The 113526-nt window shown below is 41.6% G+C and overlaps 2 protein-coding genes and 1 long non-coding RNA gene across 10 annotated transcripts; 2 read left to right on the forward strand and 1 right to left on the reverse strand.

Moving 5' to 3' along the window:
* Nucleotides 1-378: 378 nt before the first annotated feature.
* SUSD4 (sushi domain containing 4) lies at nucleotides 379-73573 on the forward strand. Its single transcript, XM_031591744.2, has 8 exons — nucleotides 379-979; nucleotides 40345-40557; nucleotides 48216-48395; nucleotides 51442-51630; nucleotides 64785-64976; nucleotides 65463-65607; nucleotides 71711-72093; nucleotides 72973-73573. The coding sequence occupies exons 1-8, from the start codon at nucleotides 379-381 to the stop codon at nucleotides 72999-73001; spliced, it is 1932 nt and encodes a 643-aa protein (XP_031447604.1). The 3' UTR covers nucleotides 73002-73573.
* Nucleotides 73574-90331: 16758 nt separating this feature from the next.
* On the forward strand, nucleotides 90332-101216 carry TLR5 (toll like receptor 5). Of its 8 annotated transcripts, XM_090135009.1 has the most exons (6): nucleotides 90333-90701; nucleotides 93515-93642; nucleotides 94037-94154; nucleotides 95673-95837; nucleotides 96198-96314; nucleotides 97791-101216. In XM_090135009.1, exon 6 carries the CDS (start codon nucleotides 97798-97800, stop codon nucleotides 100378-100380), a length of 2583 nt encoding a protein of 860 aa, XP_089991135.1. In that variant the 5' UTR covers nucleotides 90333-90701; nucleotides 93515-93642; nucleotides 94037-94154; nucleotides 95673-95837; nucleotides 96198-96314; nucleotides 97791-97797; the 3' UTR covers nucleotides 100381-101216. The 8 variants fall into 8 exon arrangements, 7 of the variants coding, with proteins under 7 accessions (XP_089991138.1, XP_089991135.1, XP_089991136.1 ...); XM_090135010.1 differs by lacking the exon at nucleotides 94037-94154; XM_090135011.1 differs by lacking the exon at nucleotides 93515-93642.
* Nucleotides 101217-104096: 2880 nt separating this feature from the next.
* LOC116230890 (uncharacterized) lies at nucleotides 104097-113254 on the reverse strand. The gene is made up of 3 exons (XR_004167322.2): nucleotides 113166-113254; nucleotides 112091-112204; nucleotides 104097-104185 (listed from the first exon to the last, which is right to left on the reverse strand). It is a non-coding gene; the product is annotated as an uncharacterized LOC116230890 (long non-coding RNA).
* Nucleotides 113255-113526: the final 272 nt, after the last annotated feature.

A 113526-nucleotide genomic window follows, 5' to 3' on the forward strand; every position in this document is an offset into this window, starting at 1 on the left:
AACCAGCATAAGGTAGCTGAAACTCAAATGGGACTCCAGCCCTATGCGTACTTGTAACAGCACAGAATATTCACTCCAAAGCATCAAGGTATGCAATTTCCACAACAGGGCTGTTGGTAGGAGCCCACACGTCTTTGGATACGGCCTTGCTTTGGGACGTTTTGTCATTAACGTGTTTTCTCTCGTTCTCGTTGCGACCTTTAAGTTGATCTCCATTCCATCGGGGTGGAATTCCATTGGGATCCCGCATGGGTCGGTCGCTGTCCCGTCCTTCCCTGCCCGGAAGACTCCGTGGTTACTCCGGGCGGGGAGCGGGGAAATGCCCCGAGCTCGGCACGCTGTAGGTGGCAGCAGGAAACAGCCACCGCCGCCGTAGCCATGAGACAGCGTTTGACTCACTGCTGCGCGGCGGTGAATTTCAGACCGACTCGATCCGCCCGGGCGTCGCTTTCTAACGGCCGCCCGCTCCGCGACCCCCTCGGGGTCGGAGCCCCGCGGCAGCCATGCGTACGCGCGGCGGCGGTGCCGCCCGGTCCCGCAGCGCCGGGCTCCCTGGGGCCGGGCAGGTGCGCGCTGCGGCTGCCCGCCGCCTCCCGCGCAGGTAGGGCAGAGCCGCGCGCGCGTGTGCCTGCGCGCGTCCGCGGGGCCGCCCGCCTGCGTGCCGCCGAGCCGCAACGGCGGAGGGGCCCCGGGGGGCGGCGCGGGGCCGCTGACGGCGCCGCGGGGAGCGGAGGCGGCGGCGGGGGCGCCCCGCGGAGCCGGCGCGCAGCCCCGGGCAGCGGCGAGGCGGCGGCGCGGCGCGGCTCTCTCGTTGCAGGCGGCGGCGGCGGCGCCCCGGATGCCCGCGGCGGGCAGAAGATGTGTCATGGCAAGCAGGCGAGCGGCGGCGGTGCCCTCCCGGCGGCGAGGCGGCGGGCGCTGGCCGCCGCGCTCTGGCTGCGGCTGGCGCTGAGCCTCGGCCCGGGGCCGGCGGCGGGCGGTGAGTGAGCGGCGGCGGCCCCCGCTCTGCCCGGCAGCCGGGCTGAGCCAACCCCTGCCCCGCGAAGGCTCCCCGGCACCGGGGAGGGGGGGAGGGAGCGAGGAGCGGGGAAACTTCCTCCCGTGCGGCCCCGAGGGGAGCGGAGCGGGGAATCCCCCCACCGGGTCGCCCCGCGTGCGCCCCCCGGGAGAAGGCAGCCTCAGGCGGGTCCCTGCTGGGGAGCGGAGCCCCGCGTGGGTACTGCGCGATTCTGTTATTATTTAGCACGATTATTTTAAATAGCCTTCCCCCAGCCCGGTGCCGCTCGGACATCCCTCTGATCGCTCTCGGTGCCGGTCCCCGAGCGGAAACGCGGTGTGGGAGAAGGTGATTTGGGTCTAAAAAGGAACGCTTGGAACGTCCTTCAGCGCTCTCCTCCTGGAGGAAGGACCGAGCCGTAGTTGGCCTTTTTCATTTTAATTACATTTTTACGCTATCGTTTTAAACTACTGAGCCTCTGAGATATTTTGAGCAGGTACATTTAATTACAAAATTGCTTGAAACCGATTCTGTAATTAGACTTGGATTGCGGGAAAAGTCTTAAAGTAAACTGCTTCGCTGCAGAATGAACTTAGCTGCGATAACGAGAGCAGCTTCCCATTTCCACTCCGGCATGTTGATACATTTTTGTACTGGGGGAACGAGACAGCTCGTGACTGAATCGCATCGCTAATGGCAGGCAGAGTTTGATACAAAAATTGCACGGGCTGCTTCTTATGCCAGAGAGTTTGGAATCCCTAAGCCCCAGCAGCTCCGATTCTGAAGCGTTTTCTGCCACTGACCATAGAACTGCTGAAATATGTCTGATGAGGACCTGGAGAGGTCGCCCTGTTCATCCTCCTTCTGATGTGATTTGGTCGTAATTTTCTCTCAGGACTGTAATGCCGTTTTCCAATAGAAATCCCATGACTGCAAATGTGATTCCAGCTAAACAAGCTTTTAAACTGTTGCAGTCTCTAAGAACCCCTCTTTAGAAATCAGTGGCATTTTCTGCTCGTGTGTTTCCCACGGTTTCCTGACCAGCTCGCCTTCCAGTGTGGTGATGCCATTCTTGTGCATCCCTCGCAATTACAGTCGGATGAGTTCCTGTGTTCCCTGACTTCCTTTTTATGGCTCCATTCATAAAACAGGGTGGCCCAAGGACCCCCTTCTCCCCAGAGCCGTGTGCATACTGCAGTTTGCTTGACAGCATTTAGTTGGCTGAGCAGCGCAAGAGGTTCCTCAAGATGCAGTTTATGTCTCCCTTGGATGTAGTAGTTTTCATCACAGCCTGCTATAAATTCTTCCGTGATGCTGATTGTTACTAACACTGCTGCCGTTCACCTTGGCAATGTGGCTGATTCTGTATCAAACCACATTTGTAAGGTGTTTTAGGATCTTTCAAGACTAAAATCTTGCCCAGAGTCTAGGGAAAGGTTATACACTGAATGCTTGTGCATGGCTAAAATAACCACTTGGAAAGATTCACTGCCCTTTCTAAGTTATTACTGCTGTTATTTTCTGTGGGGTTGTACTGGGAAGTTATGCGCTGTATAAATACCTGTAAGTGTACAGATCTTTCATGTGATAGAATATATGGTTGTTCAGGATGTTTTTTCACCCTGAATCATCTGCGTGGTAAAATAATGACTTTTGTAATTAGAACAGAGAGCTGCACATTAGGATTCTTCCTATTTTATGCCCTGTTGTACCTGTGAAGGCTCCCTGCGAAGGCTCAGCTCTGGCTCCTCACTCTGTGACCCAGAGTTTGAGGACTTCCAAGCAGTTGCTGTCACCAACCAAAGCTGTGGCTTCCTTGGACCTTTGCATCTGTTGTTTTTTCAGGACTTGTGTTCTGTAGGCTTGTGTATGCAGATAGAAGGCACATGGCACTACTGACTGCTTTGGAAAATGTGGCCCCAGTCTCTTTATATCTTCTCATTATCTGTTAAATAAGGATAATCATACTTCTTGCAGAGATTTGAAAAGAGTTCCGATGACATTTAATGAAAATACTATGGAGGTGGAAAGAATTTGTTTCGAAAGCTTTAGAAAAACAGCACTGGCAACATGCTAAAATAAAAAGCATCTTGCATATTAATAACAAAAATGAATGGTGTAGCTTTTTTCTATAAATCCATCCACTGCTTACATTTGGATCCCAGTTATAGCTTCCTCCCGTCTTTATCTGATTGGAGAATTTGGCTCCTGTAACAACCCTGTCATGACTTGCATGACTCCGTCTATTTTCTGTCTGACTAAGCCCTATTGATTGTCGCGTTCTACCATTTCACCCCAAATCAATACTACTTATGACTCTTCTTTTTCTTGTCAATAACCCTACAGAGAATAACTCTGTTTATTACATTCTGACTTTCTCCAAGAGGATCTAGCAGAAAATTTGCTATAGAAGTGAACTCAGATGAACAAACCTTTCAGATGTCAATATGCCTGATTCCTCCCAGATGTATTTAAGTTTGCTGACATTGAGGATAAAGTAAATCTCTCATACTCTAGCTTGTGGCTTTCATCTCATCATCTTTGTTTATCTTGCTTTTTTGCCGTAATTCTGCAGTGAAGGAAAAAAGAAAGAAGAAAGCGGGAACAGTTTGGGAGGGCTAGTAATGATAGGCTTTATTTCCTAAATCAGTGTTGTCCTGCAGCACTGATCTCATGCAGGGCCCATGGGGAGGATGAGGGCTGCATCACCCAAGGGGCTGCATCTCTGTAGGCATGGAGCAGGCCTTGGGCTGTCACCAGGCCTTGTCTCAAGGCATGATCGTGCCCTTCTGGGCAGATGCTTGTTTGATCTCATTCTTAAAACATCTCCGCCTGTCTTTGAAGCACTCTCCAGGGTACCCTTGCTGTCATTATGAAGAAATGAGGAAGAAATTCTTAATTCAGAGGGTGGTGAGGCATTGGCACTGCTGCCCAGAGAAGCTGTGGTGCCCCATCCCTGGAGGAGCTCCAGGCCAGGTTGGATGAGCCTTGGGCAGCATGAGCTGGAGAGGGGCAGCCCTGCCTATGGCTGGGTGTTGGGGCTGGGTGATCTGCTGCTTTTTGGGTGTTGTAATCCAGTTGTTGAGTTCCCCTGGGCATGTGCTCTGCAGGCAGCAGCCCTTCATATCACTGGGTGCTTTTAAGATTGGAGGCACACAGCATCGTGCAGAGTGGCAAACAAAGCCAACCTGTTGCGTATCCTTTAAACATTACATTGAATACTGGTGATACAATACAAAGTAGTTTTTTTTCCCCAAAGACTAAGGATGAGTTTTTATAGCTTTGTGGTTTTCATGCACTGCATTGGAGTCTTGGTTCTGCTTGCCTTTGGATGTTGTGGCTACTGAAACCACATCTGTTGGCTTTCTAAGAGTGATACACTTATTTCCTTGGAATAAAACAAATTTTCTGTGTGGTAGTGATGCAGAACCACACTAGAGCTTACTTTTTGCCTACCTGCAGTTGCTTTCAACAAGAGAAAGCAGCCAAAGATTCCCTATATCTGCTTTACATAAACGTTTGGCATTATTTATAAAAACTGTTTTCTGAAAAGCCAGAATGCTTCCTGATAAACTCTCTATGTCTGTAGTTACTGTATTTTGCTCACTCCCTTTCAGTGTCTGCATCTCTTGTCAAGCAAAACAGTCATTTTAGCCTAGAATTGTCTGCACATTTTGCAAAATCATCAGATAAGTTGCAGCATTGGTTTTAACCTCCAGCTCACTGGAGGATCTGGATATTTTGCAAGGAACAGATTTCTCACGTCCTTGTGCAATATCAGTTCTGGACCTATATCTGCCCCATGCAGCTCCCCTTTTTTTCTTTGAGGCTGAAGTTGACATTTCAGTTCCTCTTTGTGTCCATTTTGTATTCAAGTGGCAAGGCCAGCAACATCCGAGGATGAGAGCTCATCATCTATTGTAGTGGCACATCTTCCCACCTGCAGCCTTGCAAGATGTGGGTATTAGCACCCTGCAGTATGAAGGTATGGCTCTGATTTACCATGGGATATGGAGGCTGAGGTTAGCTCCTCCATTTGCTTTCTTGTTTTCAGAATCACAAGAGTCTGTATCGTGATCTCTGTATTATGGATGATTATAGCTTTAGAAAAATTACTTATTTATCTTTGTTTGATTTTTCTCATCTATAAAGTAGATAAGTGATTTATTTCACAGATATGTTATGCAGTGGGTGAAGAACCTGTGACAGTAGTGAGAAATATGAATTTTGACAAAGTATACATTTACCACAGTGAATGGTTCTTTAACACTTTTTATTTTTTTATTTTTTTGTAGTATTGATTATTAATTAAACAGTCTTACAAATATATGAAGATTAGGAAGAAGTTATTTTTCTTTGTTGTTGCTATTTAGAGCTTTTTATGGATTTTTTTTTTTTATAATCCGGGTCATACACATCAGTTTTTTTCTGGTTACCTACTTCTGGTTGAAATTAATTATTTTTCAAGGAAACACATGTTGCTTAAAAAGTATAAAGCATTACACTTGTGCTGTGCATTTCTATGAGGTTTTAGACATGAAAAGGACAATCAGTCATTGCCCAAGTTCACATTTGCTACATGTGAGTGCTAATATGACAGAAAAACTGAGCTGCATCGAGTGGTTAACATAAATTGGTCATAAAATGAGCTTGAGGGATTAAGTGGTGTAGTGTGTACAGCAAACGTGAAAATTAGCTTTGCTTATCTATTAAGGGGGCTGAAGGTACATGTAACATACTAAATTAACCAATTTAACTGTAAAACAAACCTCCTCGCGTGGTTTTACATCTTCCTCTCAGCCCCTTTCTTTGACTTGGCACAAGCAGACCATAATGAAGCAAATTTCAAGCCGTACATCTACTAGTTTTCATAGTGGAGCCGTGCAGCATAGCAATTGTCAACATACACGTTTTTACCTTCTGATGTCTTACACTGCCAGCATCTGGGTTGTATGTGGGATTTGCCCACATTGGGGTGTTTTTTTCTCTGTGTATTGAGGCCAGTGGAAGAGTTTGATGCCATCTGCACATACTGAGCACCTGCTGGCACAGCACATGCCTTCATGTGTTCCCGATGGGTCGCCCTTGACTCACATGGCCTTTTAGCTGCTCATATCAATTTCCGAACTGTGTGGTGCTCATACTGGGCTGATCTTCTGCTCATTGGAAAGATTTCACGTAAGAAACAAATCCTTCTATAGACTGAGAAGAGATTCTCTGGATCTTAGCCTAGCACTTTATTTTATAAATAGAACTTGGGGAAATTCTTAATCCCCATTTGTATGGCACAGCCGTTACAGTAGGAATTTTTGATTGTGACTCTCCTCTCACGGAAACAAGCAACGGATTTCCTATTCTTGTAAACTGCTACTTAAGCAAATCACAGAGGCAGTTTTTCCAGTGTAGTGCCTTATTCCTTTATGTCTGAGATAGCACAAGGCATTTTTCCAGACCCTGAAGGCATCTCCTCCTGAATAATAACAAAAAAATAATAAAAAATTGTAAGTTAGGGTCGAGCACTGAAAAATTGTATCATGCAGTTTCTCAAAGTGAAAAGCACACATTAATGGGAATGATATTTCTGCCTTTCTGGATCATATGGTTCATGATGATAGTTTACATGGAAGAACATTAGAAAAGCATTACATGCGCCTTTAAAATAGTTCTAGCATACTTCTGGTGTTAGACAGGGGCGCTGCATGACCACAAAGCCCTGTTTACTCATGAAAGCATAAGTTTTAACATGGAGTACATAGATGGATAAAATAGATACAGTGACTGATTTCCTGCTGATTGCAGCGAGAAATCTCTGACTGCAGGTGGTGAAGTTGTATGAAACGTGGAGATGAGAAGCATGCCCAGGAAAGGGTGCAACAGAACTTCTAAGTAAAGTTCAATTCTGTGCTCAGTAAAAATGTACAAAATCTTTAAAAAGGTTGGATTTGCTTGGAAACTGAAAAGAGGAGACAAAGCTTACAATGGGCTGAAGAAGAAAATAGGTTAGGTTGCTAAGGATTAGATTATTTAGAAGTTGGGTTATCAAGAGGATCGAGAGAGAGTGTTCTGAAAATACACCTTTGTGCACCACCAAAGGAAAAAAAAGCAGAACACAATACAACCATGAATCAAGAGAATTGCTGTTTTGCTGGACTCTCAGTCCTGAGTCCTGGAGAACAAACTAAAAAGAAGAGGTTGGAAGCAAAAGCCTTCAGATCTTTTTTGGTAGTGCAGAATGCCAGCACATGTAGTTGTTGATCTGTCAGAAGACTGAAGAGCACTACACAGCTTCAAGAGAAAAGTCCCTGTACATGCGGGGAGAGAGGAGATGATGCACAGAAGTAGAAGCCTGTAATGTAGGGTGTTCTGTTCTCACTTCTGCCATTAGCACTTGTGAATGCACACAGTAAAAAAAAAAAAAAAAAAAAAAAGGCTCTAAGAAGTCATTTCTGTGTTTCTGGAGGTAGGTAGTATAGTAAGTTTGACAACAGAGTTATAGAAATGGGACTGGAAGAGACCTCAGAAGCACTTGTGGCACATCCTTCAGACCCTGGGCAGGACCCTTGGATGTATGTCAGTGAAGTAACTCAAGATTTTTTGTTGGAAACTCTACAGTTTCCCTGATTATCTCTTTGAGTGTTTTAGTTTCTCAACCACCAAGAGGGTTTTTCTGATATCTCTTTTTTTCTGATACCCTCTGCTGGCGTGCCAATGCTGTGTCTCTGGCTGTCCTGACTGCTGCTGCTTCCCTTGATCAGGCCTGGAAAACCCCGACTGTCCCTACCCAGCAAAATGTCTCTGAAAAACTAGCTATTAGTTAATAGTCCAAGGGCTAAGGCTTACTTTGTACCCTACATTCTTATATTGCTGTTGGTGCAGAAGGAGTTGGCATGGTTCTTCATGGTTTAGCTTACATTTTTTTGGTTTAGTTAAGGTGACAGAAAAGTTTGTATTTAACACTAGATCAGATCTCATCAGCAGCCATCAAACTAGCAGCCTTGCTAGTTTGGAAGGAGTTACAAGGATTTTCCAAAGCCATAATTGGAAAGAATGAGGAATAAATCTGGGGACCTCCTATAAAAAATGCCTGTTTACGTAGTCTGTTATCTTTCGGGATATGAGACCAATCATTTGTACTTGATCACAGTGCAAACAGTACGGTTAATCCCATACTAAATTGCACCAGGGTGAATTTGTATTTTACTTCTGTAGAGCTGAGTGAAATTATATGTACTGAATGGCCCACAGGAGTTGATGAGATCCACACAAAAGCAAGTCCGTTGTTTAAGACTTCCATGTGTATTTGCAAACAATTTTAAGGAGAGGTTTAAGGACCAGCTACTTACAGCTGACCTGCTTCTGTGCCTAATTTCCTACACTCAGGAAAAGGAGCACTGGTGGTAGCTATGCAGGAGGACTGTGTCCTTCAGCACTCTGGGAGGCACAGGCAGAGGTGGATTGAGAATATTAGACAATGTGGGGGAAATCATGTCCTTCTTAGGCTGGAAGATAAATCTGAGCCATTTAAAACAACATGCGGAGCTGAATTAATAAGAAAGGACTGCAGTGGTGTGGGGATTGAAACTGAGAAGACTTCTTGCTTGAGGAAATTGGATCTTTTAGCTGTAAGAACTTCACAGCGAGGAGTATGTCTTTCATCTGTTTCTAATGCCATGTATAAGCCTATGTGCTATTACTGTGTTTGTGTAGTAATGATTTGTATTCTGAAAATCACGGGTGCTTGTGAGGCAGTCATTTTTTCTGTATCGTTCTACTTAGACAAACAGTTGACATTTTTAGAGATATTTTCTACACATCATTTTACTCAGAGAAAACACAAATGATCCACTTAGAACTGAAAATAAATAATAAATAATTTGGTCTCCTGTAAATTGGACTTGTAAAATAGCTTGATTGCAATTACTAGCTTAGCTACAATCTTGAAAGAATTAAGATCAAATGGTGCTGTTATAAGTAGTGGTAAAAATGAGAATATTCCACTGTACTGTGGCCTTCTGACAGTATTCAGATTCCTGTCCCAGTGTAATACCCACACTTTAAAACTCTTCCTCACCTTGTATGGTTCACATTCCAAAGAGTGGGGAGGATTTTTCAGGCCTTAACCTCTTCCCTTTTTGAAGAATGATTGCTCAAATGCCAGAGTCCATCTTTCAGATACAGCAGATACATCCTCTGCTCGTAGCCTGTTGTTTATCTGCTACGGATGCCCTCATCCAGCATGTATGTCTTAGAGACCAGCACAAAAGGGATGCTCTCCATTACTTATTTTGTCAAGACCAAGGTGATTTGCAGATGCTCGGATACCTTAACCCAAAGTGAAAATCCCAGTACAAGTGTTCACCAACCAAGATAAGCATATGTGAGCAGATGGAGCCCAGCACTGTTATACCAATGAACTTCTTGAAATGGGGTCATCATGGGATGCTCCACTCTGCACATTGGCTGTAAAAAGCGTAGGAAACAAAGGCAGGAAAGGGCATGCAGACTCATGGGACAACCTTGTTAGTAAGGAGGTGCATGCAGCTGTCTTCGCATACAATCATGCGTTAATGCATTAGAGTGTGCCCACATTAATCTTACATGCAGACAGCTAGCTAGATGCCTACGTATCTGCTGGAGATGAATAAGAATCTCAAAAAACAAACAAACAAACAAACAAAAAATCCAAAACCCAGCAGAGAAACTGTAAAAATATATACTACTCTCATGGACAGTTATTTTGAGATTCTTACGCTGCTTCTTACAGCAAGGTTTCTTTTCACACTGCAAAATAGATGACTGTTGACTTTAATGCTTCCCTTTAGGAGAATATTGGATTCATGTGAGGGATGAAAAACAGAATACTGTTGAGCATATTTAGATTCTATTTCATTTTTTATTTCACATATATACAGTAAAGAGTACAACTTCATTCCTCAAATATATACCATTTTAAAAATAAATACATCAGATAAACTCCGTTCATTGTGGGGAGAGGGATTTTGTCAAAGCCAGGCTGAAAAATATCTTTTTGCAGTGGCCTTGTCCTGTTGGGAGGTGTCTTTCCTGGATGCTACTAAAAGGCAAATTTTTCAACTCTGGTTCTGCTTGTGTGAAAGGTTTCTTGGTTTTTCCAACCAAGAAGACCTCTTCAACTTCCAACCTCTTCAAAACCTTGTCCTTAGAACAAGTAGGTATGTGTGGTCCATAAAGCTGGTATGAACACAGGGCAAGTTTATCACTTGGATGGAATCTCATTTGATAAAACAGAGTAAAAAATTATACATAAAATGTTTTTGTCTTTTTTTTTTTTAGCATCAGCATTATTAGATTATAAAAATATAAGGGAGTGCTCATTTAAAGGAGCTCAGAATTATGTCAGCCAAAAAGATTTCACTTCAGTGCATTAGTATCTCAGGTCAATGATTCATTCCATTGGCCTTCCTGGCCTGTTTAAAACTGATTTGAAAATGCAGACTTTCAAAGAAGGTTGTTATTTGTCCAATCTGAAGTCTGATTAATTATTCCAAGGAAACAATGTTGCAACTTTGAATTCACCTTGACACTTGATGCTTAAAGTCAATTTTTGACATAGTTGAGTCTGTTTAATTCTTTGGTAGTTTCAATAGAGAAAAAAGACCTTTGGTACTGTGTACACAGACACAGTTAGAAGAAAATCTTCTCTGTATACTGATTTTTTTTTGTCTCTGCAGTCAGGTGATTCTGTTATCATAAAATTTACAGAACTGAAGCAGCACGAGGAGCTGCAGCAGAGTTTTAGGAGCCAACAAGAATGGCAGCTTACTGAGGATATTAACATGATGCTGCTATTTGCTACCTTGGAAATACCATTTGCTGTTTTTTCCCTGATCTGAACTTCTGTGGAAATAGATGATATGGGGCTTTTCCTGTTTATCAAGTTTCCATTTCTTCTGTGAATTTCCTTTTTCCCTCAGAAGCAGTCCTTCAGGCTCTGACCATCCAGCATCACTGCCGGTACCTACAAGGGATCTTTGTCTCTTTGTCTCTTACACTTGACCATGACAGTTGAAGAGGTAGAGATGACTGAAGGTTGTATGCGATGAAGAGATTTGACCTTATGAAATCGTTCTACAATAGGAGTCCAGTGTGGCTCAGAGACATCTGTCTGGTGTAGATGGGCATTTCTGCCAGCCCAGCTGGGAGGTTCAGGTGCTTTGCTGTCTGATGTGCTCCCTGGGAGGCTGTCTGTCTTTGTACCACGTTACCACACTGAGTCTGAGTCCGTGCTCCCATCTGGTTTTCTGTTGCTGGGCAGGTGGGTTAAATCTGCCCATCTTTTCTCTGTCTTGTCTGATCCCATACTCTGTAAGTAGACCTAACTGTGAAATGGCCGCAAGCTGGTTGGAGGATGCTGACTCCCACTTCAACCAGCTCTTTGTATATACTGGTAGAAGGGATGCCTTAAAGTCCAGCACTTCCCATTTGTCCAACTGTCTCCCACCTCTGGGGCCAAGAATTCTTCCTTCAGGCACTCCTGTCCTTGGCTTCTTCATTATGCTCAGTTGAAGAAGCAGGCTTCAGAAATTCTGTAGTACCTTCTCTACTATTTTTATTGGCTATACAGTCTCTCCTTTCAGCATCTGAAGACCACTCATTCTTGTCCTTTTCCCATAGAGCCTTGTCAGTCCAGAGTTATTTCCTCCCCTGACCCATTTTCAAAAGTACGTACCTGAAAATAAAATGAATGGTTGGATGGGTGCCTTTTTTTGGAGAGGCATTTTAAAAACGTTTAATATGTTTCTTTTACAACTTGGCTCCCTCGCAGCCTTCTACAGATCATCTGGTCTGTCTAGATCAACTGGCTTTCAAAACAATTCTTCACAAACACTCTGTAATCATTTTACTTGATCTCTAATAAAAAAAAAAAAAAGAAAGAAAAAAAAAGAAAAAAAGGTTATTGTTAATAGGGAAAAGAGGTCTCAAGGGATGTGCTGTGCAGAGGTTTAAGTGTAGCTTCCCTTTCCTTCCCAGTGGTAGTAGTAATTTCAGTCTTGACTCCCATATTGGACTTGACTGCATTGATTTTGTTTATTTTTGAACTATGCATTGAGTTTTGAAACCAAGGAGCCCACTTACTGTGTGGGGATGTTCTTACTATCATTTCATGTGTGGCAGGAAGAGAATCATTCTGTACATGTAAGCCTAATGACCCGAATTTGTAAAGCTAAACAGCAACACTGCTGCTGGCATGACTCACTATTATTTTTAGCTCTGAAGGGGAGGAGCAGAGCAAAGGTTCATTTTTCCTCACCAGTTGTGTCTTTTGTTGAACAAACTGGTCGTACTGAGAGCTTTAACTTTCATGTTTCTGTTTTCAGTCAGAATTGTGCTACGCAACTCCTCGGTTTCTTAGCAGCCTCATTCCTTGAGTTCTTGTGTGGCAGGGGTCCTTGCTTAGACACTTTGGGACTTGAACTGTTGCTGGAAACAGTCAGAGTAGAAAAGGTAACTGATTTTATTGCATGTGGAGGAGAACTCAAATCCTGAGCTACTCTGAGGGATAGGGCAGACTGGTGAGGTGCTGCTGCCTTTTGGATACTTGCTAATAGGATGACCAAAGCAAAAAGCTTCATTCAGATTACATGGGTTTTAGGTCTTAGATAGTAGCTCATAGTGGCTATGCAGCATATTTGATAAGGAGATTACTGCATGCACGTACATGAAAATGAAGAAAAGGTTTACTTTCCTTTTAAATCACAGTGGGAAACGGCACATACAGAAATCTTTTCTTGGGAAAAAATAAAAATAAATAATAATAATAAAAAAACAACAGTGTTTAAATCTAATTTGAATTATTTCTTAAGAAAGACATATGATGATGAATGTCAGTTGAGTGATACTCGTATGTTCTCCATAATCAAGCCTCACTCTGCTACATATGGGAGATGTATCTGAGCCAAAGAGGGCTCAGATAAAGGGCAGAGAATATGGAATACAAGGGAAGAACGTGCCTTGCATTATCAGGGGACTGCAAACTTAGATAAAGCAAGACACAGACATTTTGTCAAAGATGTGGGGTATGTAAGTTTAAAGCTTGCTCTAGGCGGTTTTAAGTCAGCCAGCACTTAGAGCAGCCGATAACCCAGAGTGGCACTGACCTTGGCAGATGCACAAGGGTAAGCTTTGCATGGAGATGAATTATTTCTTGATCAGTCACTCAAGTAGGAGTGGCAGTGTCTTGCATTCCTTCAATATTGATTATGGATGTTTTATCCCAAAGCAAACACATCTATTGCAGATAGTGAAATCAGAATCAGTCTCTGTGTATATCTGAGCTCTTTTGTATCCATTCTGTGGTATCCTGGGGCACAGTGGTGCTGCTAAGCTTATGCTGCTCTTCAATCTTCTTGCATTTTTTTACTCATTCCTCTTTAAAGCTGCAGTGCATAGAAAAGGAAGCATGATTTTGCTCAGTAACTACCATCAGGCTCTTTTGTCTGATTATTGTTGGCTTTTTGCTCATTGCATTCATGTCTGAAAGATGTCTCGTGACCTTTGCATGTGGACATGCAATTGCAGATAGTTTTCAGGTATCATAAGTGGCTGCTTCGAGGTTGTCAGTGTTTAGAGACACTATGGAGGCAATTTAGCCACAACGACACTATTTTTAATCCTTCTTCTGTGTGCTGAATCACTGTACCTCTTGCTAAATATGTCAGGGTCTGTAGGTGTTGAATGCTGCTGGGATGCAAATCCTTTTTCTTGTCAGGAGATATCCAGGCTCAGGAAATAAAGTGCCACGATGGAACAGAGCTCATTTGTACCCTCCCCATGCAAACTGCAGCATTTTCTAGTCGCTGAATAGGGCAGCTCTAGAGTCACACGTAATCCAAGCCCTTGTCTGGAGGGTCATCAACTGTGATCCAGTGTACAAAGACTGCTGTCAATGCCAAAAGTCCCACAGATGTTCTCATTTTAGGCTAAATATATGAAAATAAAAATTCCGGAGATAGAAACATGTATGGATTATCTGATACCTTAGGCAATCTAACGGCTGAAGTTTCCCTTCTACATCTTTATTGGGTGACTTGATGGGGTCAGAGGTATGTTTGCGCACACTGCCTCGCCCACCTGCTCTCTCTGCTTTCTCAGATCCTCTGAGCTGTCAGAGAAGCAAAATTCAGAGGACTTCTGCTTTCTCTGTTCTTCAGAGAAAAGAAATGGTGTCAACTGCAATACTCCATTCAGACACAAAAACCTGAGCTGGCAGGAAAAAGCAGATAGCATTACTGATGCGTAAGGCTGGTTGCAGAAGGAGTCCTGGGTTTTAACAGTGGTCATTGAGTTACAGATCAGATAGTAAAGATTTTGGACAGCTGCATTTTTTTGCTTGCTTGTTTCTGTGTTAGACATTTGAATAAGGGATGTAATACTGTGATGAGAAATGGCTTTATTTATAGGATTTTTTTTAGCAGCATGGCCTTTTAGGCACTATTGCATTGTGAGATTCAAGCTCTTTGTGAGCTCAGTCTCTGTTGACAGCTCATGATCAATTCCATTTTGCAGATGGAACAGGTTTCCTTACTGTGCCTCAACCTGTCTTCTGATGGCTTGCCCACAGAACTAGCCACTGTCAAACCAAAATGTTAGTATGGATGAGAGCTCACTCATATGCATTTACACATATGTGAAGGCCCACTGCTTACTCAGTTTCTTGAGCAAAAAATATACATGATTATCTTGCTCTTTATACATATGTAATACAGAATGCAAAGTTATGCAGCCAGAAATAGGAGCAGGAGTTTGAAAAGTTCACTTGTAATAAAATCAGAAATGATTATTGAATTGGTGTATATTAAAAAGAAGGCTGAGTGCCGCTGGGATTTGTATGTTCATTGATCCTTTCAGCAGGTCACCACTTGTTAGCTCCAAACCTACAGCTGCTTTCCTCTGAATGCTTTCTTTTATTGTCCTCTCATGGAATACCTATCTGTCTCACAGTATCAAGTCACTGACAATTACCAATAATTATTGTCAGTTTGAAGGGGAAAACCAGGACCGAATGGGTCAAGAGACTGCACTGCTCTCCTGTCCCTGACAGTTTTACATTGACAGCCAGTTGTCACACAAGGCTGCTGCTGTGGCCTCTCCTATGTACTTTCTGAATATAAAGACCGTTATACTTTCAGCTGCATCAGAAGCAAAACATCACAATTGAGTAAAGAGAAGAATTCAATTTTCAGGTTTCTTTTTTTTGGCTGTATACTTCCAGCTATACAATATTGACATTAAAAATATTTTAAAATATAATATCTAGTACATTGTTCAGGTTTCTTTGCCTCAATGCCAATTTTAGGAATTGTAGTAGACTAATGCCTAACATGAGATTTTTTTTTCTGCTATACCTCATACTGTAATTTATAACTGTGCATAGGAGATTCTTGATCTCTCTGAAAGCTACACCATGTTTGCAGTTTATTTGGAAACTGATGATGTGGTTTGATTTAGGTCCCAGAGTTCCTCCCATAAGCATTAATTTTCCCATTCAACATAAAAGGTTTGCCTAAGACTGAGCCCTAACAAATGAGGTGACATCCCGTGATCATCGAATCATTAAGGTTGGAAAATACTTGTATGATCATCTAGTCCGAGTGTGGGAGACCACAGGTTTAACCAAAGGACTTCATTTTCATGGGTGATCTCCCCAAATTTGTAGTAAACGTAGATGAAATCTGTGGTTTTTCACCATCTTAGGAAGGTGCATCTTATGGCACTGTTAGTGGGGAGTGACTTCTGGCCACTGTACTGAAATATCTTTAACAAGTTATCATCTGCTCAGTGTTCTGCAAAGACAGGAAATGTTTACGGGACATTCTGACAGCTCTGTATTTGTAACACAGCTGAATTGGGCCCATTATATTTACAAAACTGATGTTGATCAGAGTAGCACTTCTGAACCATTCATCTCTGAATAAGAATATTAGACAAAAGGCGTGTATTTTAAAAATACATTCAGTATTTTTAAATAAATTTGCATGTAAATTTGCATGAAAATAGTACTGTTGCTGAAGAGTGTATTATAATGTGCTACATAAATAATCAACTTCTAAGTAGACTCCAAATGTCTATTTATGCAAAATAGCAGTTATAAAAAATTAGTTCATGTTTTAAGTCTGACAGTAGCTTACTGTGTTCAGTATCTTTGGTTTGTATGGCAGAATACTTTTCCCTTAACAACATATTTCAAAAAAAAACCAAAAACAAAGCACATACTGAGACACATTCTGTGCACACTCACTGTATTTAAATATAAAGTTCAGCTTGCATAATGAGTCAACTACAACCAGGGAGTTACTAAATGTGATGGTTTGTCAGTAAATGTTCTACTATGCCTGCTTGTTATACAGGTTGTTCATCAATAGATAATGCCATATATGCCACAAGATGAGTGAACTAAGACAAAAAGGTTTCTAAATAGATAAATATGAGTGGCTTTACCTCTTGTTAGACCATTAATGGATCGTGCTCCAAATGTCAAGTTTAACAGCTAAATTGCAGTTATTTAGTAGTTGGTTAAATAGCATTGCTACAGATTTAAGCTTGTAGGGTTTCTGGAATGGAGTGAAATATTGTATTCTACCTGCTTATTATTCAGCTCTTCATGCCAATATATACTCAAGCATTTGCTGGATGCAGTGACTTCTTAAAACAAGAAGTTGTGTTTATTTAAGCATGGATCTTCTATCCACTCCACCACAGCAAGTGACTGTTCCTAAGTGAGTATGAAGGATGAACACCTCTAGCAGACATCGCTGAGATGTCTCTGTGCACATAGGGTCACTGGGACACAGTGATTGAGAGACCCACTCTCATCCCACCTGCACGGTGTATTTCTTTGAAGTGTGGAGGCATGTGACCAGACATTCAATTTCTTTCCGGTATATTTTTGACTCTTGAAAGTTCTGCCTTGTCAGGCAGAACTTCCGGAGTTGACGAGATATTAATGCTAATGGTTATTCAGATATCTAAAATAAGGCATATAATTCTTTACAAACATCCTCAAAAGTTCGGATTCAGGCAATTCTTGAAGACTAACCCTTTCTCTCTTCTCAATCTTCTGGAGGGGGACCTAATCACAGTCAGATTTTGCATTGAGAGAGAACTGCAGAACTGATGTGAACTAAGCACATCAGCTTTCATGTTTTCTACCTGGTTGCCCATGTGCATCTTTCTGATCCGTAAACCACATGTCCACTATTAGAGCTGCCTGTGCAAAAAAAGTCAAAAAAGCCATCTGCCTGACAATATAAATCCATCCTTTCTTCTATAGGTCATTAAACAAGAGTGCAACATGGCTATATTTTTTCTTGTGTGTTTCCTACATATTCTCATTGAGAAAATCACTTTAGAGAAACCTAGACCGTGGCGTGAGTTTTCCATTTTGTTTTGATAACAGTAAGTTTTGAGATCACAATCATGTCCTATATGTAAGGGCCCTGTGAAAGAGTTGCCACCTACATTTTTTTTAGTTGCAGGTCTTGTCTTAACACTTCAGTCCAAGGATCACCAAGAGATTGCAGCTGCTACAGTAACGTGGGAAGAATTGTTGGGGAGGGTGGAACTTAGAGATCTTGAGGATCAATTTGATTTTGGATCCTGAAACAAACATGGCATGCTTGAGCACTGGGGATGTGTTCTTTTCCTTGTTTACAGACTGTAGTTTTGTTTGTTTTTATGCAACATTGCATGGTAGTTAAGCCATAAGGTGAGAATGGCACATGCTTTGGCCATGAGTTAAAGTTATAAGTGACTTAAGAGCAGAAGAAATATTTATGATTACAGAAGCCATGTCCATATCAAGTAAAATACCCAGAAGACATGCCTGCAATGGACTGCCCACCACTTGCATTTGGTTAAAGCAATCTGAAGGTAGCCAAGTCTTTAAATATTTACCTTTTAAAAGACTGACTTCTCCGTTGGTTGGAGCTGGAAATCAAGAGAGCTTAGTAAGAGTTTCATCTGTGTTTTGGACTGATGGATATACAAAGTAGTGAATCAGTTTTATTTCTTAGGAGAAATAAAGCCTCCTGGCATTCACTGGGAGTTTTCTCTTCTCATGCACATGGGAGCCTTGAGTCCTACGAAACTATCTTTACCAGAGGGACCAGCTATCTCTTCTGATACTGTATCAATGTCTGGGAGGAATCAATACTTCATAGTCAGTCATAAAAAATTCCACTGCCTGTCCTGCTCTAAAGTACCATTTATGCATCAGCATCCAAGTCCAAGGTTAGGCAGGCACACATTTTAAAGGAGTTCATTTTCAGATGTGTACAAATCCTGTTAGTCAGCTTGGGGTTGACTGACTAAAGCAGCTCTGCGGAGCAGGACTGTGAGGGTTGCCAGTACTGGAACATGTTGCTTAGCGAGGAAGCAGCTATTTGTGTAGATATTCAAAACATGACTGAATATAGTCTTTGGCAATCTTCTGTAGCTCACTCTGCTTTAGCTGGAGCAATGGACAAGATGGTCTCTTCCAGTCTGAATGGTCCTGTTATTCTGTCATATAGCAGAAATCAACATAAAAGGCTTCCTTATCTGACTTGTCTATCAGCCAGGTCAAAGACAAAAGACATGCATGAGGCTTGCTCCATTGTATAGAATTTATGCAGTTGTGGGGTCACAGAATCACAGAACTGTGGGGATTGGAAGAGACCTCTGGAGATTATTGAGTCCAACCCCCAGCTACAGCAGCTTGAACAGTTAGGTGTCCAGGAGGGTTTTGAATATCTCCAGGGAAGGAGACTCATCCTCTCTGGGCAGCCTGTTCCAGAGCTGTCACCTTCACAGTAAAGAAGTTTTCCTTGTGTCTGTATGGGACTTCCTATGTTCCAGTTTGTGTCCATTGCATTACAGTACACCCCAAGATTCCATTGGCTTCTTGGCCCCAAGGATACACTGCTGGCTCCTGGTGACTGACTGTGATGTGCAGCTCACATCCAAAAGACATGGACTCAAGGCAAACTGAGTGTGAGGCTGCAGTGTGTTCCTAACATAAAGAAGCAGCTGAAGATCTATGGCCTTCTATTTGAAATGTTCGGGATTTTTATGTATAGTCCTCATGTGGACTTTTTTGCTCATCTTTGAGAGCCTGAATGATCCCAGCCTGAAAATAGCTCCTTGGAAATATTTATTTTGGCAGCATGTAATCTACATCTCCTCCCCTTTTTCGTATGCGTTGTAACTTTATTCCAGAACAAATATATAGTGTTTGATCAAGGTGAAACAATTTAGGAACACTTTCAGTACAGAGTTAAAGGCCTGTAGCGCAATGTAAGTAAAGGAGTGACTGTTAAAAAATAAAAAGCTATAGAGATGTTAGTATAGCCTGATACTGTGGTCTGTTATTACTCTTATCATCAGTGTTATTGCTGTTATGACTGACATAGATGTTTTTAGCACAGCCTGGCTGCTATCCTCAGCTGAAATTAGGAATGGTTTGTTGCATTATTTTCTTTATGAAGCACAACATAACTGTATGCTGCCTTGGCGCAAGTAGGACCAAACTGTTAAGGCACAGCTCACGTTCTTCAGTGTCCTTGTGTTGTTGCTTTCATAATAGAAACAGATGGCTTAGCAGAAGTGTTTCTGGCTTTGGTAAAACAAAGATGCAGAAGGTCATATGAACTGGCTTTATTTGGAATATGCTGGCTATTACAGTTAGCTGTTTGATAGTCAATCCTAGACGTACATCTCCATTGCACAGATAGGATCAAATGTCTCTCAAGTGCAGGCAACAGGGAAATGAAGTGGATGGTTTTAAGAATTAAGATGCAAAATAACTGATTTCATAGGCATATTTTTGAGACATTTCTGCTGATATCTGATTCTGAACATGCAGCAACCACGTTTTGGTTGTATAGGAATAAAATGACTGCTCTGTTGGAGGCATGTCATAGTTGCTTACATAAAAGCCATGATGGCCCTGAGACCTTGAATCTGGACAAAGAGATAAAAAAATAGTTATATTTTAAACTCCTGATTCAGTGACCTTAGTTCAACAGTGACAAAAGATTTCTGCCTTCTAAAAAGGTATTAAAGGACCTTGCAAATGTGAAATGGATTTTTCATTTGCTCAGGTGCCTGCATCATGCTTTCCATCCTCATGACCTTTCACAGAGCCAGCAGAGATGCCAGTTAGGGATGAGAAGCTAAACTATGCTTGGCAGTAGAAGTGAGGTGTGTGGAGATGGAGAGGTGCTGGGGCTGTGGAAGAAATCTGTATGTCCTCCTCCACTGAGAATACTGATATTTTAGTTTTTAGCATTTTATATCCATGCCAAATGGAAAATTCGGTTTATGCTTTTTAGACCACATTCACTGATGTTTGTTCACTGTATTTTGGCCTTTCATGTATGTGACTAAGAGTAGGCTAATGTATGTCAGGCGTGTGATTGCTGAAAGTAGGAAAAATAAATGCTAGGAAATGGTCTGCAAAGTGACTTTATCTCATTTTCTTCTTTATTGTTGTATTAGATTGATCTACAGTGTCTTCTTTGTTCTGACATGTATTTATTCGCCTTTTAATTTTCTGCATAAAACTTAAATAGTTACACACTTATTTTTATATCTATCAAAGAGAAAAGAGATCAGTGAAGATAGTAGTGCTGAGAGGGAGAGAAGGGCTTTTGGAAATATGTTTCTACTTTGATTAGATTTTGATTGTGGTTCTAAATATAAAATCTTTCCAAACTTTAAACTCCAGAAACCTTGTTAGGTCATGTTCACAATCAATTGAATATTTGGCCAGCATGCCGTTAAATGAGTATTTTCCAGTTCATAATTGTAGTAAGGATAATAAAGTAGAGTTCATGAGGAAGGCCTTGCATGCCAGTGAGATGGTCCATTTTTAATAAAGATCTTAACTACTGCAGCAAAACATATTTCTTTTCCCTGCAAATATTGCCTTAGTGCATACTGAAGGCAATCATAGCTTCAGCAATATTAGTGCTGCTCTAAAAGTTGCAGCTGAATATGTCAGTGGGAGTCAAAGTAAAAGGTGCCATAGAAATGTTATGAATTATTATTAAGATACATGAAAAACCTCCGCAGGGAGGAACTGGAACATCTTGGGAGACAGTCTGCAGTCAGCCAGCTGGGAGAGCTGGAGATAGCATGTTAATAGAAATGTTGTTTTTCAAAATCACCATGACATCAAAATTTATATCAAGTGCTGTGTGCTGCGGCTGGTTATATAACAGTGATTATATTAGGTGTGATGAGCAGCTGTGTAGATGAGATGGGCTGTGATGCACTGGGGAAGATGGAGTTGGTGGTGATTCCTGTAGCTAATGCTACATTAGGAATCCTTGTTTCCAACATGACAGTTGTTTGGCTGAAATTTTCCGTGCTTGGTTTCTTTCTGCCTTCATAGCTTAGGATTCCTGGAAATGTTAGAACAAAATTTACAAAATATATAATTGTGCCCAATTAAGTTACTTTTCACAGGAAGTAATTTGAAGTGTTCCTGTATTATCAGTTTTTTGAGCAGCAACATAATTTGCCCAGGTGTGAGGCCTGAGTACTAGGGATGTGCTTTATTGGCAAGTAAGCTTGAACAGATTTGATCAAATACCAGTGCTCATTGTGTCAGGGTTTGCAGATATTAATACATGCCTTTTTGCCCAGGGGAGTGATGGTCAGAACAAAGTTGCACGAAGGAAAGCATCAGTTTTCTTTCTTAAAGTAAATGATGTGCTGGAAGAGGTTGAAAGGACACTGAATGGCATGGACCCTCAGGTTACAAAAAACTAAAGTCAGCATTGCTCATCTGGCCATTCTTCCAGCCTGCTTATGTCTAAGCCCATTGTAGACACTTGTGTTCTTTCTCAGAGCAATCACCTATTTTAACCCAGGTTGCCTATGCAGAGTTATTTCAGATATGGGAAAGAAAAGCAATAACAGAAATAATCAGTGTTACCATTAAGAATTCCAGTAGGATATTTACTTTGCATATGGGAAAGAACTGAAGTTCCCTAGCATACAAGAGAAGCATCTTGAGAAAGTATGGTAAGTACCACACGTCATCTAGCAAAATAGTCTGGTATTTGCTTGACAACATTTTCCTCCTTTAGTAGAAAGAGAAGGGAAAACATCCCAGTTCCACCCTAAGTAATCTAAAACCTAAGTTCTTGTGACTGTGAAGTAGAGCCCCTCTGGCAAGATTTCTTGGTTAGAAGGATGATAGTTAAGAATAATGACATGCAAAGTCTTTATATGGCAAGCATCTTCTCAAAAACAGCATAAGCAGTTCAGAAGTAGTTCAGAGACTAGAACAAGTGATGAATATTTCAATAAATGTACTGTGGAAGTTACCAGACACAAACATACTATATCCTCTTTCATCCTCTGAGCAATATATGCTCTAAGGCAGATTTCTTCTGAAGAGCCGTGGAAGGACTAGGGTATAAAACACAGATGCTACTTCGTAGTAGTGTACTTTTAATATTTCATATTTTTAATGACATTTTGAAGGTCAGCTGTCTAGGGAGCTTGAGGGAGATTGTGCAAGATGTTGAGAGGTCTGAGAAAGCCCCAGTCTGTTCTTTGAAGAACTCTGCTTTCATCCATCTGCTTGGCAAGGCAGCCGTGATGCATATAAAACCTGTATACACACAGACTCCATGCATAGGAAACAAGCTATATGTTTTCTTTTGCAATATCTGCTAAAAGCTTTGTATCTAGATATTGAAAATTTGATAGCATTTTACTACCTCAGTGTATTTCTGTATTAATATCCAGTGTTAAAAGGCTGGCTCGCTTGAGTAATCTGAATTGCTTGTAGCTACTCACCAAGATGCATCTTTAGATGAGGCAACTGTTAATCAAAGGTGCTCTTATCATAGTCTTATTCTTGTCCTTCCTTTGCATACTTTCCATTTTTGAGTGAGCAAGTTATATCATAAATTTCATCTTTTTACGAAACCTTTCACTGAAATAGAATTTGGTCTTGAGGCAAGACTGCTGCTTCTTGGAACTCAATTTCTCAGCTATAATTATTTTCATTAATTTCTCTGTCACTTTCAATAGCTCTTTATTATAAAGTTATCAGAGGCTCCCTCTGGTGGTTACATTAATTTAAATAAGACTAGTGTTCCAAAACTGAAGAAGCAATAACAACATATCTGTTGTGCAAGAGCAGCAATATAGTTTTTATATTGAAGAGGAAAAAAAGTAATCTCCTGCAGCAATATCTGAATGATTTTCAGCAGAATACGAGCTTTACTTTAAAATATTTCATTCACCACTGCTATTGAGCAGTACTTTCACATAGGAGCAGAATGTGAGATCTGTTTGAAAACATAGCCTCTCTTTTTGAGTATTTAAAGAATAAGATCTGTTATCTCACCTGACGTGAAAAACTTCTGTAATCTTTGACTTTCCTTTAAAAAAAATATTAGTGTAATGTGCAGACTTGATTTGAAGTAATGGTGTTGCATTCAAAAATGCACCTCTCTGTTCCCGTTAGTTTCATCTGTTGTATTCTTTTTTCCCCCGAGCTTTCAGAGCATATACAAAATAATGCAACAGCTCAGTTCTGTTGTTTGTTAAGAATCCATCTGGCAAATAGTCTTGATGAAAAAAAGTTAAACCTAATGTATTTCATCTCCTGAGTGAAGAGCTTGCACGGTCTGTTATTGCAGTTGAGCTTGGGAAGCCCCAATATTTTGGCCTTGGGGGCAACAGCTAAAAGGAGCTTTCAGGGAGCCTGTGGTGGTGTGAGAGGCAGGCCTGGCTCCTCTGCCATGTGCCAAAGCAGGGGCTGGTTTTAAGCAGTGCTTAAAAAGTGCTGTTTGTCCATCTATTTTTTGTAGGCCATGAATAGATTTTCAGAAGGTTTTAATTAAAATGCTGTGTTCCTTTGGGTCCTCACAGTCTGCTGTCCCATGATAGGATGAGAGGTAATGGCCCTCAAGTTGTGCCAGGGGAGGTTCAGGTTGGACATTAGGAGAAATTTCTTCTCATACAGAGCGGTGATGCAGTGGCTGCCCAGGGAGGTGGTGAGTCACTGTCCCCAGAGATGTGTGAACCATGGACATGTGGCACTGAGGGACGTGGTCAGTGGGCAATGTCGGCAGTAGGTAGATGGTTGGACTAGACGATCTTTGAGGTCTTTTCCAACCTTGGTAATTCTATTATTCCCCATCCACCCTCATCTGTCCCCAAACAACACAGTTGTGAGTTAGGAAAAAAATCTCTTCTGATGGCCTACTGGTTTGTACAAGTTTCAACAAGTCTTGTATCTACTATGTAAATAAAACCAAACTGGAGCGGTAATTGAAGGTTACTACCTGAGTTATGTACAGGCCTGATACTCAGGAGGATTTCACAGTTTTGCTGAATGGTGAGACAGATTAAAATACTTCAGAAGCTGACTCCCAGAAGAGAAAATGTATCACACAATGTCATTACAAAACGAATGTAACTCTTCATTACTGTTGTAAATCCCACTAAAACAATTTTGTCCCTCATTTGAGTATGCCATGTTTCAAAAGTAAGTGTAACAAGATGGGATTTTTTTGCCTGTTAGTCTGAGTTTGCCCGATTACTGTTTAAATGAGTTCCCAATCAGTGATGCATTCATCCCACCTTGGTGTATCTCTACTTGTAACTTCTCCATACCTTGCAGAGCAGCTGACAGAGCTGAGACAGCATCCCTTGCTACCTAAGAGAAAACTGCAGTTTCAAGCAAGCTATACTTATAGAAGCTCTAAGGTATATCAGAATTCTCTCAGTTTTTCCATGGGTTACAATCCTTTGACCTCCATCTTCACTCAGTTTTCAATTAGGCTTTTGTATTGTGCATGTGATGTATGGTATGGATAATCATATATATGGAATGGGAAACATGCTGAGTTTTAAGATGTACATTTAAGCTAAAGCTTAGAGTACATATTTATGTGTGCGAACATGTATGTGTGCACATGGTGTGCAGGATCTTTCTGAGCAGCACAAAGGTACAGTTGTGCTCACAGAGCCAGGTCTAATCCTAACAGAGCAAAGCATTCAGGTTGCTCCTTGGGCCATTTTAACACGAGATAGTAGATGGTGGTTGTCCATATCTTTGTAGCTGAGGAATATCTGGGCTATCCTTCTTTTAATCTTAGTTTTAAATGAACAATGTGATGTTACCTTTCCCTATAATTTTGTCCAGCAGCGAGTTGCTGACAGCACACAAGATGCTGTGTTTTAAGAGAACAGTAGATCTAAATGTGCGAAAGACAGGCGTGCCCTGTGTGTGGGACAGAGCATTGGGTCAAGGTGTACACTTCACACCATGCAGCACCATGTCAGTGTGGGAACTGGTAACTACCGTGGGTGGTTTTGGAGGTCAGTGCTGCCTGATGCTTGGTGATTGATGTGCCTTTGGTGAGCAGCATGCTGCGAAATGGCTTGAGTCAGAAATCAGGAGCAGAGGTACTTCTTTTCATACCGGGAACAGGTATTTCTAATCTTGACAGTAAGGCAGATCAGATCAATGGCAGCCTCTCTGTTTGTGGGTAGAGCAGTGTATTCATGGAAAATTAATAGCAAGTGAAGAAATTCCAGAAGGTGCCTATGGAGAAATGCAGAAAATTAATTAAAAGCTGAAAATTTTCAGGCCACAGATAGGGCAGAATGATGTAAGAGACCACCAAGTGTGGAAAGATGTTTTCTTGTCTTTGGATTTTACAACCTAAACTCAAAGGCCTCATAGATAAAAACCCTCAAAGGGAAAGCAGCTGGGTCTGGCACCAGGAAAGAATAAATGATGTAAGTGGGGCTTTGAGAGGGGATTTAAAAGACAACGTGACATGCGTGGGGAGAAATGGAGGATGGGGAGGTGGCATAAAAAGATAAATTCAAGCCTGAGAAAAAACAAAGCAGCTTGAAGTGTATCCTGGGGAGAATGCAGAAGAAAGGTAGGGCACAGAAAGAACTGGGAATAGGGAGGACAGGATGAGGAACTTGCACTTCACAAAAAAAAAAAGGAAGGGAAAGCAGTGAAGGGAACCGATGACACATTTGTCCTGGCTAGTGGCAGGGTGCAGAGGGACTTTCCATAGAGAAGGAGCCATGAGCTGAGGGTGACCCCACCATAACCATACCTTTATCAATGCAGTCCCACAGAGTCCCTCTGGCTCCTGGGGGCAGAGCTGAGTGCTGAATAATGCTTATCAACTACTCAGATGCAATCAGGGAATGAACCAAATCCAGGGGCCACCCATAGCACCCAGTCAAAGCAGCAGGAGATGGGATTACAACATGGGCCCAGGAAGACGAGGCCAGAGACAGGCACACCTAATAGTATTACCCAAGGATGGTCTGGGTGCCCAGGGCTGAGCTATTTGGAGCTCCTGGTTCATGGGCAGAGGGTATGGGAAGGTGTCCCAAGTGAGACCAATCAGCGCCATTAAGGTTTACCAATGCCCTCAGGATCCTGGTAAGGATTGTCTTAAGGGTGGAGGTGTTAGCAGCTCCAGAAAGTCAATTATGATGCCATACACTGAATGACAATTTATGGTGGATGAGTTCTATCAAGTAGAACAGCAAGAAAGAAAGGAGGTTTTAAGGGAGAATTTTGGAAGGCAGCAGGGAATGGTCAAGAAACTGGTGCTGGGACTGCATCAGTATGCTCATCAACAGATAAGTTGAGAATTTTAATATGAAACTGTTTTGAGTTATTAGAGGCAAAAAGTACCCGTGGATTTTGTACAGAATAGAGCAAGGCTTGCCTAACCTAATAAAGCCTGAACAAATGATATTAAAATTATATTAACTTCCTAAAGCAGTTCACTTCTACTCTCAAATGAGGCTCAGGATAGTGTCAGATCTTTTTTTTTTTTTTTTTTTTTTTTTTTTAAATAAAGGTGGCCAGAAAGTGAAGATAACAGTATCTGTAGGCAAGTTCTGGTCATTTAACCTTAACGTGGTCACCATGTTGGACAAGAGTGCCAGCTCAATGGAAGCTAGGCTTCCTATTCACCATCACACCATTAGCCTGTGCTGTTTTTGACCTGACTAGGTTTTAATGAATGCCCCTCATGTAAACTGGTAATATACATGTCTGTCTTGGTTATACAGTGATTTGAAGTCTGATAAGAGGAGTAAAAAATAATTTATTATCATAAGATCAGTATTGACATACTGTAGCCAAAATAGGTACTGAAAGATCATGCCTACTTAATAAGCTGCTTAACTAACTCTATGTTTTGGGCCACGGAAAGAAGTTGCGTACACATAATAATTAGGAAGAACATAAATGTCCAAATAACTCAGCTGTTTTTGCAAGTCCAGAATCTTGATATGTTGCTTGTATTAGTAAAGACTGCAATTCATCTGACACTGGAAGGCAGACTTGAAAGTCTGTGGTATTATAAAAAGAAATGACTGAGCCAAATATTTTGTAAGAACAATCTAAGCTTTGAAAAGAAAATCCCTGAATAAAATCAGGCAACCCATCATATGCGTGGCTGGAGTCTATGGTGTAAGGAGGGAGTCAGACACCTGCATTTATTTAAGTCTGCTTACTACATAATTCAGGGTAGTGGGGTGAACTAAGGATGAAGCATTAACTTCAGCATGGAATTTTTATTCTGATCACTGGAGCCTAAAGTTATTAAAAGAACAAACACAATTATGACATCTTAGGGGACTGGCATGCTTATAAATCTTGAGTATGCTGCCTGTTTCTAGCAGAGCATGTATGTATGGATCTGTGTACTGCATGCTTGTTATTTTAACTAGGTTTGCTGCAGCTGTTGCTCTGCAAAGAGCCATTTAACCCTCAGGGGAAAGAGGAACTACAGAAATTCTCAAATTAATATCTATTAAGGAAGATGACTTTTGAATAAATTCATTGTTTGTGTGGTTAAAACTCTTATCCCTTGAATAAGAACAAAGAATAATCTCTTTGCTAGTTCCAGACTTTTCCTAGCTCCCAGCAAGTCAATTTATAGCACCATAAAATATTAAATAACAGCTTCCTCTTCCTCTAGTCCTTCAAAATGATGAGAATCTATTTTCATGATTGGGAGGGATGTGATTACTTTCTGAAGCACAGATGCCTGTATTCTTTAAATTTAACCAGTGTATGTGATTTTCAGATTGGCTTTTATGTAAATATTTTGAGCATCAGATATCTCAGCATTACCTACTATGCATGCACAGGAATGCCGTAAGTCCCAGTCTTTTAAGTGCCTGCCAGCAGATTGTGTATATTATATAAAGGGCATTAGATTTCATCTGACAGCCTCAACTTCACTGTTGTCAGTGCAGAGTACATTGTAGTTTTTGGAAGTGTCAGCAGAAAAATAAACAAAACGAAAAAATAGAACAACAAAAGAACACATCAGGTTCTTCTGTTCCAAAAGAATAGGCTGTTAACTCTTGAGCGGGCTCTCCTGGTGTATTAACAGCCTCCAGAATTGTTCTCCCCTCAGTTTCTTCCTGGCATTGAAGACCTTGTCTTGGTGTGCTGCTCTTCTTCTTTGCTCCACTGCCTGTGGCTGAGGGTTCTTACCCCTCCTGTTCCTCTCCAGCTCCCTGTTTACCTTACTGGGAACCCTTCTGAGGCGGCTGCTTCTCACATCTCCTTCTCTCTTCTCTCTCAGTGGTAGTGCCATCCAAACAGAGGCCAGCCAGTTTCCAGGCGAACATATTTTTGTACGTCACTACGTCTCATCACTGTGCCTTTACTGAGTCACTCCTGCTGTTCCTCCTCCAGTTTCTCTTCTGTCCTCGGCTTCTTCCTGTTCTGCATGAGTTCGTTGTCATATGCATAGCTGAAAGTGGACGACTTCCAGCAGTGTCCTAAGATAGTATCTGTAATACCCGCAGATGAAAACAAAATTGGAAATCTCTATAATCAGGGAGATTGTGAAAAGAGAACTCGGTTCTCTCCAGTTAAACAATTCACCACATTTTAGAATTTTTCTAAGTTATAGAAATTAAAAGTCTTGCAGGTACACTAAGAACAAAATAAAACATAGATGTGTTAAATAAAGATTGTGTCAAATTAATCTGTTAATCTCTTGAGACGACAGCTGGTTTCTCAGGCAAGGAAAATGCAGCAAGATAGTGTCTGTCTTGACTTTAGTAAACTGCCACTAGGGAAACTCTACGTGAAGATTTGGATTAATAGAAGAACTGCAGAACTGATAAGAAAATGGGAAGAGAGGAAGCAGATTGTGTTGAAAGGGGAAATATTGGACCAGAGGGTTCTTTACACACCAAAGATTTGTAAGATTTTCGTCTTAAAAACCTTGCCACAAATATTGAGATTGTGCCTGTGACATTTATCATTGAAACAATTTAGAAAGCCCCCATAGAGAAGGCCTGGAAAAGAGGGAAGGTGGAAAAGAGGGGTCTAGAGAACTGTTCATAATAATAATAATTAATAAAGTTGAATAATTATTACTAATTATAATTACTTAATTATTACTAATAACTGCATTTCCAAAGAAGGGCAGCAACGGTGTGAAGGGTTATTATGATGAGCAGCTGAGGGAACTGGGATGGTTCAGTCTGAAGAAGAGGGGGCTCAGGGGAGACCTTATCTCTCTCTGCAACTGCTGAAAGGAGGTTGTGGTGAGGTGGGGATTGGCCTCTTCTCTTAGGTATCAGCAACAGGATGAGAAGAAATGGCCTTAAGTTGCACCAGCAGAAGTTCAGATAGGATATTAGGAAACATTTATTCTCAGAAAGACTTGTAATGCATTGGCACAGTCTGCCCAGGGAGGTGGGGAAGTCACTGTTGCTGTAGGTGTTCAAGAGTCATGCAGATGTGGCACTGAAGCACATGGTTAGTGAGCATTGTGAGGATTGGTTGGTGGTTCAGCATGACGATCCTAGTAATCTTTTTCAACCTTAATAATTGTATGATTCTACTAACTATAACCTTTATTATATCAATATGCAAAGTCACATCATGATGGTACGGTTTTGTTGATTGGCCTGGAACAATCTAAGCAGAGAATGTCCCAGGCAAGTAATTCCTATTCTTTGCTCCTTACTTCATGTTTTCACTCTTGCCCTTGTCAATGTGTTGACAGTGCTCAGATGGCCAGCAGAATGAGAAAAGTCACCATCTTATCTTGCAGGGCTCATTTTCAGCCAGTTCAGCCCACTGGTACCAGCAAAGGAGTGGAGACACCCAACTGGGATGAGGGAAGGGTGCCCATATATGCATCTGCAATATGATTATGCACACAGGGGGATTTCTGTAGACAGCCCTGCACCTGCTGCTATACTCCCATTCCCAACCAGCTGTTTAAACAGTATCTGGAACAAATTTTAGAGTTATTTTTCCGCTTTACTGAGGAATTGAACTGAACACAATTCTGAGTCAAAAGGGAAGGAATAAATATGCTTCTGCATCATCTTAGCTTGCCTCTGATTTTTTCCAGTCTCTGCACTATGGACAGAATAACTCAAAGGACAGGGCATTTAAAATGAATAATTGTAAGTAACAACTCTTTCAGTATGATGACAGTGCTTCATTACCTGTGCTTCTTCCTTTCTACACAATTTGGTGGTTTTGTCTTGCTCTGTCAAAATAACAAGAAATCTTGTTATTATTCTTATTATTGTTATTATTGTGAAGGGAAACAATAAACTAAAACCTGTGCCTAATGCTAGCAGTATTAGCAAAACATAGGCACGTAAGTTCACTTTTCAACATAGAAAGAAATCAGGAGTTCTCCTTGAGTCCATATTGGGACCAAAATCAGTCAGTGTATTTTTTTCCCCTGGATATTATCTTTGTAGAAACCCTATTTGAGTAGAAGTGTTTTACTGTGTGATCTGGAACAAAATTGAAAAGCAGCATGGCAGTCTTCACTTGTAAGATACGTAGTAGACCAGCAAAACCATGGCTTACCAAATAATTAGCCAGCAAGCAATGCATCCACTTCTTGTCTGTTTAGTGATTCATTGTTCATCCCTTCTCAGACGCCAAGCAGACGAGCTCTGCACTGTTGCAGTCTTCCAGATATTTCTCAAATAGGGGACATTCAAAAGAGGAGGAAAATGCAAATAAAGAATGGATGACTGTGATGCAGTTCACATCGAAGAGGAAAGGTCACAGTTTCATGGATAGGTGCATACAGAATAAAACACTGTAGGGCATAAGAGCTGTCAGAGTATACAGGAGCATCAGAGGATTTATGATAAGGAATCAAGTGCAAAAGCTGGAATTATTGTCTGCCTGCTCTCCTGCATTATGTACCAGCTTTTAAAATCCCATGTCTCCCAGTCTTCTCTACTGTGCACTTTATTAAAAAGTTACAATAATTATAATATTCACACATTAATCCTGATTGTCTCTATATGAAATTCTGTCTGTTCCTGGGGGGAAAGTGTAAAATCAATTTCAATTACACAGCTGAAACGCAAAAATTATTGAATTACCATACTAGTGCATACTAGTGCAGTAAACATATGATGCTATATAGGGAAGTGTGTAACTGATTAGAGAATAAATATCAACCCCCCAAATCATGTGGCTGTGTATTTGATTCTTGCATCTTACAGAGTCAAGGATCTCTGTTGAATGTTGTAAGTGACATTTCATTACTTTAGATTTGCAATGATGAATAATCTTATATGCTGTTGGCCTAGGAGAAATATTACTATAGTAACTAGCTCATGATTCATTTGTTATGTGTTGGGTTGGGTTTTTTGTTTTGTTTTGTTTTGTTTTCTTTTTTTTTTGTTTATTTGTTTTGCTATATTTCCTAAGGGATGCACGTCTAGACTAAAAATGTTTAAACCAACTCTTGGTAAAGGTAATTAATTTTTCCCAGAATAAGAAACATAGGGAACTGATAAACAGCAGTGCCTAGACACTGGAAAACACCTCTGGCCAATAACATTCTTAAAATTATGGGAGCATAGCTTTATTTTATTTGGCACTTTTTGTTAGTAGCTTTCTGTGCTGTTATTAATCCTGTTCAGTGACCTAAGGCTGGATTCCCACATTGACAATATTGCAACTCTAATGAAATCGTTAGACGTATAATATATAAAGCGTTATGTGTGAGGAACAAAATACAAGTGGGGTTGTAAAATAATGAGCTCGCCTATACATTTAAATCAGTAAAAAGGAAATCTCGGCCTGAGCAATACATTAATGTGTCATATTTTTAATTTTTACTTATTTAATTCCTTATGATGGTTCTTGTTGGTCACTAGGAAAAAAGCACATGTTGGCAAGTGTTATTTTTATTACAGTTCCTTAAGCTGAAAAGGAGGATGTGCTAGATATGTGCTTGTTTGTTGAAGGAGAGGTAGAACCTAATGTGCATTTACCGCATCCTTGGTTTTATTATGGTGGAAGATTTTGATTGATTTTTTTTAATCAGATTGTTTAGAAAACTCATCATCCACGTCAAAGCGTGTTTGTCTGAAGCCACAACTCAGAGATGTTCAAAATTCAGATAAAAAGTGTGGAAATAGCATTTGGAAGAAGAACCATTTTGAAGGAGTTAAAATTAATCTGTGTGGTAAACATGCACAAAAATAAATCCTGTATTTAAAATTCAGTTAGAAGGCTGAAGTATTATCTGTAAAAAAAAAAAAAGGAAGTGAGCTAGAAGGAGTCGCTCACTTTTGCCTGGTTCTTTTTCACAGCATAGAAAAGAAAAATCCAGTTTCATACTTTTTGAAGTCTTGCTAGAGATTGCAGCTTGAATAGAAGCAATCATTAAACTGAACTAACTGGATGAATGGAAACGAAGAAGATAATTTACTTTATATCTGCAGAAAGTTGAGCAGGTCCTGGTTTCAGATGTTCAGTTATTTCTGCTTAATGCTTGAGTGGAACAAGCCTCAGGTCGGGCCTCAGTGTGCACATGCCACCATTCTAAATTATTCCAGAGCTCAATACCAGTATAGAAGTTTAGGATGTTGTGGTATTCCTTCTCTGATAAGTTGGCTTTTATTCACCCTGACACACACCAGGAGAGCAATGATAACTTTCTGTAAGCAAAATGAACTATGGTGGGAAGAGCTCGACTCTGTCAGTAGAACCACGGGCTGATTTAATTTCTGCTTTATTCTGTTTTATTTAAGTGATGCTAGGTTCAGAGGATCACAGAGTTGCATGTGACGTTTTGTAAGGATTCATAAATTATGCAGCCAGAGTTGTGAGGTTACAAAGGCTGGAAACAAGTGCTTCCTGCATTAAAAATGAAATGCTTATTTACAAAGATGACACAGCTACATTAATTTTAAGGAGTAGATATGATTAAAGGGACAGGCCTATGCTGTTTAAGATATTAATAAGAAGAAACTCATTTTCAAGAAGAAACTAACACATTTTTAGTGTTTCTTTCAGGTTTATTAAACTGCTCTGCTAATTTAATTCTACATCTTCTTCCTTTTGCAGCAATTTTAAATGTTTTTTTCCACATGTGTTAGTTTCATGTGCAAGTAACAAAGGGACAAATCCTGTATCAAGGTTCACATACAAACCTATAAATTGTCATCACCTCCATTGATAGAAAATTCAGCTTGTTCCCTGCTGCCCTACACTGGTAGGCAGCAGCTGGGGTGTGCTATTATCCCTGAGTTCTGAAGTGTAATTGGAGTGTCTAATTGGAGAATGTAATTGGAGTCATGGCCCCTGAAATAAAGATGCTGCTATTGCATCTGCTGTCATTGATGCAGTGCCTTGAACCTGCCATATGGGTGCAGATCCTTTCCCTTTCCTACTGGTGGGTGCCCTGACCAGAAGCAGCTCTGGTGTGGCTCCTGGAAAACCCTTCCCATCACCTGTGGTCAGTTTGTCCTGGCTCCATCTCCTCACCTTCCCTTTCCTGTGCCTTCTGTGGAGGGTGCAGCAGTCCTGAGGCTTACCAGGGATATGTCAGTTTGATTTAACACAGAAGTGCCCAAGGACATGTCATGCCTGAGAAGGGATTTTGAGGTTGACCCTGGCTCTTGGGAGCATCTCTGAGCGGCTGCTTCTTTTCAGCTACTCCTCCAGTAGGACTGTGCAGGATTGACTGTGGGCTGCCATCCTCATTAGGAGGAAGGATCCACTGTCGCCCTTGGCACAAAACAAGCATTACCAAGTGGTGGCACAGACACCAGCATGATGTGCAGGGCCCCTTGGGTGAGATACATGTGAGAGCACTGGGACCTCCTCCAGTCTTAGTTAAAGGCTGCAAGGGTTAGGTGGTGAGTTGGTTTGGAGTTGGTTGAAGAACACAGGGTTGGAGGAGAAGATGACATTAAGTAGGATAATAAGAATAGTGGGCCGTTGTGAATGAGGCAGCCTTTCAGCCTTTTTGGTGGTGGGTTGCCTCTCTTGGAACTTGTTGCTGTTTGCATGGCATGCGCATTCTCTTTTGTTGTTGTTGCTCATGGATGTTTTGGTGCCCGTGAAGTGTATTACACAGTGACTTGCTTATTTTTTCTGCTCACATTTCTGGTTTATTCAAAGAAGAATAGAGCTTAATGATCTTCTTGATTGTATAGGTAAAACTTGTGGCTTATGCCAAGCACCCACCCCTGGAACTCTTATTTGCTGTTATGTTTCTCCTCAGTAATTTGAACATCTCCCTTTCTTCCAGCAGCTTGTTGTGCTGCCCTGGATAAAGCTCAGCCAAGTGAGAGGGGATATCCAACTGTGCTGAGGTTGGGAGCTTTCTGCAAGGATGGCCAGTGAGGCTCTGATTCACATCTTAAACAGGGCAGGGTTCTCTGAGGCAGCTGAAGCCTCAGGGAAGCTTAGGCATTAGTGACCCTTAAGGGATTAAAGAGAATTTAGATTTTCACAGACATTTTACTAATGAAATTACAGGTTTATAATTTCATTTCACTTGAAAAGATAGATGCTACTCTGAGCACATCCTTCCTTTCCTTGTTACAGTGGTATGTGGATAGCTCAATTAACATCACCAGCCACAAGGAAGCATAAACAGCCAAAGGCACATAACGCTGTGCCTGCATGGCTTTCACAGAAACAGGCAGAAACTGTTGAAGGGATGAAAATGACTTTTCCTTTGTATGAGACGAGGGAGCCCTTGGCGCGTTTGCACTTGTGGCCTTTCTGCTTTAGTCCTAATAAGGCTTTTTACTGTGAGCTGGCCTAAGATAACCTGCTTCTGCCATGTTTGCAGGCTCCTTACAAAAGCATGTAGGCAGTCTGGTCCTACCACAGGCTGCAAAGCCTCAGAATCCCTCTGCTGCCTCTGAAATAGAATTTGGTGAGGAGGGAGCCCAGGTCCCGGTGTTGGTGTGTGAGAAGCCTGTTTCCATCATACTGTCACAGCAGAAGACAAATACCGAAAGCAGGCCATATCTTTAATATTATTACACACTGTGTATCACTCTTCCTTCATTGTGTGTATGTAACAAACTGAAATGAGAGTGATGTCTCTCAAGAGCAAGTGCAGTCATTTCTGAGGTAACAACATCAGCAGTTTGTCAGTGAATTGCCATACAGCAGCTTTGGAGGCACAGAAATGCATTAAATCAATCACTCCTTCAAAATGGTTCTTCTTCCAAATCTTGATTGGAAATCACCTCAGCAGCAGCATGAATTTACAGAATGCAGTAAGATTTGGCGATGAGGAGAGAGGGAAATGAAGAAGACAAATGTGGAAATTGAGAAAAAGATTCTGGGAAATGCAGAGGAATGGAAGGATTCTTTCTCCTGCTTTATTTCAGGCGTATCTGAAATTCAGCTGCGGCTACGACGATCCCACGTGACTACAGATACGTAATCGACCCCTTGCCTTTCTGTTCACTTGACTTCTGTTGGGAGCACTCTTCTAGCAGTGGAGAGTGGCTGTCTTTGCAGCTCACTTCAGACAGAGCAAACTGCTCACTGACATACAAATGTGGTGAAGTATGCCTGCATTACGCTAGCACCGGGAATGGGAATAGCTATATTTGTCAATGAGCAATTTGCCAGTTTACAGACTTCATAAAAGTCTGTTTTCCAAAGGAATAGTCTGTTAATGGAGATGCTCACATTGAACCTCTGATCAGAATATTTTATTGACACTCTGAGCTGATGTGAGTACGCTGTATGAATTTGCAGATTGACTGAGAAATCTATCCAGTAGTATGAGGAGCTGTTACTTTAATTCAGAACTGAACTGAGGATTTGGGAACTTCTGGCATTTTTCAGATAACTGCCTTCTGATATTTCAGGCTTTTCATCCAGAGACAAGATGAACCATTGTATGTGAGAGAACATACAGTGCAGGATTCCAGCAACACACTTTATTCAGATGGGCTGTAACTGTTTTACACCCCAAGGAAAGCACTGCTTATTTTTCAGTCTTCTGATTCATTTGTCATAATTTTTGTCTGGCCAACAACAGCAAATATGTAAGGTCAAACAAAAACCCATATAAAATACCTCTACTCTATCCAGGTTAAAAGCCTTGTGACGGTCTAGCAGTAGAAATGCAGTAAATACCACAACCAAAGTACATTCTGTACCAACTACATGTTGTGCTGGTAATGATGAATTTGCATACTCCTGAGCCTCGTCAGAAAGTGTTATTGCTTGCTGTATTTTAAGCAGTATTCCTTAAAGGTGCCATGATACAGAAAGTCTTCTGGTTAGATTAATCTAAGTAAGGGATTTAATGCCATGCAATAGCATCCCATAAAATCAGTGCTGGTGACGCAATGTTGATTTTGAAGATGGCTTTCTAAATTTTTGCTGTTGTAGATACTATGGAAATTGACTGCTTTAATTGATAAGGTGTTCTGTATATTTTTTACTAGCAGACACTGATAATCCCTTTTTCCCTTTTTCTAACCATGAAAACAGTACAGGAGACAAAGTAAAATTTCATTCTTTTCATCCCCAGTGACTCATTGCAGGGTTTGTAAAGAAATAGAATTCATTGTCATTCTAACTTATTTTAAAACTTATTTGATATACTCTTTCCTGCTAGATAACACTTTCCTGCTGTAACCATGGCTTTCCCATTTATGAGCTTTTTATGGTTCTTTCCCGAGATTTATCTTATGGCTCTGGCTGAAAACACTTTTTGTCTGATTTATTCAGGTTCTAAAATGACCAAAGAAACAGATGTCCAGTCTATGACATGATACTGCTCCTATCGTTGAATAAAATACTGTATCACAATTTTGAGTAGCTGCTTGTAGAAACATAGCTTTGATAAGGGAAAGAAACTAAAGATGACAAGACAAAAATAGTTACTGTACCAAGCTGTATTTTATCAAATATATGTTCATTCATTTTTGACAGCATAGGATTGATCTTAGCAAAATAAGGTTATACTATATAGAAATTATTGTCATGTAAAGAGTCCAGCTCTGATATCATTGAGGTCAACTAGAAGACTGAAGTTCTCAGGAGTATTTTTGCATTGCTGTTCTTGAATATTGTAGCAGAAGATTCAGACCTAAAGTGGAAAACACTGAGAATTAACTCTCAGCTAAATAAGCTGCTGAACTACTTGGCATGCCGTATTGCTTGTACAGTCAGCCTATGTGGCTATTTCTTGAAACTTCTTCCTCTCTTTGGGAACAAGCAATGGAAATACTGTATGGAAGCAGTGATCTTGTGCTGACTCCATGTGTCATATCTCATTCAGTGGCTGAATAAGCTCACTGCTGGGTTTGTAGAAACTAGGGATACAGAAATTAGTTTTTCTTTCCATATTCCAGTTCCTTCCCAGTGGTGCCTTTTGGGTGTTGCATTTTCTGCTCACAGACTGCTCAAGTTCAACTTACTTGAAAATGAATGGAAATCTTTGCTTGTTAAAGGTCACCAGAAAAATGACAGTAGGGTCGCTGAATTGAGCTGCACCAGGGGAGAAAAATGTTCTTGCTTTCTGTGTTGAGTTTTGTGCTGACAATCCCACTATCTCTAACTTCGCATATTTGACTTAATGAAAACTAAGAAATGAGCTTGACTAATTTTTATATCCTGCAAATTAGATGTGACCCCAGCATCATTCTCTCTCCCCTCCCCTCCCTTTTTTTTTCTGAGGCTTAACAGTCAGTAATTTATGTACTTTGATGCTGTTAGCAAGAAAATATGTGTATTTCAAGGCGGGCTATTATATTCTTTGCCTGACCACAATCTCAGAGGTGTCCAAAGTAACAAAATTGAACGATATGTCTGTATGGGAACTGTTGAGTCACAGCCCAAACCACTGATTGAGCACCTGGGAAAGGACTCAGTCAACGCTGGGAGCACAGGTGAAAGCTATTCAGCTGGGTGACTGGAAGGGTGGAGCCTGGCTGCACCTCTCTGAGACTTCATTTAAGGGCTGACTGCCACTGGGGAAGGATCTCTGGTTGGAGATCCCTCCCTTGTGGAGTTTTTCCCCATGAGCCTAGATCTTTGAAGATGAGTGAATATTCCTTTCCTGTTTGTCCTTTTGCCATTCTGCTCCTGCATTGCCTTTCCACTGCACTAATCTTTCTGACTGTAACAATGTCATATTATCCTTTCGCTTAATGGGAAATTAATCAAGATCATCACTGACTTTATTGAATGATGTAAGTTTGGTGCTTGAAGAATAAGAGTCTTCTTTTTAATCTCTAGTAAAAATGGACAGCCCTCCTCCATTATTAAGTATTGTCTACAGTATGTAATCTCATGAGCATGACTGTATTTCTCCTTGCTCATCTTGTTAGCAAACTGTAGAGATGATTTGCACTGGAGATTTTGAGCCGTGCGGCAGATGAATAGACTTGAAGTTCAGAAATTTTTTCCACTTGGCTATTGCACTAACCCATCTCTCCTTGTGATAAACTTTACTGTATGGAAGAGTAAAACTGGCTAAGAGCAGATGCTCAAGAAATTTCTTACTCAGAGGGTGGTGAGGCCTTGGCACTGCTCATAGAGCTGTGGTGCTCCAGGACAAGTTGGATGGGGCAGCTGAGCTGGGGGGTGGCAGCCCTGCCTGCAGCTGGGGGTTGGGGCCGGGTGGGCTTTAGGATCTTCTCCAACCCAACCCGTTCCAAGATTCTCTGCTCCTTTTGTGTTGGTTCAGCAGCAGGAAGAGAGGGAACGCCAGAGGCATCTCCTTAGTTGAAATGCCACTAATGTGCATGATATGTGAGCACTGCAGAGGCTGGAGTCAGGGATGACTGCATGGATTTGGGCATTCGTGCTGGGCTCTGGCCATCCTGCTCTCAAATCGCTGGAAATGGTAGCCTGCTGGGAGGGTTCAATACAGTGACCTTGACCCATGAAATGGAATCAGGAAAATCAGCCTTCTGGTGGCTCTTCTCAGCCTTTCAGTGGTCTGGGGAACAGATTTGTTTTGAAAAGTCTTCTATCATAATACCTTAATTGTCCCTGACTGTACGACAGAGGCGCTTTGTGCTTATCATACAGGAAGTAGCTGAGGCTTTCCAGTGCTATTATTTTAAAATCAAAACATTAAAGACAAAATGCGACGATTTATGAGTTTTTCAAGCACCTCTCCCACCAGCATTAATTGCCCCCATGCTGTTTCTGCAGCAAAACTCTTTTGCTCTTTCAGTATGCAGTACTTGTTCAGTACTGTGATAAACCATGGCTAGTTTGCAGTAAAAAAAAAAAAAAAAAAGCCTCACTTTATGCAAATGATGTTGAAATAGGTTTGATTAAGTGATAAACAGTCCCATTTAATGATTGCAACTGTTGGCTTTTTGTTTGTTATTTTACAGTTAGTTTTATGGATATAAATGGCTTTACAAAATCCCTTCTGGCATGAATGCTGTAATACAGCACTCTCATAAAAGTGTTTTAAGAGTTTAGTAGGGCCACCAAGCCAGATTCATAGGGAAAACACATATCTCCAGCATTAGAGTGTCTTTTATCCCTTTGGTGGATGTCCTGTACAACTAAAAATGTCCCTGTACCTGGCAGCTTATCTTCTGTTTAAATGCATGATGCAGTTAGGCTTCATACCCTTTTCTTTATTTCCTTTTCCACTTTGCTTCCGGCACATTATTATTCTTTCCAATAATGGTACAAGGCCTCTAGAACCCAATAGTCCCCAGGAATAATTACAGATACATTAGTGTGCCATCCCCACAGGGAGATTGAGTCAGTGTTTAATTTCTGTATAGGTCAGCTATTGAGGAATGCTTGTGCTCTTGCTTTCTCCATAGTTACCTAATAGGACAGAAATATTTCTGTCCCCCATATGTTTGTCCTGTGGCTGAAGGCTGGTCCTCTCCCAAGTCTGGAGCACCCAGTACCCATATATGGTTGGTAATGAATGTTAATAGCAGACGTAAGGCCCATATGGAGATTAACCAATGGGGAAACCTAGACAAGGTGTGATTATGGCTGCATGAACACGGTTTGATTGTATCTTTGTCTGACGTAGGGTTTGATGACCTACATGCTTGTGCGGATCCTGGAGCTCCTGAACATGGATACAAGACACCCAGTGCAGGTGTTTTCTTTGAAAGCGTGGTAGTCCGGTTTCATTGCCAAGAAGGATACAGGCTTAATGGTACTTCAAAAAAACTTTGTGTGAGACACTTTAATGGCTCCCTGAGCTGGAAACCAAGTGATAAACCTGTGTGCCTACAAGAAGGTAAGTCAGTTCTCTTAAAGCAATTCACCAGTGTTAGTGCTTCTCGTTTGTATGTGTACCTTGTCCTTGTGTCTCAGCACAAACCACAGCAGGCTGGAGTCCATTTTATTGGATCTTATTTGATACATACTGGAGTTTCCCATCCATAGTCACCATTCCTCTGTTAAGTTTGTACTGTGAGAGGTTCTGTGTGCGTGTATGTGTATGAAAAGGACATAAAGGAGTCTCGTGTAATCCTTCTACCCAGTTACAAATTGATGCAGAGAGAAGAAGAAAACAATCTCTTATCAGTAAACTGTTTATAGCTATTTGTTAAAACTGCCTACTTAATACTTCTTTCTGTAATATCTTACTAGGAAAATATAATTAACTTCCATTGCCACTCCTGCTAATCAGGAGTTTTAAACAATTGTATTTTATGGCATGTGCATGATTTGAGTTAGAAAATCAAATATGCATGAAATGAAAAAATGTAAAGTCACTGTAGAAGTTTACTTTGAGATAAATCAGACTATTATACATAAAACAACTTATTTTTATTGCAGTGCATTTTTGGATTTGTATTTGGTTTTTACTAATTAGGGCATTAAATTACTCTCTTCTTCCAGGAATTTTTAGAAGCAGGATTAATACGAATATCGTAAATATAAATTTTGGGCAAAAATACACCCCAGGCAGCGTATTTATTCCACTAAGTATATTAAAGCTATAAATTGTTCTTTATGTTGTATTATTACGGTCAACAGAGCTATTAAAATCAACAGACATTAGACGTGTAAGTTAAATCAGGTGTGCACATTTTAGTGTTGTCTTTCCATTGAAGACATCAGCAATTGCCTCACTGATTTCAGCATGGACAGTCCTGTCAATATGATGCAGTAAGTACTGGGGAGAGTAGCCAGAAATAATTGGTGAGTAGTCCGTGGTCTCTCAGGTAGCTGTCCAGATGGCCAAGGAGAGGTCTTGGTAAAATATGCCATAGGCAACAGAGTCATGAGGGATACAGTCTTGAGCTCTCTTTTGATATGCACTGACATTACAATTAATATGTAGAACGTAAAGGCAATCAGGCTAGTAGCACCAGCTCATAAGTTGTATGAGAATGTGCTGTCTGTTTTGAGGGTGATCATAGGAAAATAAGCCTAAGAGTGACTGAACAGCACAGATCCTAACTGGTGGAGCGGTCACAGACGGAACCAGAAATGGGGCACACAGGTCAGCCTATCTTTCAGACAGAACGGCTCTTCAGTGGCTTTGTGGAGCTACAATGCAGTGGTCTTAGCAGGAACGATACTGAGAACTTCTGAAACATTTAGCAGAATTATGGCCCATCCAAACTCTTCTAGGATAGATTATCGATGTGGTGATTGTGACACCAGGTAAAGACTTGGATGTACTTTCAAATGAGATTTAACATATAGGCAAACAGATTGGAGTATAGACTCTATACCCTTTGAGTTTAGGGGCAAATTATGGGAGCAAGTCCAAATGACAACTATGACTGCTGGTATCAAGAGGGAGCTGGCTGTGCAGTGCAAACAAATCCTGTGGTTAAATCACCCTGCCCGCAGCACTGAGCAGATTTTACTTGATTTTCAATGTTGAAATTATATGCAAGTTTGAATTCATTCATAGGTCATAGCTGATAGAAATTAACTTGATAGGAAGAAAGGGAGTGGTGGTCATTTTATCAGGCGATACTGCTGAGAAATATTGATACCTAAGCCTCAAGTACATATGTAGATAGGATGAAACCCTGGCACAAGTCACAAAATTATTTGGAGCTGTGCTACATTTAATGTCAAAATTAGTGCAGCACGCAACCAAAACATGAATGAGTTATCAGCCTCACTAATAATATACATTCCTGTTGAAAATAATGACCTCAAGCCATGTAGCCACAGATACAGTCAGGCTATTGGAAGAAGGAAAAGATTATCAAGGCACTAATGTGTTTAGATATTGGTGTTCCACACTGTATCACATGGTATGATCTTTTTACAGACCACAAAAAAAAATAGTGATGGAATTACCATAATAGTAATTTTGAAATAGCACCTGTATCATCCACATTATTAAAATAAGCATTGACCTATTTTATTGAATATTAAGTGCTTTACTGAATGCTGAGACCTCTTCCCAGCCCCAACAGTCCAAATCTATGGAAATTTGTGAAAGAGGTTTCAGATCACAATGCCTTCAACAGCAGAGCCGCCACTAATATCACTGTGACCAAAATTTCCTCCAACTGTTTTTTAAAAAAAGAAAGAAATTGGAAGATAAGAACGTGATGGATGATGTGGCAACAGGTGCTTAAGAGATAATCATTACTTTTCAGCACAGAACACTTAAAAACGATTGCAAGCCAGTGCTCTGATCAAGCAAAGCACTTAAGCTTGAGCATAGCTGTAATTATGTGATTAGTCCTCTTAAATTTCTATTCCCAAAATGAAGCATACAGAAAAATACTTTTTATTATTTAGACTGAAGAGTAGGACCCTGATATAGGATTTAGTGAGGCAAGTGCCTAAGTGCTTTCCTGATTAATGGTTCTTCCCTCAGGTATTGTTAAAACAATCTTAGGATTTAGCTCAAAAAAAAAAAAAGACCAAATTAATTCTTCTTTCCAATGCATAATATAACGAGTGATTCAGAAGAAATACTAAGCAAAAGTTCAGTGGCAATCCAGGGGACCTACCCATTTATTGAAGTGCTTTTCAGTGTGGTTCTTGTGTGTACCAGGACCAGAATCACGAGGAAGGAGCACGATGGGGAGGTAGGGAGTGCAGGAGCGTGGCGCAGGAGCGTGGCACAGGAGCAAAGCAGTCAAGGAGCAGTCAGCACAGTTTTTTGGGGAACAGGCTACCCAGAGAAGCTGTGATGCCCCGTCCCTGGAGGTGCTCCAGGTCAAGTTGGACGGGGCCTTGGGCAGACTGAGCTGAGGTGGCAGCCCTGGCCATGGCTGGGGGTGGAGCTCCGGGGGCTTTAGGGTTCCTCTCCAACCTAAGCCATTCTGTGATTTACCTGTGATTTATCTTTGATGTAGATAGAAGTCTTCATTGCAGAAGAAATTCTATAATGGCATGTGAAAAGAAATTTGAAATTTGTAACAATTGCTGTTGAAGTAGAAAGTTAATGTTTTAACATTTGTGACTGACCTGTCACAGGGTGAAACAAGCGTTGTATGACATTCACCCAGTTCAGGCAGAGGCTGATTGCCATGGCTACTGGAGTACAAACTCCATGCCTCTGGTACCATATGGCACATGTAAAAGTCAAACACTGCCATCTGAGCCCGAACAGGAAAAATGTTCAGTACTTTGCAGTTGATTTTAAGTTAATTTCAGGAGTTTGGGTTCAGCTAAGGGTAGTTACATATGATTTTATACCTGTATGCTATGAAGTATGATTGTCTTTATGTTTGCTAGAATAATCTCTAATCACAAGTTAATGGTATTTACAAAAGGAAGAAAAGAAACTTGTTTCAGAATGTAATCAATCTTAAAACTGTTCTTCATCCAGTTAATTGGATTTAAAACTCTGTCATTTTTTGTGAAGTGGCAGGAGATTTTAAGTGTCAGTGCAAGAATGAAGTTGCATGACTATGTGCCAGTAAATGCACTGTCAAGAATTGGCTTGTTTAGAGTTATGCTCTCGTGCTGATCTATGGCCTGTTGTGAGTGTAACTTCCATCAATTCTAATGCAGTTATGCACATAAATGCCAAAGCTCTAAGGTAGGAATTTTGTATTTACTGTTTAAGAGCAATATGTCGTGTTGTTCACACTTTAATCTAATCTTCTCCCACTGTGATAATGTGGCTGCTGAGACTGTTGCCCTACTTGTAACAAATGCTGCCTCTTTCCTATGAGATTGAATCTAGATTTACAGTCTGTGTGGGGATAGCAACTAAGCGAAGAACTGTGCCCTGCTCTCCCAGTGCTCCTTCATGCAAATGCCTTTGAGATGTGCTCAGTGCCTCGTTCTCCCAGTGGCAGGGATGATAAACTGGCAGTAAAAGTAACGGGCTAGAGCACAGTTTGGGCACAATTTCCTCATATGACATTTAGCACTCATTTCTCTTAGCCTTTGTCCCTGGATCTGTGAGATGACCGAAGACTTTTTTTTATCTCCATCTTTTAACACTCTTGCCCAGTGTTTGATTCTTAAGCCTTGTCGCGCACCCCCCCATGATGTATGTAATCTGTGCTTGGTGTGATGGCCACTAGTCTTGGGAAAAGCCGTTGTGCACTGTTGGAATACAAGCAAAGGCAGCAAGGAAGGCATTTAATATGCACTGAAATCTCATGTTTTCCATCTTCGGAATGATTCTACTAGCACAGTAGTATAGATTCAATACTACTGAAAGAGAGAATTTGGATCTTAGTTGTTTGTTTTTAAGAGGATAGTTTGCAGATGAGTTGTTCCTGTACATTCTTTGTGACTATTTCCATAGCCCTCCTGCTGAGTTTACCTTAACTCTGTAGATGCTACTGTAAGGAGAGAGGGTGGCCCTCCTTCCCTGTGTACTGGAAGGAACATCTCTGAGTGATGCTTGAGGCCAGGCTGGATGGGGCCTTGGGCAGCCTGAGCTGGTGGGTGGCAGTCCTGCCCATGGCAGAAGATTGGAACTGGATGGGCTTTAAAGTCCCTTCCAGCCCAAACTGTTCTATCATTCTGTGATTCAATGTTCCATTGTATTGTTTGCATACAAACTGAAGCACTTGGACTATTGAGTTTAACAAATCCTACATGCTAAAAAATATCCTCCTTTGACATGTGAGAGCATGGCTTGCTGAAGCCAAGGACTCCTAATGTGCATCTTCATAGGCCAGGATGACATCAGTGTGGGGCCTGCCAGCTGCCCCCCACCTGCACAAGGACCACTTTTCTGGAAGAAAAGAAATGTGTTCCTAACTAGGGCATGCTCTTAGCTGACCCATTTTAATATTCACACATTCAATATAAGCAGATCATGTAAAAGTGGCAGAAAAGAATGTCAGTCATAACCATTACTGTTTGATGCTGGTTAAAGACTATGTACATTGTTAAATGGTTTAGTGGCTTCCGTGGGTTTGCAGAAAAGTACTTGAAATAAAGCAGTTTATTTTCTAGGACAGGACATTTTAAAATTCGACCAGAACTTCTCAGCTTTTCCAAACAGAGTTTGTGCCAGCTAATCCAGTTGTTTGCAGAGAGATGGCATCTGCAACTTATTCCTGGTTAAGTGCTAAACAATAGAAACTCAGCCAGTGGGAAACCATTTGCTCACGAGGCAACAGGAAAAGCGCTGTAATATTGTCATATGGAAGTCCCATACTTAGCTGGGGCTTGTAATAGGGCCATTATCAAAGCCAGCCAGGATCTAGTGAGCATAAAATGTACAGTGAGCAACTTTGCACTGTTCTCCACCAGCATCTGTCCGATTAAAGTGATTCGATCTATAGCTGTTATTTGGAATAATGAGAATGAAGTCACTGTTATAGATCATTGTTACAGAATCAATTTCCCCCGCTTTGGAAGTGAAATCTCATATGTTACTGCAGTGTATATATACGTCTTTTTTATTTGTGTAGCAACAGAAAGCTGTTGTGCCAAGAGAGTGAGCTGCTCATTGATATTATCTTCCATTATCCATCTCAGCCCTCCTCCTGCAGGGCTGCAGAGCAGGATGCCCATCCATCTTATGCCAGCCGTGGAAGTGCCCGGGGCAGCCTCTGCATGACAGTAGACGAGGTTTGCATCAGGCATTTCTTATGGGGCAACCTCTGCTGTCTGCTTCACTGATTAATTTGCCAGCAAGAGTGAAAAATGCTCAGTCTTGGAACAGGGATGCCTACATCCTTAGCTTAGTGCATTTTGTAGGCAAGGAACACATCATCCCAGACTTGGACATCTGTAAGTTGATACCTATAAAGCAGCAAGAGGAATGGGGAAATTCTGAACTAATAATGTATCCGAGCCCAATACTGAAGTTTAGGCATGTACTGTATTTTTTAGAAACCATCTTTATAACATAAAGTCACACTGGATAATACATTTTAAATGGGGAAGCAACACCCTTCCACTTCATATTAGTAAAATTTAATGGTTGAATCTCAGAGTAATAATGACCTACTTTGCCTAAATAAATGAAATTTTCCCTGGAGGTGTTTATGAAATGTGGAGATGTGGCACTGAGGGACGTGGTTAGTCAGCATGGTGGGGACGGGCTGGTGGTTGGACTAGATGGCCTTCCCAACTGTAATGATTCTATGAAAACATCATGAAATATGTTTGCTCTTAGTAGTTTGCATGTGCTGTGCAAAACTGCAGTTTATCTCGGTTAAAGTTGTGTTTCTAAACAAAGAAGCAAGTTGTTGCTTTACTTTGTGCACGCCTGCTGTAACCTGCTAAGACCAAACTTGGAGTTCCCTCCACCTCTTCACCAAGAATTACTGCTGAAAATGGCAGAAACTTTCACTTTTATGTAAGTCTCAAAGGACTGCTGAAACTTCTTTTTAGTAAATACCACATTCCTAAATGAAGGTGATTACTCCTTGGTAGAAATATTTGAAAAAAACAGCATAGAACAGGCTTGCAATATTTTTATTTGCTTGCTGTTATTTAAACCACTTTGTGGGTTTTGATGCCTGGAAATTTTTATCCCCATCTGTGTCATGGATTGACTGCTGGCAGCAAACCAGATAATTTTGATTATATTTTGCCAGTATGTGATATTTTCCTCTCTTCTGTTTAGTCTCACTGTGCATTCATGTGGAGGATGAACTTTTAACCTGGACAATTCCTTCATATCCTCTTGGCATCTCTCTTAATTATTCAGTATTAGCAGAATGTTTTTAACTGTGCCTCACCCTTTCCTTCCACTGTTCATGACATCTTTCATTTTTGTAGTCATGTGGGTTTTATTTTATATTTTGGTGTTTTTGGCACCAAAGCATACCTTGAATTGATTATAGTGCTTGACAAATGTATCTCAGACAGGTAAGAGAGCCCATGACTATATATCACTGGAGGTTTGTAGCTATTCCACTTTTTGAGAGCCTTTACAAACACTTGAGATGGCACTTAGTTGTTTAAAATCTCACACCCTCTAAAGGCATATGAATTCAGGCACATAAAATGGCCTGATTTAAAACAGAATCAATGAGATTAACATGAATGCGTTCTCAAAATGAACTCTGTGAAATGGAGTTGGATAAGCCCTTGTAGCTGTACCTGATTTTCATTCTGTCTCTCTGCTAACACTGCAGTTTCCCTTTGTTCCTTGTTCGTATCTGTATTTTATCTCCTCTTTCATCTTGTCCTTGGTGCTGTCAAAGAGTCTGCCGTCGCATGGACCGTCGTGTAGTCACAGTGTGTGGTGTAATTTGCACTTGATGAATGGAAGGAGAAAATTAAAAGGAGTCTTCCTTAATTGTGTTTGTTTAAAAACGTCGTGGGGAATGATCCATTACTGTAACGCATCAGATTCTAGTACCACACTATAGACTTTGTAACTGATGCTTAACTAGGGAAAGTATATATTTGCTGAAATACATTTTGTCCAAATGGTTTAAGCAGAGCACTTATATTAACAGATAATTTTTGCTTAAGAGCTTGATTACTGAATAGCTAGCCGTGCTATTTTTAATTAAGTCAATTTTTTTCTTTATGAAGTCACAGATTGCCTTGTTCCACATGTTGAAGATGCAGAGATTCATAACAAGACTTACAGGACTGGAGATAAGTTAATAATCAGCTGTCATGAAGGATTCCAGATCCGTTACCCTGACTTAGACAACATGGTTTCAATTTGTCAAGACGATGGAACTTGGGATAATCTGCCCATTTGTCAAGGTTTAGTACACCAGAACATCCTGTTTTATAGCTCATGCACCTTGTGATAGCCTGCCAGTATTTCTTCCTGCAGTTTTAAGGATGACAGTGGTCTCTTCAGTCCCACTGTAGAGTATTTGAATAGCTCTTCTTCTAAGATACTTTGGTTTCTCCACCCCACTGCTTGCTGCAGAAAAGAAGATACTGGTTTCTGAACATATCCATGCTTGAATTATGAACTGTTTTATCCGATAGTTTATAATCTTGCAGAGATGCATTGCATTTTTAAAAGAAGTCAAGGTTAAATCAGAATATCAGCAAATGATTTGATGGGCAGATGAAATTTTTGAGCCAATTTATAGAGAGGTTTAAGCTTCTTGCTGTAATTTACCTTTGTTTGCCATGCGCAGTGGGCACAGGTAGAGGAGAGAAGATCCTGGAACCTGTTCATCTCTCTGAGTTTTCAGCAGAATTGATAGTTGGGTTCACAGTCCATTAAACTGATTGGTATTGACCGAAAACTCAGGATTGGATTTTGTCCAGAAAAACCATTGGTCATGGAACTTGTAGTATTAGTAGTTTGAGAATCCAGCTTTGCTTCAACTGCAAGAAGTCACTGGGGGTAAGCCAGCTTTATTTAATGAGAATTAACTCCCAGTCAGCTCTAATATCACCTTACTGACATGCATGTCTTAGTACCACTGCCTTTTAACCAATTCAAGCTTGGCCAGCTCAAGAGCATCGAAAGATTTTATCTGTCTGTGCTAAGGAGAAGAGTGGCTTAACCCATGCCAACTCATCATCCCAAAGAGAGAGATTGAAAAACAGGACGTTAGGATGTGCAGATAGGTGAGGTGAACTCAAACAAGGTGGATTTGTAGGTACTGTATTTACCAAAGATCCAGGTGGAAATTTTGTAACAGCCAGCATTAAATGGGAAAGTAGAAATAGCCCCTGGGTTACTTTCTTCAGTTGCTGTATTTATACTATAAATAGCAATCAATTGCTGCTACTCAATACTCAATGTTCACTGCTTTTAAAAATAAAGGCCATGCTAATTAAAGTTATGAAGTCAATTGCATGAGAGCAAAGTGCTGTGACTATCAGATAGCTAAAAAATAGATAACTCAGATTCCAGTATCTTCTGTATTTTGCTAATTTCTATAATTCTGTTACAGAATTAACTCCAGAATTTTTTTTTGCCCTTGTTAGGCACTAATACTGTCAAAGGCTCTCAAATACTTGCGGTAGGGAGCCTGACAATTACATTTATATGGCCCTTTGATTAAAACAGGCAGGAGTCTCATGATGCTGAGATGTCTTTTTCTTCTGACAGAACAATGGGAAAGGATTGTAGAACAGAGAAAAATCAAGCCTCAGACTATTTTTGACATGCAGTAGTCATGATAATTACTGATCTGGAATGATGTGAATTATTTGGCAAAAAAATGTCAAAAGGAAGTTTCCAGGCAGCTGGAGGTGTTTGGAGACTGGGGATTTTCACAAACCCTTAGAATTTTTACAAATTCCACTAAATCTTGGTCCTGTACTGCAAAGACCTTGGTGGCATTAAACTTCTGAGTCAGAAAGGCAAAACCTTCCACAGTATAATGCAAGCTTGGGCAGGCAGCACTCCTCCCTTCTGTCCCATTGGAGGCTGCTCATGTCATCCTGCTCTGCAGGCTGCCTGGTTTGCAGGAGCAGTTAATGTGAGGGGCATATCTGACTGGGGTACAGGCAGTAAATAGGAGATAGGATGCCTATGGTATACTAGTGCAAGGAGATAACCCACTAGTAAAACAGCTGTCAGAGTCATTGTTCTGTTAGTAAAGTGTGCTGGAAAAAGCTTTCAAGCTTTGTTCTATTTGCATTTGTTTTCATCCCTCTTCCTCAAGTGGCCATTGGAAGGAAATAATCACTTCAAGTACTGTGGAGACCTTTCCTTTATAGACAGCAGCTGGGCATCCACAGCAGTGCTACTGTCTTACAAGAGATGCTCTCACTCTGGTTCTAGTTTCTCTGTCAGACTTAACATTATGTGAGCCTTTGTAGATATCCTTCACAAATTTCTTGTAGTGGCAAGAGACCCGTTTCTGTGTTGCCATAATGAAACCCCTGCTTGTCTCCTGACCTTGTAATATTGATCATTCCCTGATTAGTAATCATCTTTCCCTGATATTATTGCAAATTTAAAAATCAACACAATTATTATCCAGTGGGTCATTTCTAATGCCATGAGGCCTTTATTTTTTCTCTAGTACAATATCTTCTCTAAACGCCACCTCAAAGCAAGCCTTGAATATACGTGAATAACCTGTCAGAAAGTCATGCCATCTATTCATTTCACTGCTGTTTCCTTTTCTTTGCTGCACCAAACACAGCTGGTGACCACTTAACTGTCACAGCTGAGTACCACCCATGTCACAAATCCCTTGAGAGTAATTCTAGAGGTAGAATGGAGCCGCTGACTACATTTAGTATTTCTGTTGATAACAGGTATTTTAAACCTTTGATAGTCTGATCTGAGCCCTCGCTCAATGTTTATCATGTGACTGCTCATAGGAAATGACATCCCTTTAGACTTTCTCAGTTTGGAACCTCAAAATCATTAATTCTGTCTGCAGATCTTTTACAGTTGTGTGCACTTTATCACAAGAGCAGTTTGAATATTTAAGGTCTACCCGACTGTTTTAAGAGGAGAAATAAAACTCATGGTTTATATAAATGACAGTCTTTATTTATTGAAGATTCTACCTCAAAAAGAAATTGCCATCTGCTAAAGCAGTGAATGTTTGTGCAACAAAATACTGTAATTTTCAGTAAACCTTCCTTGGATTTGTTGAGACTGAATCCCATACTAACAAAGCATGTGGGTTAAACAATAGAAGAGTTTCAAAAAGAATAACGAGGCATATGTATCTGAGGGAGAACATGCAGTCATGCCATTCATGGTAGAGAAGGTGAAAAATATTGCACTCTTCAATCTAGGAGTTCTTTTCTGGGTATGTTAAAATGAATAAGATAAGCACCTTGTAATAAAAGATACCTCCTTCTTCTTAATTTGCAGGTTGCCTGAGGCCATTGGTTCTTCCTCATAGTTACATTAACATATCTGAGTTCGAGTCCTCCTTCTCAGTAGGAACAGTGGTGTATTATCAATGCTTTCCTGGATATAAACTAGAAGGGGCAGAGTTCCTTGAGTGCATGTATAACCTTATCTGGTCAGATAGCCCACCTAGGTGCCTTGATGTGGAAGGTAAATGTCTTATTGTTTATCTTGCTTTTAATTTTGCAAAAATCAGCATGCTCAATACGATTTTAACCCAGGGCTATATCTGCAGTTCTACTATGTGTACTGTTCCTGAAGGCCATGCAGAATGCCCAGTTTGTGTTGCATGCAACCAGTTCCAGTTCACTGCAGTCAGCTGCTGGTGTTGTCCAACTCACGGCTTCTCTCTGCTGTCCTCGGTGCAAGAGGGAAAGTTCTTAACAGGGATGATTGCTTTGCCTTGAGAATGTAAATCTTTGCAGCTTTTCTGATGAAAATATGGAGGGAGCTATGGAGTTCACATTCACAGACAGATGGTCAGTGTTTCTATAGATACAGACACATTTCCATGTTAAGCAAAAAATGCTCCATGCAGGCTCTTAGATTGGGCAGTATCAGCTGCCAGCATTATTCAGTGCCACATGCTGCTGCTGCACACTTCAGAATCGGTTGTCTCTCATAGTAGTTATCTTTAAGGAAGCATCTGCAACCAAAGTGAATTACTTTATTGATTAGGAACTTAAAAATTGTGGTCAGAGTGTGATAGATATTACCCATTCTAAAGCAATAGTCCGTGACTGCAGCTGCAGTGCTGGAATGAGGGATATTTTAGGGTATTTCTTTCTGCATCCCATACATTTAAAACAAAGACACTCCATACATGATCAAAACCTTGCTAACCACCTTCCGTCATCTTCATATTGCATCCAAAGTAAAAAGCATCCCAGGAAGCTACCAGAATTGAAATACATGCTCTAGAAGGAGTACATTTTTGCTGTTTCAAGGTAGATATCTATATTTAGAATTTACTTTAAAGCAGATGTAGGAGTGTATGAGTGATGCTTATTTCAGAGAGCTAAACACTAAACATTCTGGGAGTGCAAAAATTTGCCAACCGCATCAACAAAGAAGTGGCATAATACACAAAAGCAATGAAATTATCCTTTTCCAAGATTCAAAATGCCTTTGCAGTTTTGGGATGACATGAGTCTTTTGTAGGGTTTTGTGGTTTTGGTTTTTTGTTTGTTTGCTTGTTTTGTTTTTATTTTGATTTGGCTCACCATGAAAAATGAATTGCATACTAGATCTAGGTAATACCTTTTGGGAGGTTTGCTTGTTGTTGCTTTTTACGTCACAGAAAATAAATAACTCGAAAAAATTAGAAGGGCCCTGTTAGTCATAAACAAAGAAAGTGAATTGTTTTAATAATAATGACAATTCTTCAGTAAGGAAGATCGGAGCATTAATAGTAGATATCCCACTGTATGAAACATAGAAAGCTGTGCCAGTGTCCTTTCCATCACTGAACTAAACTGCCTCCCTGCATATTTGTTATTCCTCACCTTGCATACCAAGGTCAAGCTCATTCCTTGGTATTCCTTTTATGTGTATGTATAATCTCACCAAGTATTTTTCACAAAGGAAATCTGCAAATAACAAATTAATTCCATTTTCAAATTCCTCCCAATAATATTTTCCACTCAGGAATTCAGTATGGCAATGATTAAAAGCAAATGGTTTTAATGAAGCTGTAGTACACCATTTTGGAGTTTTCATTGTGCTGCAAGCAGAATTTTTCTTCCTCATTTTGTTGTGTATTCTTGAAACCTTTCTCACAAATGCTATCTGTCAATCTTGTGAAATTTTGCCTCCTTTTAGGTCTAATTGATTCTGGTCAAGGGTTTGCAGATCCATTTAACTGCATGGTTCTGCTAGGCATCACTTGGCTCACTGTCAGCATTGTATGGAGTAGCTGTCTCTCTAAAGCAGATGTACGTGCAGGTTTGGAGCTTTGGGTGTACGCTGATAGCATTTATGCACTTCGGATGTAGAATCACAGTAGTTGAAGGTAGGAAGGAACAATCAGCTTGTGTAATCCATCGCTTGCTCCCACCCTACCTCATTCTATCTAATGCTCAGCCCTGTCTTGTTCTCAGTATGGCAAGAGCAGAGCTTTCACAAGCTCCTGTGAGAGGCTTTGTTTTGTTCAGGGCATTGTCCTGATAGGAAAAAAAAAAAGATATTTTCTGCATGAAGATTGTGTTACCTGGTACTGATGTGCAGCCAGCACTGCAGTGGCTTCTCAGAAGCAGCTGCTAGTTCTGATCAGGGAAGTTGTTATAGCTCAGGCAAATGAGGACGCCGCTAGCACAGATTGCCAAGTATTTACTGTTATGAGATCCTCTTCTTAAATGCTTGTAACTTTGCCAAATTTAAAACATTCACATTGATTTTTGAGTGTCTGCCTCGAGCTGAATCATTTGGGAAGCTTCAGTTGAAATGGTTCAGCTATATGAGAGAATGGTGCTAGAGGAAACTGTGTTATTTTGGCAGTGTTTGAAATTGTTACAGTCATTTAGAGGGTAAGCTGAAGCATCTTAACCCTGAATTTTCTTCTTCTATTCCTTGATTTACATCTCTAACTTTCTTTATACCTTTTTTTTTTTTTTTTGTAGTGGAATTCCATAACTATACAGAAGTTTGTTAAACTTCCTTTTTTACTGAAACTTCATAGCTAGTACTAAAGAAATACGAAAATCAAAGAAAATTGTTAATTTAGTTATTAATATGATTTTTAAATTACCAGTTTGGGGTTAATTATCCATCTGCGGAAATTAATGCAAGCTAGTGATTGCCTGCTGTAAAATCAATTATGCAAAAGATGGGGGAAAAGAAAACATAAATGGAAGATTTTACCATATGTGGTACAAGAATTTCCTGTAAAATGAGATGGTTTCCCATAATGTTGGAGGAGAGCAAACACTTGAAAATGTAAGGAAACTGTGAAAAGAAATGGATAGCCAACTACTAAATAGAAATATAAAATGTTTGTGATGTGAATAAAGATAATACAAATGATTTGGAGAAATTAAAAAAAAAAAGTCTAGCCATCAGTACTGGGAGAACATGATCTGCATGATTACACACCTTGCCATCTGGACTCTCCATTTTAATCTTATTCCCTTTGGAAGTCTTCCAACAAGATGTAAAGAAAAGCTCTTACAAAAGATGAGGAGGGAATCAGGCAAGGAAAGGAAAAGCAGGGGGAATTTGCTTGTAATTCTGATGTTGGAATATGAAGCAGTGTATGCATAGTGTAATCGAGTAATCCTGGCTTTATATTTAAGAGTATGAGGGAAAACAAGTTGATTGAGATAGCAAACAGCAGATGTGATTCTAGTATCTAGAATGCCTGGTTTCAGCATCAGCCCAAGTGAGCATGAAAACCAGGAATCAGATACACTGAGATATCAAAACAGTTCTGAAGCTAATTCTGTGTGCTAGAACCGACAGATTCTTGAGCTGAGGTTAAGCTTGAGAGTATGTAAAACAAAGTATTACAAGTTCTTGTAGGGAGTTCAACTGAAAATGAAACAAACCTGTGTAACAGACTTCAAAGGGAGGATCAGATGAATAGAAGAATTTCAAAACTGGTGCAGAAAACCAGTTCATTGTGAGTGGGGGTGAAGAGTCATAACACTGTGCAACTGCTGGTTACAGAAATTAACAGAAACTGAGTGAGATTGGAGATGGAAGGAATTTAGAAAATTGCCCAGCAAAGTCAGAAGGGGAGCCAAAAGAAAAAAACAATGTACATAGAGCATCAGGAAACTGCTGAAGAACAAAAGGGAGTCGGTTATATGAGAATTATAAATGATGAAGCATGCTGTAGATATATAATAAATGTTCTGGAAAGACAGGCAAGAATACAGGCAAGGATAAATGATACTTCTCATGAAGATTCTGAAGATAATACAATGAGACAGACCCTAACAGAGAGGATCTGATGGTTGTGACATTGAACCTAGGCAGAAAAAAGCATGAGAGAGGAAGGTGTTATTGTAGGTGAAATGCCATAGCCACTTAGTACTTTAAAACAGTAGCTTAAATCCCTAACCAATTACACACAGGATACTTTGAGAGAAAGCTTCAAAATCTTCATTCTTACATAACAATTATGGATGCCAAATACCATAATCGAGACTGCGCTGTACATTTGATAAGCTTTATCCTTAAAATGTTTTCAATTCTCGATGGAACATACAGCAATACAGTGGAGAGGGGAAGTCAGTCTGTAATCAGTTTACATTCAAGAGTCAGAATAAAATAAGCAATCCTAAGCCTGAGATATTATACATTAGCAAAAAAGGATTTCTCTCTGCGTTTCTCTATTAACTTTGAGAAGGCTTTAGATAAATTCCAATATGACAAACTGATGCATGTTCTTAGGGATCATAATGTTGATGCAGCAGATCTCAACAAAATAAAAATCCTGTAGGGGGAGCAGAGGGCAGCAATACGAGCAAGCTGTGAAATATTGTGGTATCAGCTCAACTTTCCTAAGTTCATGTGGCCTGATGGAATTCATCCTGGAGTGCTGGAGGAATTAGCAGACACTGTAGCTGGACCACTTTCAACTATCTACCAAACTGGTAGGAGGTTGGAGAGGTTCCTGCTAACTGGGAGCTAGCCAATGCTATACCCATCTACAGAAAGGGCACAAGAGAAGACGTGGGTAACTACAGACTTGTCTGTCTAACCTCAGTGCCTGGAGAAGTTATGGAGAAGATGGCCTTGGAGTATACTAAAGAGGCTTCCTTGTGAAGCGGTTGAAGCCCTATGCCTGTTAATGTTCAAGAGGCATTCGGGCATTACCCTCAATAATGTGTTTTAATTTTTGATTAGCCCTGAAAATACTAGGCAGATGGACTTGATGATCATTGAAGATCCCTTCCAACTGAACTATTCTATTCTATTTACTCTGCAGTATTAAGAAATAAAAGTCATATATAGTCTGATCCTGTTCTATGCTTAGAACTGTTGAGCATGCAGCCAGGAAGGAGAATAAAGTAAATTGTAAAACAGGTAATCCAAGTTAACTGAGTTAATATTAACATAAGACACGTAATAGCTTTGTTTTTACCTGCACTGACTGCAGTGGAGTTTCAGAATGTACTCAGTGCCTAGAGAAATATTTCTCAGAGATGACAATTAACAGCAAATGCTGAAGTAGCACCAACAAACAACATCCGTAAGCTCTTTTACTTGGGGAACACCTTTACATTGGTGACTCCTTTAGACCAGTAACTAAAGGACAAAATAGGCTGATAGTCTTTCGCCTTTGGGATGTTTGAGTCACAGGAAGCAGATGTGATAAATCTACAAGATAAATCTACAAATCTTAAAAAAAAAAAAAAAGTACTTCAGTAATAGTAAGGCTTTCTGGATCATGGGTAGTAGTTACCTGTTCATCACCCAAAGCTGTAGAAATGGTGCATGTGTCTGGCCACTCTGTACGAATGTGGAGGCTGAACATGTTACAGAGCTTACATTCAAAGATGACTTGGAATGTCTGAATTTTTGTGCTCTTAGAGGATTCTGCCTTTCATCTGTAGACCTTTATCCACAGTTGAAGAGGTGTGGAGAAGAATTGAATTCAGAGGGAGCACAGTGACACAAAATACTCAGCAGACAAATGGTAGCGTTCTGCAGATGTATGCTTCATAATCCTCAGATCACTCAATTGCAACAGATGCATTTTAAAGTGAAGGAGAAAGACGACCAGAACCCATCTCAGGACAAGATGATAGACAGAAGTGGACATTTTTACAGCTCTCATCAGGGGTGGCATAAAGAGACAGAGAGTTTAGGGAACTGTCTCCAAGTTGAATACATTGTTTGAAGATGATAAATATGATTATATTTCTAAGTGACTGCACTTCTTTTGCATTGCAGAAATCATCTTTGATCTTTGCTGTGATTGAAGTAGATACATTCTGCACTGTTCATAGTTTTTCAAGAAAGAAACAGAACAACTTGTAATCTGTTTCTTTTATGTCTTCTGTTTCTGCCTGATGCACGGGACTGTCAAAGTAAATCATTGTTTTACACCTGCTCTGTCACCTGTGTACCTTTCAGAAACTCCTTAGCATTTCCTGAATCAGCCAGACATCCAAACTCTTTTATAGGGCCATAATTTCTGCCCTGCAGTTCCGTGTTAGCTGCCAGGTGCATGTAGTATTTTATCCACGGTGCTTTAAATATGCTGAGGATTAGGTGGGGAAAAGCAGATGAAATTTCTCCCCGAGGGCTGTTTTATAGTATTAATCTTTAACTTAAATCTGGCAGGGCTCCTCAGAAGAGAAAAGAGCACTACATTGTCTAGCTTGGAATCAAATTTGTCTGTGCTTTATGGACAGGTTCATTAAATTTGGCTACCCAGTGCAGTCACAGGACATTCTCCATAATCGATGAGAAGTATAGATGTAGATTCTATACAGTAGAAGGTCTACCTGCTGTGTAGGTTTGTTCACTTTCAGAGACAAGAACCAACATTTAAATAGAGATAATTTCACCAAACAGCATAGGTATGCACTTGGTAACTGTACACAAGTAACAGAAACTGGTACTCTTTCACATCTTCCTAGTTTTGTAGGCAGGTTTTGAGGTATTATCAGCCACTGTTTCCCCTACCACTACTATTTTTTTCCCCCGGTATCACCATGGGGGATGGGTCTTTGTGTTTTTTCTTTCCCAGAAGGTACATTTTTATTTCCTCACCCTTCATCTTGGCCCTGGGGTAGAGCTCTCTTATCCCAGCAGGTGCAGCTGGATTTAGCATTCCTTTCCTCTGTCAGGCCCTACTGACAGGTGTAGGTAACACCAAGCATTATTGGTAAGATTATTTCTTACCAATGAAGAAGAATAGCAATTAAAGAGGGTTATAACAACGTAACAACCCTCGTTCATCCAGCTCACACTAAACTCTGACTTCTTCAGACAGTTCCTATTGAGTGCTGCTACATGTCTTGGTTTCTTAGAAAGCTTTCCAGCAGCGCTGTCTCCCTCTTCCACATACATTCTACTTCTAAGCATGTTGAACATTTTCCTCCAGCCTTTTCCAGGTTCAGGGTTACCCTACTGATACTCTCTAATGCCCAAGCTGTGGGTTTCTTTGCAGCTCTCTGATTCTTTCCTGGTATGCGTCTGTGCAGTCCCCAGCAAACTAAACGAATACAATCAACCAGTAAGCATCCCAATCACAAGTCAATAAACAACAGGTGTAGTTTATTGTATCCATTGCTTATAGCAAATGTCACTTAACTGGGAAGAAATAACTTCCTGGAGTGGTCTTTCTACTACCCAAGAAAAGTTTTTCTGTTTGATGATCTCTTTAACAGGAATCCAGCTTCAGTATTTATCTCTGTTTCTTTTTGAGAGCAGCTGATAATAGTAGGTCACTGGAGTACAGTACCTGATGGCAACTGGAACTCAGGCAATCATATCCCATAATGGCATCAACTCTATAGAAAAATTATCACAAGTAGTTGGCTCTACATTCAGAAATGAGGCCAAGTATTCAGTTTCTGCTTCTCGGTGTCTTAAAGAGACCATTAGTGATCATAAAGTCAGCCAGTCTTGAGAATGGCAAGAAAACTAGAACTGAGTGATGAAGAAAGCAAAATTGATCTGCTGTAAATGAGACCGCAATGCTTTAAACACTCCTCTGTGAGTAATTAGTATAAATATTTCCTTGAAGATAATTGTGGGCATCTTGCTAAAAGAATCCTAAGCTCTCCATTGCTGCGAAGTCATAATCAATTTTTGTAGTTTAAACAAAAATTGCACTTGTGAATGTATAATTTATAGGTGAAAGCTCAGTCAGAATGTGTTTCTGCTCATATATATTGTGAAATGCACTTGAAACTGAAGGCTTTGGCAGTAAGATCAGTGTTTCACTGGCTGTGTGCTGTAGACGGAAGGATTGTTGAGGATGACTGTGGAGTTGTTCTGACACGGAGGCATTCAAGGCCAGGCTGGATGTGGCTCTGGGCAGCCTGGTCTGGTGGTTGGCAACCCTGCACATAGTGGGGAGGTTGAAACTACATGATCATTGTGGTCCTTTTCAACCCAGACTGTTCTGTGATTCTATGATCTTGTATCTTTGCTTCTCCTTGTGTCTATTGTTGGGTTTAGTAGGATTTACTTTATAAACTGGTGGTCACTTTGTTTTTTCCATATTCTGGTAGCCCTGTTGGTGCTGTTGTTGTTTTGCTGTGGGAATAATCAGGAAAATTTCTCAAAGCATGCCTTTATTTTCAAAATGTGATTTTGTGGCCACAAATTCTCACTTACTCCAATCACAGCTAAAATGAGCACTAACTCCCTTCACAGGACAGCAATTGTTGAGTTAGGAGAAAGGCTTCTTGGCTGAGCATGAAACAAACAGGTTTCATCCTCAGTGTTACTGTAAAAATAAACATAAAAATTCAAATTGGACATATACGAGGATGTGCTTATTCAAAGATATGACAGGGAGAAGGACCCTTACTAGGCTTAGATGGGAAACTGGTTCTGCTGGGATGCAGCAGAGAACTGCTGCATTCTCCTGCTGTAAACAGTGATTGGGATGGAACTGATAATGCATATTCAATATGCTGGAACTGAATTATAGATTTTAGCAGTTCTGACATGAAAATGCAATTTAGTGAAAAGCAATTGCATCTCCCAACTGCACTCTCACAGTCTCCCATCTGGTGGCCAAGCATAGGATTGTCAGCTGGCCCCTTTGCTGCATGGGAGGATAAGAGGGCTGGAAGGCAGACAGCCTGGGAGAAATATATATAGGTCACTCAGTGTGCTTTCCAGGGAAGTAAGAATTTGTGTTCTGGTAGAACAGAGAGTTTTTACTGAGTGTCCTGTTCTTGGTTACCAAGTGTGAGGAGCTGAGGATGCCCTGTGCACTGCAGTGGGATACATCTACCTCAACTGTGTACAAGGCAGCCAGGCACACAGAGCAGAAGATAGCAAGGCAGGAGGGTAGCAAGGATGAGCGAGGGCTTCCAAGTGTCTTCCTTGTCATGAAGTTTCATCTTAATTTTTTTCTCACTCTTTGGATAATAAAAAGGGATTTGTGGTGAATTTGGAAGAAGCTTTATTTTTCATTTGGTGCAAATGTCACTAGCACTGTCTATCCCTGTGTGAAACAGAAAACAGCTGGCCTTACACTGGGTTTTTCTGTTATCTAGCTAACATAGGAACCAGTATGATACATGAAAGGCTGGAGGAGAAAAATCCCTACTACACAAAAAATCAAAGCTGGAGAACAGGCTTCTTGTTTCTTCATAGCACTTCAGCAGCCTGTGTTTCAAGACACTGTTGCATTTGTTTTTTGGCTTCTGTACAAAAACTAGGCAAAACCTGAATAATTTACATCTTGCTTACTCTGAGCAAAAACTAAACTACTAACCAGAATGCCAGTGAACCAATTGGCTAAAAATAGATTTTGAGCACTTTACGTATCTGAAGCTTCACTGTCATCTCTCTACCCCTGGCTTTGAAAAAGTGATGTGACACCTTTATTCTGTGCCAACAGTGTTAATTGAGACTGTGCTAATGCCAAACATTTTCTCTCCCTCCTACAGTCCTAGTGTCAGCAGTGCAGATTAACTGCAGCATCCTCTGGGCAGAGCTTAAAAAGCTCCTTGCCCATAATGGCTAGTAAAAATGAGGAGAACTCTATTCATTGATCTGATGTATAAGTGCCCACTGGCAGTGGGTGTGGAGCAGAGTCACCCTTGCCTTGTGCTTGGTGTCCCTTGCAGAGGACACCACAGACATTTCTTCTGCTTCCAGGACATCAGCACTAGAACATATTCTTGTCTTCTGTTAGTAACTATCTCCTACAAGCCTGAAGGAGGTCCTCTTCTCCAAGGCAGTATGTAACTGTGTTTGGAATGTAAGGCTTGGAACTCAGGTTTTAAGTTCTTCATCAGAGTACTAATCTTTGACTAAGACTGCTCAGAGCAGAAAGCCCATAGCTGGAGAGCCCCAAGCTCCAAGTGCTCCTCAGAGCAGGAGGGGTTGGCTGTCAGATCCAGTCAGGAATTCTTCCCTACAGCTTCCCTGAGCATCAGCAGTCCTGAGCTTACCAGAATGGATTTATTTGTGGTGTGAACACATTCATTCATTCTTTTTATTTAATGATTTCACGTTTTGACTGAAAAGACTGCTGTAAAGTCTCTGTGAGTCCCCTTACAGCCTGTGGCCAACTGATCTATAAAGACTAATCCGGAAATCCTGGATCCAGTGCCCAGAGGATGCATTTGATGCCTTTGCCTGAAGTCCATGGCCTGTAATTGCCAAATAAGCCAAGGAATGATTATTGACGTTCCAAGAATTTTAACTTTCCTAGAAAACTTCAGTGGGCTGAAGTTTTGCCACCTGAGTTTTAGTTCATATTTGATCTGCCACACTATTTTAGTCTGTGTCACTGGTACCGTGCACTGATATCTAGCATGATACTAGGTATATATCAACAGTGAGGAATTGGCCCTGTTAGACAACTAGCTCTGCACAAAAAGCCTGTCTACTGAGAGCCAAGAGTGCTCAACAGCCATCCAGAATGGCTGAAATCTTGGTCTTCTATGACTTGCATTGACTCTAAAGGATTGTGGGCCAGGATGATGATGAAAATGGAGTGAGTTGAAAAAGGAACTAAATATATGACTAACTGCCCAGGGATGGAAATAAGTTAATCTTTGGTTGCTGGTGATATAACTCATCTAGTTTGATTTCATTTGGAAAAAGAGGCTTTGAACCTGAGTGTTGATTATTAATCACCCTGCTCACAAATGCATGTGGGGGCCAGTTTGCCCATACAACTGTTGGAAGGTTCCTTAAACTTGATGAACATAACGTTCATAGGAGGTGATGAGGGATAAGTCCTGTGACTGAAAAACCCAGATTCTGACATTCCAGCTGTCAGAACAAAGTCTTGCTTCCATTGAGCCTAAATCTGTCATTGGTTGGACTAGATGATCTTCGTGGTCTTTCCAACCTTGATCATTCTACACTATGATATTTTGAAACCCATTCCATTGCAACCACTGTTGTAATTTAACGCAAGAGTGGTTGGGATGTACAGCTATTTAAAACCTTACTCCAACTCACAACGAACATAGTACAGCACTTTACAGAAATGTTTACAGACATTTTTGGGTAGCATCAGTACATGATCATTTCCCTTGAAATGAAGAAGGTGTCAGTGGGAGGGGTGGCACCCGTTTTTAGCTGACTGGGGACATATCCTACACTAAGAGCAATGCTCTTATTCTCAGGTTTTCTAAAGCATATCTCCATTTGTAAACAAACTGACAGCTCCGCATATGGGCTGTACCCACTGCATGGTTTTTAATCTGACTGCAAAATATATCATTCCTGAGCTGGGAGACCAGCACTGAGGCTTTTATTTATTTATTTATGTATTTTAATTCAGAAGGCTGCTTTGGCCCTTAATGGCATTAGTAGATTTGGGGTTTGGTGTGTCAGGAAAGGCAGCAGGTGCATGGCTGGAGAGCAGGAATTTGTTTATCAGAGCAGTTGCCCCCTGTGATAAGACGTGCTCTACTTTCCCTGTAGCTTGGAGGGCTGTGTGCATCCACACGTCTCCTGCCGCCTGTCATAGCCTGCCAAAACTCAATTGCAAAGAAGTTTAAGTTACTGTCTTTGTTCTCATGCTATAAATGTAGATAATAAAAATATATGAGGTTTTCTTACAGTAGGCCAAAATTGTTGCTTTCTGTGATTGTTTTCTTTGTAATAGAGGAATGATCACTGATACAGACAAAGGTGCTTTTCTGTTATTTCAGATGCACGCCTTTGCCCTATTCTTAAGAAAATTGTTTTCAGTCTTGAGTTCACCTCTCAGTAAACCCTTCCTATTTCTCATGGACCTAGAGACTTTGGAAAGTATGCAGAGTATGGAGGATGCGAATTTTTATGTGAATTACTTGCTCTGATTTCAAGTTATTACTGAGCCTTGCCAGTGAAAATGCAAACAAAACCATGTCTCCAGGGGATGGGGAACAGACAGTGCTGCACATTGTAATCAGCTTCTCTTGAAGATTCATTTAATATCTTGTGTATTTTTTTATGAAATACATTATTCATGTAACAAGGCTCGCAGAGAGAAGCAGCTGCATTGTAATTTCTGGGAAGATTCTTCTTTGGAGAGATGGCATTTTCATTCTTTAAATCAATGCAGTAGGGCTGGGCTGTGTGAGGGAGGCACGAGGCGGAGGGGTGGGCAGCACACAGATGGGGCTCCAATCCCATTCGTTACTGCCTCCAAAGGGAGATAAAACAGTCCAGTTAGCTGGATTAAGCCCTCTCCAATCAGCATGTGGCCATTTTAGACATCATTACACCTGTTTTCCTTTGTGTTAGGAACAATACTTAAAATAGTAATTAACTAATACTTTTTCAGTATATGTTTCCTCTCTTTTAAAAGCACTGCCTGCAAGCTGCTTTAGCTGCTGCATCCTAGAGACTGCTCCTTCAACTCTGTTGAATTATTAATTTCCTAGCATTGTGAGGGGGCATTTCTTCTTGTTTCGGGATCTACAATAAAAGTTCACATGTTTATGTTGTAATTCGGTCTTATTTACATAGCCTCATGTACACCACTGTATTTAATTAACACAGGCTCAGCCTCTGTTCTATTCAGTGCCTCACCCCAGCAGCAATCACCGCTGGAATCACCAGGGCTGCTCAGAGATAACAAAACACAAATAGCACTGGTGTGGTTTTAGCCCAGTGAGACAAAATTACAGTGGCACAACTGTAATTGCTTAAGCAGCGTTGTGTGCCAAGCATCTCTTCCAGCACTGCTGATAGCAAATTTCTTCATAAAAGTGAATATTGCAGAATTTAATTAGGGCATGCAATCAGTCAACTGTGCTAATGGAAAAAAAAAAAAAAAGAAAAAAAGATCTTACAGCTGAATTTGAGATGCTTCATAAGGAAAGAGATTGTCTTTATTCTGACTGCCCCCTTCCATCCCCATGTAGCCTTCCTATAGCCATGCATGTCCCTTTCTCCCTTCTTCCCCTCATCCAGAGGCTGGAGGGCTTCACCAATGCCATCTTTCATGTTTTTAAGCAAACAGACAGCAGAGCTTTTTGGTATAAGTGTAAGCCAAAAGCTCCCATGCTGCTGCAGGAGGTGCGTGCATCCATCCACTGGTGCCACGCAGATGTACCTACCCACAAGGCAGGGAGCCTGGAGGGGATTTTGAGACACACTGGTCAGTGGCTGTGGTTAACTTCTCTCTCCTTTTCTCTCTGTTTGTTTTGGCCAAGTTTGTCCGCTACCTCCAATGGTCAGCCATGGAGACTACATCTGCCATCCGCGGCCTTGCGAGCGCTACAACCACGGGACAGTGGTAGAGTTCTACTGTGACCCCGGATACACCCTCACCAATGACTACAAATACATCACCTGCCAGTATGGAGAGTGGTTCCCCTCCTACCAAGTCTACTGTGTCAAAACAGGTAAGGGAGCAGCCTCTGTCCTCCTGTAGCCCACCTCCTTCTGAGCAAATCTGGAGGTGAGTAATGTCTGGTGAAACTCATTATTTCATGCTTAAGTGACAATCACTGATTTAAAATGCCATTAAATGCAGCATATTTTATTTCCTGAATGATCCTAAATCATTTCAATATTTAGCTTTTCAAATGTAATTTTGAATATTGATGTCTTAATGCATAGATAAGCTAAATTTATGATTGCATGCATAAAAATAACATCAAGGAGAAAAAGCAAGGTCCGGCCTCAGTGACAATTTGTTGTTAAGGCTGCTTTGGTATCTGGAATTAGATTAATGAGTGTAACTTTGATTCATATATGTATGTGCATGTAAAACACACATATAAGAAATCTCTCATCCTAACTGGCCCTTCTGAGTATTGTTGAATTATTATAAACTAGCAACAGTAATAATCAGAAATAACTGTGGTGTTATTGTCTTTTTGTTACAGAACAAACCTGGCCAAATACACAGGAGACCCTCCTGACTACATGGAAAATAGTGGCATTTACTGCTACCAGTGTTTTATTAGTACTTCTACTGGTCATTTTAGCCAGAATGTTCCAGACCAAATTTAAGACGCATTTCCTTCCAAGGTTTGCACTGTTTTCTTTAATTATTTTATTATGTTATTTTATTACTATTTTATTTTATTGTTTTATTAAGATTGGGGCCCTTGATCCTATTTCCACACTCTGATCTACCTGCAGAGACGGGCACCCCTGGAACCGTAGAATTTTCCATAGCTGTTCTATGGAAAAGGCAAAGTTGTCCAGATTCATTTTGGGTACAATTACAGCTCTGCTAACTACTGAGAATTCCTGATTCTGCATGTGAAAATAGTTGACAGTTGCATGAAAATCAATGACAGCAAAAACAGTTTAAAGTACTCAGTGTTGGGTGCTGAGGGACTTAATTTTTTAAGTTCTGTAGATTTAATAACGTAAATTTTATGAAAGATGGGTTTTTTGTGTTTTTTTTTTTCCTGTAGACAAAATTAAATTTAAAATTTGCTTTCCCCTCATAAACATCTCCTACATCTTCCTTTACTTCCACGAAATACTATCAGCATATGTCATTGAGCATTTGTCACAGCACTCATAAAGAGACAGGTAGATGGTGTTATTATTATTGTAACACTGGAAAAACAAAGACAGGTGTTGCTAAAGTTGAGGCAGAGCTAATGCTGTATCTGGGTTTAGATCCGCTCTGAGGTTTCCGTCTGTGCTCAGTTTGCTATGGGCTTTGACTGAGTGACTCCTTCTCTTTCTTTTTCTTTTGTCTTTATTCTACCATGTACAGAGGAGAGAGGTAAAAAGCTGTATATTACTGAATATGTCCCCAGGCCAATACAGGAGAACGAACTTCGCAGTCTTATTGTTAATTAAGTGTATGTACATGAAAATATATGTTTTATTTGGCAAGATGGGGGTCGGCCTCTTCCCCCAGGTAACAGTAATAGGATGAGAGGTAATGGCCGCAAGTTGCACCAGGTGAGGGTCAGGTTAGGCATTGGGAAACATTTCTTCTCAGGAAGAGCGGTGATGCAGTGGCTCAGGCTGCCCAGGGAGGTGGTAGAGTCAGTGTCTCTGGAGGTGATCAAGAACCATGGAGATGTGGCACTGAGAGATGTGGTCAGTGGACATGGTGAGGATGGGTTGACTGTTGGACTAGATGATCTTAGTGGTCTTTTTCATCCTTAATGATTCTATGATTCTATAGAAATAATGTATAAACTAACATACATATTCATATGGGGAGCGTACATACACCTATATAACTGGGAAGAATTGAGGATAAAGGTTCCACCACAGATAGCCTGCTCTCCTCTAGCTTATTGAAGTGGCTTTCTGGCCTCTTCTTCCCAGATGTTTTCCTGTCCCAATGGTACTGCAGCGAGCCCCCTGTCCTCTCTTCCCCCCAGCAGCAATTTGAGAAGGGAGGAGGAGTGGAAACGGGTGCCTGCTCGGCGGAAGGGGCATCCCCCATCCCGACCATCCCCGGCTCCACAGGTGCCTCTGCGAAACCGGTTTGAGGCCCTGGAACTTGAGGGGGAGACTAGCGAGAGTGTGGAGACAGATTCACCCACGAGGTTGCCTCAGAAGAAGCGGTCACCCCAAAGCCTCAAGACTGCTTCTACACGTAAGGACAGAAGGGTGATTGTTGTAGGTGACTCCCTTCTGCAAGGAACAGAAGGCCCTATATGCCGGCCCGACCCCACCCGCAGAGAAGTGTGCTGCCTTCCTGGGGCACGGGTCAGGGACATTTCAAAGAAAATTTCTAGGTTGATTCAGCCTTCAGACTACTACCCACTTTTAATAATTCAGGCTGGCAGCGAGGAAGTTGGCAAGGAAAGCCTGAGGTCCATCAAGAAAGACTTCAGGGGAATGGGGCGAATACTAGAAGGAGCTGGGGTGCAGGTGATCTTTTCTTCTACGCCCGTGGTGTCGGGAAAAGGTACAGGGTGGATCCGAAAAACCCAACTCTTAAATAGATGGCTTAAGAGCTGGTGCAGACACAAGAATTTCGGCTTTTTTGACCATGGGGCAATCTACACTGCACCTGGCATGATGGCTGCTGATGCAAGCAGCCTGTCCCTGAGGGGTAAGAGGGTATTAGCTGAAGAATTAGCGGGACTCATTGACAGGTCTTTAAACTAGGAATGAAGGGGGAAGGGGGCAAAATAAAGGCTACTGGGGTTGAACGGTTCATTCGAGGGATTGTACCAAACTCTGTGGGCAATGATGGCAGAGTGCAAAAGGAGGGAGTAGGGCAGGGGGATGCTGGGGATGCTGCTGTTCTAGCGGATCCTGGATCGCTTATGAAGGTGGTGAGACGGACAGCCTGGCTGAAGTGCCTTTATACTAATGCACGAAGCCTGAGTAACAAGAAGGAGGAACTGGAAACTGTGATGCATTCTGAAAGTTATGACATTGTTGCTATCACAGAAACATGGTGGGATGACTCCCACAATTGGGATACTGCCATCGACGGCTATAGACTCTTTAGGAGAGATAGGAGAGGTAGGAAGGGTGGGGGAGTTGCTCTCTATGTCAGAGATTGGATAAACTGTGAGGAGCTCCCCATGAGAAACAGTCAAGAACAGGTTGAGAGCCTGTGGGTTAGGATTAGAGATGGGACTAATAAAGGTCAGCTGGTATTAGGGGTATACTACAGGCCACCTGACCAAGGGGAGGCTGCTGATGAGGCTTTCTTGCTCCAGATGCGTGAGGCGTCTGCCTCACGGGCTCTTGTCCTGGTGGGGGACTTCAACCATCCGGACATTTGTTGGAAAAACCACACGGCGAGCTGCAAGAGCTCCAGAAGGCTCTTGGAATCCATTGATGATAGCTTTCTGGTTCAGGTATTGGACAGACCGACCAGAGGTCAAGCGTTGCTGGACCTGCTGCTCACCAACGCTGAGGAGATCATCAAAGGCGTCAAGGTTGGAGGATGCCTAGGCTCCAGCGATCATGCCCTGGTTGAGTTTGTGATCTCAAGCGATGTGGGCCTGGTAAAGAGCAGGACCAGGACGCTGAACTTTAGAAGAGCAGACTTCAAGCTACTCAATGGAATGCTGGCCAAGATCCCCTGGCGCGCTGCCCTCAAAGATAAGGACGTTGAGGAGAGCTGGCTGCTCTTCAAGGATGCCCTCCTGGCAGCACAAGAGGTCTCCATTCCCCTGATTAAGAAAGTGGGCAGGAGAGGTAGAAAACCGGCATGGCTCAGCAAGGACCTGCTAAGAGAACTGAGGGTGAAGAAAGGGGTGTACAAGCTCTGGAAACAAGGCTGTGTCACCTGGGAAGAATACAGGGATGCCGTCCGGACTTGCAGACGTGGGATCAGGAAAGCCAAGGCGCAGGCAGAACTGAACTTGGCCAGGGACGTGAAAAACAATAAGAAAACCTTCTACAGGTACATTGGCCAGAAGAGACAGGCCAAAACGGGCGTACCTACTTTGGTAAATTTAAAAGGAGAAATGGCTTCAACAGATGAAGAGAAAGCTGAGGTGCTGAATGAGTTCTTCACCTCGGTCTTCACTGGTGGCCAGGATTCTAGTCTTTTTCACGTCCCTAAGTCTTGCACCCCCATACCTCTATGTGGGGACCAAGGAGGTAAATCCCTCCCCACTGTAAGGGTTGAGCAAGTCCGAGAGTGCCTCCTTAGACTGAATGAGTATAAGTCTATGGGGCCAGATGGCGTGCATCCCAGGGTCCTGAAGGAGCTGGCTGAGGTGGTTGCTGAGCCGCTCTCCATCATATTTGAGAAGTCGTGGCTGTCAGGTGAGGTCCCGGACGATTGGAGGAAGGGTCACGTCACTCCCATTTACAAGAAGGGGAGCAGGGAGGACCCAGGTAACTACAGGCCGGTGAGTCTCACCTCCGTGCCTGGGAAGATTATGGAACAGATCCTCCTGGACAATATGCTTGATCACATAAAGAACGAGCACGTGATCCTAGATAGCCAGCATGGCTTCACCAGGGGAAGGTCATGCTTAACTAATCTTGTGGCCTTCTATGATGGAGTGACGGCATTGGTGGACGAAGGGAAGGCAACTGATGTCATTTACCTGGACCTGAGCAAGGCCTTTGACATGGTCCCCCATCACATCCTCATCTCCAAACTGGAGGGAGGTGGATTTGACGGGTGGACAACTAGATGGATAAGCAATTGGTTGAAAGGCCGCAGACAGAGGGTGGTGGTCAATGGCTCTATGTCCAGGTGGAGGCCGGTAACGAGCGGTGTCCCTCAAGGGTCTGTCTTGGGACCGGTGCTCTTTAACATCTTTATTAATGACATCGATGAGGGAATGGAGTGCACCCTCAGCAAGTTTGCTGATGACACCAAGCTGAGTGGTGCAGTCGATACGGTGGTGGGAATGGAGGCCATTCAGAGGGACCTTGACAGGCTGGAAAGCTGGGCTCGGGTGAACCTAATGAGGTTCAATAAGGCAAAGTGCAAGGTTTTGCACTTGGGCCGGAAGAACCCCAGGCACCTGTACAGGCTGGGGGGAGTTGTCCTTGAGAGCAGCTCGGCAGAGAAAGACCTAGGGGTCCTGATAGATGAGAAACTTAACATGAGCCAGCAGTGCGCTCTGGCAGCCCGGAAAGCAAATGGGATCCTGGGCTCCATCAGGAGAGGGGTGGTCAGCAGGGATAGGGAGGTGATTGTCCCTCTCTACTCTGCTCTTGTGAGGCCCCATCTGGAGTACTGTGTTCAGGTGTGGAGCCCTCAGTACAAAAAAGACATGGAGATTTTGGAAAGGGTCCAGAGGAGGGCCACGAAGATGATCAGGGGGCTGGAGCACCTCCCCTATGAGGACAGGCTGAGGGAGTTGGGTTTGTTCAGCCTGGAGAAGAGAAGGTTGCGGGGCGACCTCATTGCAGCCTTTCAATATCTGAAGGGAACTTACTCCCAGGAGGGGAGTAAACTCTTCATAAGGGCTGATAATAGCAGGACACGGGGAAATGGTTTTAAGTTAAAAGAGGGAAGATTTAGGTTGGATGTTAGGGGGAAGTTTTTTACTAGGAGGGTGGTTAGGTCCTGGAACAGGCTGCCCAGGGATGTTGTGGATGCCCCGTCCTTGGAGGTGTTCAAGACCAGGTTGGACGAGGCTCTGGGCAACCTGATCTAGTAAAGGTGTATGTTCGGTGGCCCTGCTAGGCAGGGGGGTTGGAACTACATGATCCTTGAGGTCCCCTCCAACCCAGGTCATTCTGTGATTCTGTGATTCTGTGTGTGATTCTGTGATACCTGAGATCAACTCCTTCCTGCTGAGTATCTGTTGTGATCTGATTGACTATAAAACAGATAGTTCGGGGCTCACCACACCTTCCCAGCATAATGTAAATGTTTTGTTTTTAAAGGAAACCAGCCTAGTGCTAAATGCCTTCATCCTTTGAAAGCAAGAACTGAAGGAGTCCAATATCTGGCAACAAAACCCTGCCATCCAGTAACAGCCTGTTTACATATGCTGCAAACACTTCTTTGCTCTAGTCTGCATCTTTTCAGGGGTTCAGACACTTGTGACTGCTGAGTAACATCTGTGATCTCATATCCATGATACCTACTCTGCGTGGCACAGCAAATGGCACTCCTTATCTCCTCCAAGCACCTGTTTTCTTTCCCTTCTCTAAATTGAGCTTCACATTACTTGTTTCATTTATCCGATTGTAACGGATTCCACCTGACTGTCAATCTGAACAGATTTTTGCAGACCTGTGAGGCAGACATCTCTGTGAATGTTAATGGTCCTGTAGCATCAATTTGTGCCATTAGGAAGTGTTGTGTTTCCTTATATTCAGCAGTTGCTCCAGAAGGTGCTTCAGAAACCCAGTATCTAAAGGGGGTCTGTAAGAAAGAAGGGGACAGACTGTTTAGCAGAGTGTGTAGTGGTAGGACAAAGGGAAATGGTTTCAAACTGAATGAGGACAGATTTAGACTGGATATAAGGAAGGAGATTTTTACAATCAGGGTGGTGATGCAGTGGCACAGGTTACCCAGAGAGGTGGTGGGTGCCCCCATTCCTGGAGACATCCAAGGTCGGGCTGGACAGGGCTCTGAGCATCTGATCTATCTGCAGATGTTCCTGTTTACTGCAGGGAGTTTAACTCGATGGCTTTTAAGGGTCCCTTCCAACTCAAACAATTCTATGAAACCCTCTGGCTCTCTGTGATCATTTTCCTGTGTTTGACTTAGAGGCAACCAGGAGGGCTCTGTGGGTGACCCCGACTTCGTGGTAGTGGATGGTGTTCCTGTCATGCTGCCTTCCTACGATGAAGCTGTAAGCAGCAGCCTGAATGCTCTGGCACCTGGATACTCAGCCACAGTGGACCAGGGGCATATTTTGCAGACAGAAGATCAAAGTCCTCCTGCTTATCCTGGCCCCAGGATTACAGACATGCTGCCAAGTGAATTCGAGAGCTGTGAGAGTCAATCAGGCTCCTCTGAACTGCTCCAAAGCTTGTACTCACCCCCGGTGTGCCAAGCAGCAGTGCTTGCCAGCTCAGATCGAACTGATGCATCCCGGAGCACTGCTGGGGAGGCTGTGTCCACGAGCCCACGGATTGATATTACAGATGGTGAGTCACACATGGGTGCCATATGCGAGTCCTTAGAGATTTGCTTGTACAGACAGAGCAACAATAAAGCCAGCTGACCTGCTTTTTACTTTCACCATGTATTTCATACCCAGTCAGAGTTAGCAGCCTTTGCTGACAAGCTCTTGGTGTCTGCATGCATGATAAACTTTTCAGTCTAAGGCATGAGAGCATTTACATACACTTTATGGACATGGGAGTCACAGTATAAGAACATGCAGGAGAGAACCCTGTGGTAGAAGATCATCATGTATTACTGTTTGCATTTAAATCATGAGCATGCATTGATGCAATTTCATTTAGTTCTAACAGAGCCTTCTCAGCTTAATAAAGAAACTAGTTAGCTTTCTTTAGAGACATTTAAAGAAGTGTGGGTGAAGACTGGGGTGGAAGAAATCTCCTGCACCATAAGGTTGGGGCTGACTTTTAATGGCATTACAAGTGGGAGAGGACAGCTGGAAGGAGGTGGGAGGAATGATGATGATCCCAGTAAGGCTCTGCCTACTCTGAATGCAGATTCCGTGTTAAATGTAGTAGAAAGGATGTTTGCACTTAGCTTTGGTGGGCCTAACTTGTTTTAGGAAACATGGATAATCTTAGTAGATTAATCTGAGCAACCTGATCGAGCTGTAGGTGTCCCTGTTCATTGCAGGGGATTTGGGCCAGATGACCTTTAAGGGTTCCCTCTAACTCAATTCTGTGATTCTGTGATTTTCACATGGGGTATAGAATTGGAGACTCTTAATGAATTCTTCAGATTTTTACATTTATATTTTTTCCGAGTTGCTAATAATACTACTCTGAAAATATCTAAAGGCAAGACCCAGCCTGTAATCAATACCATTTCTCTCTTCCTTCTAGAGATTCCTTTGATGGAAGAAGACCCTTAGCCTGCATGGAGACATGTCATCATTACATTGCACTGTTGGGTGACATGAATCCTGAGCACTCAGAGATAGAAAAGACTATCTGTGGATCTGGGGAGGGTACTTAACAATCTTCCACACGATGATGTCACCAGATTGTGTGTACATCTTAATCCACAGTGGAGATAACAGCATCAGCACTTGGAACAGCAATTTTATGAATGAATCCTGGGGATTTGATGAGAGCAGATGTAGAAAAAGAACTGTGGCTTTTTAGAAATGAAATGTATATCTGCATCGCAGAAAGTCATATGGTTCTGTAGAAGTACTGTTGGATTTTGATACTAACTGCCTCACAAAAGCATGTCAAAGTATGTAAATTTGCTTATAAAGACTGCTTTGAATGATCTGTGGATCTCTAGTTTATGAAGAATCCTTTCAAACTTAAAAACCAAAAACAAAAAGAAAACCCTAGTCCTGAAACACACACGCAAAAGAGGGAAGATCCTCTTTGACTTTCCTATGTAAATCAGAAAGCTTATGGTTTGGTTGTTGGTTATTTTGTTTCATACCATGGCTGCAGAAAACAATGGGATTCGTATGTACTTTGATGTATGATAGCAAATATATATAAATATATATATATATTTAAAAACTCTTACAGAGAAAGAAAAGGAAAGACTCCGGATCACATAATGACCTGGAGATTTTTTTTAAAGGTAAGGCAGAATTTATATAATATACAGTATTCAAGGTAAAATATCAATATTTGTATTTATGCAAGACTTCTGTGACTACATTGCATTTGATAAACCCTGCTATCATATGAAAGACCTAGAAAGCATTAAAATAATGAAATATTTGCTTAAGAAATGTTGAACTGCCACGTTTCAACCTTCCTTAAGCTTTGACAGATAAATGCATTAGAGTAATCTACAGTCATAGCCCAGAGCACTGCCTTGTCCCTGTGCGCTGCGGTAGTATTCTGAGCCATTATTGTAGAATACTTTAAAAAAATAAAGTTCAGTTTCAGTTCTTTTGACTTATCAGACTGTGTCTAGTTGGCCTTTTTTCCCCTTCCTTCCTTCTTTCACCAGCTCCCACCTGAAAGATGGGATGACAGGAGAACCCCCGCTCTAGAGCATTTTATATCCATTATCTAGCTCCAATTGGACAGAGTGGTTTTACTTAGGCAGAGCATATGAAATGGGTGCAGCAATGGCACAGCTTATCTACACATGTTATTGTTGGCTTTCTTCTGCATGCTGTGCCAGAGCATTGTGCTAAAGACTGTAGGAATAGTCCATCCTTGTCGTATCACAGGCCATTCGTTATTTGTCAGGAAAAATTCCTGGCTGCTTCATGTGCATCTTGAAAGCCAAGCAAATTTCCCACTTTATTTATGGTATTGCGCAGATGAAACATATGTTAAACTGGCAGTGTTTTGAGAAAGAACTCACCATATGTTAATGGTGGAGATTGCCATCGTGGGCTTATCCAAAGCAAAGGCAAAAAATGAGACCAAGTTCTGATTTTATATTCGAAGTAAGCCTATGATATCTCTATTGTTCTAAGTAGAAGATCACTTCAAGTCACTCTCTTGTTTTTTCATGATTATTTAATTATTTCTTTGCACTGTGGCAACATTTATTGACCCCACTGATGAGTCGGGGCTGTGGTATGATAAACTTGCAGCTAACATTCGAGAAAGGGTTTATAAGCGCCCTGTCAGCAATGCAATGTATCAGTAAGAAGCTAATGGAGACCAAAAAACAAAAAAAGCCACCAGAACACTGTGCAGTAGAGAGACAATTATTAGTATAATCTCAGTTATTCCTCAGTATCATTGATGAGATCATTTTGAATTAGATTGCTTTCTTATCTTAGAACTTCTTCAAGAAAAAAATCTTGGAGGTATAGGAGCAGTCCATTCCAATGCACCAAAAGCCAAGCTGCTGGGGGAGAAGACCAGCCTGGATGAGCAGAGATCTTCTTTGGGAACTTGGGGAGAAAGAGTTTATGAACTCTGGAAAAAGGTGCAAGCAACTCAGGAGAACTAGAGCTGTTGTCAAGCTGTGCAGGCAAAAAAAGTAGAAGGACCAAGGCCCAACTGGGTCTCAGTTTGGCTGGTGCAGCAAAAAAACAATTTAAAAAAGTGCTTTGTGAATAGAACGACAGCAAAAGGAGGATTGAGGATAATCTCCACCATTTATTGGGTGTGAGAGGAAACGCAGTGATGAAAGGTAAGGATAAGGCTGAGGTACTCAGTGCCTTTTTTGCCTCAGTCTTTAGCAGGAAGGCCAGTTGTTCTCAGGGTAGCCAGCCCTCTGCTTTCAAAGATGATGAAATGGAGTTAGGTGAAGAACCTAACTCCAGTAGGAAACTGACCTACTACATTATTTGAACATTCATAAGTCTGTGGGACCATGTGGGATTCATTCAGTGGTACTGAAGGAGCTGGTGAAATGCTCACCAAGCCACTTTCTGCCATTTACCAGCAGACCTGGCTAAATGAGGCCTCAGTTGATTGGAGGTTAGTGAACATGTATTTCAGGTCAGTCTGACCTCAGTACTAGGGAATTCATGGAGCAGATCATCCTGAACATCATCACACCATACAATCGGGACAATCCTTCTATGACAAGCTAATCCATTTAGTAGGCAAGAGAAAGGCTGTGGATGTTGTCTCCCTGGATTTTATTAAAGCACTTGACAACATCCTGTAGTATTCTCCTGGAGAAACTGTGGCTTGTGGCTTGGACAGGCATAAAGATTGCTGGGTGAGGAAGTGGTTGGACGGATGGGCTCAAAGGGTTACTGTGAAGATCAGTCTGGTTGTCAGACCAAGGCTCAGTACTGGATTTGGTTTAGTATATTTATGAGAGATGAGAGGATGAGAGGAAGTTCACAGGTGATTCCAAGTTAGGTGGGACTGTTTGTCTGCTTGAGGGCAGGAGGGTTTTGAAGAGGAATCTGGTTAGAGGAGCCACACACAGATGTATGGCATTCAACAAAGGTAAGTGCTGGGTGCTGCACTTGACACAGGCTTGGGGAAAGCTGCCTGTTAGAAAAGGACCTGAGGGTGCTGGTTGGCAGCAGGCTCAACATAAGCCAACAGTGTGCCCAGGTGGCCATGAAAGCCCTTGGCATCGTATCCAAGCTTGTATTAGAAAAGGCGTGGCCAGAAGAAGCAGGGAGGTAATCATCCACCTGTGCTCAGCCCTAGTGAGACCACATCTCGAGTGCTATGTTCATCTTGTAGTGCCCCTTGCTACAAGGAGGATATTGGGTTATTCAAGTGTTGAGTGCAGAGAAGAGCAATGAAGCTGGTGAAGGGACTAGAAAATAAAACACATGAGGAGCAAGTGAGGGAACTGGGATTGTCCCATCTGGAGAAGAGGAGGTTGTGGGAAGACCTCATTGCTCTCTACAACTGCCTGAAAAGAACGCCGTGAGGTGGGTGTCAGACATTTTTTTCAGGTGAAAAGTGATAGGATGTGAGAAAATGGCCTCGAGTTGTACCAGGAGAGTTTAGGTTGCATATTGGGGAAAATTTCTTCACAGAGAGGATGGTCAAGCATTGGATCAGGCTGCTGCAGGCAGTGGTGGAATCCCCATCGCTGGAGGCATTTAAGAGGCATGTAGCTGTGGCACCTAAGGACGTGGTCAGATTGAACTTGGTGATCTTGAAGGTCTTTTCTAATCTAGATGATTCTATGATATTGCATATTATCTTCTATTCTTGCTACATAAGATCTGCAATTTTTTCAGGGGAAATTTTCTGTGTTGCTACCATATCTGTCAGGTATTAGTACTTTCTTTGCCACCTCCTTTCCTTTTAGGTCCCATGCTTTCCAGAAGTATTTGCACTGTCAGCTAAAGTTCTTCATCATCACACCAGTAAACAACCTAAGAGTGCTTTAACACCAGCTTTGGAGTACCTGGCAAGCCTATGGTCAGTTAAGTGATTTTTGTTTTGTAATATCATGAAAAGTATTGAACTTACTATAGGTGCTCTGCAAAACATCATGCAATTCTGCCTTAGCTGGTCTTCTAACAGTTTGCAAAATTTCATTCCTTATGAAATTTTTGGACTCCTATTCATTAATTTCTGTTATGAAAGCTTCTGGATGATACTTGGAGCTCTGCAGATTTACACTGCTGTGTGCATTGTATTGCAGTCATTCAGCTAAGGAGGTCAGACAGAGTAGCTCAGTAAATTTAAGTTTATGGCTTATTAGACCGTTGTTATTTTAAAAAGTGCAGAATTGCACCTCCACTAGAAAACGTTGATGTACTGATATTGCTTGACAATCCTTTGATAGCTATGTACTAAATATAACTTGCAAAGGTGAAAAAGAGGTTTTTACTCTTTGCTTACAGGGCTTCCTCAAAGGGTATTATGGGAAAAATACTTGTGTGATTTGAGTTAACAGGGAGCATGCAAAAGCATGAGGGAAGAACAGAGGACTGTCTCTGCTTTTCTTTTGCTTTGGACTGGAATTGCCAGGAAAAGCTCTGCTGGCCCCTGGATCTGCACCCACACCCCAACTTGTGAGCTGGTTCCCTGGGCTGAGAGCTGCCCTCAGCCCTGGCCAGAGAGGTCGGGTCACCTCAGTTTCTGAGCCAGAGCTTCTCGAAGGGGGGTGGTTTGGGGGCCCTTAGGGATTGGAGAGCTTCAAAGATTGTGACAGTATGTTCCCTGTGCAACGAAGCCAGATGGGTGGAGGAGTGCATCTCACGCAGATCATGAGCTGTTTTCACTTGAGCTCTCTGGATGCGAACAAAAAACAAACCCAGAAAAACCTTTGTTGGTGAGGGGAGAAGCTGGAAGTTAGTGAAGACAGATAACCCATGTGCTGTCAGCAAAAGGAGGGGAGGGTGCATACTGAGAACTCCAGGAAAGAAAAACAAGAGCTGGCTTTGGCATGCTGTTTCTAAAAAAATGAAAAGGAGGAGGAGGAAAAAGTGAGCAACAAGCCAGCCTTAACACCAGCTTACAAACAAGGGCTTGACCTGCAGAGCACTGGGGGAAGGGCGGGGATCCAAGGTCTAGCAGCAGCTCTGCAGGGAGTGAATCACAACCTGAGCATGACTCAACAGGACCTGGCTGTTGTGAAAATGTTAAATGTCAATATGAGGATGTTTACGCAGAACGGTAACTTTTAAAATGCATGGAGCGATACTTCAGCTCCACTCAGCACTAGGCAGGCTTCAGTGAGAGTGCTGTGTCAAATGTTGAGCAGCTTTTTTCCCCTCTTCTAGGAAAATGTGAAGTGGCTGGGGGGAAGCCATGCAGAGAGAATCAGCAACTGTTGGAAAAGCCTGCACTCACAGGTCATGTTAGAGACTGTGTAGTGCTGTGTATAAACAACAGATGACCAGAGGGGACAGAGGAATTTGGTTTTCTGTAAGAAGCATATTTTGCAAAGTAGAAGGGAAGCATCCACATAAATAGGACAAAAATAATAGGCTTAGCTGCAGCAGAAACTGAGGTTAGATATTAGGAAAAACCTTCCAGCCTGAGGGAGGTTACAGGCAGGAGATGGTCTGAGAACGTTGCCATAAAGCTCTGTTGTGGGAGATTTCAAATAAACAGTGGCTGACTGCATATCAAACCGATGGTGCTGGAAATATTCTCTGTTCCACCAAAAGAAGCTTTTCATGTGGCGTGTGCTGAACTCCAGTGAAATCCTGTGAATTAAGCCCTGTTGCATTACAGTGACATTGATTTCAAAACTTTGTTCTGTGACAAATCCAAATATGGGATTTTCTGGGTTTTGGATCTATCTCAGGCAGCCAAATGAATGCAGCCCCTCTAATACTCCCTGTGCATTAGGTGAAGTAAATCCTCTCTTGGCAATTATCTGAAGACACCTATTGAGTTCAAGGGAAAACAGCAGCTCAGGTGCTGTAGTGCAGAAACCATTGTCATGTTTATGCAAAACTTCCTTCCTATGCCACAAAAACTGCTTGTTCCTGTCTGCGCTGTGCTGCATCTGTTGGCACAGTTTAGCATATCGACTGTCAGATGAGGAGCAGCAAGGATGAAAGATGCTCATCTCCAGCTCCTGTCCTTGGGCTCACAGAGATTCTTGGGGGCAGGAAGAGCTAGAAAGTAAGTGAACATCTGCCCCAAACCCAGCAGCATTTCCCCTTGTCAAGGGCATTTATCATTCCTTCATTGCAGTTCTCCAGGGAGTTGCATTATGGCAGGAAGAGGCCCTGCTTTGCTGTCACTGTCCCACGTCAGGATGTGCAGCCACAGAAAAACAAAACAAACAAACAAACAAAAAAACAACAGACAAATCTTAACCAGGAATTTGGAGAGGAAGAAAGGCCACTTACATTTTAGTAAAGTTCAGGGCAGTATGCGAACAAGTTCCCCATGTTCTCCAGGAGGAACAGAGGGAGCTGTTTGGTTAACGTAACTGGCTCAAAATAGAGTCAAGCAGCAGAAAGGAAAGACATGCTTTCTTGTCTGTCAGCAGCCTCTTTTGCAAGCTTCCGCTTGCAATATGTTCCTCTGCTTCCCATGCATGATATGCTCTTTTGTTTTGGGTCCATGTTTTTCATCTTACTGTTTGCTTTCTGTTTCCCCTCTGCGCATCTTTTGACTGTCCTTCTCTTATTCTAACTAGCATTGCTCCTGTTTCACCCTGCCATCTCAGTCATGCTGGGATGTGAAACAAGTTGCTTAATTGCAGCACAGTACCCAGCAGGCAACATCCGATCCCTTCGAAGAGGTTGCTCATATTTGCCTTCCTCATTTACACTCTCAGCAGAGAGGACAAGAAGGGACACAGCACTCCTCGCTCTGCTGACAAATGGTGCATGGAAGTTGTTAGAGAGGAATGCTGAGGGAAGCCCACATCACTATGTACGTGATTGATCTGTCTGCTGAGGTCTTGACCTTGTGAGCTCACTTTCATTGGCCCTGAATTCACAGGTGAGGGTGAATGCTCCTCAACAAGCATACAGCCAAAGGGTTTCAAAGAATTAGCTAATATTTTAGGGGGGGTTCAGTGTTAGAAATGTTAAAAATAACCTCTTTTCCAAAACTGGAGGGACAATAGCTTCAGAAAATGGACATTTCAGCCCAGTTCAGGGAAAGCAGGGTGCACAGCAGGGCACTTCATCTGCCCGCTTCCTGGTGCTCCAGTATGGATTTGTTATCCTTGGGATAATTGCTGGAACTAAACAGCTGCCAGTTGCTGAGCTGTCAGGTTCATGTCTTTTTTTTTTTTTTTTTTCTTAAATACCTAATTAGGCTAGATTTATTTTTAATGCGCCTTATTACCATCAGCATCTGACTTCCATCTATCCACTGCTGTGTACAGGCTGCTGTTGCCAAAGCAAGTGTCTTTCAGCATCTACCTCAGCCCCCCACCGCTGTCCCTCCCTGTGGGAGATGGCACTTGCTGCTGCTGTCCCTCCTATTAATAATTCCACCACAGCCCATGCTGTTTGCCTGCCTCATTTGGTGCTCTGGAGCTAATGACTGCACAACCAGTTGTTCTTTCTTTTGTAACCATTACCATAGCTGCCTGTTGTTGATAATTACTTACTATAAAGCTTTGCAGAACAATTTAGCTGAGCCTGTTCATTGATGAAGACTATAAAAGTCTGCAGTCTGTCACTGATATAAATGTTACTGAAGGTTGGTATAATTGGCTTTTACTGGAGTGCTGCAGCAAACAGGATAGTTAGCCCAGTGCCAAGGCCAGATGCTCCTGGTATTTTGTACAACCACCTCACCAGGTTTGCTTCTGTATGCGTTCACACTGCAGAGTATGTGTAGCTCCAGTACAGCTCCAGCAGTTTTGAAGCCAGACACTAACAGGATATTGTGGTAGTTGTAAGTCCAACATCTTAGTTGAGCTTATGGTGCTGCACTGACCAGTCATATATGCATCTTATTGGAGATAGACATAGCTACTAAAAGATTTAGGTGATAAAGGCTGAAGATGCAGGCTTGTTCAGCCTGGAGAAGAGAAGGCTCTAGGGAGAGTTCATCACGGCCCTTCAGTACTTGAAGGGAACTTACAAGCAGGAGGGGGGACTGACTTTTTATACAGCCTAACAGTGATAGGGAAAGGTGGAATGGCTTTAAACTGATAGAGGAGAGATTTAGATTAGACATCAGGAAGAAATTCTTTACTCAGAGGGTGGTGAGGGGCTGGCACAGCTGCCCAGAGAAGCTGTGGGTGCCCAAGGCCAGGCTGGATGGGGCTCTGGGCAGCCCAAGCTGGTGGGGAGCAGCCCTGCCCACCGGTTGGGGTTAGGGCTGGATAATCTGTAAGGTCCCTTTCAGCCAGAGCCGCTCTATGATTTTATGATTGTGTTCTCTCTGTTTTATGGAAGAAGTGGAGGAAGAATTGCCAAGTGTTCAGCCTAAGGCCACCTCTCTGATGCTGCATCTCCAGTTAGCTGAACTGAGGCTATTCTGCATTCATGCAAGTCTTCACAGTGTGGTGCCATGCAATAGTCTTCAGCGTGTCATCAGTAGCAGCTCCAGGCACTTACAGCTGCTCACTGGGACAGTTTCATTGCACCGTGCGGGACCCTGAGGCTCCAATTTGTTTCAATGAAAACAAAGCCACTACCCTCTGAGGCACCTTTTAAATTCAGCAAAGCATTGTCTTCATCTTCAGATGTCAAGGTATCCCAAATATACCTAATATCCTTGTGTGAAGTTATGAGTGAGAAGGTGATTAATTGTTCTCTGACCTTCAGTATCTTCATTTAGACTGTGTCACCAAACCATATTTTATGTCACTTGGAGACAGCAGATGTAAATTAAAGATCTGCCTGCTGTAGAATAGCTAACAAGGGAGGAAATGACATCCATCCGTTAACACGGACAGATTTTCTTGAGAAGATTTTCTGCCTTCTAAACCTGGTTTTAAAATGAGATTTCATATTCACAGGTCTCGTGTTGCTTTCCAGCATGAGGGGGGTTGCCAGAGTTGGCAGTTTTGGCAAGAACAGCAAGCTGACACTGTTTCATCTTGTAATTGCTTTTTTTTCTATAAAATTATTTTAAACTAAGAACTAGTTAAAAAAATAAATAAATAAAGATAAACATAGATTTTAAATATCTTAGGCAGGAAAGGTCATGGCCATCCTTTCTCAAGAAATGAAATGCTTCTGTCACAGTTTATGGCAGAATGGGCCTCCCCATGCATCAGTGCTTTATAATTTGTTTTCCCTGTTTCCTTGTGTTAGACTTTTTAATCAGCAGCATACTATCAGCTCACTGTATCCACATATTCCTCGGCTGTGTGAGGCAGTGAACATTTTCAACACTGGTTCCAAAGGGAGTGCCACTGAAAACTAAGTGAATCAAACAATTTTAAAAAATAAATAAACAAACAAATAAAGTTTAGGTTTAGCCATGTTGTCATGTTGGCGCTGCACATTCGTTTTTCCACTCAGATTAATTGTGCCCTTGAGAAATAGGGAATCCACAGTGAGGCAGCCAAATTTCATATTCAAAATTAGGAATCTGGGAGGAAAAATCAGCACAGAAACCCACAACATATCAGCCTCTGATTGTGTTGAAATCTCAAAGCTTAATGTGAGATGTGTTTGTAAGTGCTTTTGCTGGAAAGGAGCAGCCTTAGCCATGTAAATACGTATTTAAACACAGCAGAAAAGGTTTGTTTACTGAATGACAAAGGCATGCTCTCCAGGGCACTGCTCATAGTTTTGTGTGTAATAACATAAACTGAAAATCAAATAAAGTTTGAAGACCTTTGGTATTTAACTGGTATTTTTCTGTTTTGCAGAGTGAAGAGAGTGTTTTGTACTTTAAAAGGAGAATGAGCTAAAGATTTAGTCGGAGAAAGAAATGAAGAGCAAGTCTGCGGAGAACAGTGAGTATATGCTAAAAATGTATGGGGGAACTGTTGCCAAGCAGAGTGACAGATTTTAAATTCCAAATGCGGATAGACTTAGATGTAGATAGAGATCCAAACACAACTATGATTCCAAGAAAAAAGTTGGAAATGCAAAGAGCACAACTCTGTGGTAACTGGGAAATACTCGAGACTTCTCCAGCAGCATCACCGTGGAGAATTGTAGGCTGTAGTTTTGTGCACATCCATACTGGGCCTCGACCCGTCAGTGCAGAGAACCCAAACCAGGAAAGTTTCAATCATCTTTACAAGGTCTAAAAGAAATGGGTGAGGTGTGAGGCAACAGTGTGATGACAACCAGGCCCTTCTTGCTCCCCATTCTCTCCACCCTTCCACCTGCTGCCTCTCCTCCTGGCCTTGCACAGCCTCGCACAGCGTGACAGCACTGCAAGCCAGCTGGAAATCCAACAGTACTGCAAGCATAAAACACAAAATTGTCTCAAATATACAAAGGAAAAAAAAAAACCCAGCAACTTCTGTGGTTACTTAAAACAGCAAGCATGCCGTTTTGTGATTTCTGAAGAGGTGGTTGCTTCACAAGCAGTGAGTCATAGCCTCTGCAGTCTCTCTCATTTCCATAGGCAGCACTTTCCATGGCGGGAACAGGTGTAGATAAGAGCAGTACTTTGGGGCTTTTGCGATAGCACAAAATGAGCAGAAACTGCTGTCACATCAAAGCAGATGACAGGAAAATCCAAGAAGAGGTCATACAAATGTGAAAAACACTTCCTATCAGACAGATTGGACTCTCAGGTGTGGATGAAGTCAGAAGCAATGGGACATCTACTGAGCTACTTCCTGCTGTAAGCTCTTCCTTCAGATACTCCTAGACAACAACCTGCTGTCAGCATGAAAAGAGTTTGGTCAGAATGGGCCCTGCATGAGGAGGAATGAGGGGAAACAGGGCTGCAACAAAGACCCCAGTGCAAGGACATCACCTGCTGTGGGGCAGCAGGCTGAGTGGTGCCAGGCCACTCTGCAGGAAGGGCTGTGGTGACACCATGGCAGGTGCTGCCGTTGATACTCATCGTTGCTGAGGCCTCACCTCAATTATTGCTTTGTCTTGGGCCTCTCAATGTAAAAAAGACACTGAGGCCCTGCAGCATATCCAGAGAAGGGCAACAGAGCTGCGAGGGATCTGAAGCACAAGACTTATGGGGAGCAGCTTGAAGGAACTGGGCTGTTCAGTATGGAGGAGGCTCAGCTCAGGGGAGACCTTATTGCTCTCTACAAGTGCCTGAAAGGAGGTTGTGGCAAGGTTGGGGATCAGCCTCTTCTCCCAGGTAACAGTGATAGGACAAGAGGTAATGGCCTCCAGTTGTACCAGGGGAGGATCAGGTTGGACATTAGGAAACATTTATTTTCAGGAAGAGCAGTGAGGCAGTGGCACAGGCTGCCCAGGGAGGTGGTGGAGTCAACTGTCCCCAAAGATTTCTTTGAACCATGTTTGAACCATGGGGATGAATCACTGAGGGATTTGGTCAGTGGGTGTGGTAGGGATGGGCAGACTATTGGACTAGATGATCTTGGTCTTTTCCATCTTTAGTGATTCTGTAATTCTATTCTATGATTCTACAAGCTGCATGTTCACCAGGGTTGTCACCCAGACAGGGAACTAGTGTAAAGGCAAGCAGTTGCGAAAGCATTGCTTGTCTTGCCACACTTGAGGTTTCCAGGTGAAGTGACATGCTAAAAGGTCATGTGCAAATGTACACGTGCTGGTTTTATTCTTGAACATGTAGGAATCCATCCTTCTTCGTGAACCTGGGTAGATCACTTGCTCTTGATTCTTGGTAGAAATGGGGGCTAGCATCAAGATTTCATATAATTTTTCTGATGCTTGCAAGACATCATTCCATGTGAAAAAAAAACGTTTTGGACCTTTTCTCTAGGATATGATGCACTTTGCTAATAAACCACTTTGGAGATCCTGGAAAGAATGACGTTCCTGGAAGTGCAAAAAGTAACTTGCTGTGCTTTTTCTTTTGCTGTCCTCAGCCTTTGTGTTTTTGAATGGCACAACATGACATGTTGCAATTCAGCTGTCATTGTCACATTTGGAGAAGTGGTCAGAACGAAGCAACGAGCCATTCCCATCGAATACGCTGCTTCTAAGTGACAGATGTTTTGAATGCAGGAGGAAGCACGAGGCTGCCTTGGAGGTGCTGACTTTTGAATCCCAGCTGCAGACAGAAACTTGGCATATTGTCAGCATGTTCAATTTTCAATTTCACGGGACATTTCTTTTGGTGTTACCAGTGGATTTTGTTTTACCTTCATGTCTCCTTTTTGTTAACGCTGCAGGAATTACTTCTTGGGTCTCTCTCTCTTTAGCAGCTGTCTTACCTGACACCACTGTGTGATTCCTGAGGTGTTTTTTTGTGGATAGAGACCTGAGTTTGCATGGATATTTGTATGTGTACATTCACATACAAATGCTGAGTAATTCAGCAGCACAGAAGCCAGCATAGACCAGTATGCCACAGCCCAACTTTCAGCTCAGGTCAGCTTTTTTTTGCAGAACAGAGGGAACAGGATAATGCCTGGCTGGTGGGCGCTGACTGAATGAAGGTCTGCTCTGCATGGCCGTGGGAGGAAGGAAGTTACAGCTCTGTCTGTCTTGCCCAGCAGTAGTACCCAAAACTGGGACTGGCTTGAGCCCCCTTCAGGTGTTGAGTTAAGACAGTCTGGGGCTGTACAGTCTGCAAGACCCTGCAGCTTTAAGCATGGGAGCACGTTTTTCTTTTACAACCAACCATATGTATCTAAATTGTACTAGAATTGTGCCTAAAACACCGTCCTTTGGTGTATTTTTGCCTTATTTTTCAGAATTCAAAGCATGGTAAGTAAGTATAACACTAAGCTATCTTACCAAGATCTGACCACACTAATTTCAACAGATGAAACTTCAGTCTGATAATCATCTTCCATTTTAAAGCAAATATTAAAATGATAATACGGGAATTTTTTAAGCTGAAGTGCAGTACACTGAGTTATTCTAACATCAGGGCTGGTAGAGCACTTTCATAAATTGTTCAAACTTTGCTGATCTTTCTTTCCTTTGCTCATATAACGTAACATAATCCTATTTCTAATTGAACTCAGTGGTAGCCAGGGCTATAAAGACATGCGTGCAAAAACTGCCTCTCTGAAGCCTTCAAGCTCAGTAAGACTGACACACGTCTTGCTCAAAATTGATGCTACATGCAGCAGAAAAATATCACTTGCAGAGGCTCATTTTAGATCCTTATATATGCACAAAGGGAAAATAATTATCTTGCAACATGCAGAGATGGATCTTGTCTTATTCTATCCATTCTGTGGACAAACTGTTATGTTCACTGCTTTGATAAAACCTTTCTAAGACATGAGTAATTCTCCACTCAACAGCCCACAGCTTGACTTCTAGTTTTTAAAGCTGGATGTTTATTAAGATCCCAGATTCGTCCATTTGTTGTGAAATCCAGGTGGGGAAAAAAAACCACACCAAATAATTCTTGATATTTCACGTGATAATTCTAACTGAGACTCAAGGTAAAAAGGCCTAATCTCATTAGCTATGCAAGACATGTAAACGCATGTCTCCAGAAATAATGACTTCATTACAGTGTTGATCTTCTGTGGGTTGAAGCCTGCCTTAGTGGAAAACAGGGAGCAATGATCATGTATTTCACCTGCTTATTGTACGTTGTAGGAGAGCCCAGAGGCACAATAAGAAATACATTTGGTAAGAGACTTACATACAAGAAATCAGTAATTTAATGCATTAATCACTAGAGTGCAGTTATAGGCCTTAATTTAGAAAGCATTAGTCATTTGCCATAGATAACCTTCTGTGGCTTAGAATTTCATAGCTCGAGTTCTTTATAGCTTTGCACAAGCAGCACACGCAAGGACCTGTTCTTTAGCTGCAAGCACATTTTTTCAGTATTAAATTCACTCCATTAAATACAAGGGAGAGCATGTGTTTGGATCTTATTTCAGTAAAGATTATATCCTGGTTGCATTTTAAGGGAGCTTATAAAGATTGTAGATTATTAATATATTTTATGAGCACATTGAAAATGGAGTGGTATGCACTGGAAATGTTACAAGCACAAGTATAGAAGACATCATAGCTGGTAATAAACTGTTGCAGTAAACACCCTATTAACCTGTAGGAGTCTTTACCAAAATATGAAACAAATGACTGTTTGTTACAAAAACTGCTAACGCTTATATTGGCCTTTTAGAACTGAACTTTCATATAAGATGTGTTCTTGAAATTGCTAATATCCTTAAAATTAAGCGTATCAGTGTTTAAGTTCAAGAGGCTGCAAAAAATTGAGGACATGGTAAAAATCTGTAAGTGATTACTTGTAGTTTTTGGTGTTTTGATGCGCACAGTAGAGAGAATATCTTTTCTTCTCCTTTTTTCCCAACCCCATATGGTGACTGGGATCCCAGTCAGAGTTTAGCAGTGTCTGACTGAAGCTCAGTAGAACCACAGGCAGTGGCTACTGCAGCTGAGCCTGCTTGCTGGGTATCTCACTCACCACATGTACGTGACCTGCATAACGCAAAGGGGAGCTGGGAGCACCTCTTCTTTGCACAGACACAGCGCAGGAAGACAGCTTTGGTTTTAGTTTCCATTGTTTCTTGCAAATGGCAGAACAACGCGAGATGGTTGTGTAGGTGTTCTTTTGTAGTCAAAACACAACATGCTCTGCATTATTTGGAATTACATTGCTTCCTCTGTGCAAGAAAGCATTTAAAGGTGTCAGCACAGTGCTGTGGAAAATGTGATGTGTGTATGTCAGAGAGAGTATAAGAAACAGGCTGCTTAACAGACCATGGAGCTGCTTCGTTCCTTTCAGGAGCTGAGTATGTCAGCATCTTTGATAGAGCCCTGTGAATTACGTATTTTAAACTCAGAGGTTTTTAATAATTGAAAAGAAAGGGTTTAATTCAGAACCAAGATTTCACTTGTAACAATAATGTGTGAGCATAGTTTAGAGAAATCAAACTCAATGCACCCAAGTAAAAAAGTTCTAGGTTGGACTTCCAACCTTTCACAAAAGCCATGCCTGTAATGGTGTGGTTAACAAGCAGCAGTGAATGCTGCATCATCCTGAGATGAGCTTCTGTGCTGAAAAAAATGTACCAAATATTTTAAATAAAAGACACTCAAAACCTAAAGCTAGGAAAGGATTCCTGTTTCCCTGCTGCTTTAGACACAAAGTTTTTATTCATGGTCTGAAAACAGCTAAGGTGCCACAAGTTCTCTCTGGGTTCTAGGCTTGCTTCAGTAACTTCAAAATAAAACATCTCAGCCTTTTATGTATGTGGATGAACAGTTAGAGGCCTATGTTAACAGAATACAAAACAAACAAACAACCCACCCACAATTCTCGCATGTTTCCCACTTGCATCAACAAGCTACAATAAAGGAATGGAAACTGAAGTATCCATATAGGATACTTCCACAGGGTGAGATATGTGCAAATTGGGGTCAAATGTCTAAATTCTGTTGCTGAGTGTTACTGTCACCATCTGCAAAGCAGTGGCAGACTGCTACATCCTTACTGTCTTCTCCAGTTTGTTACTGTGGTAGAGATCACTCCTGAATATATACTGAACTTCAAATATCCAGTTCTATCTCTTCTATTACAAATGAGAAAAGCAGCACCAAGTAAAAAATTGGTATTACATTACTTGGGCTTAAGTATCACAACCGCTTCCTCAAGCTGCAAATTTGCACAGAACAGACACTTTTTAATAACCCAAGTGATCTGAAAGAATTTTGTAGGTCTTTTCCTAAGCTATTTTATTTGGCTTTATCTAATTCCCTGTGTTCCATCTAAATGCAGTATTCCAAACTTAGCACAATTAATCTCTAGCTACATAAGTACTGTTTTCTGTGGCTCTGGAACTATTCCTTCAGTGCCTGAATGTCTTGCAGTGTCCCTCTTGATTTAACAGAAGTGGATCACAGGCAACCGAAGAGTTGCATTGATACCATTAAAATACATGCATGTACTATTAGTTATAATACCTACAAGAGAAGTGACAAAAATATCAGTAATTCACAGTACAAAAGCCAGACTAGCATGGGGACAGGCACCTTGCTGCCCTCTCTGGCCCAATCAATTCCATGTAAAGCGAAAGAGCGTCAGCTGGAAATGGAGAACTTGTCAGTGAGATCTCCTCATGGTCTGGTGGGAAATCAGAGACAGAAGCAGAGGTCAGATCCTAGTATGAGAAAAGAGGCTCTGGAAGAAGTGATCTGGAGGAGCAGGAGAGGAGTGCTACAACTGCTGAGAATTAGGTGTAATGGCTGGCTTAGGCAGTTGGCTCCAAAAGAGGTTTAGACCTGTACAACCACAGCAGAGTCCAGACTCATTTCATGGGTGACTTGCAGGACATGACCCTCACTCTGCTCTGCATCTCCAGCTGTCCTGGTTAGTGATGCTTTGGTTAACACAGCATACCCTGTAGATCTAGCATTTTAGTTAACTCTCCTATGCAATGTAACTGAATCCCCAGCTCACAGCTGTGGAAACAGCCAAGCAGCAGAGAACTAAAAAGTTATCTGGCCAACGCAAAAGCTCTTTTACAAAAATCTTTTCCAGAAGACTAAAGTAACATTTTTAAATAAAAATTACCCTGGATACTTTATTCTTTTTTAAGAGTCACTGTACCAGGTAAATAAATCAGTCCAGATACAGAACTACCATTCGGCCTCAATTTCTTGGGCCACCAGATCAAAAAAGATCTGAAGCTTTTGGAATGGGTCCAGAGAAGGCTATAAAGCTGCTCAGAGGGCTGGAGTACTTCTCCTATGAAAATGGGCTGAAGGAATGGGTCTTGTTCAGACTGGAGAAGAGAGGGCTATGGGGAGACCTCATTGTGGCCTTAAAGAAAGCTTACAAGAAGGAGAGGAATCGACTTTTTACATGGTCTGATAGTGAGAGAACAGAGGGAATGCCTTTTAACTAATAGAGGGAAGATTTAGGTTAGATGTTAGGAAGAAATTCTTTACTGAAAGGGCAGCGTGACCCTGGCCACATGGGCAGGGACACGTCTCTCTAGACCAGGTTGCTCACAGCCCCATCCAGCCTGGCCTTGAATGCCTGCAGGGAGGGGCATCCACAGCCTCTGGGCAACCTGTGCCTGTATCTCACCACCCTTACAGTAAAGAATGTTTTCCTAACATCTAGTCTAAATCTATCCTCTTCCAGTTTAAAGCCATTTCCCTTCATCCTGTCTCTATTTGCCCTTATAAAAGTCCCTCCCCAGCTTTCCTTTGGGCCCCTTCAGGTACTGAAAGGCTGCTATCAGGTCCCCCTGAAGCTTTCTCCATAGACGTGCCTGTCAGCATGAAAACTCGAGCAGCAAACACCGTTCCTACACTGTCCACACCGAGGTGAGTCGACAGGATCGCCATATACAGACGATATTGCTCGCTGTGTGGAGGCCGGATCCCCACACAGCAGCTGATGGCAGCAAGTCATCCATAGAACTGCTGCCGTGCCCGCGTTCCCCAGGTGTTCCGCCGCATCCCGGGGCGCGCCGCAGCGGGAAGGCCGCCCCCTGCAGGCATTTGCTAACTGCTGCCGCGTGCCCGCAGCGACCCGTCCCGCCCCGCGCACGCCTTCCAGCCGCAGCCGGCGTAACCCCGCGCAGCCCCCGCGCCCTGTGCGTGGGGGAGGAGAGAAGGGGAACCGGTGACGGGCGTTCCCGGGAGGAGGCGCGGTCACTTTCCGGCCCGCCGTCTCCGCGGGGGGGTCTCGTAGCCGGCCGTGCCGCCCCGGGGCCGGGGAAGGTGAGTGCGGGCGGCGTGTGGCACGGGGTGCGGGGCAGGGCGAGCAGCGGGAGGGACGGGGCGAAGCGGGGGCTGGGCGTCCCGTGGCCACGCACCCAAGAATTACCCGCGTGTCCCGTGCTGCGGGCAGCGAGCTGAGCTCTTACCCCACGCTGTGCTTCCCCGGGCGTGGTGCGCTTCGTTCTGCAGCGGTGCGGGGAGGAGGGCTGGCGCTGGGTGCAGCCGTCGTCCTTCACCTTCCGCTTCCCGGGCAGGTCGGAGCAGGTGCGGATGCCACGCGCCTGACCCGCTGATGGCCTTTCGAAGGTCCTTTGCAGCCGTTGTTGTCCAGGCGCCGAGCCGCTCCTCCCCACCTCAGCCTTTCCCCTCTGAGCCGTTAGTTGATATCCACCCTGCGGGAGATTTTGCCACCTGGGTTGCACTTCACCTGTTTTTAAAGCAGTATGTTATCCAGCAACTGCCCTCTCTCCCTCCCCCCGAGGCTGACAAAACTACCAGGGGAGCTTCAGGTTGCATATGAGGAAATGCTTCTCAGAAAGAGTGGTGAGGCACTGGCAGAGTCGAGGTGTAAAATTCCTAAGAGGTACATAGGCATCCAAGGCAGGAGTTGACGAGGCCCTGCTCCACCTGCCGGGTTATCAGAGGAATTCTCTGCCCCTTTTTTGTCACGCTCAACTGTCTGAGAACGCAACTTTGTTTTGTGTACTCCTGGCAATGCCTTGGGTCTGCTAAGGCCGAGCAGTCTGCATCTAAATCTGGCTATATCACATGACTGTTTTGATGTAAGCATACTTCTAGCTCAGAATATGTCCAAATGCAGCAGCAGATGCTGCTTTGTTTTGTGCAGTGATCTGTTGTTACAGTACACCTTTAATTCTGTGACTTACTTGCAAGGAGCATCCACCATCTCCCAGGTCATGGAGAGTTCATCCAGCTCAGCTTTATGCCTGAGGGCAGATGAGACATTGTCTTCCTCCTAATTGGTGACAAGCTTTTTCTTCCTGAAGCACTGTTATTGTGCAACAACTTCTAGAAACTCAATGAGTCCAAAGTGATCAGTGCTCCAGCAGTTAGTGGCTATTTGTTACGCAGGAGGGTTTGGCACTGCATTGCACAGGAGCTCACCAGCCACTTCATGCAGTGACTTTCAGGCAGGCCGGCTGCTTTTCTACCTTCTTCACTTGTTACATCTCCTGTGCACGATGGCTTTTACAGCACAGGCTTACAGGCTTCTTTCACCTATACTTACAAATACAGTTCTCACATTTTTGCACCTCTAGTGGCAAGTTGGAACTAACTTAAATTTACACTAATCCTATTGCAAAGAAATTCAGAAATTACCATTTAAATGTCTGAAGAAAAGAGCAGACGAGGTTTCTTACTTCAATTAAGTTGTCTGTGTCTCTCCTACGCTTGCAGCTTATTATGTTTCAGTAGTTTTTAAAAAATATTTGTGCAGAAAACATACTTGCAAAAGCAAATATTTCTTTGTTGTCTGTTATTGGCACCTGTCCCTATGATCTTTTAATAATTCCTTACTAAGTACTCTGCTCAGACTGGGTTGCAGGAGTGATGGAGTGACCACCATGTCACTTCCATTCCAGCCAGCCATTGAGTAATATTTGCTGACTTCAGCTACCAACCCTTACTGCTGCTTTCTGCTTGATCACCAGTTGACTGGGATCACAGTGCTGCTTAGATTTATTAAAAGATTGGCTTTGTAGGCAAGGCTGTACCAAATTCTGCCTCTGGCTCTAAGAGTTGTGCTCTGAATGCCTTTCTCCACTCCTTCCTCAGGATTTTCTGTCAAATTTCTGAATGCTGGCCTCTCCTAAGTTAAAAAATGCAACCTCCAACCTAGCTGTCATTCTTGATATTTACTTCTCGTGATCTCTTTGATCCTTCTCAGGTGAGAGTGTTAAACCTGGCTGCTTCTAATTACTGTGAAAGCACAAAAAAGGGTCCTTTTGTCCCTGGGCTAAACTCGCTTTGTGAAAAACACAGTCCAAAACAATAATCATAGCAGTGAGTTGGAAAAAATCTTCACTGTCCTCAAGGAAGCCTTGAGAAGTTCCTTTCCTCATGGCTTGGAAGAGTACTGGAAACCTTGCTGGTTCCCTTCTCAAGCCTAGCTGAGTCTCTCTCAGCCCTCATCATCCCCTATCAGAGAGAGCAGCCAGGGCTGCCTGGGGCTGGCAGATGAACCAAGTGGGGTCACCAGCCCAGCACAGAAAAGCAGGCTGGTGCTGTTCAGGAGGGAGATGCTCAAAGCAGTGTCAGGGGCTGGACTCTGGGGCTACAGCACTTTCTCTGTGCCTGGATCTGTTTTGAGTGTCTCCCTCCCAAGCAACACCAGCCTGCTTTTTGTCTATACATTCAGATTTGCTTTTCCTGTCCTTCTGGAAACCACACTGTTTTACAAGAGCTGTAATAACAGAAGAGTAGAGGAATCATGGTCTTTGAAGTGTGCATGTCTGCATCTCATCATATGATCTTAGGGCATATAAAAATGAATCTAAGTGATGAACAGGAACCAGATAATTACATCCAATACGTAGCTTCTCATTACCCAAATCAGTGGCTGTTTTTTATGACACTTGTGCTCTGTCAGGTCACGTAATGCCTTATTGCTTTAGGTCTCCCATCTGTGAAAGGAACTGCCTCATCACTCACCTGCCTTGTAGCACACTTTCTGATTTCAAGTTGGAAAATGCTGTATTTGGATTAAGCATCAGAGCAGCTTAAGGGAGAGGCTGAGGAGGTTGGAAGGGCACATTCATTAATCATCTGATTTTTTTTCTTTTTTAATTTAGATTGTAATTGGCTAGAGGGGCACCGCATGAACAGTTTGTTTACACTGCACAGCTTTTTACAAGCCCAGATGCATATATTATGATGGCTTATAGCCAGGGGAAAAGCGTGGAGCCTTATTTTTGTTTCAGTAAGTAGATTTGATCTAATAGGATAACAGCAATGATACATATTCTCACAATAGTGTATTCTCGCTGGCCTTACTGTTTGCGATGTATCTTTTAAGATCTCTTTTTGGCCTAGATAAATGTTATAAACAAACTCCTTGTCAGCTGGCTTACTGTTAGATTAAAAGAAAGAAGGTGCTTTTTGAAGGTCTTTGGTTGTTTTTTTTTTTCCTAAGAAATTTTACCAAATATCAAATCAAGGCAGCCCTTCAGTCAGTGTGTATAACCAGTCCCTTAGATAGACGTCCATAAGTGATACCATGAGTGAAGAAAAACATATAACATTTTTTAGATAAGGGTACTTTCCTTGATCTGCACTTTCTCCAAGAAGTAAAAATGACTCGCTGTTCTCTACAGAATCAGGATGTGGCTGTGGATATACAGAGATCACAGGAAAGGAAGGCTCCTTCATTTGTGTGGCAGTAAGGGACCCAGGAATCGATTGAGAATGAGAAAAACACATTACTCTATTCAGGTGAATTTCGATAGAATTTGGACAGCCAAGTCCTCAAAATCTGATCCATATGCCCTTCCTTCAGCCATCAACCTACACAGCCCCACCACATTCTTCTGCTGCTCCCAGTATGTGCAAACCATTGCACAGAACAGCCCAGGGTGAGGAGCCCTGCACATCAGTTGCATCCTCTGTGGAACTTGCATGGAACATCTCTGACAGAGCTGCAGCTCTGAATCAAGAGCAGAGCACATCATTCATGGACATTTTATTTCAAATTGAGCATGGAAAGGAGAGACCTCTGATATCACGACCCAGTTAGACCATTAAGGAAGCAGAGTATCTGGGTTCTTAGCCTTCCTCAGTCTGAGAAGCTTCAGGCTGTATCTATTAAAGACACTGCTTTAACCACAAGGCTATAAGCAAGTATGTATGTCAGGTAACAGTATGTTATATTTCTTCTACTGAAGCTCGGTTACTGAGCAAACAACAATTCAAGAGCTGTAAGGGCTCTTGTGGAAGATGATAAACTCCTGGAATTACAGTAATGGTTGCTTAATTTTGGTTTGTTGAACTAAAAAAGCTAGTTTACCTTCAACTTCAGAGCTGAGTATTGAGTACAGAATAAGCACCTGATGTGCCTGTCTTCTTCATTTTGTCCATACGTGCTTCTTTGGCATAATGTTGCATTCAGTCAGTATTTCCTTTATTCTGCAAAACTGGAAAGCTGCAGTAAACTCTTTCCCGGTTCTTTCAGTGTCTCCTTCCACTTAGATGTGTCATTTTCCAAGGTTTGGAGGCTGATGTCCTGCAACTTTTGTCAGTAATGTTGGATGCCATGGAGAGAGAAGCACTGATGTGTCAGAAAAAAATCCTACTAAGACTATAAATAATTCAAGTGGAATTTAGAAGCTCCATCTGGGCACAACCCTCAGTTCATTGTACCACAGCTCTGGTGAACACAGAAGAGGGACAGAAGTTAGAAAGAATGTATTTATATCTAAAAATCAGAAATGTAACATTTGAAATGATATGATTATCTACACAGAAACATCTCTTGATGACTGGATTTGAAACTAGAGAATTAAATCAAATCTTAGCATTTGTCAGAAAGCAGAGGTATGGCTCCACTCTGTCTAGAAACTTATTCACAGAATCTGTTGCAAACTCTGCAGTTGTGATTAAAGAAGTATAAAACAGTCTCTATTCAGTTGGTTTGGCTCTGGATATATACATACAGAACTTGGATTAAGTGTATTTTGTAGACATTCACAAGCAAAACTATAGAGTGATGGTGAAATCAGCTCACAGATTAATTTTATGTTAAATCACTGTAATTTTTTTATACAAACACATCTCATCATGGATGAAAAATCAAAACGGACAATTAAATGGTCTTTGTCTCTTCTGGGTATGGAAGGGAAAGAAGAGGACTGGCCTCTATGCATTAATTTTACAGGCAAGAAATACACGCTGACATTGCTTGAACCTATATTTTTCTTCTCTTTCCCTTGGGAACTTTTGTGGTGCCCGTGACAGCTAGCGGTGTTTCACAGAAAGACACCAGGATAACAGCAAGTGAGATCTTACATCCTGCTTTCCAGACTGCAAGACCTTTACATATGAAGCTAAAAGAAAAGAATGCCTTCCCAGCTGGCAGTAGGATTCAGGTTCATTCCCTCTACAGACTTGCAGCAATTATAGGTGAGATTCTCAGGCACTTATCAAACCTTGCACACCACTCATCTGTGATTCACTGACCTACAGAAAATGCCCTGGATGTTTTGGTGAAAGTTAGCACGAGCCATCACCTAGGAAAATTCTTCACAGGAAGCTATCATGGTCACTACAATAAGTTACTGACAAAAATCTTTACCAATCTAAATCTTGTATAAATAATTGTATCAGAGTGATCTTCTCTAGAGCCTGTCCAGATAGCCAGCACCTCTGCTGCTTCATTCTCCAAAAGCTCTGGCTGACAATTCAGAACCACTGAAGTCAGCCGATCATTCTCCTAAGCACACATCAGGTGAACTGTCACATGCTGATTTATATCTGACCCAGGGGTTATGTGGCGGAGGCAGAGGAGGCAGCCGAGGACAATAAGCACCCTAATGACTGTGACTCAAAACCACTTCTGAAACTGAAATTTCCCCTTCGTATCACTCTTCTTAAAAGCAAGTAAGTGAATGTTCTTGGCCATCAGCAAAAACAGGATACCTTACACATTATTTACCTGTGTGTAGTGCAGTGCATTTTTTGTTGGGGGCATGGAAAGGGGAACAACAATTTCTTTGTGACTCTCCATGGGACAGCCAACTCCTTTCTGGCTCATATATATATTACAAAGGTCACAGCCTCAGTCCCCCTACCTCTTTTGTTGTAATTAAGAAGATTTACAATTTTTACAAAATAGTTTGCTACTTAGAATGCAGCCTTTCAACAATGCCTGCTAGGTAAAAAATAAAAAACAACAAAAAAAATGGGGGAGTAGAAAAGACAATTATTTTCTAGTACTAGGGATAATTCCTCACAAATGCAGTTAAAATCTCTTAACAGAGTTTTGATAAGAGTTAGGTTAAGAGTTAGGTTCTGTGAGACTGTGTCAAAGTTAATGAGACTTGATTGTATTAGTAATTCCTATTTAGCAGTCTGTTAAAAATGGCTTGGACTTTCATTTGGTGTTTGAAATGTGAGTATCAGATTGTTTTCTACTGACATACTTCTTCACTTTCTCAGAGTCTGTGCCACTTATACAATAGCAATAAGCATAAAAGATTTTAGTTCAAGACCTAAATTCTGCATAGAATTCTGTTCTTGCGCGTTAAAGGAGCAGTGTGCCTAAATCATAAAAATTAATGGGATTTACCTCTTTTTAATTACCAGCTTAAAACCCAACTCTTTTTCCTTTCTGAAACAGGCACACCTTGTAGCTGTTTGGTGGCCGTCAGAGGGTTTGGTTCCACCAGGATTTACACTTTGCAATTTTTAAGCAGACTGTGCTGGAGGTCACCAAAAAGCTTACACTGAGTTGTCAGTCAGTAAATCATTTCAATGAATGTTGTTTAAAAAGGAGAGACAGATGGCTGCAGTCTTAATTAACTGTGGTGGTGGTGTTTTCTCTACCTACACTACAGAAACAACTACTTTGGTGCTAATAATTCACTCTACTCTACATCATGCTCAGTAAAAAAGACTTGCCTTGTTTTGGAAAGGTTTTTGCCTGAGAGAGAGAGAGAGACAGGCAGACAGATGGCATAATGCATGGAAAATCCAGAGTAGGAATAAGTTAATAAATGGATTAATCAGTGAGATACAATAAGGTACATAGCAAAATTTATGTATAGCTTAGCAATTTACAGTTCAGCAAATGTAGTTTTTTATATCTTGCAGCAGTTACATCGTAAGATGTATAGCAGTAGGGTTACTTTTCATGTCTTGGGAACTCATGTCTCTTTGGGACCCATATTTTGAGCAATCAGACAATCAGATGATACCTCGTAGACTTCAAAGAAAGCGATCTGGGATTTATCCTAATGTCATTTTTAGCATGACAGTAGTCGTTCATTCTACAACTGTTAAAAAGCTGTTATACAACTTATTGCACAGTCAGTCAATAGCAGAATTAATCTTAATATTTTAATTTCTTTCATGCAGATTCACAATGTTACATCAACAGCTAATAATTGTCTTTGGTATATCACTAGCTGGAGATATATGTGCATCTAGAAGCTGCTATTCAGAAGACCAAGTGTCCATGTATAATTTCTGCAACCTCACAAGTGTTCCACCTGTGCCAAAGGACACTGCAAAGCTTTTTCTAACTTACAACTATATCAGACAAGTGACCACAACTTCATTTCCACTGCTGGAGAATTTGTTCTTGTTGGAAATTGGAACACAACATGTCTTTCCTCTTTACATAGGAAAAGAAGCTTTCAGGAACTTGCCAAACCTTCGTGTCTTGGACCTGGGGTTCAATAACATTCTTCTGCTGGATCTTGATTCTTTTGCAGGTTTGCAACGTTTGACCATACTCCGTCTGTTTCAGAACAACCTTGGAGATTCCATCCTGGAGGAGCGTTACTTTCAAGATTTGAGCTCATTAGAAGAATTGGATCTTTCAGGAAACCAAATCACAAAACTTCATCCACACCCCTTATTTTATAATCTAACCATCTTAAAAGTTGTGAACCTGAAATTCAACAAGATATCCAACCTGTGTGAAAGTAATCTTACCAGCTTCCAAGGAAAACACTTTTCATTTTTCAGCCTCAATTCTAACTCTTTGTATAAGACAGATAAAATGGTCTGGGCCAAATGCCCCAATCCTTTCAGAAATATTACATTTAACTCACTGGACGTTAGTGAGAACGGCTGGAGCACAGAGACAGTCCAGTATTTCTGCACAGCTATTAAGGGGACTCAAATCAATTATTTATCATTTCGCTTTCATATAATGGGCTCAGGATTTGGCTTTAATAACTTAAAAAATCCAGATAAGGATACATTTACAGGACTAGCAAGAAGTGATCTTCGTTTGCTTGATATTTCCAATGGATTCATTTTCTCTCTCAATTCTTTAATCTTTAAAAGCCTTGGTAATCTGGAAGTTCTAAACCTTTTCAGAAACAAGGTAAATCAAATCCAAGAGCAAGCATTTTTTGGGTTGGAAAACCTAAAAATTCTCAATCTCTCAAGTAACCTTTTAGGTGAGTTGTACGACTATACTTTTGAGGGGCTACACAGTATAATATATATTGATTTACAGCAAAATCATATTGGGATGATTGGTCAAAAATCTTTCAGTAACTTAGTAAGTCTGAAAATAATTGATCTCCGAGACAATGCCTTAAAAAAACTCCCTTCCTTTCCACATCTGACTACTGCCTTTTTAAGTGACAATAAGCTGATGTCTGTAGCTCACACAGCAATAGCAGCAACACATATTGAATTAGAGAGAAACTGGCTCGCAAATCTGGGTGACCTGTATGTTCTTTTCCAAGTTCCAGATATGCAGTATCTCTCCTTAAAACAGAATCGCTTCTCTTACTGTGAAAAACATGTTAATGCTATAGAAAATAACCAGTTGATTTATATGGATCTAGGAGAAAACATGTTACAGCTTGTGTGGGAGAGAGGTTTATGTTTGGATGTGTTCAGGACACTGTCTAAACTTCAGATTCTATTCCTGAACAACAACTACCTTAGTGCTCTTCCACAGGAGATTTTTAGTGGTCTAACATCTCTCAAAATACTTAATCTAGCCTCCAACCTATTGTCTCACCTCTCTCTTGGGGTTTTTCCACGAAGCCTAATAAACCTAAACTTGTCTGGAAACCAGCTTTTTTCCCCTAAGCCTGAAGTCTTTATGACTTTGAGTATTCTGGATATAACACATAACAAATATGTCTGTGATTGTGCTTTAAAAAGCCTACTAGTGTGGCTAAATGAAACCAATGTAACCCTAGCTGGCTCAGAGTCTGACAGGTACTGTGTATACCCACCTGCATTAGCAGGGGTACCAGTGTCACTTCTGACATATGATGATTGCGATGAAGATGAACTCCAGCAGACACTCAGGTTCTCAGTATTCATTTTCCTTTCTGTCACCCTTCTGATGTTTCTGATGTCAGCCGTTGTTTTTACTCGCTGTCGGGGGATTTGTTTTGTCTGGTATAAGACCATCACCAAAACTTTGATAGGAAGCCATCCACCAGCAGCAGATACAAGTGAATACATGTACGATGCGTATTTGTGCTACAGCAAAAATGATTTCGAATGGGTCCAGAATTCCTTGCTGAAGCACCTGGATTCACAATATTTTGATAAAAACAGATTTACCCTGTGCTTTGAGGAACGAGATTTCTTGCCTGGGGAAGAACATATCAACAATATTCGTGATGCTATTTGGAAGAGCAGGAAAACAATTTGTGTTGTTACCAGGCATTTTCTCAAAGATGGATGGTGTGTAGAAGCCTTTAATTTTGCCCAGAGCAGATACTTCAGTGATTTGAAAGAGGTTCTCATTATGGTAGTAGTTGGGTCACTTTCTCAATATCAGCTGATGAAACACAAGCCAATTCGAATTTTTTTACAAAGAAGTCGATATCTGCGTTGGCCTGAAGATTATCAAGATATAGACTGGTTTTTAGATAACCTTTCTTCCCAAATTCTGAAGGAAAAAAAAGTGCAAAGGAATGTCAGTGGTATAGAGCTGCAAACTATAGCGACAGTCTCACACTGACAGTTGATGGGTCACTAGCTTTCTCAGTACTTTCTATTTTAGCTGTGCTATGGGAGGACAAAACAGGTCTGCTTCATCCTTCCCTGAAAAAGCAGGTAGAGAGTTTCGTTTTAAATCCTACTAAACTTGGAAACAACTTGAGAGCTAAGAAAGTGCAATAATTTTATGGCCAGTGGCACTTATTTTCAGAAAAATTAAATGAATCACAAATGCCTCAAATTTTGGATGCTCAGCTTCAAACAACTTACTATTGATTTTCAGAGTGCTACATACTGAAACATACTGTTTCAGACAGGAGGATGCCTGTTTTTATTTATTTATTTTTAATTCTTTTCAAAGACCATTGTACTGTGTGAGAGTGCCTTATAACTTTATGTTTTAAAATGGTGCTATATAGATTTCGTTTGTTTTCTACTCAACTAGGCTCAGATTCTCAACTGCAACATACAACCTTTGAACTTCATTCATTCCTTTCCCTTTTCCAATTCTTCTGCTTGGTGATGAAGCCACAGTCATTGGGATGCTTCATTTGCTGCTGTTCCAATTGGTCATTTTCTCAGTAGCCTCCCATCCTGCAGAGAGAAGCAGGTATCCCCTTCAGATCTGAAGCAAAAAAAGAACCTGAAAAACAAAGAAGAAACTACCTCCATAGCTATAAGTGGCTTCTGGGAAGCTTTCACATTCTGTGGATGGAATATATATATGGATAACTTGCTTGTCTTGTGGGTTGTTCTTGGTAGTCCTGTATCCTGACCAATTAAGATCTTTTTTTCTGATTCTATTGAAATAATTTTCTAGAGTCATAAATGTCTGCTCTTTCTTCTTCTTACCTTTCTTTTCTTAGGTATGCATCTTCAGGGCACATTTGGGGTCATTTTAATAAAATCTGATCCATCATTGTTGTGGTTTAACAACAGCTGCACAGCCTCACCAAAATAATTCCAATATGGGCTGGGTGAGTTATTCTCTGTAGTGAAGATGCAGGAATGGATGGGTTTACAAACTGGCTGTCTTGACCTGAGCTGCAAACAAAAACTACCATCTTAACTATTTTCACAGAGATAAGAAGGCACAATCCACTTCATGTGAACGCAGCTGTTTGAGTATAGAAGCACTTGTGACTGATCTAATTTACTTTCAATATTCTATTAATACAACTACTACAGTGAAATATTATTTCCGTCTCAATCAGTGTAGGCATCCATGAACAGAAAAGGGCTAAAAAGTTTGCTTGGGGCAGAGGGATTGAAAAAGGGACCAGGCTGTGCTCAGGAAGCCCTGGGTGTCGCTGTTGGCTCAAGTAACAGCGAGGGTTTCTCTACACTCCTGCCTCTGTCCATTGCAGCCACTGACATTACAGACAAAAGCTGCTGCAGAAGGTCAGAGAAAAAAGGAGCAGCCCCAGCTTCCCAGAGACCCTGCAGGCTGTTAGGAAAGCCATCACTGTGCCTTTCTTTCAGGTCTCTAAAAATGTCAAACATTTTTTTTTTTTTTCCCTACCCAGTGCAAATACTTAAAGGCATTCTTTGAAGTCAGAGGTTATATCAGAGAGTACTTAACATCATTAAGCATCACTGACAGGCAGCCAAAGGAGGAATGAATCTGTACAATCAAGATCATATGCAGGTCTAGACTGTTAGCTGAGGCATCTGCACATGGTGTAAGACATGGCAATTCTAAAAGCATACTTAAATTACATCTGTATGACTTTCACAAAACATTTTTCGTTGTAGTAATAGAATGCCCTCTCCAGTTTGGGCCTTACTCTGTACTTATAAGACACTCTTATCGTTTCAGATACTTGAAACTTAATTCAGATAACATATGGAGGGACTACTGAATATAACTAGATATAGTTTGCCAAGATGGCTTTAACCAAGGCTTTGCCACTCTGTTTTAAATCCTCCTTTCTACTGTTTTTGCCATGGGTGGGAGGCAGCTAGATCAAACTTGCACGTGCTTCAGACTTTGAACAGATCTGACTTTTTAGATAAAAGTAATGAAGACTTTGGATGAAATTTCACTGTGTGCCTCCATCTTTGTATACAATTTTGGAAGTGTAAAGTGATCACAACTGTAAGGACCAGCTGAGAAAACATCCTTATACCACAGAGGTGTCATAAAAATAGAGGTAGCCCAGCCTCAGTCTGCTCTGAAAATTCTGCTACAAGAAGCTGGCACTTAGAGCAGAAGGATTTTTGCAGAAAACGCTATTGAACCATTCCTGATTGTGGAGTGGTTTGAAGGCATATGAATAAATCCAGGGTGAAACTTTAATGAAATCTAAAATAACTTTCTTTTTTATCCTTTGTGAAACCAGTCCAAGCCTGAGACTCTGAGAACAAATGCAGTCTTCCCAGTTGGCACAGTCTGTCCTATAGACTAAAAAATTAACTTCAAATAGATCATAGGATTCTGATCACCGCCACCATGGAGTCACCTCTTCTTAAATGACAAAGCCAGAGGAACTGTTGAGAAAGGGCTTATGCAGACTTCATACTGCTCTGCTCAGCAGAAATCGCAAAAGCATCCTGTACAAAAATGGAGAACATCTATGCTTGATGAATTAGGGCCATAAATTGAGCTCCAACCTCATAACTATTGATCAGATTCCCTTTAGGCTTGCTGGGAACATTACTGCTCTATTAGAATTTTATGGCTCTTCAGTTAAGGATACTCTCATCAGTTTTACTCACCTTCCTCAGTAGAAGACATTAACTTGTTGGAGAGTGTCCAGAATAGGGTGTGAAGTGTGACACTGGCTCTAAAACAAGCTATTAGGATGGAATCTGGTGAATGTATTTGCAGTAGCACCATGGCAAATATTCAGAGGACAGTGACTCTGTGCCACATGGTATCAGCTGAGATACTTGATAGTACGACCTTGCTTCCACTACTGCAATGTGTATTATAAACATTAACCAGTCAAGCAGCCAGTGCTGTTCAAGAGCTACAGTTAGCAAACCTGTGAGGGTCCAAAGTCTACATAGACTCCTATTAGAAGTCAAGGCACTCGGGGCCAGAACCCAAGTTCCACAAACATATTTCAGTGTTGGATAATAAAACTCACCTATAATATGACCACATATAATTTCACATTTTACACGATTATTATTTCACACACATCGAGACCAAGGTTCTGCTCCCCTTCCCATCCACACACAGTGGGCTCATCAAAGTGTCATCCAGTTACATTTGCTAACCCCAGTTGCTAATGCCTCCTCAGGGAGATGGTTCAGCATGCTGCTAGAGCTATTGCCTTCTTAATTTACACTTACTATCTGTCACTGCTCCCACTCCAGCAGCTATGCTATCTCTGTGGTAGCACAGAGTGGGACATTTATGCACATGTTACTCAGAATCATGTTGCCTTTCTTTTTCAAATGCTACATCATTATCTTAGCTCATTTGCTGACTTTTGGGTCTTTCTCAGCATGACAGCTCTCCTACTTCTTACTGCCAGAGACCATCTGGGCTTCAGATTATTGTATCCCACCTTCTCAATTTCATATGATAGTGAATATTTTACAATGACTTTTAATGTGTTCTCTTCTTGCTAGAACTGTGAATTTCAGCAGTCCAGTTAAATCACAAAGCAAGACCCATACCTGGCAAAGTACTTACAGATGAAGAGCAATATACAATTGAGTGGCAGGAGTGAGTGATGAAAACACTGCAAATGGAGCAGGAGCAGCACATATGAATCTCTGGGGGATCACCAAAATTAGGAAGGGTATAAAAGCAGCCTAAGTATCTTCTCTTCAAAAGGGCACTTCATTCCATTCCATTTCATTCCAAGTGGAAACTAGAAGCAAGCAAAGACAAGAAAAGGAAGAAGAGTTAATGTCTGAGTCTGCAAACAGGATCAAACAATTCTCTCATACATCAAGTAGATTAAGGAGGACTAGCTCTAGCAAATAGTTGCAAAGTTTCATTGCACTATACCAAATGTAAGCTTACAGTTGTGTGAAATAAGGCATTCAAAATCAGAAAACTGGTATATTAAAAAACAAACACCAAAAAAACCTGACAGATTACAAAACAATGATAAGTGTTTGTTACTTGACTCTGTAAGACCACATCTTTACACTTTCTCTGTGATCAGGAGGTGGAAATTGATGCAGTCACAGATACAAGAGCCAGTGTTTTAAGAAATAATCTAAGTATTTCAATACGTCCACTTAAATAAAAAGTGTGAATAAAAAGTCAGGCTTTGAGGAAGGAAGGAACAACTTTAGGAAGATGGTGAAGACAACACAGACTGTCTTTCCAAGTCTCTCTGGATGGTGGCCTTCAGCACATATGTAATTCAACTGTTCAAAATTTTGTAGTTGTTGTTGATAGGTAGGCTCAGCAAAAACATAGCCTTAACTGAAATGAAATAACCTGAAGGAGAAATGACAACACGAAGACTTCCCACACAAACAAATTCACATCGGTAGTCCTTACGAAAGCTCTGCTGGTGACATTTCCACTAGGCTGCATGTCAGCCTCCAGGAAGGTACAAACACCTTTGTGATGACAAAGATTTTGTTCTGCTTTGGGGTACACGCACTTCTGCATACGCACATTTTAGTTGCATGTTTTCTATTTCATCCCTTGCAAAGATGAGTTAGTTGAGCATCTTGGTCTTCAATTTCACTGTGCTGCTCCTAGCAGCCATTAAGATTCCATACAGTGGAACAGATCTGCAGACGCTGCTGCACTGGTATTTCCTTCAACAAAACTTACAAGAGCAAATTTTGAGAGCTGAGGTTTACCAGAAGGCCGCTGTGAGCACAGAAACCAACCCAGATAACACTCCATGCCAAGCACACAGTAGAAATGTTAAATTCAGACTTTTTATTCAATCTGGTATCATATTTAGGCACTACTGTTGGGCAAACCTAATTCTTCAGTGTTTCTCTCTTGCACAAGGATTGAAGGAGGGTTCTTTTCCCTTTCTAACCTTCCTTACCTTTTGCTTTCTGTGCTGTGTGCATACAGTGTAGCCACTGCCAAAAATAAGTCTACATTTCCTTTCCCAATATGCAAAATTTGGTATATAGATGTGACATGAATTATTTCGTAGAGCAAAGATTATCTATTCATAGCAGACTCTGTTTGCTTCAGACGTGAGGTTTTCCTTCCTTTCAGATAGCCTATTGTTTGTCTTTTCCATTTGTATTAAAAATAAAATCTTTGAAAACTGCAAGTAGGAGAGAAAAAAATATATTCCTTTTGAAACTAACAATTCTCCAAACAGGAAGGTTAGCTTTTTCCTGTTTAGACATGATGTTCAAAGAAAGGAAGTTGGTATTTTCAATGATAATAATTACATAGTATGTATATATCAGTAATTATCAAAGAAGTCTTCATTCTATTTAGCATGCCTCTAATGCTAAACTACAGTTTAGAGTATCTTAATCTTTGCCAGTTCACCAGCCTCTTGCAAAAAGAGATTTATGAGCAGTCACTGCGCTTGGTTGATCAGCTGTACACCTGCTATTTGCAAGCTTCCAGAGTATAACAGTGTTATCAGACTGCTTCAAGCCTGCATGGAGAGCAGTGGAGCAAACAGACAATCCTCATACAAAACAACAAACGACACTGTACACTACAATTGCTCATGTTGGAAGCAATTCTCAGCATCAGCTTCTTTAATTCCAATCTTTGAGGGCTTTGTGACTCCTTTTTGTTATCTCCCTAGTTCTATGTTGTCAAGAATTCCTGGACTGCTTTTTTGTTGCAGATGTATTTGCACCCACCCAGGGAAGGACCATCCTGTGCTGTAAGTCAGACGTGGCAGGAATAGGTGTGCTATGAATAAGAGCTAGGATAGACCTACAAACCATTTACTCGAATAGATCCACCACACTGATTACCCAGGGTTCTGTGAAAGCTCCCAGAGCCATTAAAGCTCTCCCTCTGAAATCTGAACTATGCCTCTCCTGCCAGAGACCTGACTTGGTAAGAAGATGCCAGCCCAGCCTTTAGCTGTAGCAACCAGTGCTGCCTCCAGCACAACCCACACCACAAGGAGAAATACAAGCTCCTGTGGAGCAAAGAGAAATTCACAACGCATGGTACCTTTACCAAGATCCCAAGGACACACCAGCAAGAACAAGGAATATGTGGCAGATCAATAAAAAACAAGCTGAGTTTCACACGTTTCTGGCTTTACAGTTCCTCATCAGGAGCAGTAAGGATTCTGATTTCATAAAATCATTAAGGTAAGAAGAGATCACTAAGATCATCTATTCCAACCATCAACCCATCACCACCACCCCCACTAATTTGATGGAAAGCAGATAAAGCAGATTCTAGTTGGTAAAGATAGAATTTAAAAAGCAAAGATTTTTTTTTTTTTTTTTTTTTTTTCTCCTGAAATCTGAGACAGGCTTTAGAAAAGCCTGGTTAGCTTTCTGCCCCATTTTTACACAGTTCTCCTTGCCTGGGTCCTGGCTGAAGATGGAAACAAATCACCTTATGAAAGGAAAGACAGGTTGCAGAAGATCTGTAGTCTGATCTGAAAGCTGAAGAACCCAGTTAAGCAAAAGCAGAACTACTAACAAACAGAAGAAAACTGGATCTGAAGCTAGTAGTAGTTTCCAAGGTAAAGAAAGCAGTGAGCTGCATTAGTACAGAGGGCACATTCCCTGCCACCTCCCCATCTGCTCACACTGCAGATACAAGGACTAAATGAAAGGTAGAGAATGGTATGAGAAGCTAATAGCCTGAAATGAAGGTGATCAATTCAACTCTGAATGGATCTTGGGCAGATCACTGTCTTCACTGCCACATTTACTATCTTTTTCATGGGGAGTCTAGCAAATCCATCTATCTTCAGAGGGCTGCAATGATAAATACATCCAAAATGGCCAGGCTTTTCAATTCTATGATGACAGATGAGATCGTAACTTTTTAAAAAATGTACTTCCTATTAAGAGAGCTCTGTCTGTCCTACTGCCATGGAAGTACATTTTTCTGGCACTTACCATCATGCCCTGAAGTCCTTTCACTGAGGACAGACATCATTTCAGGGCTTTTTTTTTTTTTTTTTCTTTTGCTAAAACTGGAAAATCTTTCCTATTTAGCATAACTTCTGAAAAGAAAATAATGTAGTTCACTAGAAAGTGTCAACCCACTCCCCCTGGGTGTTCTTCCTTCCGAGTATTTGCTCGTACTTCTGTGGTTGTTTTTGCTAACAGTGTCCTTTTCATCAGTGTTCTTCTCTGAAGAGACTCATTCATAATATTCTCATTTGGGTATATACACATTCATTCCCTTGACACTCCAGCAATCCGCAGTTCCATTCATACCCCAACACACACATCAGAAGGCTGTTTAAAAAACCCCAGGAAGTTTGCTCAGACATGTGCTATTTTAAGAGACTTGGACTGGGTCTTGGAATTTTACAACATTTGGAGGATTTGGCAGTGCGACTGTTTCCACACCAGGACACACGTGCAGTCTGAACATGTGCCATACACTTAGAAGGAGAGGAATAAGCTACCTGCAAGCTAAGAGATGAAGAAGGCCTATAAAATGCTTGAGAGCAGCTGTAGCAAAACATTCTGGGGAAGGCTGATCCAATCATCCACCATTTCATCCCTGCAGAAAGAGAGGAGCCAGGCTGCAGCCAGACAACTGCAAGGTGCACCTGCCCTGTTGGTACATCAGAGGACTGTCCCATTCACATGGCAGCTCTACGCAGTACGTAGATACAAAGCCTATTGACGCTTCCTCTGCATGACTCCACTATGCCAGTGTCTGTGATACAGTTCTAATACTAGAAGATACCCACTACAGCTGGATTGTTCTCGATTTCCAGAGGAAGGGAGTATCTCTTGTACATGTTCTCCCTGCTGGAAGCCAGCCATTTATCAAGAAACTGGCCCATACTTCACATGCATGAGATAAAACAGGGGTGAAATCCACCAAAAACATTTTGCAGAAGCACCACAGTGACTCTCCTTGCAAAGCCCCCCCTTCCTTCTGCCATGCTACAGGTTCTGCTACTTCTCAGATAACCTCAGAACCCTGACTTTCTTAATTTAATAACACACTGCTCTCTGACCATTGCTTTACCCCTTTACCTGAGATTGAAGGAAGAAGTTGAGAAAGAGTTTCTATGGAGGAATCTGTATGTAGGTAACTTCCAGTGACCCTTTGGTAGCCCTTACACTCAGGTTGAAATCCCCTCTGTATCCTGTTGACTGTATTTCATTGGCATTACAAAACAGCACATCCTGTCTGAACCTATGAACCTTTGGCCAGACCCTCACCTTTATGGCTCCAATATACAAGCATTAATAACACTTGATGAGTTATCACAACGTGCCTAAAAGGACAAATCCCTCCTATTTGGCTCCCGCTTGTCTTTTTTTTTCACTACTCTATATATTTTGTCACTGGATAGTGGTCACAGGGGATATTGATTGCAGCTCACCTCCACAATATCCACTGGTTTTGAGGAAGATGGGAAGAACATCTTCAAACAACTTTTTCTCAGCACAAAGACACTATTAGAAATAAAGCTGATCAGTAAGATGGTGATCGATTAATGGGTGCTTTGGCTTTGATGAGTCATCTGAGATGAGAGCCAGAGAAATATCTTGATGGTTGCAACCTGGATGAACTGGGAGGAGCAGTCATGGTAAAATGAAAACCAGAGACCATAAGAAAAAGAAATCTTCAAAATTGGAGAAAACTAGAGAAAAACAAAAAATTGCAGAAAGAAATAAATGTGTAGATTTTTGTTGGCAGTGACTTATTTGTTGTTGGGTTTGTGTGCTTTTTTTACATTTTTAGCAATCTAAGATCTGACACATTTCATCAATAGAAAGCTACCCTGGGAGGTCCAATGATCTTCTAGTTTCAGGAAAAGCCATTTTTACTACATCTTGAGTAGATTAATCCCACAGCAAAATGTAAAGTAGTATGTCCTTTGTTTTCTGAAATCTTTCCCCTTCTTGAGAAATTTAAAAATCACATTAGATCTTCGTGAGGACAACTAGATGATCTCAGCCTCAGTCCTGCTTGTTACTTACAATATCCAAAACTATCAGGATGACTCTTCTGCAGATGTGGCCTTAAGCATTTTTTAAACATGCAGCTGTCAAAGGATTCCACATCTAAAAGGAGAATTTACCAGAAAGAGTCCACCACGGTGACCCACTGCTCTCAAATCTCCCTCTCAAAACAGATGTGTCTGTCCCCTCCCAAAATAAGAATCAGTTTTTCTGATGTGGGCCAGAAATCTGCCCTTCAAATTCTCAGAAAATTGTATTTATAGCATTGTGCTATCTAATGATTCAGAACCTCTTTGAGAAATACAAAGAACTGCTACACCCAGGTTACAAGCATGACCCCTGGAGAGAGGACATCCTGAATAAATGTGGGGAAAACAAAGATCCGAGGACTGCTCTTGATAAGCCACAGTCTGTGCATATTCCTTCTAACAACCACACAGTTCCAAGAGGAATTCATACAGTAAAAGATTATCCTTATGTATTTTAAATATTTCCCAACTTTTTGATGCCTCTGGGAATTTCTTCAAAAGCTGCCTTAGCAAATAGTTCTGTTAGTATATCAAGTATCAAGCACATGTGAAAATCCACTGCCCAAGAACCGCTCTCAGCAGGAGCCACAAGCAACATCTGCCCTGATACATTACCTTCTCCATTTGCCTTCTGAAATTAGATTCGACTTCGCAAAAGGGAGTGTGGAGGTATGGCTGTCAGCTTCAGAGGCATAAGACAGGAATGGCACTTTAATGGCCCACTTAAAATAAATGAAACAGCCATTTATTCCGATTGGAGTAACACTAATTATATCAGAAAGTGTCACATTTGTAAATGGCAAAGTGCAAATGTTATCTAATGAAACTTAATGAATAGGTGAAGTATCCCGACAGACCATCTGCACATCACTCCTGCATTCCAGCAAACAGAAAAAATAGCCTGTAGGGAGCTGATCTGAAAACGGAGGTTTTAAAATTATGGTGGTTGAATATGTGCTTTATCTAAAAACAAGTTTGTGTCATGAGCCTCAAGGAAATTTTTTCTTTTGAAGAAGTAAATATAGTTGTAAGGTGGCTGGGACATGGGGAACACCTGGTGTGGAAGGGCCTGGGAGGCAGAGGGGGGACTCCCACACTTCATTTGTATGACAGAATCACAGAATCGTTAAGACCTCCAAGATTATCACATTCAACCATCAACCCATCCCCACTGACCACGTCCATCAGTGCCACATCCCTGTGTTTCCTGAATCCTTCCAAGGACGGTGACTCCACCACCTCCCTGGGCAGTCTGTGTCGGTGCATCATGGTTCTTTTTGAGAAAAAATGTTTCCCAATATCCAACCTGAATCTCCTTTGGCACAACTCAAAGCCAATACTCCTTGTCCTAAAGGAGAAGGTGCAAGAAGCTTCCACTTCTGCTAAGTCACAAGAATCACAGAATCGTAGGGGGACCTTTATAAAAGAGTAAATGTGATGCTGAAATGTCCTTGTTTTCTCCCAAGCCAGCACCCAGCTAGCTCTGTTTGTACTTCAGGGAAGGGATATGAAGCAAGGAGCTGTGAACAGGTCTGAGAGTGCACGCTGGAGCCCAGCACTCCTGGAGGAGTTGATCATTATTGCAGCAGGAGTGCAGGGGCTCAGCAATCACATGGATAAGCTCACACATTTTTATGAAAGTGAGTTGGGCTTTCTATGAGCTGTTCACTGACAGCCTCTCAACACCTATGATGAAAGATGAAAAACTTTTTCACCTATTTAAATCCCTCTAATTAGGAGTACCAGTGAATTGACAAAATTGAAATTTCTGCCAGTAAAAAAAATAAAACATCAGCCCTTGCTCTTGTGAGTAAGGTACAATGTTAAAATCGGAAAACATTTACTTTCAAGCCTCATTAGTCAAAGCCTTAAAATATTAGCAGAATTGGCTGCATGAAAGCCATGCAAACAGCGCTAGTTTTATATACTGAAGATGCCAAGTAAACATATAAGTCCTGACCAAACAAGTACTGCACTGACAGCTGGGCTTAAAAAAAAAGCTGTGAGGGATGTAATAAAGCTTCATGCAAAATGTGTTCCCAGGAAAAAAAAAACAAAACAAACCCCAACAACTCAGGATAAAAAGACATTCACAGCCTCTGAATGCTTACTGAGATTAGACATAAAAGCCTCTTCAAGCTATCTTGAGTTGTATTTTCCTCTTAATGTCAAAGGGTACCCTGCTGCACAGGGAGATGTTTATACCCTCTCATGGGAAGCCAGAGGCTTCAGATAAGTGAACGTATTTGGAGGAACAGAACTTTAAAGGCTTAGGAAGACAGCCTTTATTATCAGCCAGCCCTCTATTAGGTTGGTGAGATTCCTGTTTGATTTGGCCTCTGTCTCTAGCCTCAAGTTCCTGCCCTAGCTTTTAAAATAGAACAAGATCTCCCTGCAGCTGAAAAAGGGCAGAGGGTGGAACATGTAAATAGCAATTAAAACAAAAAAACAACAACAGCTTGTTTTAAAAAACCCTCCACTAAAAGATACACTCTGCTCTTTCTTAGTGGCCAAGGTTGGCAGGCCGACAAAACCAAACATGCCGCACAAAACCGTTTAAGTTATATGCAACTTGACTTGCTATTTCAGACTGTGGATGGGAACACACTCTTGACATCACCCTTCCTTGCTCTTGTGGTAAGAGGCCACGCAGCCCAAAGGACAGACCTCTGGATTGAGCCTTGTGAGTGCTGCAGGCTATCCTGGCTGCCCTGCCAACTTGCTCGGCTGTCTACGTTTGGCAATCTTTGTTGATTTACATTTCTGAAGCGTTTTTGAGACCTATAAATAAGAAATGCTGGGTTAGGTATTATTATATACTCTTACTATCAGTAGGTTTTGCTCCACATAGGTTAATAAGACAAGATAGAAAAATAGAACAGCCAAGTGAACTAAACTTACATCAGGGAACAAGAACTCCTCATGTCCTTCCTTCCCACATCCCGATCACAGAGCATCTGTCAGGCCCGTGCCATTCACTGCTCATGTTTTGTAACCTTACCTCATCTGTTTCTCCGTTTTCCACTGTACTGTTATAAATCATGACATTCTTGCCTCTCAGAGTTTCAATCAATATATAAAATGTCAGAGCACATAACTGGTACTCTCTCAATGCACACTAATGTAATTTCATAATGTGATTTCATTTTTCAGAGAAAGGATCAGATAAGCTATTATTGGAACAGGAAGAACCAGGTAATCCATCAAGAACACTTAAAAGGCAAAATTCTTTAGTTCTGAGTACTGTATTTGGCTTTGGATTATACATGGATGACTTCTATGACTTTCGCTCCATTTGCACATGCTACAAAATGAAACAGCTTCCAACGTCCAAACACAAATGCAATTGACCTAGAACAAAATGGATTCAGGATGGCTAAATTCAGGATTCAGGATGGAGAGAACAGTTAAGTCATAGAAGTGTTTCACCATCTGTTTATATAGTATATATATATATAGTATATATATTTATATAGCATCTTTTTATATAGTATTAGTATCATATGGGAGAAATCAGACTCAAACCCAGTGGTTTCTGTCTCATTTCCAAGCAATATCTTAAGTACCATATGAACCTGACTAATCTGTATCTCCAAGTATGACAACACTGGATAGAGATCTTGAAGACTGTAAGTGGCTGCAAGGTACAATGCACAAAATGTAAATAACTATACAATTTGGGGGAATTATTAAAGAAATCATACTGGAAAACAACAAACAGAACAAAACCCAAGCCACTTACATCAACCAAATGATATTGGTTTGAATCTATTCTCAAATGGAAGACAAATCCAAAGATGCAGCTAAGACCAAGGTTAGTCTCGAGTCTGGTTCTGGAACCAGAACTTTGCTATGACAAGATGAGGTTCTGCTCACATCTCCACATTTCCTCTCCATTTGTTTGTGGCCTATCTGTGTGATAAGATGATGAGATTTTTGGTAGATTGCATTCAGTAACTAGTCCTTTTCACAAGCAGACTGGGAGCATCTGGATGAACTATTGATAATCTGTGCTATATAACAGCCTGTAGTTTCTGAGAACTTTTTAAACTTTTCTCAGTACTCTGAAATGTCAGCATGGTCTCTCCCACGGCTTAGTCTGG

Source organism: Phasianus colchicus, chromosome 2, assembly GCF_987193195.1.
Source record: "Phasianus colchicus chromosome 2, bPhaCol1.hap1.1, whole genome shotgun sequence".
Lineage (NCBI taxonomy): Eukaryota > Metazoa > Chordata > Aves > Galliformes > Phasianidae > Phasianus > Phasianus colchicus.

Bases quoted from the DNA above. Each gene is read 5' to 3' on its own strand.
- SUSD4 (XM_031591744.2), top strand. From the start codon at position 379: ATGAGACAGCGTTTGACTCACTGCTGCGCGGCGGTGAATTTCAGACCG. The intron at 64,977-65,462 runs GTAAGGGAGCAG...TTTTTGTTACAG, and splicing joins AGTCTACTGTGTCAAAACAG to AACAAACCTGGCCAAATACA. The intron at 72,094-72,972 runs GTGAGTCACACA...TCTTCCTTCTAG, and splicing joins ACGGATTGATATTACAGATG to AGATTCCTTTGATGGAAGAA.
- TLR5 (XM_090135012.1), top strand. From the start codon at position 97,798: ATGTTACATCAACAGCTAATAATTGTCTTTGGTATATCACTAGCTGGA.